General features: G+C 46.2%; 1 protein-coding gene across 2 annotated transcripts; it reads right to left on the bottom strand.

Moving 5' to 3' along the window:
- Nucleotides 1–41,011: 41,011 nt before the first annotated feature.
- On the bottom strand, nt 41,012–86,677 carry LOC139250683 (transcription factor PU.1-like). Of its 2 annotated transcripts, XR_011591338.1 has the most exons (6): nt 86,429–86,677; nt 86,221–86,314; nt 81,384–81,622; nt 47,988–48,141; nt 41,716–44,838; nt 41,655–41,679 (listed from the first exon to the last, which is right to left on the bottom strand). XR_011591338.1 is itself a non-coding variant. In XM_070873060.1 (5 exons), exons 1-5 carry the CDS (start codon nt 86,450–86,452, stop codon nt 44,528–44,530), a joined length of 822 nt encoding a protein of 273 aa, XP_070729161.1. In that variant the 5' UTR covers nt 86,453–86,677; the 3' UTR covers nt 41,012–44,527. The 2 variants fall into 2 exon arrangements, 1 of the variants encoding a protein (XP_070729161.1); XM_070873060.1 differs by having other exon boundaries at nt 41,012–44,838.
- Nucleotides 86,678–144,179: the final 57,502 nt, after the last annotated feature.

Genomic DNA, 144,179 nt, shown 5'->3' with positions numbered 1-144,179 from the left:
CATTGTGAACTACATTTCCGAGTTTCAAATCATTTGCAAATGTTGAAATGATGCCCTGTGTACCCAAGTCCAGGTCATTAATATATATCAAAAAGGGCAATGTTTGCAATACCGACCCCTGGGGAAAACTCTGTATACTGCCCTGTGGTCTGAGAAACAACCGTTCACCACCATTCTCTGTCCCTGACCCAATAACGTATCCATGCTGCCACTGGCCCTTTAATCCCATGGCTTCAACATTGCTAACTAATCTATTATGTGGTGCCACAAATACAAACCACTTAGATTCCAGCCTCACTCCCAGGTATCTGATATTCTATATATAACCCCCCCGAACCCCTCGATTAGATTCCAGCCTGTAACTCACTCCCGGGTATCTGTTATTCTACATATAAACCCCCGAACCCCTCGATTAGATTCCAGCCTGTATCTCACTCCCGGGTATCTGTTATTCTATATATAAACACCCCAAACCCCTCGATTAGATTCCAGCCTGTAACTCACTCCCGGGTATCTGTTATTCTGTATATAAACCCTCCGAACCCCTCGATTAGATTCCAGCCTGTAACTCACTCCCAGGTATCTGTTATTCTATATATAAACCCCCCCGAACCCCTCGATTAGATTCCAGCCTGTAACTCACTCCCGGGTATCTGTTATTCTACATATAAACCCCCTGAACCCCTCGATTAGATTCCAGCCTGTAACTCACTCCCGGGTATCTGTTATTCTACATATAAACCCCCCGAACCCCTCGATTAGATTCCAGCCTGTAACTCACTCCCGGGTATCTGTTATTCTGTATATAAACCCTCCGAACCCCTCGATTAGATTCCAGCCTGTAACTCACTCCCAGGTATCTGTTATTCTATATATAAACCCCCCGAACCCCTCGATTAGATTCCAGCCTGTAACTCACTCCCGGGTATCTGTTATTCTGTATATAAACCCCCCGAACCCCTCGATTAGATTCCAGCCTGTAACTCACTCCCAGGTATCTGTTATTCTATATACAAACCCCCCGAACCCCTCGATTAGATTCCAGCCTGTAACTCACTCCCGGGTATCTGTTATTCTATATATAAGCACCCCGAACCCCTCGATTAGATTCCAGCCTGTAACTCACTCCAGAGTATCTGTTATTCTATATATAAACACCCCAAACCCCTCGATTAGATTCCAGCCTGTAACTCACTCCCGGGTATCTGTTATTCTACATATAAACCCCTTGAACCCCTCGATTAGATTCCAGCCTGTAACTCACTCCCGGGTATCTGTTATTCTACATATAAACCCCCCGAACCCCTCGATTAGAGTCCAGCCTGTAACTCACTCCCGGGTATCTGTTATTCTATATATAAACACCCCGAACCCCTCGATTAGATTCCAGCCTGTAACTCACTCCAGAGTATCTGTTATTCTATATATAAACACCCCAAACCGCTCGATTAGATTCCAGCCTGTAACTCACTCCCGGGTATCTGTTATTCTACATATAAACCCCCTGAACCCCTCGATTAGATTCCAGCCTGTAACTCACTCCCGGGTATCTGTTATTCTACATATAAACCCCCCGAACCCCTCGATTAGATTCCTGCCTGTAACTCACTCCCGGGTATCTGTTATTCTGTATATAAACCCTCCGAACCCCTCGATTAGATTCCAGCCTGTAACTCACTCCCAGGTATCTGTTATTCTATATATAAACCCCCCGAACCCCTTGATTAGATTCCAGCCTGTAACTCACTCCCGGGTATCTGTTATTCTACATATAAACCCCCTGAACCCCTCGATTAGATTCCAGCCTGTAACTCACTCCCGGGTATCTGTTATTCTACATATAAACCCCCCGAACCCCTCGATTAGATTCCAGCCTGTAACTCACTCCCGGGTATCTGTTATTCTGTATATAAACCCTCCGAACCCCTCGATTAGATTCCAGCCTGTAACTCACTCCCAGTTATCTGTTATTCTATATATAAACCCCCCGAACCCCTCGATTAGATTCCAGCCTGTAACTCACTCCCGGGTATCTGTTATTCTGTATATAAACCCTCCGAACCCCTCGATTAGATTCCAGCCTGTAACTCACTCCCAGGTATCTGTTATTCTATATATAAACCCCCCGAACCCCTCGATTAGATTCCAGCCTGTAACTCACTCCCGGGTATCTGTTATTCTATATATAAACACCCCGAACCCCTCGATTAGAATCCAGCCTGTAACTCACTCCAGAGTATCTGTTATTCTATATATAAACACCCCAAACCCCTCGATTAGATTCCAGCCTGTAACTCACTCCCGGGTATCTGTTATTCTACATATAAACCCCTTGAACCCCTCGATTAGATTCCAGCCTGTAACTCACTCCCGGGTATCTGTTATTCTACATATAAACCCCCCGAACCCCTCGATTAGAGTCCAGCCTGTAACTCACTCCCGGGTATCTGTTATTCTATATATAAACACCCCGAACCCCTCGATTAGATTCCAGCCTGTAACTCACTCCAGAGTATCTGTTATTCTATATATAAACACCCCAAACTGCTCGATTAGATTCCAGCCTGTAACTCACTCCCGGGTATCTGTTATTCTACATATAAACCCCCTGAACCCCTCGATTAGATTCCAGCCTGAAACTCACTCCCGGGTATCTGTTATTCTATATATAAACCCTCCGAACCCCTTGATTAGATCCCAGCCTGTAACTCACTCCCGGGTATCTGTTATTCTATATATAAACACCCGAACCCCTCAATTAGATTCCAGCCTGTAACTCACTCCCAGATGAATTACAAAACTAAGACTCCTGCTCCCCAGCTATCTGTTTGAGTCTATATTGGGAGTGATGCGGTTTGGATGGTGCAGGCAGCTGTAGTGCCTCTGGGACGTTTCTTAGATCCATGTAACTGTGATTGAAGTCCGCTGTTTTCTGACGGTGAGCAGGCGTGGAACTCCCAGTGACTGTTGGAATGTGACCTTCTGCTGCCTGCCCCCCCAGCAGCTGGTCACCTCTGTCCCCGTTATATCTCCACAGCCCTCTGCCCTCCCCCATGGTAAGAGGGTACGAGCTATAAATGGTCATTGTTGGAGCTATGAATAACTGCATTCTTCACTGCTGCACACATCGTTAATTGTCCTCCACCTTGTCAGGAAACGCTCACCAGTTCCCAGAATGGACTCCATGTTCCGATGGCCCACAGCAACCTCTCCTTCCTGGTAATTCAGGCCCAGGTAATTCTAGACAGTCCCCACTGAGGGCAGGAGCTACAGCCAGCATACTCTTGTACGTCATACAATCAGAGAATGATGCAGCACGTGAGGCCATTTGGCCCATCCTGCCTGTGACTGTCCCATCAGTCCCACTACCCCGCTCTTTCCCCATAGTGCTGTAAACTTTACCCTTCAAGCATTTATCCAATTCCATTTTGAAAGACACCATTGAATCTGCCCCCAGCACCCTTTCAGTCAGTGCGTTGCAGATCATAACAGCTCGCTGCGTAAAGACATTCTCCTCATCTCAGCTCTGGTGCTTTTGCCAATGACCTTAAATCTGTGACCTCTGGTTACCGACCTTTCTACCACCGGAAACCTTCTTTCTCAATTTACTATCTCAAAACCCTTTACGATTTTGAACACCGCGATCAAATCTCCTCTTAACCTTCTCTGCTGTAAGCAGAACAACCCCGGCTTCTCCCGTCTCTGTGTAACTGAAGTCCTTTATCCCTGGTACCATTCTGGTCAATCTCCTCTGCACCCTCCCCACGACCTTGACATTTTTCCTAAAGGGTGGAGCCCAGATTTGCACACAATACTCCTGCTGAGGACGGACCAGTGATTTATAAAGATTAAAAATAACTTCCTTGCTTTTGATCTTTATGCTTCTATTTATAAATGCTTTTATTTTAAACAGCTTGATCAACCAGTCCTGTCTCCTTCAAAGGTTTGTATACACCTACCGCCCCGGGTCTCTCTGTTCCTGCACCCACTTTAAGATTGTGTTGTCTGGTTTATATTGCCTCTTCTCATTCTTTCCAATCTGTATCATGTCACACGTCTCTGCACTAAATTCCATCGGCCATGTGACTGTCCATTTCACTAGTCTGCCTGTGTCCCCCTGAAGTTTATCACCCTACTGGTTACTACATTTCCCAGTTTTGTGTTACCTGCAAACAGTTTTAAAAAATGTATTTGTTCCTAGGATGTGGGCGTCGCTGGCAAGGCCGGCATTTATTGCCCATCCCTAATCGCCCCTTGAGAAGGTGGTGGTGAGCTGCCTTCTTGAACCGCTGCAGTCCGTGTGATGAAGGTGCTCCCACAGTGCTGACTTTGTTGTAGCGACTGTATTACAACTGACTGTCTCACTTGGCCATTTCAGAGGGCAATTAGGAGTCAACCACATTGTTGTGGGTCTGGAGTCACATATCGGTCAGACCAGGGTGGCAGATTTCTTTCCCTGAAGGACATTAGTGAACCAGGTGGGTTTTTATGACAATCCGGTAGTTTCAGGGTCACCATTACTGAGACTAGCTTTTTAATTCCATATTTCTTTAATTAACTGAATTTAAATGCCCCATCTGCCGTGAACTCATTTGAACAACTACACTACTGTACCACATGAAATGATGCCCTGTATACCTAAGTCCAGTGCTCCTAATACCAACCCTTGGGGGACATTACTGTATCCTGAAACACAACCGGTCACCACTACTCTCCGTCTCTGAGCCAATATCACTGCCCCTTTCATCCCATGGCCTTCAGTTTTGCTAACAAGTCTATTAGGCGTTATTTTATGAAACAATTTTTGAATGTCCATATACACAACATTAATCGCCCTGCCCTCACCAATCTTCTCCATTACTTCATCAAAGAATGCAATAAAGTAGTTTATCAGACACAATTTGCCTTTAACAGATCTAAGATGGCTGTAATTTATTCATCCGTGGTTTTCCAATTGCCAATTAATTTTGAGCCAGATTATCGTCGGCAGAAGTCTCCCCACCACTGACGCCAGGCTGACTGGCCGGCACTTGCCAAGTTTCTCCCTCTCCCATTGTTTGAAAAGGCATGTAACATTTGCAAAGCTCCAGTCTTCCAGCACCATGAAGGAGAATTGAAAAATTGTAGCCGGAGCCTCTGCAAATTCTACCCTGACTTCCCTCAGCAGCCTGGGATGGATCCCGCCAATGGGAGCCCGTCAATGGGAGTCAATGGGAGGCGGTCAATGGGAGCACGCCAATGGGAGCCCGTCAATGGGAACGCTCCTAAACCCTGCACTCCTCCCTTATCCGGTCTCACTTCCCCTCTCTCAGGCCGAGTCCCTCCACTTCTCCCAAATACGGAGTAAACCACCCTCTACACTGTCCCATCAAACACTCCCAGGGCAGGTACAGCACGGGGTTAGATACAGAGTAAAGCTCTCTCTACACTGTCCCAAACACTCCCAGGGCAGGTACAGCACGGGGTTAGATACAGAGTAAAGCTCCCTCTACACTGTCCCATCAAACACTCCCAGGGCAGGTACAGCACGGGGTTAGATACAGAGTAAAGCTCCTTCTGCACTGTCCCATCAAACACTCCCAGGGCAGGTACAGCACGGGGTTAGATTCAGAGTAAAGCTCCCGCTACACTGTCCCATCAAACACTCCCAGGGCAGGTACAGCACGAGTTAGACAGAGTAAAGCTCCCTCTACACTGTCCCATCAAACATTCCCAGGGCAGGTACAGTCACATGTAGGCCAGACTGGGTAAGTATGGCAGGTCTCCTTCCAAATAGCAGTGCACTGATCCAGTTGGGTTTTTGTGACAATCTGACAGCTTCATGTTCACTTTTACTGATACCAGTTCTTTCTTTCCAGATTGTATTTGAATTCAGATTCTTAGACTGCCATAGTGGCATTCTCCGGACTATCAGTCCAGTAACACATCCTGGGAAGTGTCCCATACCCACTGTACGTGGGGATCTTGGAGCCAGTAAAAACAGGAAACATCGTTCCCATCAGTGCGGGCAGGATAGGAACTGGGATGGCAGAGGTGAAATGTCAGGGTCTAACCCAGAGTCCCATCAGTCTCCGCAGGAGGAGCATGTGTCTGTCGTTCCCTCAGAACTTGGGCCTGTTGTGATTGGATTAGTTCCCACCCTGGGCCCTCTCCAGTACACGCTGGGACTGACCTGACTCTTTGACCTTCAGCTCGAACTTGACCTTTGAATTCCCCGCGATGACGGCGTAGACCTTGTCGTCAAGGCTGGAGACTTTACGGATGGTCAGTGTGTGCCTGGGTCCCTCTGTGATGAAGGATATTCGATCATCGGCCACCATATCCACACCATCCCGCTGCCATCTCACCTTCACCGTGCCCTTCTCCGTCTCCGCAGTGAAGGTGGCATCGCTGCCCACGCTCACCTCCGTGCCCCGCGGCTTCTTAGTGAAGGCGGAACCTGAGGAGCAGGTACAGTGAAAACCGGCATTCATGGCAACATGTCATCATACAGACCCCCGCACTCACCCCCCCAGACCCCCCGCACTCACACCCCTGCACCGCGCCCCAGACTCCCCGCACCCACTCCCCCCAGACCCCCCGCACTCATCCCCCAGACCCCCGCAGACCCCCCGCACCCACAACCGCACTCACCCCCCCCCGCACCCTGGCACCCCCCCAAGACCCCCTCCACTCACTAACTGGGTTTGAATGGTGAGCGGACTGTGTGTGGGCGCCCCCCAGGGTCAGACTGTGTACCTCGGGAGGGGAGCAGCCCGGGCTGGAGCCTCTGCGAGACTGACTGTCACTTCCAGCTCGGTGCCCCAGGCAAGGTGGGCACTGGGAGGGGGAGGGTGGGGGGGTGAGTGGAGGAGGCAGGGGCAGGGTAGGGCAGGGGGCTGTGGCGGGTGTGAGGACTGTACGAGGCTGGGCTGAGGGTCAATGGTTGGCTCCGGGAGCTCAGGCTGAGCCGGATGCTACAATGGCAGCACAGAGTGAGAGCCAGCGGAGGGGGTCCTGGCCCAGACACCCCGCCAGGTACGGGACCCCCTCACTCCCCGGGACCCCCTCACTCCCCGAGACCCCCCTCACTCCCCGGGAACCCCTCACTCTCTGGGACCCCCCCTCAATCCCCGGGACCCCTCCCTCACTCCCCGGGACCCCCTCACTCCCCGGGATCCCCCCCTCAAACCCCGGGACCCCTCCCTCACTCCCCGGGAACCCCTCACTCTCCGGGACCCCCCTCAATCCCCGGGACCCCTTCCTCAATCCCCGGGACTCCTCCCTCACTCCCCGGGACCCCCTCACTCCCCGGGATACCCCCCTCACTCTCCGGGATCCCCCCTCAATCTCCGGGACCCCTCCCTCACTCCCCGGGACCCCCTCACTCCCCGGGACCCCCCCTCAAACCCCGGGACCCCTCCCTCACTCCCCGGGACCCCCTCACTCCCCGGGAACCCCTCACTCCCCGGGACCTCCCCTCAAACCCCGGGACCCCTCCCTCACTCCCCGGGACCCCCCTCACTCCCCGGGACCCCCCCTCACTCCCCGGGACCCCCTCCTCAATCCCCTCCCTCACTCCCAGGGACCCCCACACTCCCCAGGAGCCCCCCTCACTCCCTGGGAACCCCCCCCCTCACTCCCCGGGAACCCCCCCCCTCACTCCCCGGGGAACCCCCCCCTCACTCCCCGGGAAACCCCCCCTCACTCCCCGGGACCCCCCCCCCCACACTCCCCAGGACCCCCCTCACTCCCTGGGAACCCCCCCCCCCCTCCTCACTCCCCGGGAACCCCCCCCCTCACTCCCCGGGAACCCCCCCCCTCACTCCCCGGGAACCCCCCCCTCACTCCCCGGGAACCCCCCCCCCTCACTCCCCGGGGAACCCCCCCCTCACTCCCCGGGAAACCCCCCCTCACTCCCCGGGACCCCCCCCCCCCACACTCCCCGGGACCCCCCTCACTCCCTGGGAACCCACCCCCCCTCCTCACTCCCCGGGAACCCCCCCCCCTCACTCCCCGGGAACCCACCCCCCCACACTCCCCGGGACCCCCCTCATTCCTTCATTTTCTGACCTGTTTTTTTGGGAGGCTCCGGCATGCTACTCTCGGTGCTGACACTCGCTGCGCTCCGACTCCGGCTCCGCTCGCTGCGCTCTCTGTCCCGGAATAACCTTGAGCGGCTGACTCCCCAACATTTAAAGCCCAGGGTCCGCACGTCACAGAGCTGCGAGCAAACCAGACACACAGCCCAGCAGCGGACACAGGCACACACACACACACACACTGAGACACACACACACACGCTGACACACACACACTGAGACACACACATACACATACACACACACACACTGAGACACACACACACTGAGACACACACACACACACACACAGACACACACACTGAGACACACACACACACACACACACACACTGAGACACACACATACATAGAGACACACACATACATAGAGACACACACACACACTGAGACACACACACACTGAGACACACACTGGCATACACACACACAGGCACGCACACACACACTGGCACACACACACCCATACACACACAGACACACTGAGACACAAACACACACACACTGAGACACACACTGACGCACACACTGACACCGACACACACAGACGCACATTGACACACACACTGACACTGACACACACAAGACACTGAGACAGACACAGAGACACACACACACTGAGACACACACACACACTGACACACACACACTGAGACACACACATACACAGAGACTCTCACACACACACACACACACACAGACACACACACACACAGGCACGCACACATACACTGGCACACACACACCCACACACACACAGACACACTGAGACACAAACACACACACACACTGAGACACACACACGAAGACACACATTGACACACACTGACACACACACTGACACTGACACACACACAGGCACACACTGAGCCACAAACACACATATACAGACACACTGTGACACAAACATACACACACTGACACACACACACTGACACTGACACACACACAGACGCACATTGACACACACACTGACACTGACACACACTGACACACTGAGACACACACACAGAGACACACACACACACAAACACTGAGACACAAACATATAGACACAGACACACTGAGACACAAACACACACACACTAACACACACACTGACATTGACACACAGACACACACTGACACACTGACACACACACTGACGCTGACACACACACTGAAACACTGACATACACACTGACACCGACACACACACAGACACACATTGACACACACACTGACACTGACACACACAACACACTGAGACAGACACAGATACACACTGATACACTGAGACACACACACACACAGACACACACACACTGACACACACTGAGACACACACACAGACACACACATACACACACAGACACACACACACAGGCACACACAGAGACACAGAGACACACACAGAGACACAGAGATACACACTGAGACACACACTGAGACACACACACACACTGACACACACTGAGACACACACAGAGCCAGACACACACTGACACACACTGAAACACACACAGAGACACACTGAAACACAGACACACACTGATGCACACTGAAACACACACAGAGACACACTGAAACACAGACACACACTGACACACACACAGAGACACACTGACACACACACAGGCACACACAGAGACACACACAGAAACAGACACAAACACACAGACACACACAGACAGACACACACTCATTCAGGCATAGACAGAAACACACAGAGACATAGAGATATTCTGACTGACACACACATCATCATCATCATAGGCAGTTCCTCGGAACCGAGGAAGACTTGCTTCCACTCTAAAAGTGAGTTCTCAGATGGCTGAACAGTCCAATATGGGAATTACAGTCTCTGTCACAGGTGGGACAGACTGTGGTTGAGGGAAGGGGTGGGTGGGACAGGTTTGCCGCACGCTCTTTCCGCTGCCTGTGCTTGGTTTCTGCATGCTCTAGGCGATGAGACTTGAGGTGCTCAGCGCCCTCCCGGATGCACTTCCTCCACTTAGGGTGGTCTTTGGCCAGGGACACCCAGGTGTCAGTGGGGATGTTGCATTTTATCAGGGAGGCTTTGAGGGTGTCCTTGTAACGTTTCCTCTGCCACCTTTGGCTCGTTTGCCGTGAAGGAGTTCCGAGTAGAGCGCTTGCTTTGGGAGTCTCGTGTCTGGCATGTGAACTATGTGGCCTGCCCAGCGGAGCTGATCAAGTGTGGTCAGTGCTTCAATGCTGGGGATGTTGGCCTGGTCGAGGACGCTAATGTTTGTGCGTCTGTCCTCCCAGGGGATTTGCAGGATCTTGCGGAGACATCGTTGGTGGTATTTCTCCAGCGACTTGAGGTGTCTGCTGTACATGGTCCATGTCTCTGAGCCATACAGGAGGGCAGGTATTACTACAGCCCTGTAGACCATGAGCTTGGTGACAGTTTTGAGGGCCTGGTCTTTAAACACTCTGTCGCTCAGGCGGCCGAAGGCTGCACTGGAGGTGATGTTGAATCTCGTCGTCAGTGTCTGCTCTTGTTGATAAGAGTCTCCCGAGGTATGGGAAATGGTCCACGTTGTCCAGGGCCGCGCCGTGGATCTTGATGACTGGGGGAGGGGCAGTGCTGCGTGGTGAGGACAGGCTGGTGGAGGACTTTTGTCTTACGGATGTTAAGTGTAAGGCCCATGCTTTCATATACCTCGGTAAATACATCGACTATATCCTGGAGTTCAGCCTCAGAATGTGCACAGACGCAGGCGTCGTCCACATACTGCAGCTCAACAACAGAGGTTGGGGTGATCTTGGACCTGGCCTGGAGGCGGTGTAGGTTTAACAGCTTCCCACTGCTTCTGTAGTTTAGTTCCACTCCAGCGGGAGCTTGTTGATTGTGAGGTGGAGCATGGCAGCGAGGAAGATTGAGAAGAGAGTTGGAGCGATGACGCAGCCCTGTTTGACCCTGGTCCGGATGTGGATTGGGACTGCAATGGAACCATTGGTCAGGATCACGACCTGCATGTCGTCGTGGAGCAGGCAGAGGATGGTGACGTACTTTTGGGGGCATCCGAAACAGAGGAGGACGCTCCATAGACCCTCGCGGTTGACGGTGTCAAAGGCCAGACAGAAACACACAGAGACATAGACAGAGATACTCTGACTGATACACACACTGACACACACTGACTGATCATCATCATCATAGACGTCCCTCGAACCAGGATAACTTGCTTCCACATGGGTTCACAGATGTTTCAATGAAGGACCCGATATTCCAGCCCTGAACTTCAGGGGTGGATTTTTTTAACGTGTGGTGACCGTTGCACACCAGCCACCACACGGGCTTGACAGAGCTAGGTCTTGGTCCAGTGGCAAGGGTTAACCAAGACAACTGGAGACCTGCTCTGCTGCACAGACCTAGTGCGCACACATATCGCAGTGTGGGCTGGCCCATGCTGCCCCTGGGCCCTCGCCTCTCCTGGGCCCCGAACTCATGTCACTCTACAATCTCTCGCCATTCCTCTGCTGCTTGCCGCCTCTCCTGCTGTACCTGCCCACGCTCCAATCAGCAACCTGGATTTTGTTGACGTCCAATCCAGTCGCCCTTGTCCAAGGTGTCGCCCTCCTGCACCAGCTCACGCTGCTCCCTGATGCGTCTCCACGCTGCTCCCAGGCTGGGTCAGCGAGCACAGCGGGGATGGGTGGGCGGGACTTGGTGTGAGTTAGGACACGGGGCAGCCACGTTTATGTCGGGTAGAATGTGAGAGACCAGCCAGAAGTGCATTGGAATAGTCAAGTCTGGAGGTAACAAAGGCACTGATGAGGGCTTCAGCAGCGGATGAGCTGAGGCAGGGGCAGAGACGGGCGATGTTACGGAGGTGGAAATAGGTGGTTTTAGTTATACTGTGGATATGTGGCCAGGAGCTCATTTCAGCGTCAAATATGACACCTAGGTTGCGATCCCAATTACCCTCCGGAGGTTTCCCAGCGATGCACCGATCCCCCGCCTTACCGCTCCACTGCTGCCGATCCACGGTAAGTGTGCACCGCCAATCTACCCCCCCCGACAGCGACATTCCCCTCGGAAGATCTTCCGCCCACCCGGCGGTGCCAAAACAACCTTTTCCCGGTGGACCAGTAAGGCCACGGCATTCTGCAGCGGCAGGGCGGCTTCCCTTAAAGGGGAAGGTGCACTGCCATGGTTTTTTTTATCGGGCCGACAATTATGCCCCCGGGCCACCAACAGGAAGTTTGGCACTCCCTCTTGGGTCCCAATCGAAACCCTCCCTGGTGGCCCAGTGGGCCGAAGGTTTAAAATCGCGGAGGCTCTGCCCTTTAAGTGAAGGGGAGAGCCGTGGTGATGATGTCATCATGGAGGTCACTCCGCACCCTCCCGTATCTGCCCCTCAGTTACTCTCACTGCCCCGTATCTGCCCCTCAGTTACTCTCACCGCCCTGTAACTGCCCCTCAGTTATTGTCACCAACCCGTATCTGCCCCTCAGTTACTCTCACCGCCCTGTATTTGTCCCTCAGTTACTCTCACCGCCCCGTATCTGCCCCTCAGTTACTCTCACCGCCCTGTATCTGCCCCTCAGTTACTCTCACCGTCCTGTATCTGCCCCTCAGTTACTCTCACCATCCCGTATCTGCCCCTCAGTTACTCTCACCACCCTGTATCTGCCCCTCAGTTATTGTCACCGTCCTGTATCTGCCCCTCAGTTACTCTCACCGTCCCGTATCTGCCCCTCAGTTACTCTCACCACCCTGTATCTGCCCCTCAGTTACTCTCACCGCCCTGTATTTGTCCCTCAGTTACTCTCACCGCCCCGTATCTGCCCCTCAGTTACTCTCACCGCCCTGTATTTGTCCCTCAGTTATTGTCACCAACCCGTATCTGCCCCTCAGTTACTCTCACCATCCCGTATCTGCCCCTCAGTTACTCTCACCACCCTGTATCTGCCCCTCAGTTATTGTCACCGTCCTGTATCTGCCCCTCAGTTACTCTCACCGTCCCGTATCTGCCCCTCAGTTACTCTCACCACCCTGTATCTGCCCCTCAGTTACTCTCACCGCCCTGTATCTGACCCTCAGTTACTCTCACCGCCCTGTATCTGCCCCTCAGTTACTCTCACCGTCCCGTATCTGCCCCTCAGTTACTCTCACCGTCCCGTATCTGCCCCTCAGTTACTCTCACCGTCCCGTATCTGCCCCTCAGTTACTCTCACCGTCCCGTATCTGTCCCTCAGTTACTCTCACCGCCCTGTATTTGTCCCTCAGTTATTGTCACCAACCCGTATCTGCCCCTCAGTTACTCTCACCGCCCTGTATTTGTCCCTCAGTTACTCTCACCGCCCTGTATCTGCCCCTCAGTTACTCTCACTGCCCTGTATTTGACCCTCAGTTACTCTCACCGCCCCGTATCTGACCCTCTCGTGTTGCCACCGCCCCCATTAAGAGCGACTTCTGGATCCAAGGGGAAAAAAACAACAAAGAGCTGAATGCCACTCAAGAGGCCACCTGAACCGCAGCTGCTGTAAAAACTATGGAAACGGGGTCGGAGTGCCCCATTTCGGGCGGGGGGCAATTTCTACTCCATGGACTTATTTTGCCATATTTGCAGATCAAACTTAACCACTTGTTTTCTGTTTCAAAGAGGATACCTTCGCTCGCGAACAGAACTTTCCAAACTTGGTGTCGAACTTAGACTCATTCTCGGCTGAGCCTGAGGAGAGTTTTTCTCCAAGGGATGCCCTTGATCTACAATTGGACTCTCTACAACTTCAGACTGTTTGACTGCCTGACTTGGACGTTGACTTAAATTCTGACTTTCTCTCGGACTTGTTTCTAGTACATCTGATGTAGGATTTGCTACTGGTACTCTACTTGTAACAGGACCATCTGACTCATCAGAAATAATCGAATCATTCCAACTTTCAACTCCTTCCACATCTATAGGTAAAATATGATCAATATGAACAAACCTGACCTGTCCATGATCAAACATCTTGACCAAATATGTGCGAGGACCATATATCTTCACCACTCTTCCTGGAAACCACTTTAACCATTTATGGTGATGGTTCTTCATTCTCACCTTCTGGTTTAATTTCACACTTCTCTCTCTTACTCTACCTTTATCATGATTCTCTTTCTGTCTTAATTGTTTCTCGTCTACTGACTGTGCCAAGTTTGGCTTTAACAACGAGAATCTGGTTCATGGCTGTCGTTTCAGCAACAACTCTGCTGGTGTTCTACCAGCAGTTGTTTGAGGAGTATTACGATACGTAATTAGAAAATTAACTAATTTGTGCTCCAACAACAACTACTGTTTCTTTGGATTTGGATCCAAGATTTGCTTGATGAGGGCACGTTTTACAATTTGTACAGTGCGCTCTGCTGCACCATTTCATTGAAGGTTGGCATGCAGGTGCAGCAGGCGGTTAAGAAAGCAAATGGCATGTTGGCCTTCATAGCAAGGGGATTTGAGTACAGGGGCAGGGAGGTGTTGCTACAGTTGTACAGGGCATTGGTGAGGCCACATCTGGAGTATTGTGTACAGTTTTGGTCTCCTAACCTGAGGAAGGACATTCTTGCTATTGAGGGAGTGCAGTGAAGGTTCACCAGACTGATTCCCGGGATGGCGGGACTGACCTATCAAGAAAGACTGGATCAACTGGGCTTGTATTCACTGGAGTTCAGAAGAATGAGAGGGGACCTCATAGAAACGTTTAAAATTCTGACGGGGTTAGACAGGTTAGATGCAGGAAGAATGTTCCCAATGTTGGGGAAGTCCAGAACCAGAGGTCACAGTCTAAGGATAAGGCGTAAGCCATTTAGGACCGAGATGCGGAGGAACTTCTTCACCCAGAGAGTGGTGAACCTGTGGAATTCTCTACCACAGAAAGTTGTTGAGGCCAATTCACTAAATATATTCAAAAAGGAGTTAGATGAAGTCCTTACTACTAGCGGAATCAAGGGTATGGTGAGAAAGCAGGAATGGGGTACTGAAGTTGCATGTTCAGCCATGAACACATTGAATGGCGGTGCAGGCTAGAAGGGCCGAATGGCCTACTCCTGCACCTATTTTCTATGTTCCTATGTTTCTATTTGAAGCACGATGGTACGGTGGAACTTTGGTATGTCTCACACTATTTCTGCTCATGAACTGCGCAAATTCTTCTGAATTTCATCAATGTATGAAAAATAGAATACTCCTTCTACCTTAAATATAATGTTCTCAGTCTTTTAAGTTCTTGCTTAACTCTCTCCTTGAGTTTTTATGGTACGGGACAGGACCTGGCTTGCAGTAAACTGGTCTAGCGTCCCTCTGTACCCTGACACTCGCCTTGAAGCCTTGGATCGGACTGCCCATTTCGCAGAACACCTTTGGATACTTCTTGATGACATCATCCTTCGATGCAAACCTCATTTCAAGACGAAAAATCTTACTCCAATCCAACTTCAGTGATCCCAACCAATTTCTACCTAGTAAGGCAGGCTTGTCTCCTGCCACCACTACTAAGAGAGGCAAGCTCTGAAACTGATCCTTGCATTTCACCGGTACGGTGATACGTCCTACCACAGGGATTTGCTCTCCTGAGTAGCCTTGCAGCTCTATCTTCAATTTCTCCAGTAGCAAGTCACACACCTTGTGGTGATTCCGGTACTACGCTCACGGATGCACCAGTGACGATTTCCATGGTTCCTGCAACGTCTACTTGGATGACGATACTTTGCGAATCGCTGTGAGATACTCTCGTGCTCCTTATGACGTGTATCTCCAAAATCTACTCATCCTGTTGCTTCTCTTCAATGCTATGTAGTGTCTGGTGATTTCTACTTATGGCCTTGAAAGTTGGTTTACTCTTAAGTCGGCAAGCCGTTTATAAGATGCCCAGTATTCTTGCAGAAGAGACACACACTGACATACACAAACCGACACACACACACTGACACACACACACTGACACACACACACTGACACACACACACCGACACACACACTGACACACACACCGACACACACACACCGACACACACACACTGACACACACACACTGACACACACACACTGCCACACAAACACCGACACAAACACCGACACACACACACTGACACACACACACTGACACACACACTGACACACACACACTGACACACACTGACACATACACACCGACACACATACTGACACACACACACTGACACACACACACACTGACACACTGACACACACACTGGCACACACACACACTGACACACACTGACACACACACCGACACACACACACTGACATACACACACACTGACACACAGACACTAACACACATACTGACACAGACAGACTGACACACAGACACTAACACACACACACTGACACACACTGACACACACACCGACACACACACACTGACATACACACACACTGACACACAGACACTAACACACATACTGACACAGACACACTGACACACAGACACTAACACACACACACTGACACACATACACTGACACACACAAACACTGACACACACACACACTGACACACACACACTGACACACATACTGACACACACACACTGACACACAGACGCTAACACACATACTGACACACACACTGACACACACACTGGCACACACACACCGACACACACACACTGACACACACACACTGACACACATACACTGAAACACACAAACACTGACACACACACTGCCACACACACTGACACACACACTGATACACACAAACACTGACACACACACAGACTGACACACATGCACTGACACACACAAACACTGAAACACACACACACTGACACACACACACACTGACACACACACTGACACACACGCACTGATGCACACACACTGACACATACAGACACTGACACACATACACTGACACACACAAACACTGACACACACACACACTGACACACACACTGACACACACACTGATACACACAAACACTGACACACACACACACGCTGACACACACACACTGACACACACACTGATACACACAAACACTGACACACACACACGCTGACACACACACACACTGACACACACACACTTTCACACGCATACACTGACACACACAATGACACACACACACTGACACACACACACTGACACAGTGACACACACACACTGACACACACACACTGACACACACACACAGACACTGAAACACATACTGACACACACTGACACACTGACACCGACACATGCACACTCACACACACACATTCACACACACACCGACACACACACATTGACACACACACTGACACATGCACACTCACACAGTGACATATGCACACTCACACACACACATACACACACTGACGCACTGACATACACACTGACACACACAATGACACACACACATACCCAGTCCAGTCCATGTTGACCCAGTCCGTGCTGATCGGCCCTGCTCCAACCATCCCTCTCTACACTGAGTTCACTCTGAGATGGCCTGGTCCTGTCCTGTGTGCCGTATCTTACTTGACGCATTGAATTAAATGGGCTAGACTTTCCACTATGGTCGCTATCGCCCAAAAATGGACAATATTTCTGGCCTTAGTATTTTTTTTATTTTTCAGGATCGCTGGAATATTGCCCATTTAAAAAAAATACTATTTTTGCCTTTTTAATTTGGGCGATAGCCATAGTGATTTGAAATAGGCCTTAGCAATGTATTCAGTCGTACAAGGCTGGCATCCATAGAAACGGCCGTTCTGCGCATGCCCGTTTTTTTTCAGGCAAAGAACTTTTGCCGCGGGGGTTGACAGAGAGGACAGGGGACTGGTCTCCATCATTAACATTATAGAATCTTTCTTTGATTCTAGACCCACGTTGCTTTATAAAATAAAATTTATCAGCCAACTGAGGTGAGCTCCATTTCCTTCCTCATGGGATGACCTACTCTAGTTCTGCTTCTACTTGTACTGTGGACCAGAGGGGGGAAATCCATGATTAATATTAACCCTGACATTATAGCAATGTACTTGTATGTAACATTTCCCAATTTATTTTCCCATCTCTATTCTGCAGCATGTGATTAGTGATCAATACTGGTTGAGAAATTACCGCCCCTCTCCCCCCATCACTATAAATTGCTGTAAATGCCCTTAATTTGCCCTCAACAAATACAAAATGATTAGATGATTGGCAAGGGTCAAAAAGGCCCTTAAAATCACTCACAAATTGTTTGTCCTGACAGCCTTTTACTACAGATCTTCCCGTAGTGCCGAGTAATTGCAGCTTTTCTTCAGTCTATTTTTGGGCCAGTGATTATTTGGGCAAATTGTGGCGAAATACCGAAAGCAGCACTCGGTGATGATCTGGGCCATAATCGGGCGCAAGTTTCCATTATGAGCACTATGTCAGCCTTACACGAGGATGACGTCATATTTGTGTTTAAAGTAGGCCAGGCAATGCAGCTCATTCAGCAATACTGAAAGTTGCGCCGGTGATAAATGGGCGATAATCGGGTGCTAGATTCCACTTTTCAGCAAATATGGACGATAGCCTGAATCTCAGCTCTTACATGGGTGATAAATGGGTGATGATGTGCCGAAAGTCTAGCCCATATCTTTTCTATCAGTTCCCTTCTGCGCTCTTCAAAAAAGATGACCCAATAAATTAGGAGAGACTTAACAAACCATAAATTCAAACAGTTTACTGTAGTTAAGGAGATGGAGTATAACATGTTCGATGGGATAAACATAGTAAAAGTGGATAAATCCCCAGGCCCGGATGGTATGTATCCCAGGCTGTTAAGAGAAGCAAGGGTGGGAATAGCAGAGGCTCTGACCATTATTTTTCAGTCCTCTGTGACTACAAGCATGGTGCCAGAGGACTGGAGGTCTGCTAAGGTTGTACAAATAGGGCGAAAGAGATCGACTGTGCAATTACAGTCCAAGCAGCCTAATATCGCTGGTGGGAAAATGATTGGAAAAAAAATCCTGAGGGACAGGTTAAATCTTCATTCAGAAGGACATGGATTAATCAAGGACAGTCAGCACGGATTTGTTAAGGGAAGGTCGTGTCTGACAATCTTATCAAATTTTTTGAGGAGGTAACGGGGAGAGTTGATGAGGGTCACATGTTTGACGTAGTCCACATGGATTTTAGCAAGACTGTTGACAAGGTCACACGTGGCAGACTAGTCAGAAAATTAAAAGCCATGAGATGCAGGAGAAATGGCAAGTTGGATCCACAATTGGCTCAGTGTAGATGATAGGATAAATGTTCCAAACTTCTCTTGATTCAGGAACGCTCCCTTTAGATTGGAAAATTGTGCATGCCACTCTGCTACTTCAGAAGCATGAAAGAGGGAAACCAGGGAATTATAGACCAGTTAGCCTCACATTTATCATTGGGAAATTGGAGTCTACAATTAAGGATAGGATGACAGTTAACTAAGGTTGAAGCCCACAGAATTGAGGGCAAATTTTTGACCTGGTTAGGAATTTGGCTGAGCGACTGGTGACAGGCAGTAGGGATAATGGGCAGGTACTGAAACTGGCGGGATGTGACTGGTAGTGTCCCGCAGGGATCTGTGTTGGGGCCTCAACTATTCACTATTTATTAATGACTTAGATGATGAGATAGAAAGTCACATATCCAAATTTTCAGATGAGATAAATATCGACGGCATTGTAAGCATAAGAACATAAGAACATAAGAATTAGGAACAGGAGTAGGCCATCTAGCCCCTCGAGCCTGCTCCGCCATTCAACAAGACCATGGCTGATCTGACCGTGGACTCAGCTCCACTGACCCGCCCGCTCCCCATAACCCTTAATTCCCTTATTGGTTGAAAATCTATCGATCTGTGATTTGAATACATTCAATGAGCTAGCCTCAACTGCTTCCCTGGGCAGAGAATTCCATAGATTCACAACCCTCTGGGAGAAGAAATTCCTTCTCAACTCGGTTTTAAATTGGCTCTCCCGTATTTTGAGGCTGTGCCCCCTAGTTCTAGTCTCCCCGACCAGTGGAAACAACCTCTCTGCCTCTATCTTGTCTATCCCTTTCATTATTTTAAATGTTTCTATAAGATCACCCCTCATCCTTCTGAACCTCAACGAGTAAAGACCCAGTCTACTCAATCTATCATCATAAGGTGATCTCCGGAATCAGTCTAGTGAATCGTCTCTGTACCCCCCTCCAAAGCTAGTATATCCTTCCTTAAGTAAGGTGACCAAAACTGCACACAGTACTCCAGGTGCGGACTCACCAATACCCTGTACAGTTGCAGCAGGACCTCCCTGCTTTTGTACTCCATCCCTCTCGCAATGAAGGCCAACATTCCATTCGCCTTCCTGATTACCTGCTGCACCTGCAAACTAACTTTTTGGGATTCATGCACAAGGATCCCCAGGTCCCTCTGAACCGCAGCATGTTGTAATTTCTCCCCATTCAAATAATATTCCCTTTTACTGTTTTTTTTCGAAGGTGGATGACCTCACGTTTTCCGACATTGTATTCCATCTGCCAAACCTTAGCCCATTCGCTTAACCTATCTAAATCTCTTTGTAGCCTCTCTGTGTCCTCTACACAACACGCTTTCCCACTAATCTTTGTGTCATCTGCAAATTTTGTTACACTACACTCTGTCCCCTCTTCCAGGTCATCTAAGTATATTGTAAACAGTTGTGGTCCCAGCACCGATCCCTGTGGCACACCACTAACCACCGATTAGATGGAAGGATAAAATTACAGACAGATATCAATTGATTAAGTGAATGGGCAAAACTGGATTTCAATGTTGGCAAATGTGAGGTCATTCACTTTGGACCTGAAAAGGATAGAACAGGGAACTTTCTAAATGGTGAAAGGTCTAACGAGACAAAGGGTCCAAGTAGATAACTCATTAAATGTCATGGGGCTAGACTTTCCATTATTGTGCAGATCACCCAAAAATGGGCGTTATTTCCAGCGTTGACATTTATTATGGGTTTTGAGATCGCCCATTTTCAAAACCCCAACTTTCCGCTTTATAAAATGGCCATTACCGCAAGCAATGTGAAATGGGTATTAGCGGTAATTTTTTTTTTCTTCTGCGTAAAATGTCGGCATCCATAGCAATGTCATGGCAACAGTCGTTTCCCATGTTTCAGGAGGTCAGGGGTCATCAATACATGCGCAGAAGAGAGAGAGAGAGAGCAGAGAGGAAGTGAAAGCGTGTGTGGGTGTGTTGTCTGGTTGTTTGACTGTTGTGGGAGGTAGGAAAGATTTTTTGGAGGAGTAAGAAGAATTTAGAACACTATTGAATTTGTTGACACCGAAACTTTGGCAAAAAAAAACATTATTTACATGGAAGGCATGGAGGAGGTGAGGCAGCACGAGGGGAAGGACACTGGTGAGAGCAGTGAAGTAGGAGAGGAACTCGAAGTGGGAGGACAAAAAGCAGCTCGGAGATTCTCCAACGAGGCAAATGCTGCTCTCCTGCAGGAGATGGAGTCACACTGGGGTCAATTCACCCGGGATGGGCGTGGGAAGCCCACCCCGAAGGTGTCATGTATCTCACACTACTGTATATAACTGTATCTTACCATGCTATACATGACTGTAACTGGATATGACCTGTAACAATAAGCATACTTTACCACCAGGGGTGCACTTGCAGGAGAAACTACATACCTGTCCCACTGAGGTATATAAAGGGAGGTCTCAGGCAAGTACAGCACTGGAGAGCTGGAATTAAAGGTGCAGGTCCTGAGTGACCTTGACTTCAGCATGTGCCTCGTGTAAGTCAGTACATTAGAGTCAGGACTTAACAGTGGCGACGAGTTACGGGATCACAGAATCCACAGAATGGCTACCAACGGCTCAGATGAGAAATACAATGCTGGAGACAATTGGGAGGACTTTATAGAAAGGTTCCAGCAAAGCTTTGTAACCAAAGACTGGTTGGGCGACAATGAGGCAGATAAGAGAAGAGCCCATCTCTTGACCAGCTGTGGCTCGAAAACATACGCTTCAATGAAAGACCTGCTGGCACCCGAGAAACCAGCAAGCAAGTCGTTTGAGGAGTTGAGCACACTGGTGAGAGACCACCTGAAGCCAGCAAGCAGCTACACATGGCCAGACACAGGTTCTACAACTACAGACGCTGTGTGGGCCAAAGCATACCCGACTTCGTGGCGGAACCTCGGAGGCTGGCTAGTTCATGTGAGTTCCCCGGTGAACTAAGGAAAGAAGTACTGAGAGACTTTTTTATTGAAGGAATAGGCCATGCAGGCATATTCCGAAAGCTTATAGAGACTAAGAACTTGACTCTAGAGGCAGCAGCACTGGTCGCACAGACGTTCTTGGCAGGCGAAGAAGAAATGAGGCTGATCTATACTTCGGGTACATAGAAACATAGAAACATAGAAAATAGGTGCAGGAGTAGGCCATTCGGCCCTTCTAGCCTGCACCGCCATTCAATGAGTTCATGGCTGAACATGCAACTTCAGTACCCCATTCGCCATACCTCTTGATCCCCCTAGTAGTAAGGACTTCATCTAAATCCTTTTTGAATATATTTAGTGAATTGGCCTCAACAACTTTCTGTGGTAGAGAATTCCACAGGTTCACCACTCTCTGGGTGAAGAAATTCCTCCTCATCTCGGTCCTAAATGGCTTACCCCTTATCCTTAGACTGTGTCCCCTGGTTCTGGACTTCCCCAACATTGGGAACATTCTTCCTGCATCGAACCTGTCTAAACCCGTCAGAATTTTAAACGTTTCTATGAGGTCCCCTCTCATTCTTCTGAACTCCAGTGAATACAAGCCCAGTTGATCCAGTCTTTCTTGATAGGTCAGTCCCGCCATCCCAGGAATCAGTCTGGTGAACCTTCGCTGCACTCCCTCAATAGCAAGAATGTCCTTCCTCAGGTTAGGAGACCAAAACTGTACACAATACTCCAGGTGTGGCCTCACCAAGGCCCTGTACAATTGTAGCAACACCTCCCTGCCCCTGTACTCAAATCCCCTCGCTATGAAGGCCAACATGCCATTTGCTTTCTTAACCGCCTGCTGTACCTGCATGCCAACCTTCAATGACTGATGTACCATGACACCCAGGTCTCTTTGCACCTCCCCTTTTCCTAATCTGTCACCATTCAGATAATAGTCTGTCTCTCTGTTTTTACCACCAAAGTGGATAACCTCACATTTATCCACATTATACTTCATCTGCCATGCATTTGCCCAATCACCTAACCTATCCAAGTCGCTCTGCAGCCTCATAGCATCCTCCTCGCAGCTCACACTGCCACCCAACTTAGTGTCATCGCAAATTTGGAGATACTACATTTAGTCCCCTCGTCTAAATCAGTGTAAACAGCTGGGGCCCCAGCACAGAACCTTGCGGTACCCCACTAGTCACTGCCTGCCATTCTGAAAAGTCCCCATTTACTCCTACTCTTTGCTTCCTGTCTGACAACCAGTTCTCAATCCATATCAGCACACTACCCCCAATCCCATGTGCTTTAACTTTGCACATTAATCTCTTGTGTGGGACCTTGTCGAAAGCCTTCTGAAAGTCCAAATATACCACATCAACTGGTTCTCCCTTGTCCACTCTACTGGAAACATCCTCAAAAAATTCCAGAAGATTTGTCAAGCATGATTTCCCTTTCACAAATCCATGCTGACTTGGACCTATCATGTCACCTCTTTCCAAATGCACTGCTACGACAACCAACGAGGCATCGGAACAAGGGGTTCACATTGTGAAACAAACCGCTACCCACACACATAGACAAAGGCAGGAGAGCAGGCCTTCAACAGCAGACAGTGGTGCCAGAAGACATCAAAATCAAGGGCCACAAGAACGGTCGATCACACCTCATCAACCCACCTTGCGAGCAATCAACAACAGATTGATAGAAGCTCAAGGGAGATCAGTCAGACGCAGCTCTTCCTTCGGAAACAATGGAAACGGTCTGTGTTGGAGATGTGGGGGAAGGCACTCAACCAGGGTGTGTCGATTTCAGCATGCCGTTTGCAGAAACTGCAACTACACAGGGTATCTGGCTCGCATGTGCAGAAAAACAGCAGCTCGGCTGGTATACGAATCAGAAGGGTCAGAAAGCGGACCAGAAGACGGTTGGAACAGTGCACGGGACGTCGAGGTACAGTGGGTTAACACAATCAATGTCCACTGTTCTTACACCAAGACGCCTCCAATTATGATGAGGGTTCTACTCAACGGGATACCCGTCAACATGGAACTGGACACGGGGGCCAGTCAATCCCTCATGAGAGTTCAACAATTTGAACAGCTGTGGCCGCACAAAAGCAACAGACCAAAACTCACAAAGATCGACACCAAACTAAGGACCTATACTAAAGGAATCATCCCAGTCCTTGGCAGCGCCATGCTCTCAGTCACACACAAAGGGATGGTGCACCGATTTTCCCTGTGGATTGTCCCCGGGGATCTCCCAGCCCTGTTGGGGAGAACCTGGCTAGCAGAACTTAATTGGAAATGGGATGATGTTCATGCCATGTCGTCAGAGGAACGGACCTCCTACTCTCCGAGTGCAAGGCAATCAACGCCAACGCCTCGGCGCACATTCATGGTGGGCACTCATGCTGGCGGCTTACGACTACACAATAAGGCACAAACCAGGCACAGACAACTGTGCCGAGGCGATTAGCAGGCTACCCCTGGTGACCACAGAAGGGTCCAACGAACAGGACTGTGAGATGGTCATGGCAATCAATTCCTTTGAATTCACAGGTTCGCCCATGACGGTTCGCCAAATCAGAGCCTGGACGACCAACGACCCCATGTTATCACTAGTTAAAAAATGCGTTTTAACTGGTGACTGGGCAGAGGCTCGCAATTCCTTCCCCCGAGGAGGTCAAACCCTTCCATAGGCGCATGCATGAACTCTCACAACAGGCAGACTGCCTGATGTGGGACAGCCGAGTAGTTATGTCCTTACGAGGCAGGGAGGCGTTTGTCTGGGAGCTCCACCGCGAGCACCAGGGGATCGTCCTTATGAAGGCCATAGCCAGATCTCATGTCTGGTGGCCTGGCATTGACGCGGAATTGGAGCTCTGCGTCCGGCGGTGCACCATTTGTGCCCAACTCAGTAATGCCCCCAGGGAGGCCCCCCTAAGCAGCTGGCCCTGGCCCACCAAACCATGGTCGCGGGTGCACGTAGATTATGCGTGCCCATTCATGGGCAAAATGTTCCTCGTAGTCGTTGATGCATTTACAAAATGGATCGATGCACAATTTTAAACTCGAGCACCACCTCCACCACTGTGGAGAGCCTTAGAACCGTGTTTGCAACGCACGGCATTCCTGACATATTGGTCAGTGATAATGGTCCGTGCTTCACCAGCGCAGAATTTCAAGATTTTATAGTTGACCACGGTATAAATCACGTTAAGACGGCACCTTTCAAGCCGGCCTCCAATGGCCAGGCGGAGCGAGCAGTGCAGATCATTAAACAAGGCATGCTCAGAATCCAAGGTCCCACGCTGCAGAGCCACCTGTCGCGACTGCTGCTGGCATACAGATCTTGTCCGCATTCATTGACTGGGGTTCCCCCTGCACAACTATTGATGAAACGAACCTTAAAGACCAGGCTCTCGTTAATCCTCCCAGACATGCATGAAATTGTTGAGGCTAAACGTCAAAAGCTAACTGAGTACCATGACTGAAATTCGAGGGGGAGGTGGAATGAGATAGGGGACAAAGTGTTTGTGCTAAACTATGGCTAGGGTCCCAAATGGCTTGCAGGGACAGTAACAGACAAAGAGGGAAACAGGCTACTGGTTGTACAAATGGACAATGGCCAAACCTGCCGGAGGCATGTAGGCCAAGTAAAAAGTAAATTCACTGATAACACTGAAGAACCATAGGCAGACTACAATGTGGAATTCACACCACACCTGGTGGACAGACAGGTTGAACAACCTGAGGAAAGGGCAGTCTCAACAGACAGCCCAGGCGAGATACTAGCAATCACACCAAACGAAAAACAGGCACCAAGGCAAACAACTGAACCACAACTAAGACACTCCACGTGAGAGTGCAGACCACCTATAAAGGCAATAAGACCTTGGGGGAGGGTGATGTCATGTATCTCACAGTATTGTATATAACTGTATCTTACCATGCTATACATGACTGTAACTGGATCTGACCTGTAACAATAAGCATACCTTACCACCAGGGGTGCACTTGCAGGAGACACTCCATACCTGTCCCACTGAGGTATATAAAGGGAGGTCTCAGGCAAGTGCAGCACCGGAGAGCTGGAATTAAAGGTGCAGGTCCTGAGTGACCTTGATTTCAGCATGTGTCTCATGTAAGTCAGTACATTAGAGTCAGGACTTAACAGAAGGTTTACCAGAAAATTTGGGCCGACATAGTGGAGGTGGTCTCATCGGTGACGAATGACGTGCATGAGGGAAACCAGTGCCGCAAGTGCTAGAACGACCTTGTCAGATCTGCCAGAGTAAGTATTACATTTATTACATTCACTTATATATTTATATAATTAGAATTGTAAGTGTAATGAGTGAATACATTCAGATATGATGTATTTTGTTGCACTTAGACCGGGAATGTTTAACTCAAAGCGTACGTTTACGATGTACATCTTTAGGTTAATAATGATGATAATAATAATAATTATAATATCTGTCGGTTATGTGTTGTATCAGTCTCTGTGACAGTACCTACCAATGATCTTATACCATGTCACGCTGTTGTTATCTTTTGCAGAAAAAGCTTTCGAAGAATAAGGCCGAGCAGCGGCACATGGGTGGGGGGCCACCAGTCATCAGTGAGCTGACTGATCTTGAGGAGCGGACACTGGCACTAGTGGGGTGCCACCCCCGGTCGGCCACGCAAGCAGCTACAGAACCTGATGTGATGCCACGTGAGTAAAGTAAACATCGCTGCGTGATGTAAAGTCAATAGATGCTATACAAACTTATATCCAAACAATATATGATAGATGATTGATGAAAGTGTTATCAAATTAATGTTGGGCTCATGAAAATCATTGTAATGCAGAATTTGGTTATGTTCATTAAATGTGAGTATTGTGTGCAGTTTTGGTCTCCTTACCAAAGAAAGGATATACTTGCCATTGAGGGAGTGCAACGAAGGTTCACCAGACTGATTCCTGGGATGGCAGGACTGTTGTATGAGGAGAGATTGGGTCGACTAGGCCTGTATTCACTAGAGTTTAGAAGAATGAGAGGTGATCTCATTGAAACGTATAAAATTCTGACGGGGTTGGATAGACTGGATGCGGGGAGGATGTTTCCCCTGGCTGGGGAGTCTAGAACAAGGGGTCACAGTCTCAGGATATGGGGTAGGAAATTTAGGACCGAGATGAGGAGAAATGTTTTCACTCAGAGGGTGGTGAACCTGTGGAATTCTCTACCACAGAAGGCTGTGGAGGCCAAGTCACTGAATATATTTAAGAGGGAGATAGATAGATTCCTAGAAACAAAAGGCATCAAGGGGTATGGGGAAAAAACAGGAATATGGTGTTGAGATAGAGGATCAGCCATGATCATATTGAATGGTGGTGTAGGCTCGAAGGGCCGAATGGCCTACTACTGCTCCTATTTTTTATGTTTCTACGTTTCTATGTTATGTGTGTGATCGTTTTGATAACGGTAGTGCAGTTGTCGTGCATATGCTGTGTGTAACATTTGAATCACCCTGTGACCCTCGCACCCCCTTCTCCTCTAATAACCTCATTTATGTTTTGTAGCTCAGCCAGCAGCGCAGTCAATGGCAACACCGAGGCAAGGTGCGGATCCGGCAACGGCCTCGGCGGGGGATCGTCATTCTGGTGGTGAAGGGCCCCGAATCTCGCCCGTGGAGTTGCAGGGTGCCTTCTCCACTGAGGACACTGCGGAGTTTGAGGAGCCTGCAGCAACAAACTCCATCATGTCTACAAGACCGATGACATTTAGTGCTCCTGCGGCCATGTCCTCCTCCCTCGCGGAGGTAGCAGGCACAAGCACTTTGCCGCAGGGCACCCCAAGTGTCTCCATGCCGGCACCGACCCCACGGTTCGATGCAACAGGACTGCTCCATGATCGGCAGAGCTCAGCGGGGTTATGGTTAGTTTGTCCAGGAGGAGTATTGACATAGATCAGCAGATCCTCAGACAATGGGGGGCATATCCCAACAGCTGGCCAGCATGTCCGCAACCATGACAGAGTACGTGCCGCGGATAAATATAAGAACATAAGAAATAGGAGCAGGAGTAGGCCATACTGCCCCTTGAGCCTGCTCCACCATTTAATATAATCATGGCTGATCTGATCATGGACTCGGGTCCACTTCCCTGCCTGCTCCCCATAACCCCTTATTCCCTTTAGCGATTAAGAAACTGTCGATTTCTGTCTTAAATTTATTCACTGTCCCGTCTTCCACAGCTCTCTGAGGCAGTGAATTCAACAGATTTACAACCCTCTGAGAGAAGAAATTTCTCCTCATTGCAGTTTTAAATGGACGGCCCCTTATTCTAAGATTGTGCCCCCTAGTTCAAGTCTCCCCTATCAGTGGAAATATCCTCTCCGCATCCACCTTGTCAAACCCCCTCATAATCTTATACCTTTCGATAAGACCACCTCTCATTCTTCTGAATTCCAATGAGTAGAGGCCCAACCTACTCAACCTTTCCTCATAAGTCAACCCCCTCATCCCCAGAATCAACCTAGTGAACCTTCTCTGAACTGCCTCCAAAGCAAGTATATCCTTTCGTAACTATGGAAACCAAAACTGCACGCAGTATTCCAGGTGTGGCCTCATCAATACACTGTATAACTGTAGCAAGACTGCCCTGCTTTTATACTCCATCCCCTTTGCAATAAAGGCCAAGATTCCATTGGCCTTCCTGATCACTTGCTGTACCTGCATACTAACCTTTTGTGTTTCATGCACAAGTGCCCCCAGGTTCCGCTGTACTGCAGAACTTTGCAATCTTTCTCCATTTAAATAATAACTTGCACTTTGATTTTTTTCTACCGAAGTGCATGACCTCACACTTTCCAACATTATACTCCATCTGCCAAATTTTTTCCCACTCACTTCGCCTGTCTATGTCCTTTTGCAGATTTTTTGTGTCCTCCTCACACATTGATTTTTCTCCCATCTTTGTATCGGCAGCAAACTTGGTTACGTTACACTCAGTCCCTTCTTCCAAGTTGTTAATATAGTTTGTAAATAGTTGGGGTCCCAGCACTGATCCCTGCGGCACCCCACTAGTTACTGGTTGCCAACCAGAGAATGAACCATTTATCCTGACTCTCTGTTTTCTGTTAGTTAGCCAATCCTCTATCCATGCTAATATATTACCGCAACCCTGTGAACTTTTATCTTGTGCAGTAACCTTTTCTGTGGCCCCTTGTCAAATGCCTTCTGGAAGTCCAAATACACCAAATCCACTGGTTCCCCTTTATCCACCCTGTTCGTTACATCTTCAAAGAATTCCAGCAAATTTGTCAAACATGCCTTTCCCTTCATAAATCCATGCTGACTCTGCCTGACCGAATTTTGCTTTCCAAATGTCCTGCTACTGCTTCTTTAATAATGGACTCCAACATTTTCCCAAACACAGATGTTAGGTGGCCCTGGAGGTGATAGCCAGGAACACTGGTGCCAGAGGGCTCCCAGTGGTCCCGGAGCGCGGCACTGAACCCCAATGTGCTGCACCCCCATTGCCAACGACACATGAGAGCCAGGAGGAAGTTCTTGCTTCTGGCTCAGAGCACGTTCCCTCCTCGGGACCGTCCTCTCCCGTCTCCAGCCAACCAGCGGTTCTGCCGTCATCCCCCCCAATGAAGCAGCACCTGAGGAGCTCCTCGGCCAGGCGGCTTGGAGTCGGGAGGCGAAGAGGAAGGGGAGAAGAAGCGGGTGGGGGCAAAGGAAAGTGAGGCGCATGTCCGCAGGCGTTGTATTGGTCACAGTATTTTGATGTTGTTGCTGTTTTGTTGGGAGTTTGGGGGAAGGGGGGAGGGGGTACCTTATTTTTTGCATTTGTGTTCTTTTGAAGTGTTGTTGGGAATGTAAAAACTGTTACAGATGATATAAATGTTTTAATTTTGTATGGGGGTGTTTTGTACAGTTCTCAGTATTACATTTATTTTATTTGACATAACATTGTTGCGGATTGTGTCAGATAAAACCGCTTCTCCTGGTAAGTGCGTCGGGTCTTGTCCTCCTCCTCAGTCTGCCATCTCTTTGACTGGGCACATAATGCTCTTCAATAAACCTTCTGCCATCTCTAGTCTGCAGCACGTGCGTGGTCATCAAGGCAGGCTGAGAAATGACAGGTCCCATTCCAATAACTATCAGTATGAGACCCATTGTTCACAAACCATAAACTTACCCACTAAAACACATAAAATAAATTCAATTCATCCACAGTATGATAAGATGCTTGTTCAGATCACCTTAAAATAACTCCAGACTCCCCAGAAGTTGAAACAGCCTTTTTTATGAAAACTCCTCCGATTTACAACACGGTGTCTATACCATGGATTAGTTCCGGTGAGAGCAACTTTTTCTCAGCGTTTGTTTCAGCGAGCGATATTTTCGGCGCGATGTGTGCGAGGTGCCGAAAGTAACACTCGGTGATATTATGGACGTTAGTCTCCATTTTTCTGACGTTTACGGCAGGTAAAAATGGGCGGGCGGTATTATTAATTCTCGGCGTTAACTAAATGCCGAAAGTAACACTGGGCGATAAGTGAGCGATAAATGGGTGTTAGTTTCCATTTTTTAGCGAAATGGGCGTTATCCGGGCGTTATACCTCATCTCAGCGTTAAAATGGACGTTAAGTGGGTGGTAGCGATGCAAAACCCTCGTAACCTTACAGATTGATAGATTTTTGCTAACCAAATATATTATAAGGGATACAGGCCAAAGGCGGGTATATGGAGTTAAATTTCAGATCAGCCTTGATCTCATTGGATGGTGGAGTAGGTTTAAGGGGCTGAATGGCCGACTCCTGTTCTTATATTCCTGTGTTCAGAGGTAGGAAGCAAAGGGTGTTTTTGTGACTGGAAGGATGTTTCCAGTGGGTTCCGCAGGGCTCAGTGTTAAGTCCCTTGCTTTTTGTGGTATACATCAATGATTTAGACTTGAATGTAGGGAGTATGAATAAGAAATTTGCAGATGATACAAAAGTCGGCCGTGTGGTTGATAATGCAGAAGAAAGCTGTAGACTGCAGGAAGATATCAATATACTGGTCAGGTGGGCAGAGCAGTGGCAAATGAAATTCAATAACAACAACAACCTGTATTTATATTGCATCTTTAATGTAGAAAAACATCCCAAGTGCTTCACAGATTATTATGCGATAGCAATTTGACACCGAGCCTCGTAAGTAGAAATTAGTAGAGATAAGTAGAAAACAGCTTGGTTAAAGAGGGAGGTTTTAAGGAGCGTCTTGAAGGAGGAAAGAGAGATAGAGAGGTGGAGAGGTTTAGGGAAGGAGTTCCAGAGCTTAGGGTCAAGGCAGCTGAAGGCACGGCCAACGATCGTTGAGCGATTATAATCGGGGATGCTCAGGAGGGCAGAATTAGAGGAGCGCAGACATCTCGTGGGGTTGTGGGGCTGGAGGAGATTACAGAGATAGGGAGGAGCGAGGCCATAGAGGGATTTGTAAACAAGGATGAGAATTTTGAAATCGAGGCATTGCTTAACCGGGAGCCAATGTAGGTCAGTGAGCACAGGGGGTGATGGGTGAGGGGGACTTGGTGCGAGTTAGGACACGGACAGCTGAGTTTTGGATCACCTCTAGTTTACGTAGGGTAGAATGTGGGATGCCAGCCAGGAGTGCATTGGAATAGTCAAGTCTAGAGGTAACAAAGGCACGGATGAGGGTTTCAGCAGCCGAAGAGCTGAGGCAGGGTTTGTAGGGTATTTGTTTTTCACTCCACTCTGATTCTTAGGACATGGAACGTATAGAGGGAAAGGGCGACACGTGGCACAAAAATTTAGGCTTAACCCAGTGTTAATTTTATTCATCATCATAGGTAGTCCCTCGAAGCGAGGATGACTTGCTTCCACGGCAAAAAAGGATCAGTTCGCAGGAGTTTCAATCAAGGACCTAATATTCCAGATCCCGAACTACATCGTGAAGGGTGGAAGATGCCTGTGTGTGGATTTTTTTAACATAGGGTGGCCGTTGCACACCAGCCACCACACGGGCTTGACAGAGCTAGGTCTTGGTCCAGTGACAAGGATTACCAGACTAACTGGAGACCAGCTCTGCTTATTACACATTTTATTACGCAACAAAAAACGTGTGCTCTCCTCCTTGTTGCCTGTTTTCCTTGCTTGTCTGTATATATCCAGGTTTTGAATTAGTTTCCCACTGTAACAAGATTCGATTTAACGACCCATTTTACTGTTTGGTGAAGAGGTTGAATTGCTCCTGATTTGTATGCAAAAGATACTTCCATATGCTCAAAATTTTCACCTTGTGGGGGATCCTTTGTTGTTACAGACTTGAAGTCTCCAATGGCTGTATCCCCATCCTGGTTAATCGAGTTCGGGGCTTCAGGTAACATTCCATTGTTGTTATGCATGAAGTCAGTTTTTTTCCCCCCATTCACAGGGTGTTCTTAATTGTCCAGTTTAGTTCCAAAGCTTGTATCACTCAAAAATGTTTTTAGTTCATGGTCTGTGTTTTTCTGAAGATTAGTAACATTTTCGGCGGAGATGGGCGATGTTACAGAGGTGGAAATAGGCGGTTGTAGTTACACTGCGTATATGTGGTCGTAAGCTCATTTCAGGGTCAAAGATGATACCAAGGTTGCAAACAGTCTGGTTCAGCCTTAGACAGGAGTTGGGGAGAGGAATGGAGTCAGTGGCTGGGGAACGGAGTTTGTGACGGGTGTGGAAAGTATTTTTATCTAAGCTGATACCATACGGTATTTGTGTGCCTTTTGATTAAAATGGAGTCCTGGCCCTTCCAGAACTTTCTGCATTTTAGCAGTCAGCTTGCATAAACAGCTAAACCTGCTGTTAGATGGCTGATGGCCATCAGACAGCTAGGAGACAAGTCATGCTGAGACAAGTAACCCCCCATGGTGCTCTCCTGTTGTCTACACTACAGGAGTTCCATGTCACCCCACCCTTATCTTCTAGCCATTATCTCTTTCCGAGACCTCATCCATTTGATGCAAACAGATAAACTGACCAGGAAATTAAAACAATCCTGACACAATACAAGACAGGTGATAGCCCATTACCTATGACTCATGGAGTAATGGCCGTTTGGCTTTCTGATTACCCTGACAAAAGGAAATATCTGTAAACCATGTCAGGACCAGGATATAGTAATTAACTCTTTATCTGTATTCACTGACTGTGAGACAGAGCAATACACAGGAAGAGGCCAGAACTTTGGTTTTACTGTATAAATATCTTGTTAAACTGAACCATTTCGGAGGTGTTCACTTAGCCCTTGACTGAGTGTGACCTACCCCTTGCGAGCAAGTAAATTAAAAAGGAAACTTCTACCGGAGCTGTAAGTGTCGGAGTCATTCTTTTCGGAGGTCGAGATTTCGACACGGGGACCGAAAACAATGGCTTCGGTCTTCCCAATATTCAATCTGGAGAAGTAATACATTTGGGGAGGGCTAACAAGGCAAGGATACACATTAAATGATAGGATACTGAAAAGTGTAGAGGATCAAAGCTACCTTAGCGAGCAGGTCCACAGATCCCTGAAGGTAGCAGGCCAGGTAGATAAGGTGGTTCAGGCGGCATATGGAATACTTGCCTTTATTAACTGAGGCATAGAATACAAGAGCAGGGAGGTTATGCTTGAATTGTATAAAACATTAGTTAGGTCACAGCTGGAGTACAGCATGCAGTTCTGCATCACCACATTACAGGAAAGATATGATTGCACTAGAGAGGGTACAGAGGTGATTTGCAAAGATGTTGCCAGGACTGGAGAATTTTATCTATGAGGACAGATTGGATAGGCTGGGTTTGTTCTTATTGGAACAGAGGAGGTTGAGAGGAGACCGCATTGAGATGTATAAAATGTTGGGAGGCCTGGATATAATGGATAGTTCCATTGGTGGAGGGGGCTATTATGAGGGGGCATAGTTTTAAGGTGGTTGATGAAAGGTTTCAAGGGGATTTGAGGGGGGCCTTCTTTACACAGAGGGTTATGGGGATCTGGAACTTGCTGCCTGGAAGAGTGGTGGATGCAGAAACCCTCACCACTTTTAAGAGATGGTTGGATGGGCAGTTAAAGTGCAGTAACCTGCAGGGTTACAGACCTAGAGCTGGTAATTGGGATTAGACTGGATGACCTTTTGTTGGATGGCGCAGATATAATGGTAAGTACTGCAGGGAATAGAATATGGCCAGGGTGATCTCCTAGACTCGTTTCGATCACCTGGATGGATCGGAAAGGAATTTTCCCAGATTTTTTCTCCCTAAATTGGCCTGGGTTTTTATCTGGTTTTTGCCTCTCCCAGGAGATCACATGGCTCCGGTTGGGGTGGAGTGTAGAAAGTTTCAGTATAAGGGGTGTCGCAGTTGTGTGGGGCGGACTGGTTGGGCTGGGTGCTCTTTGCCTTTCCGTCATTGTTCATTGTTCATTGGTTTATATGTAACCTTCAGGGCTGCTGACCGAGGGCCATGTGGCTTTTTGTCAGCCGGCGCGGACATGATGGGCCGGAATGGCCTCCTTCTGTGCTGTAAATTTCTATCTTTCTAACTCAACGAGATCTCTGCGCTTCTCTAATTCTGCCCTCTTGAGCATCCCTGATTATAATCGCTCCACCATCGGTGGCCGTGTCTTCTGTTGCCTGGACCCCAAGCTCTGGAACTCCCTCCCTAAACCTCTCCACCTCTCTTTCCTCCTTCAAGACGCTCCTTAAAACCTACCTCTTTGACCGAGCTTTTGGTCACCTGCGCTAATTTCTCCTTATGTGGCTCGGTGTCAAAGTTTGATAACGCTCCTGTGAAGCGCCTTGGGATGTTATACTCCATTAAAGGCGCTATATAAATACAAGTTGTTGTTCTGTTCAGTTTTAAGTTTCTGTTCCAGTTAACACGAGCTCCCATTTAAGAGTCTGTTTCACACCGATCTCACACGGCCGACCCGTGCAGTGAGGACAGGGGAAGATGTCCGGGGATTCCACACATTTCAGAGGGACACATGCAAGGGACGCTGTGCCATCCACAGATGTCCCCACCAGAGGGCACCAGACAACAGCACTCAGATCCAATGGCTTCAAACTGCAAGGCTTGGTCACAAGGGTCCTGTTACAGATGGCGATTGGTGAGATTAATCTCCCCGGGCATAATCTCCCTGAACTGTGCTTATTGCACTGACTCACTGACTCGTGAAGGAAAACTGGCAATGTAGTGGGAGCTTTACTCTGTATCTAACCACATGCTGTACCTGCCCTGGGAGTGTTTGATGGGGCAGTGTAGAGGGAGCTTTACTCTGTATCTAACCCGTGCTGTATCTGCCCTGAGAGCGTTTGATGGGGCAGTGTAGAGGGAGCTTTACTCTGTATCTAACCCGTGCTGTACCTGCCCTGGGAGTGTTTGATGGGACAGTGTAGAGGGAGCTTTACTCTGTATCTAACCCCGTGCTGTACCTGCCCTGTGAGTGTTTGATGGGACAGTGTAGAGGGAGCTTTACTCTGTATCTAACCCATGCTGTACCTGCCCTGAGAGTGTTTGATGGGAGAGTGTAGAGGGAGCTTTACTCTGTATCTAACCACATGCTGTATCTGCCCTGAGAGTGTTTGATGGGACAGTGTAGAGGGAGCTTTACTCTGTATCTAACGCGTGCTGTACCTGCCCTGGGAGTGTTTGATGGGAGAGTGTAGAGGGAGCTTTACTCTGTATCTAACCCGTGCTGTACCTGCCCTGGGAGTGTTTGATGGGGCAGTGTAGAGGGAGCTTTACTCTGTATCTAACCCGTGCTGTATCTGCCCTGGGAGTGTTTGATGGGGCAGTGCAGAGGGAGCTTTACTCTGTATCTAACCCCCTGTACCTGCCCTGGGAGTGTTTGATGGGGCAGTGTAGAGGGAGCTTTACTCTGTATCTAACCCGTGCTGTATCTGCCCTGAGAGTGTTTGATGGGGCAGTGTAGAGGGAGCTTTACTCTGTATATAACCCCATGCTGTACCTGCCATGAGAGTGTTTGATGGGACAGTGTAGAGGGAGATTTACTCTGTATCTAACCCACTGTACCTGCCCTGGACTTGTTTGATGGGAGAGTGTAGAGGGAGCTTTACTCTGTATCTAACCCCGTGCTGTACCTGCCCTGGGAGTGTTTGATGGGAGAGCGTAGAGGGAGCTTTACTCTGTATCTAACCACATGCTGTACCTGCCCTGAGAGTGTTTGATGGGAGAGTGTAGAGGGAGCTTTACTCTGTATCTAACCCCGTGCTGTACCTGCCCTGAGAGTGTTTGATGGGGCAGTGTAGAGGGAGCTTTACTCTGTATCTAACCCCGTGCTTTACCTGCCCTGGGAGTGTTTGATGGGGCAGTGCAGAGGGAGCTTTACTCTGTATCAAACCCGTGCTGTACCTGCCCTGGGAGTGTTTGATGGGGCAGTGTAGTGTGAGTTTTTCTCTGTATCTAACCCCCTGTACCTGCCCTGGGAGTGTTTGATGGGACAGTGTAGAGGGAGCTTTACTCTGTATCTAACCCCGTGCTGTACCTGCCCTGGGTTTGTTTGATGGGACAGTGTAGAGGGAGCTTTACTCTGTTCTATACATAAACTACCCGAACCTCTCGATTAGATTCCAGCCTGTAACTCACTCTCAGGTATGCTGCAGTACAGGTGCATGAAACACAAAAGGTTAGTATGCAGGTACAGCAAGTGATCAGGAAGGCCAATGATATCTTAGCCTTTATTGCAAAGGGGATGGAGTATAAAAGCAGGGAAGTCTTGCTACAGTTATACAGGGTATTGATGAAGCCACACCTGGAATACTGCGTGCAGTTTTGGTTTCCATATTTACAAAAGGATATACTTGCTTTGGAGGCAGTTCAGAGAAGGTTCACTCGGTTGATTCCGAGGATGAGGGGGTTGACTTATGAGGAAAGGTTGAGGAGGTTGGGCCTCTACTCATTGGAATTCAGAAGAATGAGAGGTGATCTTACCGGAACGTATAAGATTATGAGGGGGCTTGACAAAGACGATGCAGAGAGGATGTTTCCACTGATGGGGGAGACTAGAACTCGGGGGCATAATCTTAGAATAAGGGGCTGCCCATTTAAAACAGAGCGGAGGAGAAATTTCTTCTCTCAGAGGGTTGTAAATCTGTGGAATTTGCTGTCTCAGAGAGCTGTGGGGGCTGGGACATTGAATAAATTTCAATGACCGAGAGATAGACAGTTTCTTAACTGATAAGGGGATAAGATGTTATGGGGAGCAGGCAGCGAATTGGAGCTGAGTCCATGATCGGATCAGCCATGAACTTATTATGGCTCGAGGGGCCGTATGGCCGACTCCTGCTCCTATTTCTTATGTTCTTATTCTAAATATAAACCCCCCAAACCCCTCGATTAGATTCCAGCCTGTAACTCACTCCCGGGTATCTGTTATTCTATATATAAACCCCCCGAACCGCTCGATTAGATTCCAGCCTGTAACTCACTCCCGGGTGTCCGTTATTCTATATGTAAACCCCCCGAACACCTCAATTAGATTCCAGCCTGTAACTCACTCCTGTGTATCTGTTATTCTATATATAAACACCCTGAACCCCTCGATTAGATTCCAGCCTGTAACTCACTCCCGGGTATCTGTTATTCTATATATAAACCCCCTGAACCCCTCGATTAGATTCCAGCCTGTAACTCACTCCCGAGTATCTGTTATTCTATATATAAACTCCCCGAACCCCTCGATTAGATTCCAGCCTGTATCTCACTCCCGGGTATCTGTTATTCTATATATAACCACCCCTAGAACCCCTCGATTAGATCCAGCCTGTAACTCACTCCCGGGTATCTGTTATTCTACATATAAATCCCCCCGAACCCCTCGATTAGATCCAGCCTGTAACTCACTCCCGGGTATCTGTTATTCTATATATAAACCCCCTGAACCCCTCGATTAGATTCCAGCCTGTAACTCACTCCCGGGTATCTGTTATTCTGTATATAAACCCCCCAAACCCCTCGATTAGATTCCAGCCTGCAACTCACTCCCAGGTACCTGTTATTCTATATATAAACCCCCTGAACCTCTCGATTAGATTCCAGCCTGTAACTCACTCCCGGGTATCTGTTATTCTATATATAAACCCCATGAACCCCTCGATTAGATTCCAGCCTGTAACTCACTCCCGGGTATCTATTATTCTACATATAAACCCCCTGAACCCCTCGATTAGATCCAGCCTGTAATCCACTCCCGGGTATCTGTTATTCTACATATAAACCCCTCGAACTCCTCGATTAGATCGTAGCCTGTAACTCACTCCCGGGTATCTGTTATTCTGTATATAAACACCCGAAACCATCGATTAGATTCCAGCCTGTAACTCACTCCTAGGTACCTGTTATTCTATATATAAACTCCCTGAACCCCCCTCGATTAGATTCCAGCCTGTAACTCACTCCCGGGTATCTGTTATTCTATATATAAACCCCCTGAACCCCTCGATTAGATTCCAGCCTGTAACTCACTCCCGGGTATCTGTTATTCTATATATAAACCCCCTGAACCTCTCGATTAGATCCCAGCCTGTAACTCACTCCCGGGTATCTGTTATTGTATATATAAACCCCCCCGAACCCCTCGATTAGATCCAGCCTGTAACTCACTTCCGGGTATCTGTTATTCTACATATAAACCCACCGAACTCCTCGGTTAGATTCCAGCCTGTAACTCACTCCCAGGTACCTGTTATTCTATATATAAACCCCCTGAAACCCTCGATTAGATTCCAGCCTCTAACTCACACCGTGTATCTGTTATTCGATATATAAATCCCCTGAACCCCTTGATTAGATTCCAGCCTGTAACTCACTCCCGGGTATCTGTTATTCTATATATAAACTCTCCCGAACCCCTCGATTAGATCCCAACCTGTAACTCACTCCCGGGTATCTGTTATTCTATATATAAACCCCCCGAACCCCCCGATTAGATCCCAGCCTGTAACTCACTCCCGGGTATCTGTTATTCTATATATAACCCCCCCCCCCCGAACCCCTCGATTAGATTCCAGCCTGTAACTCACTCCCGGGTATCTGTTATTCTATATATAAACCCCCCGAACCCCCCGATTAGATCCCAGCCTGTAACTCACTCCCGGGTATCTGTTATTCTATATATAAACCCCCCCGAACCTCTCGATTAGATTCCAGCCTGTAACTCACTCCCGGGTATCTGTTATTCTATATATAAACCCCCCCGAACCTCTTGATTAGATCCCAGCCTGTAACTCACTCTCGGGTATCTGTTAATCTATATATAAACCCCCCGAACCCCTCAATTAGATCCCAGCCTGTAACTCACTCTCGGGTATCTGTTATTCTATATATAAACCCCCTGAAGCCCTCGATTAGATCCCAGTCTGTAACTCACTCTTAGGTATCTGTTATTCAATATATAAACCCCCCAGAACCCCTCGATTAGATTCCAGCCTGTAACTCACTCCCGGGTATCTGTTATTCTATATAAACATATGATATCTGTTCGCAAGTTTTGAACCGTTTCTGTTTGCACAGATTGAGTCTCCGCCCTTATTTTTTACATTGAAAGTTCCCGAAAAATGTTAGCTAAATATGGACGTGAACTGAACTAAGTTTGTCTGTGTGTTGTTTAATTTTTGCAGACTCCGTCTTTTAGGAGGAAATGAGTGAACATTTCTCAAATGGCTTGTTCAGAAACTTTTCCTTTGACTCTGCACAGCCCCCGCTTGTGTGAGTGAATTGTGAAAGAGGAACTCTGCTCATTCCAGTACTGGGGAGGAATGACCTAAACCGCCCCATAGAACGCAAGGAAAGAAAGACTTGTATTTACATCCCAAAGCACTTTACACTTTACTCAGTACTGCCCCTCCGACAGTGCAGCACTCCCTCAGTACTGTCCCTCCGACAGTGCAGCACTCCCTCAGTACTGACCCTCTGACAATGCGGCGCTCCCTCAGTACTGTCCATCCGACAGTGTGGCACTCCCTCAGTACTGTACCTTCAACAGTGCGGCACTCCCTCAGTACTGCCCCTCCGACAGTGCGGCACTCCCTCAGTACTGCCCCTCCGACAGTGCGGCACACCCTCAGTACTGTCCCTGATTGTCAGCCTGGATTATATGCTCAAGTCCCTGGAGTGGAGCACACAGTTGAGAGTAATATCACTGAGTGGAGTCCTGACCTCTATGTGACCCTCTCAGCCCTGACCTATGTTTGAAGAATGTGAATATTTTGCGGTTTCTTCAATCGGTAGTTCAGTGTTCACGTTTTGCGTGCACTGGGTTGTTCCACTCTATTATCCCTTGCACTATGTGTTGGGCTGGAGTATCACCCGACCCTCATGCAAGTATGATACTTTGGTGTCTACAAAAAACTGTTTCCACCACAATTCCCGCTAATTCCCTCACTGTTTAAGAAATGCGTTTCAAAGTTTCCTGAATGTCGTATGGACTGATTTTATCTTTATTATTTTCTAAGCAGGTGTACCATCTGCTTCTTGCTTCACCTTACTGCTTCTGTGACTGTTGTCTTATATGTAAATAAACCTGGTTATTATTTTTAGCCTGCAGAGAATGGTGTGACATTGCGATATGTGCCACCTTTTGAAGTAGGCATGACACGTTACCGACGTATCACCACGTTTACCTTCTTGGCTGATCACAGAAATGCCGTGTTCAGTTTATTTTAATCACACCGCTAGGACAGGTACTTCTGATTCACAACACTTCAGTATCATTCTCACATGAATACACCATGGTCACATATAGATTTACAGCACTTTATTTAAAACAGAAAATATCCATAAATACACTGATGAAGCTAAAGCACTTGCTAACTCCAGAATCCACGATGAAGATTAGATGAAGGAATCGAGTGTAATGTATCTAAGTGTGCTGATGATACAAAGCTGTGAGGAGGACAGTGAATGGGCAATAAGTGGCAGATGGAGTATACAATGGGGAAATGTGGTCGGACAAAGAGCAAAACAGAATATTTTTACAATGGTGAGTAACTATTAAACGTTGATGTTCAGAGAGATTTAGGTGTCCCCATACCAGAACCACAGAGTTAGCAGCAGGTAGAGCAAGCGATTAGGAAGGCAAATGGCAGGTAGCCTTTATTGCAGGGTGTTGGAGTACAAGAGGGAGCCGCAATTGCCCCCACCTGAAACATGGCACTCCCATCCCGTTTTATGCATTTTTACCGCTGTGGCGGTTGAGGTCACCTCTTGAGCGAAATTCCACTCTTTGTTTTTTTTTCACTTGGATCCGGAAGTCGGTCTTAATGGGGGCAGATATGGGGCAGTGACATCACCTGAGGGGCGGATACAGAGCGGATACAGGGAGGGTATAACACCTGAGGGGGGGGGATATGGGGCGGTGATATCACCTGGGGGGGCGGATACAAGGCAGATACAGGGAGGGTATAACACCTGAGGGGGGGGGGGGATATGGGGCGGTGACATCACCTGAGGGGGGGGGATATGGGGCAGTGACATCACCTGAGGGGCAGATACAAGGCAGATACAGGGAGGGTATAACACCTGAGGGGGGGGGATATGGGGCAGTGACATCACCTGAGGGGCAGATACAAGGCAGATACAGGGAGGGTATAACACCTGAGGGGGGGGATATGGGGCAGTGACATCACCTGAGGGGCAGATACAAGGCAGATACAGGGAGGGTATAACACCTGAGGGGGGGGATATGGGGCAGTGACATCACCTGAGGGGCAGATACAAGGCAGATACAGGGAGGGTATAACACCTGAGGGGGGATATGGGGCGGTGACATCACCTGAGGGGCGGATACAGGGCAGATACAGGGCGGATATAACACCTGAGGGGGGCATACAGTAATTGAAGGGCGGATACGGGGCGGAGCACAGTGACGGACGCGATGACATCACCACAGCTCGCCCTTTCACTGAAAGGGAAGAGCCTTCGAGATTTTATAGCTTTGGCCCAGTGGGCATGAGGGGTTGCCAGGCTGCGTGTTAGTGGCCCGGACGAACCCGGGTGGGGGGAGGGGGGGAGAATAAATGTTGGCTGACATGGCAGTCAGCTGACAAAAAAAAACATGGCGGCGCGGCAGTGCTCCTGCCCCTTTAAGGGAAGCGGCCCGGTTGCTGCAGAAGGCCACAGCCTGACTGGACCACCAGGGAAAGTTTGTATGTTTCAATGAGATCACCTCTCATTCTTCCAAACTCCAGAGAGTATAGGCCCATTCTCTCATCATCGGCAGCCCTCTCACCCCAGGCATCAATCTAGTGAACCGAGTTCTACCACCTCCAAGGCAAATGCATCCTTCCTTAGAACATGAGACCAAAACGGTGCACAGTACTCCAGGTGCGGCTGAAGATTTGCATAGGGGAATGTTGCCATCGGGGCGTTGGGGAGGGTATGACTGGCGGTGTGCACGGTGATGACCCGCTGAGCAGGAATTGGCAGCAGCGCAGCGCTGGGCTGGGAGGGTGGTACTGGCGGGATAACACGGAGTGGAATTTTGATAATGGCGGCCATTACAGGAAACATCGTCGGCCATTGCACTCCGCAGCATGGCTACGCTTTCTGCTGTTCACGGGCCTCGAGAGAAGGGGCCATTACTGCCCCCCCAGGGTGTCTTGCTATAATTATACAGGCCTTTGGTAAGACCAACTCGCTGGAGTTTAGAAGAATGAGAGGTGATCTCATTGAAACATATAAGATTCTTCAGGGGCTTGACAGGGTAGATGCAGGGAGGCTGTTTCCCCCTGGCTGGGGAGTCGGGAACCAGGGGTCACAGTCTCAGAATAAGGGGTCATTTAAGACTGAGATGAGGAGGAGTTTCTTCACTCAGAGGGTTGAGAATCTCTGGAATTCTCTGTCCCAAAGCGTTGTGGATGTTCAGTTGTTGAGTATATTCAAGGCTGAGATCGATAGAATTTTGGACGCTGGGGGAATCAAGGGATATGCGGATCGGGCGGAAAAGTGGAGTTGAGGTCGATGATTAGCCATGATCTTATTGAATGGCGGAGCAGGCTCGAGGGGCCATAGGGCCTATTCCTGCTCCTAATTCTGTTATAACCTCACATTCCTCTGATAGGCTCATTAAAGCAGGAGAGGGTATTCTGGCTCCAGACTCCACATGAAGGGCAGTCCTGCCCAGCAGAGCAAGACATGGCCTTTGGCTCCATTGCGCTTTAATCCCAACAGCTGGCAGTTCCACCTAGCAACACTGTGGGGCGTTGCTAGGGGTGCTGGGAGAACAGCTGGGGAATGGAGTTGCACAACCTTCCCCCCAACCCCCCCTCTACTTTTCAGCTTTCGATCTCTGAGAGGGTCCTGCAGATGTGAAGCTGGCCCCTGTGGATGGAGGTATGTAGCAGGGAAAGGAAGCGTTTTCTCTCTCTCCCCCCAGGCCCCATTATGTGCAGGGATCTGCCTCAGACCTTGCCCCGTTTGTATCAGAGTGCCAAATCAGCATGTGATTTTATTGAGGGGTGTCTGGTGCTGTGAGATAGAGGCTCCTGGGCTGTCGGCCCCTTGGCTGTGTTCCTGCAGACAGGAGTCCCTGGCTTTCATTGGGTGAGGCTCATCGAAGAGCTGGAACAGAGTGGGAGATCGCGCCTCCTCGGACCAGTCGAGGACGAGCGGCAAGTAAGAGAGGGTTGTGATGGAGCGCGCTGAGTTCCAAAATTCACAAGAATGGTTTTATTCCAGCGAAACATTCAGACACAACGTGGCACTGCAAGCAAAACAGATACCCAAGCTAGCACACGCGTCCGCTTCCCCGAGCCCCCCTCAATAACCGGGGAACTCACCCATGCCCCCACCCCACTTATCAACAAGCACCTTGTGTTTGCAGGAAGCGGCAGCTGAATTTAAGATCAGATTAGGATCCCAAGCTATTGCATTTCAGTAGTAACAGTCAACATTCAGAGGCACAGCCGTTGCGGGAGGGGGAGGGGGAGGGGGAGGGAGGGAGTGGGGGGGGGGGGGAGGTGATGAGGGGGAGGGGGAAGGGATGGGCAGGTGAGGAAGGGGAGGGGGAGTGAGGGGGAAGGGATGGGCAGGTGAGGAAGGGGGGAGTGAGGGGGATGTGGGGGAGGGGGAGGCTGGTTAGGACGACATGATGAGTTCTTGTTCCTGGGCGTTCCCAGATGAACACGGCCTCTTGCCTCGATTGTCTCTGAATGGGGGGCTCCCATTCTTCATGGAACGGTCCTTTGTGTTGCAGACAGGGAGAGTCGGAGAGTTGGTCCTGGGGCTCCTGCAGCAGTGAGGTAGGGGGCGGGGGCATTCAGCGGGCATAATGTTTCCACTCACATCGCCCCATCACCTCGCCACTGAACTGGTAGGTCAGCTTCTTCTTCACCTTGCGAACCTCGCCCGTCTTGCCGTAGTTCCGGAGTGCTCGGGCCATCTTCTGATAGGTCATCTTCTTGCGATTGCCCTTCTGCACCCCCCAGCGGTGCGCCAGCGCCTCCTTGTGTTTGGAGGAGAACTGGAATGTCCCCTTGTCCTTGTCCACCCACCAGATACTGTCCTTCATATCTCCGCTCCGCAAGAGGTCAAGCAGGAACTGGTACAATCGGATCTTCTTCTTGTTCCCTGTTGTGGGGAATTATCAAAACGGGTTTGGGAATATCAGAGTGGCAGCTGAACAACAACAACGGAATCCTGACCTGCCTCTCCCCCTCCCCGAGATGGCCAAGCGAACCACTCAGCTGGAACATAACTGTGGCACCCAGCGGCCGGTTCAAGAGAAGGCTCACCAGCAGCTTCTCAGCACAATTGGCGATGGGCAATAAATGCTGGCCTTACCAGCGACGCCCACATCCCAGGAATGGGAATAAAAATCTTCGGAACATGAAGTCTACACTGCGATTTGGGACATGGTGTTTCCCGAACAGGATTCCGGATTTGTTGATATCCTGATTTTTCACCCTTTCCTGTGTCTGTAACCTCCTCCAGCCCCACAACTCTCCGAGATCTCGGCACCCCTCCAATTCTGGCCTCTTGCTCATCCCCGGTTCTCATCACATTGCCATCGGTGGCCGTGCCATCAGCTGCCTGGGCCCTCCCTAAACCTCTCCGCCGCTCTCTCCTCCACAAAGGCGCTCCTTAAAACCCACCCCTTTGACCAAGCTTTTGGTCACCTCACCGAATATCTCCTTGTGGGTCTCTGTGTCAAAGTTTGTTTGATATCGCTGCTGTGAATGACCTCGGGTTGTTTTACTACATTAAAGGCGCTATATAAATGCAAGTTGTTGTTGCCAATTGTTCTAACCTCACTGACTAATACGAAGAGCCCTTCTCTACCTGAGGATCGGGGAGCAGCAGACAAGGGTTAGCTCCGGATAGAGGGGCACAATCTCTGCTCCCCCACTGCTCCCCCACTCTCCAGGTGACTACAGGTCTGGGACTGAGGTGCACCATGCTCTGTAAGGATGGCTTCAGCTTGAACTTGGGCCGTCCTCACACAGTGAGAGGGTGCAGGAGAAAGCTGACAAAAGGAATGGGGGGCAACGGGAGCATGAGAATAGATTTGCGGCTAACATAAAAAGGGACACCAAGGTATTTTATCAACTTACAAACAGTGTAACAAAGGGAGGGCGGGGCTGATGAGGGACCAAGACGGAGATCTTTTTGGCTGAGGCACTGAATGAGCACTTTGCATCTGCCTTCACTCGAGAGGATGCTGCCAATGTCACAGAAAAGGAGGAGGTAGTAGAGAAATTGGACAGGACAAAAATAGATAAAGAGGAGGGACCCAAAGTAGAAAAGTCACTGGGTCTGGATGGGAGGCATCCTAGGTTGCTGAGGGAAGTAAGGGAGGAAATTGCAGAGGCTCGGGCCAGAATCTTCCAATCCTCCTTGGTTATGGGGGTGGTGCCGGAGGACTGGAGAATTGCAAATGTTACATCCTTGTTCAAAAACGGGGAGAGGGATAAACCCAGCAACTACAAACCAGTCAGCCGAACATCGGCGGTGGTGTGGGAATTTCCAGCGACCACAATCCAACTGCCAATGAACTGTGTCCCAGAACAACATGAGTTAATCAGTGATAGCCAACAGATTTGTTAAAGGCAAATCGTCTCTGCCTAATTTGATTAAGTTATTCAATGAACTAACGCAGTGGCTGATGAGGGTGGTGTGGTTGGTGTTGTGCCACATAATAGACCTGTTCACAAAATTAAAGGACTGGAGATAACTGTGCGGTGTGGATACAACATTGGGCTGAGGGACAGAAATCAGAGTGGTGGTGAATGGTTGTTTCTCAGACCAAAGGGTGTTCCCCTGGGGTCGGTATTGGGAACACTGCTCTTTTTGATATATATTAATGGCCTGGACTTGGGTATACACGGCATCATTTCAACATTTGCAGATGACAGAAAACCTGGAAATATAGTAAACCGTGAGGAGGAGAGCGATAGGCTTCAGGAGGACAGACAGACTGGTGGAATGGGCAGACACGTGGCAGGCGGGACTTAACACAGAGAGGTGTGAAGTGATAAATTTTGGAAGGAAGAATGAGGAGAGACAATATAAAGGGTACAGTTTAAAGGGGGTGCAGGAACAGAGACCGGGGGGGTGGTGGGGGGGGGTACACAAATGTTTGAAGGTGACAGAACAAGTTGATTAGGCTGTTAAATAACGTTTGGGACCCTGGGCTTTAGTACGAGAGGCAGAGAGTACAAAAGCCAGGACGTTATCCTAAACCTTTAAAAACACTGGTTAGGCCCCAGCTGGAGTATTGTGTCCAATTCTGGGCACCGCACTTTAGGCCGGAGGTCAGGACCTTGGAGAGGGTGCAGAGGAGATTGACCAGACTGGTCCCGGGGCTGAGGGATTATGTTATGTGGAGAGATGGGAGAAGCTGGGGTTGATCTTAGAACAGAGAAGGTTAACAGGAGATTTGATAGAAATGTTCAGAATGATGAATGGTTTTGATAGAGTAAATAAGGAGAAAGTGTTCCCAGTGGCAAAAGCATTGAGAACCAGAGGACACAGATTGAAGGTGATTGGAAAAAGAAACAGAGGGGGAGATGAGGAAAATGATTTAACGCAGCGAGTTGTTGTGATCGGGAACGCACTGCCTGAAAGGGCGGTGGGAGCAGATTCAATCGTAACATTCGAAAGGGAATTGGATCAATACTTGAAGGGGAGAGAATTGCAGGGCTGTGGGGAAGGAGCCATGAGTGGGACTAATTGGATGGGCTGAATGGCCTCCGACCATGCTGTATCAATCTATGATTCCCCCTTCATAACCTCTTCACCCTGAGCCGAGGCTGCTAATCGGTCCCAATAGGTTTGCAGTCTTTCCGAGGTCTCACAAAGACATACTCGCGAAGCAAAGCTTTTCATTGCCTCCAGTGTTGAACACATCTCTAACGGATCCTGTGGTCTCATAACAAAAGTAGTCAGAATCACTGTGACTCAGCCAGCCACAGCTACTCAGTCATCGTTACCCAACAGCTTTATAACCATCCCAACCTCCTCGTGTTTCTCCTCACTCAATTCTTCATTCCTGCTTCCATTCCCTCCATCTAATCCCATCATTCCTGCCTATCCCCTAATAAATCCCATAATTCCTGCCCAGCCCCAATAAATCCCATCGTTCCTGCCCAGCCCCAATAAATCCCACCATTCCCCTGTCCGTTCCCCTCACCAACCCCACCATTCCTGCTTCCGTTGCCCTCCATTCAATTGGGTTGTTCCGCCGTGTCTTGCCCCGGTGCCCCCTTGTCCTCGCTCACCTGAGTCTGCACTGCTCATGTGAGGAATGGGTTGGGCCGCTGTCTCTCCATCAGATACTTCCAGCGGTGGGCTGCGTCTCTCCACATCCTCCTCATCAGAACTGCGCTCAGCGGAGGACGTGTACTGCGAGCACCAGCGGGGTACGTAGGGAACCTGGATCGCAGAGAGCAGACAGTGAGCAGACACCACCTCCAAACATCAGAAGAAATGTCAAACCTCCTACGTATCCATAGCAAGACAGAGCGCACAATAACAACTTACATTTACATAGCGCCTTTAGTTAACCCACAACCGAGGCATTCAATATTTTTTCTATTTTCTCCCCCTCTTTCCTTTTCTCTCTCTCCCTCCCTGACCGCGCTCTCCTATGGCCATGCCTCCTTTAACCTCTCCTTTCTCGGACACTCTGCCCTCCCGAATCCCTACCCCAACCCTCCATTACTCTTCAACCTTCCTACTCTCCTGTCGCTGTCCCAGGCTCGATTCCCTCCTCGATCAGCCTACAGCTTCCCTCTGGGTCTCTCTCGGCATCCTCCGAAGGGCCCCCCGTGGCACTCGTCACTGTCTCCTCACGAGCAGCAACCCCAAATGTCCCATCCTCCTCTCTCACCGACCTTCCCGCCCAGCGCGCCCACAGGGGTGGGGCTAACCTTGCCAATCTCCTCCCCGTCCAACTGCCCCCCCCCCCACCAGCACTGACCCTGTGGGCACAGGCAGTGGGGTAGCCATCACTGACCCTCTCTGCATCTCCCTCCAGAATGTCCATTCCCTTGTGAACAAGGCCCTTGCCGTCCATGAGCTGATCGTTAATGATCGCATCGACATCATGGCCCTGACAGAAACCTGGCTGAGGGGCGATGACACCTTGGCCTTAAATGAAGCCTCCCCGTCCGGCTATACCTTCCACCACTTGCCCCGCTCAGACTGCCGTGATGGGGGGTGTGGCTCTCATCCCCAAATCACACCATGGTCTGTCCCCCTACTCCTCGACACTTTCTCCTCCTTATACCATCTCACCTTATTCCACCTCGCTCTCCTCTCGTTTAAAATTCTCGTTCTGTACCACCCACCCAAGCACAACAAAAATGTTTATCACCGAGATATCTTCACTGCTTTCCTCCCTCAGTCTCTGCACCGAGCAACTTCTCATCCTCGGTGATTTCAACCTCCATCTCAACTCATCATGCTCTCTCTCCTCTGAGTTCACTAGCCTCCTATCCTCCCTTAATCTCTCCCTCCATGTGAACGCCCCAACCCATATTCACGGCCAGATCCTCGACCTTGCCATCTCTCGTGGCCTCACTATTCCCATCGTGTCATTCACAGGTAAGGCCATCTCTGACCACTTCCTTGTATCGCTCTCCACCCACATCCCCAAACCCCCCAACCCCACCTCCTTGTGTGTGCGCCCCGGGGAAAAACTCTCCCCCGACTCTCTTACAACTGCATTTATCAACTCCCAACTGTCCAGCCTTTGGCCCTCCATTCACCGTGACATTTCTGCAGCCACCGATCTGCCCAATCACACCCTCACTACCACCTTTCAAGCCCCAGTCAGTATTGAAACCATTACTCTCTCTCACCCCGGTACAGTCCTCATCTTCACTCCCTCAAGTCCAAGGGACGCAGACTTGAATGGATATGGTAGACAACTGGTTTAGCCATTCACTGCCAGATCTGGCTGGACTACAGAAAGCATTATCGAGTCCTACTTGTCTACCAAAACTGCTCACTATTCCAGGATCGTTCTGGAATGTAAAGATAAACCCCGGCTTCTGTTTGACACTGCTAACCATCTTTTTAAACCTTTCTCCCCAGTCTCCACCCTCACATCCGACAATAAGTGTGGGGAGCTCATGGACTTCTTTGTCTCGAAGATTGAGACCATCCAATCAGCTGCCTTTTCCCTTGCTTTCCCGAGCTCACCGGGCCAAACTTCCTCTAAGGAAGCCCTCTGCCCTGGCCCTGACCTCATATCTTTCTCCAGTTTCTCTCCAATCTCCCCCTCATGACCTTTCTGAGCTCATCCTGTCCATCAGACCCACTTCCTGCTCCCTTCACCCTATTCCCACTAAACTGCTGACCACCCAACTTCCTTTTCTGGCTCCCATGTTAGCCGACATTGTTAACGGTTCTCTCTCCTCAGGTACTGTCCCTCTCTCCCTCAAATCTGCCGACATCACCCCTCTCCTCAAAAAATCAACCCTTGACCCCTCCGTCCTTGCAAATTACCACCCCATCTCCAACCTCCCTTTCCTCTCCAAAGTCCTTGACCGTGTTGTCGCCTCCCAAATCCGTGCCCATCTTTCCCACAATTCCATGTTTGAATCCCTACAATCCGGTTTCCGTCCCTGCCACAGTACCGAAACGGCTCTCATCACAGTCACAAATAACATCCTGTGTGAGTGTGACACAGGTAAACTATCCCTCCTCGTCCTTCTCGACCTGTCTGCAGCCTTTGACACAGTTGACCACTCCATCCTCCTCCAACACCTCTCCACCATCATCCAGCTGGGTGGGACTGCACTCGCCTGGTTCCATTCTTATCCATCTAATCGTAGCCAGAGAATCTCCTGCATCGGCTTCTCTTCCCACTCCCGCATCATTACCTCTGGTGTCCCCCAAGGATCTATCCTTGGCCCCTCCTATTTCTCATCTATATGTTGCCCCTTGGTGACATCATCCGGAAACACAGCGTCAGTTTCCACATGTACACTGATGACACCCAGCTCTACCTCACCCCCACTTCTCTCAACCCTCCACGGTCTCTAAACTGTCAGACTGCTCGTCCCACATCCAGTTCTGGATGAGCAGAAATTTTCTCCAATTCAAAATTGGGAAGACTGACGTCATTGTTTTCGGTCCCTGCTACAAACTCCGTTCCCTAGCCACTGACTCCATCCCTCTCCCCAACTCCTGTCTGAGGCTGAACCAGACTGTTTGCAACCTTGGTGTCATGGTGAAATTAGCTTCCGGCCACATATCCACAGCATAACTAAAACCGCCTATTTCCACCTCCGTAACATCGCCCGTCTCTGCCCCTGCCTCAGCTCACCTGCTGCTGAAACCCTCATCTGTGCCTTTGTTACCTCTACACTTGACTATTCCAACGCACTCCTGGCTGGCCTCCCGCATTCTACACGACGTAAACTTGAGGTTACCGAAACTCGGCAGTCCGTGTCCTAACTCGCACCAAGACCCGCTCACCCATCACCCCCTGTGCTCGCTGACCTGCAGTGGCTTCTGGTTAAGCAATGCCTCGATTTCAAAATTCTCATCCTTATTTTCAAATCCCTCCATGGCCTCACCTCTCCCTATCTCTGTAATCTCCTCCAGCCCATTAAAGTATTTGGGGGAAGGTTTAGAGGAGATATGAGGGTAAATTTCTTCACCCAGAGGGTTGTGGGAGTCTGGAACTCACTGCCTGAAAGGATGGTAGAGGCAGAAACTCTCACCACATTTAAAAAGTACTTGGATGTGCACTTGAAGTGCCGTAACCTGCAGGACTATGGACCAAGAGCTGGAAAGTGGGATTAGGCTGGGTAGCTCTTTGTCGGCCGGCATAGACACGATGGGCCGAAATGACCCCCCCACCGAGATGTCTGCGCTCCTCTAATTCTGCTCCCTTGAACATCCCTGATTATAATCGCTCAACCATCGGTGGCCGTGCCTTCAGCTGCCTGGGTCCCAAGCTCTGGAACTCCCTCCCTAAACCTCACCGCCTCTCTTGCCTCCTTCAAGATGTTCCTTAAAACCCACCTCTTTGACCAAGCTTTTGGTCACCTGCCCTGATTTCTACTTAGATGGCTCAGTGTCAAATTTTTATCGCAGAACACTCCTGTGAAGCACGTTAAAGGTGCTATATAAATCCAAGTTTTTGTTGTTGTTGCTAAACTTCCCAAGGCGCTGCACAGGAGTGTGTGTCAGATACAGTCTGACACCAAGCTACATAAAGAGATATTAGAGCAGATGAGCAACAGCTTGATAAAGAAATAGCATTTACGGAGTGTCTTAGAGGCGAGGTGCAGAGATGGAGGTTTAGGGTTCGGCAGCTGAAGGCACAGCCACCAATGGTGGAGTGAAGGAATTAGTGATGTAAAAGAGGCCAGAATTGAAGGATCGCAGAGATCTCGGTGCGTTGTAGGGCTGGAGGAGGTTAGAGAGATAAGAAAGAAAGACTTGCATTTATATAGCGCCTTTCACAACCACCGGACGTCAAAAAGCGCTTTGCAGCCAATGAAGTACTTTTGGAGTGTAGTCACTGTTGTAATGTGGGAAACGCAGCAACCAATTAGCACACAGCAAGATCCCACAAACAGCAATTTGACAATGACTCAGATCATCTGTTTTTGTTACGTTGATTGAGGGATAAATATTGGCCAGGGCACCGGGGATAACTCCCCTGCTCGTCTTCAAAATAATGCCATGGAATCTTTAACATCCACCTGAGAGAGCAGATGGGGCCTCGGTTTAACGTCTCACCCAAAAGATGGCACCTCCAACAGTACAGCACTCCCTCGGCACTGCACTGGAGTGTCAGCCTAGATTTTTGTGCTCAAGTCCCTGGAGTGGGACTTGAACCCACAACCTCCTGACTCAGGCAAGGGTGCTGGCCACTGAGCCATGGCTGACATAAGATAGGGAGGGCGAGTCCATGGAGAGATTTGAAAACAAGGATGATAATTTTAAAATCAAGATGTTGCCAGATTGGGAGCCAATGTAGGTCAGTGAGTACAGGGGTGATGGGAGAATGGGACTCGGTGTGAGTCAAGATATGGACAGGTCAGTGAGTACAGAGGTGATGGGAGAATGGGACTCGGTGCGAGTTAGGATATGGACAGGTCAGTGAGTACAGAGGTGATGGGAGAATGGGACTGGGTGTGAGTTGGGATATGGACAGGTCAGTGAGTACAGGGGTGATGGGAGAACGGGACTGGGTGTGAGTCAGGATATGGACAGGTCAGTGAGTACAGGGGTGATGGGAGAACGGGACTGGGTGTGAGTCAGGATATGGACAGGTCAGTGAGTACAGGGGTGATGGGAGAACGGGACTGGGTGTGAGTCAGGACATGGGATGCTGCAATTTGGATGAATGGTCAAGGTCACACATTCACAACCGGCTGGATGTCTAAGGGCAACTCGTGCCCCAGGAGTGCTGCTCATAGGTCACCCTCAGCATGACCCTTTGGTCAAAGTGCCATTTGCGGTCACAGGATACATCAAGTCCCTGGATCCATCCCCAGCAGGTGAGCATGTAAAACTAAAGTATCTGTTAGAGTGGGGTTAGGGGAGTGTGTGGGGTTAGAGTGGGGTTAGAATGGGGTTAGGGGAGTGCGTGTGGGGTTTGAGTGGGGTTAGAATGGGGTTAGAGTGGGTTAGGTGAGTGCGTGTGGGGTTTGAGTGGGGTTAGAATGGGGTTAGAGTGGGGTTAGGCGAGTGCGTGTGGGGTTTGTGTGGGGTTGGAATGGGGTTAGAGTGGGGTTAGACGGGTGTGTGGGGTTAGAGTGGGGTTAGAGTGGGGTTAGAGTGGGGTTAGGGGAGTGTGTGGGGTTAGAGTGGAGTTAGGTGAGTGCATGTGAGATTTGAGTGGGGTTAGAATAGGGTTAGAGTGGGGTTAGGGAAGTGCGTGTGGGGTTTGAGTGGGGTTAGAATGGGGTTAGAGTGGGGTTAGGCGAGTGCGTGAGGGGTTTGAGTGGGGTTAGAATGGGGTTAGAGTGGGGTTAGAGTGGAGTTAGAGTGGGGTTAGGGGAGTGTGTGGGGTTCGAGTGGGGTTAGAATGGGGTTAGAGTGGGGTTAGATTGGGGTTAGGGAAGTGTGTGGGGTTCGAGTGGGGTTAAGAGTGGGGTTAAAAGTGGGGTTAGGCGAGTGTGAAGGGTTCGAGTGGGGTTCGAGTGGGGTTCGATTGGGGTTAGAGTGGGGTTAGAGTGGGGTTAGGAGAGTGTGTGGGGTTAGAGTGGGGTTAGAGTGGGGTTAGAGTGGGGTTAGGCGAGTGTGTGTGGGGTTAGAGTGGGGTTAGAGTGGGGTTAGAGTGGGGTTAGAGTGGGGTTAGGCGAGTGTGTGTGGGGGTAGAGTGGGGTTAGAGTGGGGTTAGAGTGGGGTTAGGCGAGTGTGTGGGGTTAGAGTGGGGTAAGAGTGGGGTTAGAGTGGGGTTAGAGTGGGGTTAGAGAGGGGTTAGAGTGGGGTTAGAGTGGGGTTAGAGTGGGGTTAGGCGAGTGTGTGTGGGGTTAGAGTGGGGTTAGAGTGGGGTTAGAGCGGGATTAAGCGAGTGTGTGTGGGGTTAGAGTGGGGTTAGAGTGGGGTTAGAGTGGGGTTAGGCGAGTGTGTGGGGTTAGAGTGGGGTTAGAGTGGGGTTAGGCGAGTGTGTGTGTGGTTAGAGCGGGGTTAGAGCGGGGTTAGAGCGGGGTTAGAGTGGGGTGAGGGGAGTGTGTAGGGTTAGAGTGGGGTTAGAGTGCGGTTCGAGTGGGGTTAGAGTGGGGTTAGGCGAGTGTGTGGGGTTAGAGTGGGGTTAAAGTGGGGTTAGAGTGGGGTTAGAGTGGGGTTAAGCGAGTGTGTGTGGGGTTAGAGTGGGGTTAAAGTGGGGTTAGAGTGGGGTTAGTGTGGGGTTAGAGTGGGGTTAGAGTGGGGTTAGGCGAGTGTGTGGGGTTAGAGTGGGGTTAGAGTGGGGTTAGGGGAGTGTGTGGGGTTAGAGTGGGGTTAGAGTGGGGTTAGGCGAGTGTGTGGGGTTAGAGTGGGGTTAGAGTGGGGTTAGAGTGGGGTTAGAGAGGGTTTAGGCGAGTGTGTGTCGGGTTAGAGTGGGGTTAGAGTGGGGTTAGGCGAGTGTGTGGGGTTAGAGTGGGGTTAGAGTGGGGTTAGGCGAGTGTGTGTGTGGTTAGAGCGGGGTTAGAGCGGGGTTAGAGTGGGGTGAGGGGAGTGTGTAGGGTTAGAGTGGGGTTAGAGTGCGGTTCGAGTGGGGTTAGAGTGGGGTTAGGCGAGTGTGTGGGGTTAGAGTGGGGTTAAAGTGGGGTTAGAGCGGGGTTAAGCGAGTGTGTGTGGGGTTAGAGTGGGGTTAAAGTGGGGTTAGAGTGGGGTTAGTGTGGGGTTAGAGTGGGGTTAGAGTGGGGTTAGAGTGGGGTTAGGCGAGTGTGTGGGGTTAGAGTGGGGTTAGAGTGTGGTTAGGGGAGTGTGTGGGGTTAGAGTGGGGTTAGAGTGGGGTTAGAGTGGGGTTAGGGGAGAGTGTGGGGTTAGAGTGGGGTTAGAGTGGAGTTAGAGTGGGGTTAGAGTGAGGTTAGAGTGGGGTTAGGCGAGTGTGTGGGGTTAGAGTGGGGTTAGTGTGGGGTTATAGTGGGGTTAGAGTGGGGTTAGAGTGGGGTTAGAGAGGGTTTAGGCGAGTGTGTGTAGGGTTAGAGTGGGGTTAGGCAAGTGTGTGGGTTTAGAGTGGGGTTAGAGTGGGGTTAGAGCGGGGTTAGAGTGGGGTTAGAGCGGGGTTAGAGTGGGGTTAGAGTGGGGTTAGGCGAGTGTGTGTGGGATTAGAGTGGGGTTCGAGTGGGGTTAGACTGGGGTTAGAGTGGGGTTAGGCGAGTGTGTGTGGGGTTAGAGTGGGGTTAGAGCGGGGTTAGAGCGGGGTTAGAGCGGGGTTAGAGCGGGTTTAGAGCGGGGTTGGAGCGTGGTTAGGGGAGTGTGTGGGGTTAGAGTGGGGTTAGGCGAGTGTATGTGGGGTTAGAGTGGGGTTAAAGTGGGGTTAGAGTGGGGTTTGAGTGGGGTTAGAGTGGGGTTAGAGCGGGGTTAGAGCGGGGTTATGCGAGTGTGTGTGGGGTTAGAGTGGGGTTAGAGTCGTGTTAGAGTGGGGTTAGAGTGGGGAGTGTGTGGGGTTCGAGTGGGGTTAGAGTGGGGTTAGATTGGGGTTAGAGTGGGGTTAGAGTGGGGTTAGAGTGGGGAGTGTGTGGGGTTAGAGTGGGGTTAGAGTGGGGAGTGTGTGGGGTTAGAGTGGGGTTAGATTGGGGTTAGAGTGGGGTTAGAATGGGGTTAGAGTGGGGTTAGAATGGGGTTAGAGTGGGGTTAGAGCTGGGTTAGAGTGGGGTTAGAGTGGGGTTAGGCGAGTGTGTGGGGTTAGAGTGGTGTTAGAGTGGGGTTAGATTGGGGTTAGAGTCGGGTTAGAGTGGGGTTAGATTGGGGTTAGAGTGGGGTTAGAGTGGGGTTAGAGCGGGGTTAGATTGGGGTTAGAGTCGGGTTAGAGTGGGGTTAGATTGGGGTTAGAGTGGGGTTAGAGTGGGGTTAGAGTGGGGTTAGAGTGGGGTTAGGCGAGTGTGTGGGGTTAGAGTGGGGTTAGAGTGGGGTTAGAGTGGGGTTAGAGAGGGTTTAGGCGAGTGTGTGTAGGGTTAGAGTGGGGTTAGAGTGGGGTTAGGCAAGTGTGTGGGTTTAGAGTGGGGTTAGAGTGGGGTTAGAGCGGGGTTAAGCGAGTGTGTGTGGGGTTAGAGTGGGGTTAAAGTGGGGTTAGAGTGAGGTTAGTGTGGGGTTAGAGTGGGGTTAGAGTGGGGTTAGGCGAGTGTGTGGGGTTAGAGTGGGGTTAGAGTGGGGTTAGGGGAGTGTGTGGGGTTAGAGTGGGGTTAGAGTGGGGTTAGGCGAGTGTGTGGGGTTAGAGTGGGGTTAGGGGAGAGTGTGGGGTTAGAGTGGGGTTAGAGTGGAGTTAGAGTGGGGTTAGAGTGAGGTTAGAGTGGGGTTAGGCGAGTGTGTCGGGTTAGAGTGGGGTTAGTGTGGGGTTATAGTGGGGTTAGAGTGGGGTTAGAGAGGGTTTAGGCGAGTGTGTGTAGGGTTAGAGTGGGGTTAGAGTGGGGTTAGGCAAGTGTGTGGGTTTAGAGTGGGGTTAGAGTGGGGTTAGAGCGGGGTTAGAGTGGGGTTAGAGCGGGGTTAGAGTGGGGTTAGAGCGGGGTTAGAGTGGGGTTAGAGTGGGGTTAGAGTGGGGTTAGGCGAGTGTGTGTGGGATTAGAGTGGGGTTCGAGTGGGGTTAGACTGGGGTTAGAGTGGGGTTAGGCGAGTGTGTGTGGGGTTAGAGTGGGGTTAGAGCGGGGTTCGAGCGGGGTTAGAGCGGGGTTAGAGCGGGGTTGGAGCGTGGTTAGGGGAGTGTGTGGGGTTAGAGTGGGGTTAGGCGAGTGTATGTGGGGTTAGAGTGGGGTTAAAGTGGGGTTAGAGTGGGGTTTGAGTGGGGTTAGAGCGGGGTTAGAGCGGGGTTATGCGAGTGTGTGTGGGGTTAGAGTGGGGTTAGAGTCGTGTTAGAGTGGGGTTAGAGTGGGGAGTGTGTGGGGTTCGAGTGGGGATAGAGTGGGGTTAGATTGGGGTTAGAGTGGGGTTAGAGTGGGGAGTGTGTGGGGTTAGAGTGGGGTTAGAGTGGGGAGTGTGTGGGGTTAGAGTGGGGTTAGATTGGGGTTTGAGTGGGGTTAGAATGGGGTTAGAGTGGGGTCAGAGTGGGGTTAGAGCTGGGTTAGAGTGGGGTTAGAGTGGGGTTAGGCGAGTGTGTGGGGTTAGAGTGGGGTTAGATTGGGGTTAGAGTGGGGTTAGAGTGGGGTTAGAGCGGGGTTAGAGTGGGGTTAGGCGAGTGTGTGGGGTTAGAGTGGGGTTAGAGTGGTGTTAGGGGAGTGAGTGGGGTTCGAGTGGGGTCAGAGTGGGGTTAGAGTGGGGTTAGAGTGGGGTTAGGGGAGTGAGTGGGGTTCGAGTGGGGTTAGAGTGGGGTTAGGGGAGTGAGTGGGGTTATAGTTGGGTTAGAGTGGGGTTAGGGGAGTGAGTGGGGTTCGAGTGTGGTTAGAGTGGGGTTCGAGTGGGGTTCGAGTGTGGTTAGGCAAGTGTGTGTGGGGTTAGAGTGGGGTTAGAGTGGGGTTAGAGTGGGGTTAGAGTGTTGTTAGTGTGGGGTTAGAGTGGGGTTAGAGTGGGGTTAGAGTGGGGTTAAAGTGGTGGTTAGAGTGGGGTTAGGGGAGTGTGTGGGGTTAGAGTGGGGTTAGAGTGGGGTTAGAGTGGGGTTAGAGTGGGGTTAGGCGAGTGTGTGTGGGGTTAGAGCGGGGTTAGAGCGGGGTTAGAGCGGGGTTGGAGCGTGGTTAGGGGAGTGTGTGGGGTTAGAGTGGGGTTAGGCGAGTGTATGTGGGGTTAGAGTGGGGTTAAAGTGGGGTTAGAGTGGGGTTTGAGTGGGGTTAGAGCGGGGTTAGAGCGGGGTTATGCGAGTGTGTGTGGGGTTAGAGTGGGGTTAGAGTCGTGTTAGAGTGGGGTTAGAGTGGGGAGTGTGTGGGGTTCGAGTGGGGATAGAGTGGGGTTAGATTGAGGTTAGAGTGGGGTTAGAGTGGGGAGTGTGTGGGGTTAGAGTGGGGTTAGAGTGGGGAGTGTGTGGGGTTAGAGTGGGGTTAGATTGGGGTTTGAGTGGGGTTAGAATGGGGTTAGAGTGGGGTTAGAGTGGGGTTAGAGCTGGGTTAGAGTGGGGTTAGAGTGGGGTTAGAGTGGGGTTAGGCGAGTGTGTGGGGTTAGAGTGGGGTTAGAGTGGGGTTAGGGGAGTGAGTGGGGTTCGAGTGGGGTCAGAGTGGGGTTAGAGTGGGGTTAGAGTGGGGTTAGGGGAGTGAGTGGGGTTCGAGTGGGGTTAGAGTGGGGTTAGGGGAGTGAGTGGGGTTATAGTTGGGTTAGAGTGGGGTTAGGGGAGTGAGTGGGGTTCGAGTGTGGTTAGAGTGGGGTTCGAGTGGGGTTCGAGTGTGGTTAGGCAAGTGTGTGTGGGGTTAGAGTGGGGTTAGAGTGTTGTTAGTGTGGGGTTAGAGTGGGGTTAGAGTGGGGTTAGAGTGGGGTTAAAGTGGGGTTAGAGTGGGGTTAGGGGAGTGTGTGGGGTTAGAGTGGGGTTAGAGTGGGGTTAGAGTGGGGTTAGGCGAGTGTGTGGGGTTAGAGTGGGGTTATAGTGGGGTTAGAGTGGGGTTAGGCAAGTGTGTGGGGTTAGAGTGGGGTTAGACTGGGGTTAGGCGAGTGTGTGTGGGGTTAGAGTGGGGTTAGAGTGTGGTTAGGCGAGTGTGTGTGGGGTTAGAGTGGGGTTAGAGTGGGGTTAGGCAAATATGTGGGGTTAGAGTGGGGTTAGATTGGGGTTAGGCAAGTGTGTGGGTTAAGAGTGGGGTTAGATTGGGGTTAGGCAAGTGTGTGGGTTTAGAGTGGGGTTAGAGTGGGGTTAGGCGAGTGTGTGTGGGGTTAGAGTGGGTTTAGAGTGGGGTTAAAGTGGGTTTAGAGTGGGGTTAGAGTGGGGTTAGAGTAGGATTAGAGTGGGGTTAGAGTGGGGTTAGGCGAGTGTGTGGTGTTAGAGTGGGGTTAGAGTGAGGTTAGAGTGAGGTTAGAGTGAGGTTAGAGTGGGGTTAGGGGAGTGTGTGGGGTTAGAGTGGGCTTAGAGTGGGGTTAGCCGAGTGTGTGGGGTTAGAGTGGGTTTAGGGGAGTGTGTGGGGTTAGAGTGACGTTCGAGTGGGGTTAGAGTGGGGTTAGGGGAGTGTGTGTGGGGTTGGAGTGGGGTTAGAGTGGGGTTAGAGTAGGGTTAGAGTGGGGTTAGAGTGGGGTTAGAGTCGGGTTAGAGTCGGGTTAGAGTAGGGTTAGAATGGGGTTAGAATGGGGTTAGAGTGGGGTTCGAGTGGGGTTAGAGTGGGGTTAGTGTAGGGTTAGAGTGGGGTTCGAGTAGGGTTAGAGTAGAGTTATTTGGACCAAGTGTCAGCTATAGCTCATGGTATCACTCAACCATTTGAGTCAGAAGGTCGTGGGTTCAAGCCTCATTCCAGAGACTTCAGCGCACAATCATAAGAACATAAGAACATAAGAAATAGGAGCAGGAGTCGGCCATATGGCCCCTCGAGCCTGCTCCGCCATTTAATACGATCATGGCTGATCTGATCATGGACTCAGCTCCACTTCCCTGCCTGCTCCCTATAACCCATTATTCCCTCATCAGTTAAGAAACTGTGTATCTCTGTCCTAAATATGTTCAATGACCCAGCTTCCACAGCTCTCTGAGGCATCGAATTCCACAGATTTACAACCGTCAGAGAGAAGGAGGTTCTCCTCATCTCAGTTTTAAATGGGCAGCTCTTTATTCGAAGGTCATGCCCCCTAGTTCTAGTCTCCCCTCTCAGTGGAAACATCCTCTCTGCATCCATCTTGTCAAGCCCCCTCATAATCTTATATGTTTCGATAAGATCACCTCTCATTCTTCTGAATTCCAATGAGTAGAGGCCCAACCTACTCAAACTTACCTCATAAGTCAACCTCTCATCCCCAGAATCAACTTAGTGAACCTTCTCTGAACTGCCTCCAAAGCAAGTATATCCTTTCGTAAATATGGAAACTAAACCTGCACGCAGTATTCCAGGTGTGGCCTCACCAATAACTTATTTAGCTGTAGTAGGACTTCCCTGCTTTTATACTCCATCCCCTTTGCAGGCTGACACTCCAGTGCAGTGCTGAGGGAGTGCTTCCCTGTCGGAGGGGCAGTGCTGAGGGAGTGCTGCACTGTCGGAGGGGCAGTACTGAGGCAGCGCCGCACTGTCGGAGGGGCAGTACTGAGGGAGTGCCGCACTGTCGGAGGGGCCGCACTGAGGGAGTGCTGCACTGTCGGAGGGGCGGTACTGAAGGAGTGCCGCACTGTCGGAGGGACGGTACTGAGCGAGTGCCGCACTGTCGGAGGGGCCGCACTGAGGGAGTGCTGCACTGTCGGAGGGACAGTACTGAGGGAGCGCCTCACTGTCGGAGGGGCTGTACTGAGGGAGCGCCGCACTGTCGGAGGGGCAGTACTGAGGGAGTGCCGCACTGTCGGAGGGGCAGTAGTGAGGGAGTGGCGCACTGTCAGAGGGGCAGTAGTGAGGGAGTGCCGCACTGTCGGATGGGCAGTAGTGAGGGAGTGCCGCACTGTCAGAGGAGCAGTAGTGAGGGAGTGCCGCACAGTCGGAGGGACCGCACTGAGGGAGTGCTGCACTGTCAGAGGGACAGTACTGAGGGAGTTCCGCACTGTCGGAGGGGCAGTACTGAGGGAGATATGTTCTTATTTGGGGAATCAAGGGATATGGGGATCGTGCGGGAAGATGGAGTTGAGGTAGAGGATCAACCAGGATATTATTGAATGGGGGAGCAGGCTCCACGAGCTGAATAGACTGCTCCTGCTCCTAATTCTTATGATTTTATGCACATGAACTTTAGAAAAGCTTTTGACAAGGTACCGCAGGGAGATTCTTAGATAGGAGGTACGGAATCAGAGGGAGGATCATAAAATGGATTAAAAGTTGGTCAGAATGGACAAGAAAAGGAGTGAGGGCACACATTGCCCCCACCGTTTTGCTGCTTTTTACCGCAGCTGCCGTTCAGGTCGACTCTTCTCCGAAATTGCGGCCTTTGTGTTTTTTGTTTTAATCTGGAGGTCGGTGTAACTGGGGCAGTGACTACTCCCAAGGGGCAAAGATTCGTCACCATGGCTCTCCGTTTCACTTAAAGGGCAGAGCCTCCGTACTTTTAAACTTTGACCCACTGGGCGAACAGGGAGGGTTTCGGCCGGGCCAGCGGCCTGGCACCCAAGGGTAGGGGGGGCGGGGGGTGTCAGGCTGCCTGTTGGTGGCCCGGCCAAACCTGGGGGCATAACTGTCGGGCCCGACCTGGCAGCCGCCGACAAAAAAAACCATGGCGGCCGTAGCAGTGTGCCCGCCCCTTTAAGGGAAGGTGAACGTCCGCTGCAGAAGGCCTCAGCCTCACTGGACCCCCGGGGAAAGGTTGTTTTGGCCGAAGATTCTCCGAGGGGAATGTCGTCGTCGGGCGAGGGTTTGATCGGCGGTGCGCACGGTGATGATGTACTTACCGTGGGTCGGCAGCAGCGGAACGGTACGGTGGTGGTGATCGAGGCACAGCCGGGAAGCATCGGGGGGCAATTGGGCGAGCACCGACCATGCCACCAAACATCGGCGGACACCCCACTCCGCAGCGGGGCCGCCAGTGGTGACCGGCAGTTTCAGCCCCGTGGGGTTAAGGGCAGCTTCTCAGAGTGGTTTAAGTCAGTGTAGTGTGTCTCACAGGGTTCTCTCTGGCACTTCTCCTGTCCAACATGTGTATCAACAATTTGGATAAAGGGCCACGGGGGTGGTCACAATCTATAAATGATACTGAAATTGGAGGCTTTGTTAATTGTTTAGAAGACCAGAGGAAACTGCAAGGGACATTGATAAGTCGTGGGAATGGACCGGAAAGTGAGAGAACTAATTCACTGTCAGTGGAGTGTCAGGTGAGGCATTCCGATGAAAGTAACATTAACTATACTGTGAATGGCAGTGGTACTGGGCTATATGGGGTGACAGGTTTACAGAACATCGGAGGAAGGCAGCACCTTGGGCTGATGAAGCTGTAAAAGATTATAACAGAATTCTAGGTGTTATCTCAAGTGATGTAGAATATAAAAGGCAAGAGGTAACCATAAGGCTATATAAAGAAAGAAGTATTTAAATAGCGCCTTTCATGACCGCAGGACATCCCAAAGTTCTTGGAGTGTAGTCACTGTTGTAATGTAGGAAATGCAGGAGCTAATTTGTGCACAGCAAGCTCCCACAAACAGCAATGAGATAGAGGATAATGCACAAAATCCGTTTGTGGTGATGTTGATTGAGGGATAAATATTGGCCAGGACACCAGGGATAACTCCCCTGCTCTTCTTCAAAACATTGCCATGGGATCTCTAACAGCCACCCGAGAGAGTAGATGGGACCTCAGTTTAATCATATGAAAGACAGTGCAGCACTCCCCCAGTACTGTCCCTCCGACAGTACGGCGCTCCCTCAGTACTGCCCCTCCACCAGTGCAGCACTCCCCCAGTACTGTCCCTCCGACAGTACGGCGCTCCCTCAGTACTGCCCCTCCACCAGTGCAGCACTCCCCCAGTACTGTCCCTCCGACAGTACGGCGCTCCCTCAGTACTGCCCCTCCACCAGTGCAGCACTCCCCCAGTACTGTCCCTCCGACAGTACGGCGCTCCCTCACTACTGCCCCTCTAACAGTGCAGCACTCCTTCAGTAGTGTCCCTCCGTCAGTGCGGCACTCCCTCAGTACTGTCCCTCCGACAGTGCGGCACTCCCTCAGTACTGTCCCTCCGACAGTACGGCGCTCCCTCAGTACTGCCCCTCCACCAGTGCAGCACTCCCCCAGTACTGTCCCTCCGACAGTACGGCGCTCCCTCAGTACTGCCCCTCCACCAGTGCAGCACTCCCCCAGTACTGTCCCTCCGACAGTACGGCGCTCCCTCAGTACTGCCCCTCCACCAGTGCAGCACTCCCCCAGTACTGTCCCTCCGACAGTACGGCGCTCCCTCACTACTGCCCCTCTAACAGTGCAGCACTCCTTCAGTAGTGTCCCTCCGTCAGTGCGGCACTCCCTCAGTACTGTCCCTCCGACAGTGCGGCACTCCCTCAGTACTGTCCCTCCGACAGTGCGGCACTCCCTCAGTACTGCCCCTCCGACAGTGCGGCACTCCCTCAGTACTGTCCCTCCGACAGTGCGGCACTCCCTCATTACTGTCTCTCCGACAGTGCGGCACTCCCTCAGTACTGTCCCTCCGACAGTGCGGCACTCCCTCAGTACTGCCCCTCCGACAGTGCGGCACTCCCTCAGTACTGCCCCTCCGACAGTGCGGCACTCCCTCAGTACTGTCCCTCCGACAGTGCGGCACTCCCTCAGTACTGTCCCTCCGACAGTGCGGCACTCCCTCAGTACTGCCCCTCCGACAGTGCGGCACTCCCTCAGTACTGTCCCTCCGACAGTGCGGCACTCCCTCAGTACTGCCCCTCCGACAGTGCGGCACTCCCTCAGTACTGTCCCTCCGACAGTGTGGCACTCCCTCAGTACTGTCCCTCCGACAGTGCGGCGCTCCCTCAGTACTGCCCCTCCGACAGTGCGGCACTCCCTCAGTACTGTCCCTCCGACAGTGCGGCACTCCCTCAGTACTGTCCCTCCGACAGTGCGGCACTCCCTCAGTACTGCCCCTCCGACAGTGCGGCGCTCCCTCAGTACTGCCCCTCCACCAGTGCGGCACTCCCTCAGTACTGTCTCTCCGACAGTGCGGCACTCCCTCAGTACTGTCCCTCCGACAGTGCGGCACTCCCTCAGTACTGTCCCTCCGACAGTGCGGCACTCCCTCAGTACTGCCCCTCCGACAGTGCGGCACTCCCTCAGTACTGTCCCTCCGACAGTGCGGCACTCCCTCAGTACTGTCCCTCCGACAGTGCGGCACTCCCTCAGTACTGTCCCTCCGACAGTGCGGCACTCCCTCAGTACTGCCCCTCCGACAGTGCGGCGCTCCCTCAGTACTGCCCCTCCACCAGTGCGGCACTCCCTCAGTACTGTCTCTCCGACAGTGCGGCACTCCCTCAGTACTGTCCCTCCGACAGTGCGGCACTCCCTCAGTACTGTCCCTCCGACAGTGCGGCACTCCCTCAGTACTGCCCCTCCGACAGTGCGGCACTCCCTCAGTACTGTCCCTCCGACAGTGCGGCACTCCCTCAGTACTGTCCCTCCGACAGTGCGGCTCTCCCTCAGTACTGTCCCTCCGACAGTGCGGCACTCCCTCAGTACTGTCCCTCCGACAGTGCGGCACTCCCTCAGTACTGTCCCTCCGACAGTGCGGCACTCCCTCAGTACTGTCCCTCCGACAGTGCGGCTCTCCCTCAGTACTGTCCCTCCGACAGTGCGGCACTCCCTCAGTACTGTCCCTCCGACACTGTGGCACTCCCTCAGTACTGCCCCTCCGACAGTGCGGCACTCCCTCAGTACTGCCCCTCCGACAGTGCGGCTCTCCCTCAGTACTGTCCCTCCGACAGTGCGGCACTCCCTCAGTACTGTCCCTCCGACAGTGCGGCACTCGCTCAGTACTGTCCCTCCGACAGTGCGGCACTCCCTCAGTACTGCCCCTCCGACAGTGCGGCACTCCCTCAGTACTATCCCTCCGACAGTGCGGCACTCCCTCAGTACTGTCCCTCCGACAGTGCGGCACTCCCTCAGTACTGCCCCTCCGACAGTGCGGCACTCCCTCAGTACTGCCCCTCCGACAGTGCGGCTCTCCCTCAGCACTGCCCCTCCGACAGTGCGGCTCTCCCTCAGTACTGTCCCTCCGACAGTGCAGCACTCCCCCCAGTACTGTCCCTCCGACAGTACGGCGCTCCCTCAGTACTGCCCCTCCACCAGTGCAGCACTCCCCCAGTACTGTCCCTCCGACAGTACGGCGCTCCCTCAGTACTGCCCCTCCACCAGTGCAGCACTCCCCCAGTACTGTCCCTCCGACAGTACGGCGCTCCCTCAGTACTGCCCCTCCACCAGTGCAGCACTCCCCCAGTACTGTCCCTCCGTCAGTGCGGCACTCCCTCAGTACTGTCCCTCCGACAGTGCGGCACTCCCTCAGTACTGTCCCTCCGACAGTGCGGCACTCCCTCAGTACTGCCCCTCCGACAGTGCGGCACTTCCTCAGTACTGTCCCTCCGACAGTGCGGCACTCCCTCATTACTGTCTCTCCGACAGTGCGGCACTCCCTCAGTACTGTCCCTCCGACAGTGCGGCACTCCCTCAGTACTGCCCCTCCGACAGTGCGGCACTCCCTCAGTACTGCACTGAAGTGCTAGTATGAATTTTGTGCTCGAGTTTCTGGAGGGGGCTTGAACCCACAACCTTCTGACTCAGTGGCAAGAGTCATACCAACTAAGCCACGGGTGATGCTGAGTGAAATGTGTAGCCTTTGGCTCCACACTATAGGAAGAGTATTGTGGCTTTACAGAGGGTAATGCACAGAATCACTCGGATGCTGCCTGGTATGATGAAATACAAATGGAGAGAAAGACTTGAAAATTGGGTCTTTTTTTGATAAAGCAGTGTAGAATACTGTGTTGTGGATATACGCTGTTTTCAAATTTATGAAAGGACAGATAGGAGCAGGCTGTTTCCAGTAGTGGAGAGGTTAAGAATGGGAGAAGAATAAATGTAAGAGATTTTGAACAGGGGGAAGGTGAAACAGCTTCACACAGAGTTGTAAAGTTGTCGAATTCGCTGCCAGAGTTAGTGGTTCAGGCAGAAACTATATCAACATTCAGGCTTAATTGTATAGGTGAATGAAGTGAGAGGCCTAGGGGACGTGGGAGTACGGTTGGTGGATTGTATGTACCGGTGAGTATGTGCACAGGTTTGTTAAACTGTTGAGTTGGGAGTGGCATAGCCATTGACGATGAGATCCAACACCGCCTCCAGTGCGCCAGCTCAGCCTTCGGCCGCCTGAGGAAAAGAATCTGCCACCAAGTTCATGGTCTACAGGCTGTAGTAATACCCGCCCTCCTATGTGGTTCAGAGACATGGACCATGTACAGCAGACATCTCAAATCGCTGGAGAAATACCACCAACGATGTCTCCGCAAGATCCTGCAAATCCCCTGGGAGGACAGATGCACCAACGTTAGCGTCCTCGACTAGGCCAACATCCCTAGCATTGACGCACTGACCACACTCGATCAGCTCCGCTGGGCAGGTCACATAGTTCACATGCCAGACATGAGACTCCCAAAACAAGCGCTCTACTCGGAACTCCTTCACGGCAAGTGATCCCCAGGTGGGCAGAGGAAATGTTACAAGGACACCCTCAAAGCCTCCCTGATAAAGTGCGACATCCCCACTGACACCTGGGAGTCCCTGGCCAAAGGCCGCCCTAAGTGGAGGAAGTGCATCCGGGAGGGTACTGAGCACCTAGAGTCTCATCGCTGAGAGCACGCAGAAATCAAGCGCAGGCAGCGGAAGGAGCGTGCGGCAAACCAGTCCCACTCACCCTTTTCTTCAACCTGTCTGTCCCACCTGTTACAGGGACTGTGGCTCTCGTATTGGACTGTTCAGTCACTTAAGGACTCATTTTTACAGTAGAAGCAAGTCTTCCTCGATTCCGAGGGACTGATGATGAGCCAGTCACATGATGTTCACAAGACTCAATAAAACCCCAGCCAGTTGGGCTCGGGGGATCCACGATGAGGCAGGTGGTTGTGAGCCTGGTGGATGGACTGTAATGTGTCGTGCGATTGTTAAAGCTTTGCTAATAAACCAACTTCTTAATAGCAATGTGTTGCGATGAATTCTTAAGCAAAGAACCCATGAAGCAAATACATTACAGTGGGTAGGTCTGATTAGAACTGCTTGTTGACAGGGAGATAAATGCCGACTCGATGGACGGAATGGGTGGTGGTGTGTTGTAATGTCTGTATTTCACAGACATGCTCGGAGAGTTGGAGCCGGTGATAACGCTTGCCGTTGGTGAGCACTTCCTGGGCTTTGCAATGTCCTGGGCCCAGCACTTCCTGACCTTGGGCAATATACGGTTATGATAGGAAACCGCTGACCTCCGACCCCCACTGCTGCCTCTGATGAAACACAGCACCAAACATTTCCAACACTTTACATCATTGCTCTCAATAATTCAAATCCAACATCACCTCATGCTAGACCCAGCCTCATTCCAAGTGAACTCACATTCAAGGTGACCAAGCAATTAGAAAAGCAAATGGTACATTAGCCTTTATTGCAAAAGGATTGATGTATAAGAGCAAACATGTCTTACTGCAATTATATAGGGCCCTGGTGAGACCACACCTGGAGTATTGTGCACAGTTTTGGTCTCCTTACCTAAGGAAGGATATACTTGCCATAGAGGGAACGGATTGAAGATTCACCAGACTGATTCCTGGAAAGATTGAGTCGATTAGACCTATTCTCTAGAGTTTAGAAAAATGTGAGGTGATCTCATTGAACTGTATAAAATTCTTAAGGGGCTTGATGGGGTAGATTCTGGGAGGATGTTTCCCCTGTCTGGAGAGTCTAGAACCAGGGTCACAGTCTCACAATAAGGGGCGGCCATTTTAAAAAAATGGATTCGTTCCTGGGATGGGGGCGTTGCTGGCAAGGCCGGCATTTATTGCCCATCCCGAAATGCTCTCGAGAAGGTGGGGGTGAGCCGCCATCTTGAACCGCTGCAGTCCGATACTTCTTATTAGAGGTGATCCCTTATTAGGCATGACCACATGTTAGAGGGGACCTCATATTTGAGGTAGCCTCATAACAGACGTGGCCTCATAGAATATGGGCCATAGTCTCAGAATAAGGGGCCGCCCATTTAAAACTGTGATGAGGAGGAATTTCTTCTCTCAGTGGGTTGTAAATCTATGGAATTCCCAGCCCCAGAGAGCTGTGGAGGCTGGGTCATTGAATATATTTAAGGCGGAGATAGACAGATTTTTGAGCGATAAGGGAGTAAAGGGTTATGGGGAGCGGGCAGGGAAGTGGAGCTGAGTCCATGATCGGATCAGCCATGATCTTATTGAATGGCGGAACAGGTTCGAGGGGCCAAATGGCCGACTCCTGCTCCTATTTCTTATGTTCTTATGTGACCTCGTATGAGTTGTGACCTCAAATTAGAGGGGACCTGATGTTATGGAGAAGCTAGACAAAACAATGGAGAGAAAAAGGAATTGAAGGATATGTTGATGGGTTAGATGAAGCAGCGTGGGAGGAGGGAAGATCTCATATTAGAAGTGCCCTCATTTTAGTGGTGATCTCATAATGGACGTGACCTCACACTGAATGTGACCTCATTCTGGAGATGACCTTATATCAGTGGTGACCTCATGTTAGACATGACCTCATATTAAAGGTGACCTCACGTTAAGACATCCTCAGAGTTGATGTGACCACATATTGCAGGTGATCTCAGAACAGGCGAGACATCATATTGCAGAGAAGCTCGACTGAACAAAGGAGGGTAAAAGGAATTGAAGGATAAGTTAGATGAAGAAGCACGAGAGGAGGCTTATGTGGAGCATAAACAGCCTTTTAGTGGGGACATCATTTAGTGGTGGCCCAATATTATAAGTGGTCTCATACTAGATGGGACCTTATATATGGTCACCCCTAATTTCACAGGTATCTGCATATTAGAGGTTCCCTCAGTAGAGGCGACCTTATATTAGACTCAAACTGGATGTGACCTCATATTGGAGGTGACCTGATTCATATCTGAGTGGGTGCAGAGATTGAGAATGCATTGGCGGTGATCTTCTAAAATTCCCTAGATTCTGGAACGGTCCCAGTGCAGTGGAAAGTAGCCAAGGTAAAACCGCAGTTCAAGAAAGGAGGCAGAGAGAAAACAGGATACTACAGGCCAATTACTATATTATCTTGTGTGTAACACACTCCAGCCTGTATATTGCCCTGTGTAACACATTCCAGCCTGTATATTATCCTGTGTAACATACTCCAGTGTGTATATTACCCTGTGTAACACACTCCAGCCTGTATATTATCCTGTGTAACACACTCCAGCCTGTATATTATCCTGTGTATAACACACTCCAGCCTGTATATTACGCTGTGTAACACACTCCAGCCTGTATATTATCCTGTGCATAACACATTCCAGCGTGTATATTATCATCTGTGTAACACACTCCAGCCTGTATATTATCCTGTCCATAACACATTCCAGCCTATATATTATCATCTGTGTAACACACTCCAGTGTGTATATTATACTGTGTGCAACACACTCCCGCCTGTATATTACTCTGTGTAACACACTCCAGCCTGTATATTGCCCTGTGTGTAATGCACTCTAGTCTGTATATTCTCCACTCCAGCCTACATATTATTCTGTGTATCACATGCAGCCTGTATATTAACAGGTGTAAAAGACTCCAGCTTGTATATTATTCTGCATATCACAATCCAGTCTATATATTATACGTTACAACACATTGCAGCCTGTATATCATCCTGTGTGTAACACCCTGCAGTTTTTCCATTACCCTGTGAATAACACACTCCAATCTGTATATAATCCTTTGTGTCACAAAATCCACTCTGTATATTATCCTGTGCATAACACTCCAGCCTATATATTACCCTGTGTAACATATACCAGGCTGCATAGTAACCTGTGGAACACATTGCACCCTGTATATTATCCCGTGTGCATATATAATCCTATGTAACATACACCAGCCTGTATATTATTGTGTAATGCACACCAGCCTTCATATTATCCTTTGTGTATATTATCCTGTGTGTAACACACTCCTGTTTGTAAATTAGTCTGTGTAAAACACTCCAGCCTGTATATTATCCTGTGGTAATGCACTTCATCCTGTATATTATCCTGTGTAACACACTCCAGCCTGTATATTATCCTGTGTGTAACATACTCCTGTTTGTAAATTAGTCTGAGTAACGTGCTCCAGCCAGTATATTATCCAGAGTAACACACTCCAGCCTGTATATTATCATGCATAAAACAAACCAGCCTGTATATTATCCTGTGAAACACACTCCAATCTGTATATTACTGCTTGTGGAACACACAACTGTATATTATCCTGTGTGTTATGGATTGCAGCCTGTATTTCAGCCTGTGTGAATCACACTCCAGCCTGTATATTATCCTGTATGTAAGACCTTGCAGCCTGAATATTATCCAGTGTAACAACCAGCAACCTGTATAAAACCCCATATAACAGATATCAGCCTGTATATAAGTCCATGATCGGAACAGCCACGATCTCATTAAATGGCGGAGCAGGCTCAAGGGGCCAAATGGCCTACTCCTGCTCCCATTTCTATTTCTGGATTGTGTTACTCAGCTTAGTATACTGACTGGTGAGTATTACACGCAGGATAATATAAAGGTGGAAGAGTGTTGCACAAAAGATAGAAGCATAGAAGAAATTTACAGCACAGAAGGAGGCTGTTCGGCCCATCGTGTCCATGCCGATCGACCAAGAGCTATCCAGCCTAATCCCACTTTCCAGCTCTCGGTCTGTAGCCCTGTAGGTTATGGCACTTCAGGTGCACATCCAAGTACTTTTTAAATGTAGTGAGGGTTTCTGCCTCTACCACCCTTTCAGGCAGTGAGTTTCAGACCCACACCACCCTCTGGGTGAAAAGGATTAACCTCAAGTCCCCTCTAAACCTTCTGCCAATTACTTTAAATCTATGCCCCCTGTTATTGACTCCTCCACTCTATCCAGGCCCCTCATAATTTTATACACCTCAATAAGGTCTCCCCTCAACCTCCTCTGTTCCAAAGAAAACAAACCCAGCCTATCCAATCTTTCCTCATAGCTAAAATTCTCCAGTCCAGGCAACATCCTTGTTATTCTCCTCTGTACCCTCTCCAGTGCAATCACATATTTCCTGTAATGTGGTGACCAGAACTGCACGCAGTACTCCAGCTGTGGCCTAACTAGTGTTCTATACAGTTCAAACATAACCTCCGTGCTCTTATATTCTATGCCTTGGCTAATAAAGGCAAATATTACGTATGTCTTCTTAACCACCTTATCTACCTGTCCTGCTACTTTCAGGAATCTGTGGACATGCACTCCAAAGTCCCTTTGTTTTTCTACACTTTTCATTGTGTAATGTGTATTCCCTTACCTTATTAGACCTTCCCAAATGCATTACCTCACACTTCTCTGGATTGAATTCCATTTGCCACTGTTCTGCCCACCTGACCAGTACACTGATATCTTCCTGCAGTCTACAGCTTTCTTCTTCATTATCAACCACACAGCCAATTTTTGTATCATCTGCAAACTTCTTAATCATACCCCCTACATTCAAGTCCAAATCATTGATATGTATCTCAAAAAGTAAGAGACCCAGCACTGAGCCCTGCGGAACCCCACTGGAAACAGCCCTCCAGTCACAAAAACACCCGTCAATCATTACCCTTTGCTTCCTGCCTCTGAGCCAATTTTGGATCCAATTTGCCACTTTACCCTAGATCCCATGGACTTTTACTTCCGTGACCAGTCTGCCATGTGGGACCTTATCAAAAGCCTTGCTAAAATCCATATACAGTACATCAAATGCACTGCCCTCATCGACCCTCCTGGTTACTTCCTCAAAAAATTCAATCAAGTTATTCAGACATAACCTTCCCTTAACAAATCCATGCTGACTGTCCTTGATTAATCCGTGTCTTTCTAAATTAAGATTTATCATGTCCCTCAGAATTATTTCTAATAATTTTCCCACCATTGAGATTAGGCTGACTCGGTCTATCCCTTTCTCCTTTTTTAAACAATGGTACAACGTTAGCAGTTCTCCAGTCCTCTGGCACCACACCTGTAACCAGGGAGGTTTGGAAAATGGTGGTCAGAGCCTCTGCTAGTTCCTTTCTTGCTTCTCTTAAAAGCCTGGGATACATTTCATCTGGCCCTGGGAAATTATCCACTTGCAAAAGATGCTAAACCCCTTAATACCTCCTCTCTCACTATGTTTATTTCATCTAATATTTCACACTCCTCCACCTCGATAGCAGTGTCTGCTTCGCCCCTCTCTTTTATGAAAACAGATGCAAAGTATTCATTAAGAACCATACCCACTTCTTCTGTCTCCAAACACCGATTACCCTCATGGTCTCTAATAGACCCTACCCTTTCTTTAGGTATCCTCTTGCTCCTAATGTATTTATAAAACATCTTTATGTTTTCCTTAATTGACATGCCTACATTTTTTCATGCTCCCTCTTTGCTTTCCTAATTTCCTGTTTATTTTCCCCCTGCACTTTCTAACTCCTCTAGTGTTTCTGCAGGATTGAGCCCTCGGTATCTGTCATAATCCTCCCTTTTTTTCTTTATCCTACTCTGTATGTTCCTTGACATCCAGGGGGTTCTAGATTTTAGTCCCACCCTTTTTCTTTAAGGGAACATACTTGCTCTGAACCCTCGGGGTCTCCTCCTTGAATGTCTCCCACTGCTCTGACACTGATTTACCATCAAGTAACCGTTTCCAGTCCACTTTGGCCAAATCACGTCTTAGTTTAGCAAAATTGGCTTTTCCCCAATTGAGAACTTTTACTTCTGGTCTATCTTTGTCCGTTTCCATAACTACCCTAAATTTAACTGAATTATGATCACTGCCACCTAAAAGCTTTCCCACTGATACCCCTTCCACCTGCCCAGCTTCATTCCCTAAAACTAAGTCCAGAACCGCCCCCTTCCTTGTTGGGCTTGCTACATACTGGCTAAAAAAAGTTCCCCTGAATGCATTTTAAGAATTCTGTACCCTCTATACCTTTCACACTAATTCTATCCCAGTTAATATTAAGATAGTTGAAATCCCCTAATATTACTACCCTATAGTTTTTGCACTTGTCAGCAATGTGCCAACATATTTGCTCTTCTATCTCCCTCTGACTGATTGGGGGTCTATAGTACACTCCCAGCAGTGTGATCGCCCCATGTTTCTGCTTCAATTCAACCCATATGGCTTCATTTGATGATCCTTCCAACATATCATCCCTCCTCACAGCTGTAATTGTTTCTTTAATACTGCAACCCCCCTCCTTTTTTACCCCCTCTCTATCCCGTCTGAAAACCCAGTAACCAGGAATGTTGAGCTGTTATTCCTGCCCCTCTTTAAGCCATGTTTCAGTAATAGCTATAATATCGTACTCCCAAGTGTTTATCTTTGCTCTCAGCTCATCTGCCTTATTCCCTAGACTCCTTGCAGTAATGTATATACCATTTAGCACAGCCAAACTCCCTTGTTGTCTATTTCTGGCCTTTGTTTCTTCTGCTTTCGAAACTCGCTTACTAATTTTCTGTCTTCCGATTCCAGCTTTGCTTCTCTCACTTCTGAATCTATTTTCAGGTTCCCATCCCCCTGCCAAGCTAGTTAAACCCTCCCCAACAGCACTAGCAACCCCTCCCCCCGTCCCCCCGCCCTCTGTGAGGATATTGGTCCCGGCTCTGTTGAGATGCAACCCGTCCGGCTTGTACAGGTCCCACCTCACCCAGAAACGGTCCCAATGCCTCAGGAAACTAAAGCCCTCCCACACAGTCATCTGCTCTATCCTCCTCTTTCTGTTCTCATTAGAACGTGGCACCGGGAGTAATCCAGAGATTCCTCCCTTTTGAAGTCCTGCTTTTTAATCTCTTTCCTAGCTCCCTAAAATTTGCCTGCAGGACCTCATCCCTCTTTCTACCTACGTCGTTGGTACCTCTAACATTCTCAAGCCTGTACATTATCCTTTGTTACACACTCCAGCCTGTATATTATCCTATGTTACACACTCCAGCCTATACATTATCCTGTGTTGCACACTCCAGCCTGTATATTATCCTGTGTAACACACTTCAGCCTGTATATTATCCTGTGTAACACACTTCAGCCTGTATATTATCCTGTGTTACACACTCCAGCCTGTATATCATGCTGTGTAACACACTCCAGCCTGTATATCATCCTGTGTAACACACTCCAGCCTGTATATCATCCTGTGTAACACACTCCAGCCTGTATATTTTCCTGCGTGCAGCACACTCCAAGCTGTTTATTATGCAGTGCATTGGCACCAGTACTGGGGACAGATGGAGCTGTTCTGCCGGGACAGGCTCCACTTGAACCAGCCTGGAACCAGTGTCCTGGCAAATCGAATAACTAGGACAGTAGCTAGAGCTTTAAACTAATGAAGGGGGGGTTGGGAGGATTCGGGAAAGAGTAAATTTAAAAGCAGCAAGAGAAATGTCAAGGCGGTAGAGCAGAGCAGAGTGTTGGGTAAAAATAAACAGAGTGGGTCAGGAAGGGACAGAGAGTAACAAAGGTCACAGGGCATCAGTGACTAAGGTGACATCAGGGAAAAATAGAAAATAGCCAAAACTAAAGGCACTATATGTGAATTCACGAAGCATTCACAACAAAATAGATGAATTAATAGCGCAGATAGAAATGAATAGGTTTGATCTAATAGCCATTACACAGACACGGTTGCAAAGTGACCACGGGTGGGAACTAAATATTCCAGGATACTTAACTTTTAGAAGAGATATCTGAATTGGAAAAGGAGGAGGGTAGCCCTGATAATAAAGGATTGGGATAAAGACAGTAGAGAGAAAATCAAGGAAAATCAAGATGTAGAATCAGTTTGGGTGGAGTTAAGAAACAACAAGGGGCAAAAAACATTGGTGGGATTTGTTTATAGGCCCCAAACAGTAATGGTAATGTAGGGCACAGTATAAATCAGGAAATTAGAGGTGCATGTAACAAGGGAGAGTAACCAAGGTAATCATGGGGGAATTTAATCTATATATAGATGAGGCAAACCCAATTTGCAATAATTGTGTGGAGGACAAATTCATGGAATGTATACAAGATAGTTTTCTAGATCAGTATGTTGAGGAACCAATTCGGGAACAGGCTATTTTAGATCTAGTATTGTGCAATGAGAAAGGGTTCATTAATAAGCTTATAGGAAAGGGGCTTTCGGGAAGAATGACCATAATATGATAGAATTTTATATTAAGTTTGAAAGTGATTTAGTTAAATCCAAAACTAGGGTTTTAAATCTAAACAAAGCAGACTATGTAGGTATGAGGGACGATTTGGCTAAGGTAGATTAGGAAACGACATTAAAAGGTATGACAGTAGACGAGCATTTAAAGAATTAATACATAATTTACAACAAACATACATTCCTTTAAGGCACAAAAACCCCACATGAAAAGTGGTCCAACCATGGCTCACAAGACAAGTTAAAGACAGTATTAGATCAAAGGACAAGGCTTATAATGTGGCCAAAAAGAGCAGTAAGCCTGAGGATGGGAAGGATTTTAGAATTCAGCAAAGGAGGACCAAGAAATTAATAAAGAAAACGAAAGGATAATATGAGAGTAAACTAGTGAGAGACATAAAAACAGACAGCAAAAGCTTCTATTGGTATGTAGAAACATAGAAACATAGAAAATAGGTGCAGGAGTAGGCCATTCAGCCCTTCGAGCCTGCACCACCATTCAATAAGATCATGGTTGAACATTCACCTCAGTACCCCTTTCCTGCTTTCTCTCCATACCCCTTGATCCCTTTAGCCCGTAAGGGCCATATCTAACTCCCTCTTGAATATATCCAATGAACTGGCATCAACAACTCTCTGTGGTAGAGAATTCCACAGGTTCACAAATCTCTGAGTGAAGAAGTTTCTCCTCATCTCGGTCCTAAATGGCTTATCCCTTATCCTTAGACTGTGACCCCTGGTTCTGGACTTCCCCAACATTGGGAACATTCTTCCTGCATCTAACCTGTCCAGTCCCGTCAGAATTTTATATGTTTCTATGAGATCCCCTCTCATTCTTCTAAACGCCAGTGAATACAGGCCCAGTCGTTCCAGTTTCTCCTCATATGTTAGTCCTGCCATCCCGGGAATCAGTCTGGTGAATCTTTGCTGCACTCCCTCAATAGCAAGAACGTTGTTCCTCAGATTAGAAGCCAAAACTAAACAAAATATTCCAGATGAGGCCTCACTAAGGCCCTGTACAACTGCAGTAAAACCTCCCTGCTCTTATACTCAAATCCCCTAGCTATGAAGGCCAACATACCATTTGCCTTCTTCACCGTCTGCTGTACCTGCATGCCAACTTTTAATGACTGATGTACCATGACACCCAGGTCTCGTTGCACCTCCCCTTTTCCTAATCTGCCGCCATTCAGATAATATTCTGCCTTCGTGTTTTTGCCCCCAAAGTGGATAACCTCACATTTATCCACATTATACTGCATCTGCCATGCATTTTCCCACTCACCTAATCTGTTCAAGTCACCTGCAGCCTCTTAGCATCCTCCTCACAGCTCACACAGCCACCCAGCTTAGTGTCATCTGCAAACTTAGAGATATTACACCAATTCCTTCATCTAAATCATTAATGTATATTGTAAATAGCTGGGGTCCCAGCACTGAGCCCTGCGGCACTCCACTAGTCACTGCCTGCCATTCTGAAAAGGACCCGTTTATCCCGACTCTCTGCTTCCTGTCTGCCAACCAGTTCTCTATCCATGTCAGTACATTACCCCCAATACCATGTACTTTAATTTTGCACAACAATCTCCTGTGTGGAACCTTGTCAAAAGCTTTTTGAAAGTCCAAATACACCACATCCACTGGTTCTCCCTTGTCCACTCTACTAGTTACATCCTCAAAAAAGTCGAGAAGATTTGTCAAGCATGATTTCCCTTTCATAAATCCATGTTGACTTGGACCGATCCTGTCACTGCTTTCCAAATGTGTTGCTATTTCATCTTTAATAATTGATTCCAACATTTTCCCCACTACCGATGTTAGGCTAACTGATCTATAATTACCCATTTTCTCTCTCCCTCCTTTTTTAAAAAGTGGTGTTACATTAGCTACCCTCCAGTCTATAGCAACTGATCCAGAGTCGATAGATTGTTTGAAAATGATCACCAATGGATCCACTATTTCCAAGGCCACTTCCTTAAGTAATCTGGGATGCAGACTATCAGGCCCCGGGGATTTATCGGCCTTCAATCCCATCAATTTCCCTAACACCATTTCCTGACTAATAAGGATTTCCTTCAGTTTCTCCTTCTCGCTAGATCCTCTGTCCCCTAGTGTTTCCGGAAGGTTATTCGTGTCTTCCTTCGTGAAGACAGAACCAAAGTATTTGTTCAATTGGTCTGCCGTTTCTTTGTTCCCCATTATAAATTCAACTGAATCTGACTGCAAGGGACCTACGTTTGTCTTCACTAATCTTTTTTTCTTCACATATCTATGGAAGCTTTTGCTGTCAGTTTTTATGTTCCCAGCAAGCTTACTCTTATACTCTATTTTCCCCTCCTAATTAAACCCTTGTCCTCCTCTGCTGGATTCTAAATTTCTCCCAGTCCTCAAGTTTGCTGCTTTTTCTGGCCAATTTATATGCTTCTTCCTTGGATTTAACACTATCCTTAATTTCCCTTGTTAGCCATGGTTGAGCCACCTTCCCCGTTTTATTTTTACTCCAGACAGGGATGTACAATTGTTGAAGTTTGCCATTGCCTATCCACCGTCAACCCTTTAAGTATCATTCGCCAGCAAACACACTTTGACCGTGTAAAAAAGAATAAGATTAGTGAAAGTAAATGTGGGCCCCTACAGACTGAGACATGAGATATCATGGGGAATAAGGCAATGGCAGAGAAATTAAACAATTACTTTGTGTCTGTCTTCATGGAAGAAGACGCTAAAAGCTTCCTGGAAATAGTGGAGAACCAAGGGTCTAGCGAGAATGAGGAACTGAAAGAAATGAGTAATAGTAAAAAATTAGTACTGGAGAAATTAATGGGACTGAAAGCCGATATAGTCCCTGGACCTGACGGCCTATATTCTTGAGTTTTGAAAGAGATGGCTATAGAGATAGCGGATGCATTGGTTGTCATCTTCCAAAATTCCACAGATTCTAGAATGGTTCCCGCGGATTGGAAGGTAGTGAATGTAACCCCACTATTCAAGAAAGGAGGGAGAGAGAAAACGGTAACTACAGACCAGTTAGCCTGACATCAGTAGTGGGGAAAATGCTAGAATCAATTATTAAGGATGTGGTAACAGGGCACTGAGAAAAGAATAATAGGATTGGGTCGATTTATGAAAGGGAAATCATGTTTGACAAATCTATTAGAGATTTTTGAGGTTGTAACTAGCAGAATAGATAAGGGTGGACCAGTGGATGTGGTGTATTTGGATTTTCAGAAGGCATTCGATAAGGTGCCACACAAGAGGGTATTGAACAAAATTAGGGCTCGTGGGATTGGGTGTAATATATTAGCATGGATTGAGGATTGGTTAACGGCCAGAGAATATAGAGTAGGAATAAACGGGTAATTTTCGGGTTGGCAGGCTGTAACTAATGGGGTGCTACAAGGATCGGTGCTGGGGCCCCAGCTATTCACAATCTATATCAATGATTTGGATAAGGGGACCAAATGTAATATATCCAGGTTTGCTGATGACACAAAGCTAGGTGGGAATGTAAGTTGTGAGGAGGATGCAAAGAGGCTTCAAAGGGATATAGACAGGCTGAGTGAGTGGGAAAGAACATGGCAAATGGAATATAATGTGGAGAAATGTGAAGTTATCCACTTTGGAGGAAAAATAGAAAAGCAGAGTATTTTTCAAATGATGAGAGATTGGGAAATGCCGGTGTTCAAAGGGACCTGGGTATCCTTGTACACCAATCACTGAAAGTTAACATGTAGGTACAGCAAGCAATTAAGAAAGCAAATGGTATGTTGGCCTTTATTATAATACATCTTACTACAGTTATACAGGGCTCTGGTGAGACCACACCTGGAGTATTGTGTACAGTTTTGGTCTCCTTACCTAAGGAAGGATATACTTGCCATTGAGGGAGTGCAACGAAGGTTCCCCAGACTGATTCCTGGGATGGGGGGATTGTCCTATGAGGAGAGATTGAGTAGACTGGGCCTATATGCTCTAGAGTTTAGAAGAATGAGCGGTGATTTCATTGAAGCATGCAAACTTCTGACAGGGCTAGACAGGGTAGATGCAGGAAGGATGTTTCCCCTGGCTATGGAGTCTAGAACCAGTGGTCAGTTTCTGAATAAGGGGTCGACCATTTCTGACTGAGATGAGAAGGCTGTGGGGGCTCAGTCATTGGGTATATTCAAGACAGAGGTCGATAGATTTTTGGCTGTTAAGGGAATCTAGGGATATGGGGACAGTGCAGGCAAGTGTTGCGGTCGAAGATCAGCCATGATCTTATTGAATGGCGGAGCAGGCTCGAGGGGCCAAATTGCCTACCCCTGCTCCTAATTCTCAAGTTCTTATGTAACACACTGCAGCCTATATATAATTCTGTGTGTAACACACTCCAGCCTGCATATTATGGAGGGAGGGCTAACAAGGCAAAGGAATACACATTGAATGGTAGGATACTGAGAATTGTAGATGAACAAAATGACCTCGGAGTGCAGGTCCACAGATCCCTGAAGACAGCAGGCCAGGTAGATAAGGTGGTTAAAAAGGCATACGGAATTCTTGCCTTTATTAGCCGAGGCATGGAATACAAGAGCAGGGGGTTTATGCTTGAACTCTATAAAACACTGGTTAGGCCACAGCTAAAGTACTGCATGCAGTTCTGGTCACCACATTACAGGAAGAATGTGATTCCACTGGAGAATTGTAGCTATGAGGAAAGGTTGTATAGGCTGAGTTTGTTTTCTTTGGAACAGAGGAGGCTGAGGGGAGACCTGATTGAAGTGTATAAAATTATGAGGGGCCTGGATAGAATGAATAGGATGGACCTGTTTCCCTCAGCAGAGGGGTCAACAATCAGGGTACAGAGATTTAAAGCGAGAAGGTTTAGAGGAGATATGAGGGGACATTTCTTCTCCCAGAGGGTTGTGGGGGTCTGGAACTCACCACCTGAAAAGGTTGTAGAGGCAGAAACCCTCACCACATTGAAAAAGTACTTGGATGTGCACCTGAAGTGCCGTAACCTACAGGGCTACGGACCAAGAGCTGGAAAGTGGGATTAGGCTGGATAGCTCTTGGTCGGTTGGCATGGACACGATGGGCCGAAATGGCCTCCTTCCGTGCTGTAAATTTATATGATTCTATTATTCTATATTATCCTGTGTAACACACTCCAGCCTGTATATTATCCTGTGTAAGACGCTCCAGCCTTTATAATATGTTTGTAATGTCACTCCACAATTTGCTGTACCCACCAAGCCCCCGTACCGTGGTTACCCATCAAACCCCCATACCATTGTCTACCCAGAAAACCCCCATACCGTGGTGTACCCACCAAGCCCCCGTACCGTGGTGTACCCACCAAGCTCCCACACCATGCTGTCCCATCACTGGGGCTGGTCGGACCATCGCAAGGTGAGCAGTGTAATAGAGAATCCCGGGATGGTGGCTTTTGATGAAGCTGATTAGAAGTAACACCCAGCCCAGGAGCAGCCCAGCTTCGGAGTCGCCTGACAAGGTACCACACAATGAGATGCTCGCACCGTGACCCCGACTGATTGTGATTGGGGTGTGTACACTCTCAGTATTCACCCTGGGTGTGTACACTCTCAGTATTCACCCTGGGTGTGTACACTCTCAGTATTCACCCTGGGTGTGTACACTCTCAGTATTCACCCTGGGTGTGTACACTCTCAGTATTCACCCTAGGTGTGTACACTCTCAGTATTCACCCTGGGTGTGTACGCTCTCAGTATTCACCCTGGGTGTGTACACTCTCAGTATTCACCCTGGGTGTGTACACTCTCAGTATTCACCCTGGGTGTGTACACTCTCAGTATTCACCCTGGGTGTGTACACTCTCAGTATTCACCCTGGGTGTGTACACTCTCAGTATTCACCCTGGGTGTGTACACTCTCAGTATTCACCCTGGGTGTGTACACTCTCAGTATTCACCCTGGGTGTGTACACTCTCAGTATTCACCCTGGGTGTGTACAGTCTCAGTATTGATCTTGGGTGTGTACACTCTCAGTATTGACCCTGGGTGTGTACACTCTCAGTATTGACTCTGGGTGTGTACACTCTCAGTATTGACCCTGGGTGTGTACCCCATGACCTACCTGGGGAGCAGTGAAGCTGGTGGTTGCTGAAGGCTGTGTTTTGCTGTAATGCAGCGGTGTGCTGATGGGGATGCTGTTTGGGGGCAACGACTCCAGGCCGTGCAGTTGTTCGAGCTCCATGTGGCGGTATAGCTGCTGCAGCTGGGGAGGTTGCACGCTCTGTAACTCGGTAAAGTGATGGTCGGCAAACGACTCAAAGTCCCCGTGGATGTGGTTGCTGGTGTAATCCCAGTAATAATCTGCAGAGAGGAGCAGGGGAAAAAGTTAGACTGATTAAATAATGAGTGATGGGAGAAAGGGCGAGGAGACAGGGAGAGTGTGTGTGAGGGAGAGTGAGACAGACGGAGCGACATAGACAGAGAGAGAGGTGGACTGTGACAGAGAGACAGACAGAGTGAGACAGAGGGAGAGAGAGAGACAGACAGAGAAAGACAGAGAGACAGAGGCAGACAAAGCGATACAGTGAGAGGGAGGCAAAGAGAGAGAGAGAAAGATAGACAGAGAGTGAGAGTGAGGCAGACATGGACAGACAGAGAGAGAGACAATGAGAGGGAGACAGAGAGAAAGAGAAAAAGGACAGTGGCAGAGAGAGGCGGACCAACAGAGAGAGAGAGAGAGAGAGAGAGGCAGAGACAGTGAGGAGGACAGAAAGAGAGAGAGAGTGAGTGGGAGACAGAGAGAGAGAGAGAGAGAGAGAAAGAGAGAAAGAGGAGTGAGAGACAGAGGGACAGCGAGAGGGACAGAGAGGGAAAAGAGAGACAGAGAGAGAGACAGAGAGAGAGACAGAGAGAGAGTGAGAGAGAGACAGTGAGAGAGAGAGGGGGGAGTGAGAGAGAGAGGGGGGAGTGAGGGACAGAGGCAAGGGAGAGAGTGGAGAGAGACAGAGAGAGACAGAAAGACCCAAAGAGAATGTCCTGTATTGTTGTCCCATCCTATCCTGTTGTCCTGTATCCCCGCCTCGTTACTGTTCTACTATCCCTCCAATACCAATATACGCAGAACTGCTCACAGTACTCCAGGTGTGGGGCCCAGAACTCCAGGTGTTCACAGTACTCCAGGTGTGGGGCCCAGAACTGCTCACAGTACTCCAGGTGTGGGGCCCAGAACTGCTCAAAGTACTCCAGGTGTGGGGCCCAGAACTGCTCACAGTACTCCAGGTGTGGTCTGACCGGGGTTTTGTACAGCTGCAACATAACTTCAACCCCCCCAGTATTCTAATCCTCCAGATATAAAGGCCACCGTCCCATTAGCCTTTTTGATTATTTTCTGTACGTATCCATGACATTTAATGATCGATATACCTGAACCCACTATTATTTTGCTTAGATTAATTTCATGGAATCCCTGTCCTTGGGATGTCCAGCATGCTATCCTCTCCCTCTACTGTAAATACTGACACAAAGTCATTATTCAACATATCCACCATTTCCTTATTTTCATTTAAAATATCACCACTTTCAATTTTAAGGGGTCCACATTGCTCTACACCATCCTCTTTTCCTTAATATAACAGTTAACGTTTTTTGTGTTGATTTTGATATCCCTTGCAAGTTTCTTTTCATTCTCCCTTTGTGTAACTCTTACTATCTGCTTTGTCACCCTGTGTTGTTCTTTGTAACTCTCCCATTCTCCAGCATCTGTGCTACTTTTTGCATTTTTGTATGTTTGTCTAGTTTTATGCTCCCTCTTACATCTTTATGTCCATGGATGTTTATGACAAGCACACCTCTTGCCCCTTAGCGGTAAAAACTGGTTGTGTATCACATTAAATTATTTTTTGAACAGCTCCCCACTGATCTTCTGTGGATTTGCCCATTAGCAGATTTGCCCAGCTTTGAAGTCGGCCTGACCCAAATCTAAAATCTTTGTCACTGTTTCACGTTTCTCCCTTTCAGACATTACGTTGAACTCCATCATGTTATGATCGCGATTGGATAAATATTGACGCACAGTTAGGTTGTTTACTAAACCTGGCTCATTACTCATTACTAAATCCAATATGGGCCACCCCCTTATTTCCTCTAGGACATATTGACATATTGTTGGAGAAAACTATCCCAGACACACTCAAGAAATTCTCTACCTTTCTGAATATCCCAACATATATGAAATTAGAAATCACCCATTACAAGCACTCTTCCCTCAGAGCCAGAATGTTGTGGGTTCAGGTCCTGCTATACAATCACTGGCTCAAAGCTGACAGCCAAGTGGATCAAGAATGCGGAACTGCCTTGCTGATTGATCATCTGTTTGGATGGCTCAGTACACCGAGAGCTCCTGTGCCCACACTGGTGGTCCAGGTAGCTATGAAGGCTCAGTACACCAAGATCCCACACTGGTGGGCCAGGTGGATGCCATAGATTCTACTGGCATCATTTGAAAAGAATGGGGAGTTCTCCTAGTGCCGCGACCAATGTTCCTCCTTCAATCAACCCCACCTAATGGTATGAATTGCTCAGTTATCTCATTATTGTTAGTGGGATATTTCTGTGTTGCAAAATGGCTGTTAAGTTTCCTTCCATAAAATCAGTGACTGCCATTGAAAGTAACTCATTAGATGTGAAATGCTGTGGTGAAATTTCTGAGAAATGTGATGATGCACTATATAAAGTTAGCTTTTCATATATGACTTCCGATAGCACTTTAAGAAAGAAAGACTTGCAGTTATATAGCTCCTTTCATGACCACCGTTCATCAAAAAGCACTTTACAGCCAATGAAGTACTTTTGGAGTGTACTGTTATAATGTGGGAAACGTGGCAGCCAATTTGCGCACAGCAAGCTCCCACAAACAGCAATGTGATAATGACCAGATAATCTGCTTTTTTGTTTTGACGATTGAGGGATAAATATTGGCCAGGACACCAGGGATAACTCCCCTGCTCTTCTTCGAAATAGTGCCATGGGATCTTTTACATCCACCCGAGAGGACAGACGGGGCCTCGGTTTAACGTCTCATCTGAAAGATAGCACCTTTGAGAGTGCAGCGTTTCCTCAGCACTGTACTGGAATGTGAAACTAGATTTACGCTCAAGTCCCTGGAGTGAGACGAGAACCCACAACCTTCTGACTCAGCGGCGAGTGTGCTACCCACAGCTGACACACTGACACTTTGGTTGAAATGTGATGGGCTGGTGATGACTGTGACATATAGTTCCTGCGTCTTTGTGTCAGAGGGTATCCCAGATCTGAAATGCTAATGACCAAGCTTTTCTTGGTGTGACTGCCTGTAATCAGAAGCTAATCAAAGAAAGACTTGCATTTATATCGAGTCTTTCACAACCTGAGGATGTCCCAAAGTCACCTCTGTTATGTAAGAAACGCCGCAGCCAATTAGCACACAGCAAGCTCCCACAAACAGCAACGTGATGATGACCAGATAATCTGTTTTGGTGATGTTGGATTGAGGGATAAATATTGACCAGGACACCGGGGAGAACTGCCCTGCTCTTCCAATAGTGGGACTTCAAATGTACCCAAGAGGGCAGACGGTGTCTCCGTTCGGATCAAGTTTGTTTGCTTGGCTCAATCGGATATGTTTGAGAGGACATGGATTTTGAAACTCCAGATTTTTTTCCTCTGGAGGCCAGATCCTAGCTGGTGTCCTGGCCGGCCGTGCAATGTCATGCCTGCCACTAGTTCATGCTGTGTGGCTGTAAGCTGCACACTTGCATTTCCTACTGACAGCCCCGTCTTGCAAAATTTACCAGCAGATGTCAAAAGGAAACATTACTGTGGACAGCCACAAAGCTGTTGTTGAGCCCATATCTGCCCGGGAGGTGGAAGTGATTAATATCCCCAACGCCTGCCTATTCGGAAAGGGCCTCTGATCTTTAAATATTCCTGCCTGGACCTCAGACAGGAATCGAGCTGATGGCAGTGGTGATCAATATGTGTGTGAGGTGAAGAAGTACAAAGTGCTTGATCCACAACAGTTATCGTTCCAAATTAATTTCATCTCCATTTGCAAAGATTCAGGTCTCTACTCATTTTTGGAGCATTTATATACAATCATAGAATAATAGAGCACAGAAAGAGCCCAGGTGCCTATGCGGGCTCTGTGAAAGAGCGATCCCATCAGTCCCACTCCCTGCTCTTTCCCCACTGCTCTGAAATTTGTTTTTCAGGTATCTATCCAATTCCTGTTTGCAAGTTACCATTAAACCTGCTCCCACTGCCCCTTCAGGCAGCGCGTTCCAGATCTGACACAAGTCAAGTTTGGAACTGTAGTTTGCTGCTCTGTCTGTCTGCTTCCTTGTAATCACTCTGTGTATAAATAAATTACACTGGCAACTGGCGCCTGAATGTAATGCCTACCAGTATAGTTCTCACTGCCTTTTGGCAGTGTGTGGGACACCCTTGTGTCGCTGTGTGACACTGTGCCAAAGGCTATAGACACTCTGCTCTGCACAAGGGCACAGGCTTTAGCCCACAGAAGCTGTGGGTCTGCGTGTACAAACTGTCTTTCAGCTCGGAACATGAATGAGAGCGATCCCTATCTGTATGGTGGTCTTAGTCTACACATTGGTCACGCTTCATAAAGCGCCGTGCCCCGTCAAACCTCAACCGCTTCCTTTTCCTTTGAATCTGATAAGGAGCACGTTCTTTGCGCTGTGAGTGACAGAGAGAACCTCCAGCCCGCCGAGTAACACTACTCCAGAGCTTGCCACCGGCACTCGGGACTAACCACACACCCACACCCAACTGGGAAAGGGTGGCCTCAGGGGCCAGGACCAGTGCCGGCTGATTTGGAAGCAGCGAGCCCGCCTGGCAGGGTGAGCCCTGTCCCGGGACATGTGTAGCTGGGACAGTGGGCAGAGAGGAGTTGCGATACTCACCACTGTGACTCTCGCCATCGCTGCTCAGGTAGGTGTAATACTCATGCGGCGGTCTGCACCCATCGCTATCGTAAGCAGCAATGTCCTCCGGGTACTGCAATTCAAAGAGACACACTCACAACCAATACCGTGCAACCCCAGCCCCAAAAACCCACCCCCCAGGGGGTCCCCGACGAGTACCCCACCCACCCAGCCAGGCGATACTTACAGGAGCGAGCAGGTAACCTTCCATAGCTGTGGAGCTCGCTGCCAACGGCAGAAATTCCTCTGGGGCGTAAGCGGTACGGACTTCAGACCGCCCAAAACATACTTTCCCCCAAGACTTGTCCGGCGACACAAGGAGCGCCCCCAGCTGCCTAGCGCCCCAAGGTGGCGTCGGGCGCAGGGATGTTCGGCGGTGCCCCGGGATGGTGAGCACTGAGCTTTGGGCTGGGAGCTGTGTCGCTCAAAGTGCTGGTTATCAGCACCCACAGAAACAGGAACCTCATGACCAAAGCTTGGGTCACCAGACTCCACCTCTCAGTGCACACCATGCTGGGTCACAACACCCCTTCGCGGCCGGGTGGGGAGGGGTGGGGAGATCCTTGGGACCCACTTCAGGTCTGAACCCTGCCCATGGCTGGGACCCTGTCCTGGGCTGGGGGAGAGGGTGCGGGGTCCTCCCCGGGCAGCTCCTCCTCAAAGCTTGCCTTCCCCAGGGTCTTCTCCCTGGGCTGCCACTGGGAGAGCAAGGAGTCATTTGGGTGGGTGGCGGAAATCCAGGGTGACTTTCGAGGGGATTTACTCCACAAGTGAAAATTAGTTTCAGAAATAACACATCGCCGCTTGCTCTTCCAGTGGATAACAAAGGGGGCGCCAGAATACCAGCCAGAGAATGGCAGAGAGGCGAAACACACCGTGCTCCAGGTAGGCAGACAGAGCGAGGCGAGAAATTCGTCTGCCGCTGAAAACGGGCGCTGGGATCGCGATGCACGATCGCCCGTGCCTTTTGAAAGGAATACAAGCAGCTCGCTAACTTGGCATGTTAGCAATATTCAGCCTAGCGCCGGACGCAAGGCTGGGTGGTTGAACGCTCAGCAGGGACCCAAGTTCGTGCATGGCTCGCATCAAATAAAGCTAGTTCACTCTACTTAACGGCAGTCTGCACCTCCTAAAGGGGAGGTGCATTTTGCCTGCAGCAGCTCATTGAACTGGTTGGGGGAGGGGGGTGGAGAGAGAGGAGGAAAACTCAACAACGATGTCACAACAGGGGAGACAATGTGTGCCAAGGTTCTCCGTTGCAACACTGGAGGCCGTAGTGCAGGAGGACAACGAGAGGAGAGAGGTGCTGTTTCCACAGGGGGCCCGGAGGCCCTCCAAGCAAATGTGCAAAGTCCATGGGAGCAGATAGCCACTATGCTGAATGCCAGCAGTTTAACCTCAAGAATGTGGACGAGGTGCAGGAAGAAGTTGAATGACCTCACATGGTTGTCAAGGTCAGTGAATTCATCTTCAAATTCCATATCCCACTGGCCTCACACACCATCCAATGTACCACACCTACATCACTCACCTACCAGCAAACTACACCAAGCAACACTGATCGCTCACATTCATAGCTTCGCCTCACCCTCACACACTTACCACTGCTGCAACACTCACACCCACATCTCACACCTTGCACACAATGTCAGCTATCCAAACAAGGCAGTCATATCACCCAAACACATTGCATCACATTCACTGACACACTTCCATGTTACTTGCGGGAAAAGGTGGCTCACAACTAGTGCCAGGGGAACCTAACCATCGGGCGACTGGCACGTCTGCATAACCTAACCCCCATGGAGGAGACAGTGCTGGCCATTATTGGGAGGGGTGTCACTGAGCCCGTGGCCAGAGGCGGGGTGAAAGCATACAAGATGGCAGTATCCTCATACCTAAACCTCCTTCTCACATCCCACTTCCCCCTCATCTCACAATCTTTTCTGATTTACAAGCTGCACATGGTGTAAGCATGCACTTCTTGCTTTCCCTCTACCCTCACCACAACTTTACCCTTGTGCCTTTCTCCTTTCAGATAGCCAAGAATTAACACCGGGCCAGGCAGTGATGCAAGAACAAGAGGGAGAGGACCAGTGAAGAAGAAGAGAAACAGTCACAAGATCTGCCAATTGCAGCCGCCAGCTCAGATACTGGCACAGTACGGAGTTTACCTGGGGAGCTGTTGAGCTGGGATCTGCACATGGTGAGTCACTGGGCACAGAGACCAAGTGAGAGGGGCACACAGGTTCTGGGATATGGCACAGGAGGTTCTGGTGGAGGAGATCCAGAGGAGGAGGGAGGTCCTGTACCCACAGCGGGGAAGGAATGCACCTCACCATCCTGCCCCTCTCTCCTGCATCAACTGGTGCTGCTCTGCCTGGCCTTGTGTCCTTCTCCCATTCCTCATCCACACCAAGGGGGACCCCTCGCAAGATGCCCATGACTAAGCACTCCCTTTCTCCTGCTGACTCCTATAAGGGAGCATAGCACAGCACTTCCTCTTTTTAGGTGACGTCATCAGATAATTTCCAGACTAAATGTTGCTGGCGTGTCAGTGAAGTCTTGACGACGTGTTGCAGAAAGTCCCCAATGTGTTCAAGAGCTCCTCCGCACGGCTCCAGCAGCAATGAACATGAAATGGTGAGGCTCCCTAAGTAGCGCTTGAAATTAACACATGTGTTTACTCCCAAACAGCTGGTCACTGTTGGGAGAGGACGTTGGGTCACGCTCTGTGCAGCCTCTTTAGTAAACGCTAGCAGGAATTTAAAATAGCGGTCAACTGTTGAACGATCCTCCTGGCGGCTGTTCCTAGCGCAGGCTTCAAATCCTTTACCAAGATGGCGTCTTCCGCTAAACAAACTAAATTGGCGTTGCAGCTTACCGCCCCAACATGGCCATCTCAGAGACTCTTTAGCGCCTAAAGAATCGGGGGGGGGGGGAGGAAATCGCCCCCTGTTTAAATTCCTGCTGTTGTTATTGAACTTTTATAACAATTGTTTCTGTTATTACAATCTTTGTTATTACAATCATGTGATTACAATATTTCTGTTATTACAATCTTCTTAATAAAACAATCATGTTAGTACAATCTTTCTGTTATTGGAGTCAAGCTGATGTTATTACCCTTTTCTCACACTCCTTCAGTTATTATAATCCAGATATTATTGCATTCTTCCTTCTATTGTAGTCCCGTTATGACAACCTTCAATGATTACAATCCTCTGATTGTGTCCATGACCTGGGGAGGGGTAATGCAGTTAGTGGGATGACCTGACTCTGCACAGCTCCTAATCTGAGTCACCGTCGGTCCAAGTCTCCCCTCTATGTAGCTCCGCAGGGCCTGAACATACAAAGTATGATGCCTGAGGCTGCTGGCACCCAGATTGTCACCGGCCTGTCAGCAGGCTGCCCATTCACCAAGCTGACTGGGGGAAGGAAACAATGGGATGGGCGAAGAACTTTGTCCTTAAAAGGAGCTGGCTGACTGCCACTGTGACTGAATATGTGCTGGTGAGGTTCATCCAGCAACAACACATCCCCCAATCCCACACACGGGAACTGAAAGACAACGCTTAGTTTTGATTTGAGTAAGGTCCAGTGACATCATCAGGACAACCCCCTGCTCATTCTGAATATTCTCTGTGCATTTAACATTTGGGTATTCACATGATTGAAATTAGGGAGGGGCAGGAGAGAGAAACTTTCGAGGACTGCAACTGATATTAATAACAGTCCCTCAGTAAATCCACTGCCAGTTCACAAGCCCCTCTGCCATGTTTTATAACCATTTAAAAGATTCCCATCACTTATTCAATGGGACAGATTTTCTCACAAACTTGGAGGGTCATGCCAGAAGTTTAATATTTACAGGGTCCCCAGGACCTTAATATTTACAGGGTCTCCCCAGGAGTTTAATATTTACAGCGTCTCCACAGGAGTTTAATATTTACAGCATCTCCCCAAGAGTTAAATATTTACAGGGTCTCCCCAGGAGTTTAATATTTACAGGGTTCCCAGGAGTTTAATATTTACAGGGTCCCCAGCAGTTTAATATTTACAGGGTCTCCCCAGGGATTTAATATTTACAGGGTCCCCAGGAGTTTAATATTTACAGGGTCTCACCAGGAGTTTAATATTTGCAGGGTCCCCAGGAGTTTAATATTTACAGGGTCTCCCCAGGAGTTTAATATTTAAAGGGTCTCCAGGAGTTTAATATATACAGGTTAACCAGTAGTTTAATATTTACAGGGTTTCCAGGAGTTTAATATTCACAGAGTCCCCAGGAGTTTAATATATACAGGGTCTCCCCAGGAGTTTAATATTGACAGGGTCCCCAGGAGTTTAATATTTACACGGACACCAGGAGTTTAATATTTACCTGGTCCCCCCAGGAATGTAATATTTACAGGGTCTCCAGGAGTTTAATATTTACAGGGTCCCCAGGAGTTTAATATTTACAGGGTCTCCAGAGATTAATATTTAGAGGGTCCCCAGGAGTTTAATATTTACAGGGTCCCCGGGAGTTTAATATTTACAGTGACTCCCCAAGAGTTTAATATTTACAGCGTCTCCCCAGGAGTTTAATATTTACTGCGTCTCCCCAGGAGTTTAATATTTACATGGTCCCCAGGAGTTTAATATTTACAGCGTCGCTCCTGGAGTTTAATATTTGACGGGTCCTGAGGTTTTTTTATTTACAGGGTCCCTAGGAGTTCAATATTTACAGGGTCCCCAGGAGGTTAATATTCACAGGGTCTCCCCAGGAGTTAAATATATACAAGGTCTCCCCAGGAGTTTAATATTTACAGGGTCCGCAGGAGTTTAATATTTACAGGGGCCCCAGGAGTTTAATATTTACAGGGTCTCCCCAGGAGTTTAATATTTACAGGATCTCCCCAGGAGTTTAATATTTACAGGGTCTCCCCAAGAGTTTAATATTTACAGGGTCCCCAGGAGTTTAATATTGACAAGGTCCCCCCGAGTTTAATATTACAGAATCATCAGCAGTTTAATATTTACAGGGTCCCCAGGAGTTTAATATTCACAGGGTCTCCCCAGGAGTGTAATATTTACAGGGTCACCCCAGGAGTATAATATTTACAGGATCTCCCCACTAGTTTAATATTTACAGGGACCCCAGGAGTTTAATATTTACAGGGTCCCCAGGAGTTTAATATTTACAGGGTCTCCGCAGGAGTTTAATATTTACAGGGTCTCCCCAGGAGTTTAATATTTACAGGATCTCCCGAAGAGTTCAATATTTACAGGGTTTCCCCAGGAGTTTAATATTTACATGGTCCCCAGGAGTTTAATATTTACAGCGTCGCCCCTGGAGTTTAATATTTGCCGGATCCTGAGGTTTTTTTATTTGCAGGGTCCCTAGGAGTTCAATATTTACAGGGTCCCCAGGAGGTTAATATTCACAGGGTCTCCCCAGGAGTTAAATATATACAAGGTCTCCCCAGGAGTTTAATATTTACAGGGTCCGCAGGAGTTTAATATTTACAGGGTCTCCCCAGGAGTTTAATATTTACAGGGTCCCCAGGAGTTTAATATTTACAGGGTCCCCAGGAATTTACTATTTACAGGGTCCGCAGGAGTTTAATATTTACAGGGTCCCCAGGAGTTTAATATTCACAGGGTCTCCCCAGGAGTGTAATATTTATAGGATCTCCCCAGGAGTTTAATATTTACAGGGTCTCCCCAAGAGTTTAATATTTACAGGGTCCCCAGGAGTTTAATATTTACAAGGTCCACCCGAGTTTAATATTACAGAATCATCAGCAGTTTAATATTTACAGGGTCTCCAGATGTTTAATATTCACAGGGTCTCCCCAGGAGTGTAATATTTACAGGGTCACCCCAGGAGTATAATATTTACAGGATCTCCCCACTAGTTTAATATTTACAGGGACCCCAGGAGTTTAATATTTACAGGGTCCCCAGGAGTTTAATATTTACAGGATCTCCTGAAGAGTTCAATATTTACAGGGTCTCCCCAGGAGTTTAATATTTACAGGCTCTCCAGGAGTTTAATATTTACTGGGTCTCCCCAGGAGTTCAATATTTACAGGATCTCCCCACTCGTTTAATTTTTACAGGGACCCCAGGAGTTTAATATTTACAGGGTCACCAGCAGGTTAATATTTACAGGGTCTCCCCAAGAGTTTAATATTTACAGGGTACCCCCAGGAGTTTAATATTTACAGGGTCCCCAAGAGTTTAATATTTACAGGATCCCCAGGAGTTTAATATTTACAGCATCTCCCCACTAGTTTAATATTTACAGGATCTCCCGAGGATTTTAGTATTTACAGGGTCACCAGCAGGTTAATATTTACAAGGTCTCCCCAGGAGTTTAATATTTACAGGGTCTCCCCAGGAGTTTAATATTTTCAGGTTCCCCAGGATTTTAACATTTAGAGGGTCTCCGCAGGAGTTTAATATTTACAGGATCCCCAGGAGTTTAATATTTACAGGGTCCCCCCAAGAGTTTAATATTTACAGGGTCGCCCCAGGAGTTTAATATTTACAGGGTCCCCAGGAGTTTAATATTTACAGGATCCCGAGGAGTTTAATATTTACAGCATCTCCCCACTAGTTTAATATTTACAGGATCTCCCGAAGAGTTTAGTATTTACAGGGTCACCAGCAGGTTAATATTTACAGGGTCCCCAGGAGTTTAATATTTACAGGGTCTCCCCAGGAGTTTAATATTTACAGGGTCCCCACTAGTTTAATATTTACAGGGTCTCCCCAGGAGTTTAATATTTACAGGTTCCCCAGGATTTTAATATTTACAGGTTCCCCAGGAGTTTAACATTTAGAGGGTCTCCCCAGCAGTTTAATATTTACAGGTTCCCCAGGAGTTTAACATTTAGAGGGTCTCCCCAGGAGTTTAATATTTACAGGGTCTCCCCAGGAGTTTAATATTTACAGGGTCCCCAGCAATTTAATATTTACAAGGTCTCCCCAGGAGTTTAATATTTACAGAATCTCACCAGGAGTTTAATATTTAAAGGGTCTGCCCAGGAGTTCAATATTTAGAGGGCCTCCCCAGGAGTTTAATATTTACAGGGTCACCCCAAGAGTTTAATATTTACAGGGTTCCCAGGAGTTTAATATTTACAGGGTCTCCAGGAGTTTAATATTTACAGGGTCCCCAGGAGTTTAATATTTACAGGGTCCCCAGCAGTTTCATATTTACAGTGTCTCCAGAATTATATATTAACAGGGTCTCCAAGAGTTTAATATTTACTGCGTCGCCCCAGGAGTTTCATATTTGCAGAGTCCCGAGGTTTTTTTATTTAGAGAGTCTCCGCATGAGTTTAATATTTACAGGGTCCCCAGGTGTTTAATATTTACAGGGTCTCCCCAGGAGTGTAATATTTACAGGGTCTCCGCAGGAGTTTAATATTTACAGGGTCTCCCCAGGAGTTTAATATTTACAGGATCTCCCGAAGAGTTCAATATTTACAGGGTCTCCCCGGGAGTTTAATATTTACAGGCTCTCCAGGAGTTTAATATTTACAGGGTCTCCCCAGGAGTTTAATATTTACAGGGTCCCCCGGAGTTTAACATTTACAGGGTCTCCCCAGGAGTTTAATATTTACAGGTTCCCCAGGATTTTAATATTTACAGGTTCCCCAGGAGTTTAACATTTAGAGGGTCTCCCCAGCAGTTTAATATTTACAGGTTCCCCAGGAGTTTAACATTTAGAGGGTCTCCCCAGGAGTTTAATATTTACAGGGTCTCCCCAGGAGTTTAATATTTACAGAATCTCACCAGGAGTTTAATATTTAAAGGGTCTCCCCAGGAGTTCAATATTAGAGGGACTCCCCAGGAGTTTAATATTTACAGGGTCCCCAGGAGTTTAACATTTAGAGGGTCTCCCCAGGAGTTTAATATTTACAGGGTCTCCCCAAGAGTTTAATATTTACAGGGTCTCCCCAAGAGTTTAATATTTACAGGGACCCCAGGAGTTTAATATTTACAGGTTCCCCAGGAGTTTAACATTTAGAGGGTCTCCCCAGGAGTTTAATATTTACAGGGTCTCCCCAGGAGTTTAATATTTACAGGGTCCCCAGCAATTTAATATTTACAAGGTCTCCCCAGGAGTTTAATATTTACAGAATCTCACCAGGAGTTTAATATTTAAAGGGTCTCCCCAGGAGTTCAATATTTAGAGGGTCTCCCCAGGAGTTTAATATTTACAGGGTCTCCCCAGGAGTTTAATATTTACAGGATCTCCCGAAGAGTTCAATATTTACAGGGTCTCCCCGGGAGTTTAATATTTACATGCTCTCCAGGAGTTTAATATTTACTGGGTCTCCCCAGGAGTTCAATATTTACAGGGTCTCCCCAGGAGTTTAATATTTACAGGGTCCCCCGGAGATTAACATTTACAGGGTCTCCCCAGGAGTTTAATATTTACAGGGTCTCCAGGAGTTTAATATTCACAGGATCTCCCCACTCGTTTAATTTTTACAGGGACCCCAGGAGTTTAATATTTACAGGGTCACCAGCAGGTTAATATTTACAGGGTCTCCCCAAGAGTTTAATATTTACAGGGTACCCCCAGGAGTTTAATATTTACAGGGTCCCCAAGAGTTTAATATTTACAGGATCCCCAGGAGTTTAATATTAACAGCATCGCCCCACTAGTTTAATATTTTCAGGATCTCCCGAGTAGTTTAGTATTCACAGGGTCACCAGCAGGTTAATATTTACAAGGTCTCCCCAGGAGTTTAATATTTACAGGGTCTCCCCAGGAGTTTAATATTTACAGGTTCCCCAGGATTTTAACATTTAGAGGGTCTCCGCAGGAGTTTAATATTTACAGGATCCCCAGGAGTTTAATATTTAAAGGTTCCCCAGGATTTTAACATTTAGAGAGTCTCCCCAGGAGTTCAATATTTAGAGGGTCCCCAGGAGTTTAATATTTACAGGGTCCCCAGGAGTTTAACATTTAGAGGGTCTCCCCAGGAGTTTAATATTTACAGGGTCTCCCCAAGAGTTTAATATTTACAGGGTCCCCAGGAGTTTAATATTTACAGGGTCTCCAGGAGTTTAATATTTACAGGGTCCCCAGCAGTTTCATATTTACAGGCTCTCCAGGAGTTTAATATTTACAGGGTCTCCCCAGGAGTTTAATATTTACAGGTTCCCCAGGATTTTAACATTTAGAGGGTCTCCGCAGGAGTTTAATATTTACAGGATCCCCAGGAGTTTAATATTTACAGGTTCCCCAGGATTTTAACATTTAGAGGGTCTCCCCAGGAGTTCAATATTTAGAGGGTCCCCAGGAGTTTAATATTTACAGGGTCCCCAGGAGTTTAACATTTAGAGGGTCTCCCAGGAGTTTAATATTTACAGGGTCTCCCCAAGAGTTTAATATTTACAGGGTCCCCAGGAGTTTAATATTTACAGGGTCTCCAGGAGTTTAATATTTACAGGGTCCCCAGCAGTTTCATATTTACAGGGTCTCCAGAATTATATATTAACAGGGTCTCCAAGAGTTTAATATTTACTGCGTCACCCCAGGAGTTTCATATTTGCAGAGTCCCGAGGTTTTTTTATTTACAGAGTCTCCGCATGAGTTTAATATTTACAGGGTCCCCAGGTGTTTAATATTTACAGGGTCTCCCCAGGAGTTTAATATTTACAGGATCTACCGGAGTTTAATATTTACCGGGTCTCCCCAGGAGTTTAATATTTACAGGGTCTCCCCAGGAGTTTAATATTTACAGGATCTACCGGAGTTTAATATTTACCGGGTCTCCCCAGGAGTTTAATATTTACAGGTTCTCCCCAGGAGTTTAATATTTACCGGGTCTCCCCTGGAGTTTAATATTTACAGGATCTCCCGAGGAGTTTAATATTTATAAGGTCACCAGCAGGTTAATATTTACCAGGTTTCCCCAGGAGTTTAATGTTTATAGAGTCTCCCCAGGAGTTCAATATTTACAGGGCCCCCCAGGATTTTAATATTTAAAGGGTCCCCAGGAGTTTAATATTTACAGGGTCTCCCCAAGAGTTTAATATTTACAGGGTCCCCAGGAGTTTAATATTTACAGGGTCTCCAGGAGTTTAATATTTACAGGGTCCCCAGGAGTTTAATATTTACAGGGTCTCCCCAAGAGTTTAATATTTACAGGGTCCCCAGGAGTTTAATATTTACAGGGTCTCCAGGAGTTTAATATTTACAGGGTCCCCAGCAGTTTCATATTTACAGGGTCTCCCCAAGAGTTTAATATTTACAGGGTCTCCCCAAGAGTTTAATATTTACAGGGTCCCCCAGAGTTTAATATTACAGAATCTCCAGCAGCTTAATATTTACAGGTCACCAGGAGTTTAATATTTACCGGGTCCCCAGCAGTTTCATATTTACAGTGTCTCCAGAATTATATATTAACAGGGTCTCCAAGAGTTTAATATTTACTGCGTCGCCCCAGGAGTTTCATATTTGCAGAGTCCCGAGGTTTTTTTATTTACAGAGTCTCCCCAGGAGTTTAATATTTACAGGGTCTCCCCAGGAGTTCAATATTTACAGGGTCTCCAGGAGTTCAATATTTACAGGGTTTCCCCAGGAGTTTAATATTTACAAGGTTACCAGGAGTTTAACATTTAGAGGGTCGCCCCAGGAGTTTAATATTTACAGGGTCTCCCCAAGAGTTTAATATTTACAGGGTCCCCAGCAGTTTAATATTTACAGGGTCCCCCAGAGTTTAATATTACAGAATCTCCAGCAGCTTAATATTTACAGGTCACCAGGAGTTTAATATTTACCGGGTCGCCCCAGGAATTTAATATTTACAATGTCTGCAGGAGTTTAATATTTACAGGGTCACCAGGAGTTTAATATTTACTGGGTCTCCCCAGGAGTTTAATTTTTACAGTGTCTGCAGGAGTTTAATACTTACAGGGTCACCAGGAGTTTAATATTTATTGGGTCTCCCCAGGAGTTTAATATTTGGAGGGGCCCCAGGAGTTTTATTCTTAAAGGGTCCCCAGGTGTTTAATATTTACAGGGTCTCGCCAGGAGTATAATATTTACAGGGTCTCCCCAGGAGTTTAATATTTGCCGGGTCCTGAGGTTTTTTTATTCACATGGTCCCTCGGAGTTCAATATTTACAGGGTCCCCAGGAGGTTAATATTTACAGGGTCTCCCCAGGAGTTAAATATATACAAGGTCTCCACAGGAGTTTAATATTTACAGTATCTCCCCAGGAGTTTAATATTAACAGGGTCTCCCCAGCTGTTTAATATTTACAGGGTCCCCAGGAGTTTAATATTTACAGGGTCTCCAGGAGTTTAATAATAACAGGGTCTCCCCAGGAGTTTAATATTTACAGGGTCTACCCATGAGTTTAATATTTACAGGGTCTCTCCAGTAGTTTAATATTTAGAGGGTCCCCAGGAGTTTAATATTTACCGGGTCTCCCCAAGAGTTTAATATTTACAGGGTCCCCAGGAGTTTAATATTTACAGGGTCCCCCAGAGTTTAATATTACAGAATCTCCAGCAGCTTAATATTTACAGGATCTCCAGGAGTTTAATATTTACAGCATCTCCCCAGGAGTTCAATATTTACCGGGTCTCCCAGGAGTTTAATATTTACAGGGTCCACAGGAGTTTCATATTTACAGGTCACCAGGAGTTTAATATTTACCGGGTCGCCCCAGGAATTTAATATTTACAATGTCTGCAGGAGTTTAATATTTACAGGGTCACCAGGAGTTTAATATTTACTGGGTCTCCCCAGGAGTTTAATTTTTACAGTGTCTGCAGGAGTTTAATATTTACAGGGTCACCAGGAGTTTAATATTTATTGGGTCTCCCCAGGAGTTTAATATTTGGAGGGGCCCCAGGAGTTTTATTTTTAAAGGGTCCCCAGGTGTTTAATATTTACAGGGTCTCGCCAGGAGTATAATATTTACAGGGTCTCCCCAGGAGTTTAATATTTGCCGGGTCCTGAGGTTTTTTTATTCACATGGTCCCTCGGAGTTCAATATTTACAGGGTCCCCAGGAGGTTAATATTTACAGGGTCTCCCCAGGAGTTAAATATATACAAGGTCTCCCCAGGAGTTTAATATTTACAGTATCTCCCCAGGAGTTCAATATTTACAGGGTCTCCCCATGAGTTTAATATTTACAGGGTCTCTCCAGTAGTTTAATATTTAGAGGGTCCCCAGGAGTTTAATATTTACCGGGTCTCCCCAGGAGTTTAATATTTACAGGTTCTCCCCAGGAGTTTAACATTTACAGGATCTCCCGAAGAGTTTAATATTTACAGGGTCACCAGCAGGTTAATATTTACAAGGTCTCCCCAGGAGTTTAATATTTAAAGTATCTCCCCAGGAGTTTAATATTTACAGGGTCCCCAGGAGTTTAATTTTGACATGGTCCCCAGGAGTTCAATATTTACAGGGTCCCCAGGAGTTTAATATTTACAGGGTCCCCCTGAGTTTAATATTTCCCGGGTCGCCCCAGGAATTTAATATTTACAGGGTCTCCAGGAGTTTAATATTTACAGGGTCCCCAGGAGTTTAATATTTACAGGGTCCCCAGGAGTTTCATATTTACAGGGTCTCCAGAGTTTTATATTTACAGGGTCTCCAAGAGTTTAATATTTACAGCGTCGCCCCAGGAGTTTAATAATTGCAGGTACCGAGGTTTTTTTATTTACAGGGTCCCCAGGCATTTAATATTTACAGGGTCTCCCCAGGAGTTTAATATTTACAGGGTCTCCCCAGGAGTTCAATATTTACAGGGTCTCCCCAGGAGTTCAATATTTGCACAATCTCCCGAGGAGTTTAATATTTAAAGGGTCACCAGCAGGTTAATATTTTGAAGGTCTCCCCAGGAGTTTAATATTTACAGGGTCTCCCCAGGAGTTTAATATTTACAGGGTCCCCAGCAGTTTCATATTTACAGGGTCTCCAGAATTATATATTAACAGGGTCTCCAAGAGTTTAATATTTACTGCGTCGCCCCAGGAGTTTCATATTTGCAGAGTCCCGAGGTTTTTTTATTTACAGAGTCTCCCCAGGAGTTTAATATTTACAGGGTCTCCCCAGGAGTTCAATATTTACAGGGTCTCCAGGAGTTCAATATTTACAGGGTCTCCAGGAGTTCAATATTTACAGGGTTTCCCCAGGAGTTTAATATTTACAAGGTTACCAGGAGTTTAACATTTAGAGGGTCGCCCCAGGAGTTTAATATTTACAGGGTCTCCCCAAGAGTTTAATATTTACAGGGTCCCCAGCAGTTTAATATTTACAGGGTCCCCCAGAGTTTAATATTACAGAATCTCCAGCAGCTTAATATTTACAGGTCACCAGGAGTTTAATATTTACCGGGTCGCCCCAGGAATTTAATATTTACAATGTCTGCAGGAGTTTAATATTTACAGGGTCACCAGGAGTTTAATATTTACTGGGTCTCCCCAGGAGTTTAATTTTTACAGTGTCTGCAGGAGTTTAATATTTACAGGGTCACCAGGAGTTTAATATTTATTGGGTCTCCCCAGGAGTTTAATATTTGGAGGGGCCCCAGGAGTTTTATTCTTAAAGGGTCCCCAGGTGTTTAATATTTACAGGGTCTCGCCAGGAGTATAATATTTACAGGGTCTCCCCAGGAGTTTAATATTTGCCGGGTCCTGAGGTTTTTTTATTCACATGGTCCCTCGGAGTTCAATATTTACAGGGTCCCCAGGAGGTTAATATTTACAGGGTCTCCCCAGGAGTTAAATATATACAAGGTCTCCACAGGAGTTTAATATTTACAGTATCTCCCCAGGAGTTTAATATTAACAGGGTCTCCCCAGCTGTTTAATATTTACAGGGTCCCCAGGAGTTTAATATTTTCAGGGTCTAAAGGAGTTTCATATTTACAGGGTCCCCAGGAGTTTAATATTTACAGGGTCCCCATGAGGTTAATATTTACAGGTAATCTCCAGGAGTTTAATATTTACAGGGTCACCAGGAGTTTAATATTTACATGTCCCCAAGAGTTTAATATTTACAGGGTATCCAGGAGTTTAATATTTACAGGGTCCCCAGCTGTTTAATATTTACAGGGTCTCGCCAGGAGTATAATATTTACAGGGTCTCCCCAGGAGTTTAATATTTGCCGGGTCCTGAGGTTTTTTTATTCACATGGTCCCTCGGAGTTCAATATTTACAGGGTCCCCAGGAGGTTAATATTTACAGGGTCTCCCCAGGAGTTAAATATATACAAGGTCTCCACAGGAGTTTAATATTTACAGTATCTCCCCAGGAGTTTAATATTAACAGGGTCTCCCCAGCTGTTTAATATTTACAGGGTCCCCAGGAGTTTAATATTTACCGGGTCTCCCCAGGAGTTTAATATTTACAGGTTCTCCCCAGGAGTTTAACATTTACAGGATCTCCCGAAGAGTTTAATATTTACAGGGTCACCAGCAGGTTAATATTTACAAGGTCTCCCCAGGAGTTTAATATTTAAAGTATCTCCCCAGGAGTTTAATATTTACAGGGTCCCCAGGAGTTTAATTTTGACATGGTCCCCAGGAGTTCAATATTTACAGGGTCCCCAGGAGTTTAATATTTACAGGGTCCCCCTGAGTTTAATATTTCCCGGGTCGCCCCAGGAATTTAATATTTACAGGGTCTCCAGGAGTTTAATATTTACAGGGTCCCCAGGAGTTTAATATTTACAGGGTCCCCAGGAGTTTCATATTTACAGGGTCTCCAGAGTTTTATATTTACAGGGTCTCCAAGAGTTTAATATTTACAGCGTCGCCCCAGGAGTTTAATAATTGCAGGTACCGAGGTTTTTTTATTTACAGGGTCCCCAGGCATTTAATATTTACAGGGTCTCCCCAGGAGTTTAATATTTACAGGGTCTCCCCAGGAGTTCAATATTTGCACAATCTCCCGAGGAGTTTAATATTTAAAGGGTCACCAGCAGGTTAATATTTTGAAGGTCTCCCCAGGAGTTTAATATTTACAGGGTCTCCCCAGGAGTTCAATATTTACAGGGTCCCCAGGAGTTTAATATTTACAGGGTCTCCCCAAGAGTTTAATATTTACAGGGTCCCCAGGAGTTTAATATTTACAGGGTCCCCCAGAGTTTAATATTACAGAATCTCCAGCAGCTTAATATTTACAGGATCTCCAGGAGTTTAATATTTACAGCATCTCCCCAGGAGTTCAATATTTACCGGGTCTCCCAGGAGTTTAATATTTACAGGGTCCGCAGGAGTTTCATATTTACAGGTCACCAGGAGTTTAATATTTACCGGGTCGCCCCAGGAATTTAATATTTACAATGTCTGCAGGAGTTTAATATTTACAGGGTCACCAGGAGTTTAATATTTACTGGGTCTCCCCAGGAGTTTAATTTTTACAGTGTCTGCAGGAGTTTAATATTTACAGGGTCACCAGGAGTTTAATATTTATTGGGTCTCCCCAGGAGTTTAATATTTGGAGGGGCCCCAGGAGTTTTATTTTTAAAGGGTCCCCAGGTGTTTAATATTTACAGGGTCTCGCCAGGAGTATAATATTTACAGGGTCTCCCCAGGAATTTAATATTTGCCGGGTCCTGAGGTTTTTTTATTCACATGGTCCCTCGGAGTTCAATATTTACAGGGTCCCCAGGAGGTTAATATTTACAGGGTCTCCCCAGGAGTTAAATATATACAAGGTCTCCCCAGGATTTTAATATTTACAGTATCTCCCCAGGAGTTCAATATTTACAGGGTCTCCCCATGAGTTTAATATTTACAGGGTCTCTCCAGTAGTTTAATATTTAGAGGGTCCCCAGGAGTTTAATATTTACCGGGTCTCCCCAGGAGTTTAATATTTACAGGTTCTCCCCAGGAGTTTAACATTTACAGGATCTCCCGAAGAGTTTAATATTTACAGGGTCACCAGCAGGTTAATATTTACAAGGTCTCCCCAGGAGTTTAATATTTAAAGTATCTCCCCAGGAGTTTAATATTTACAGGGTCCCCAGGAGTTTAATTTTGACATGGTCCCCAGGAGTTCAATATTTACAGGGTCCCCAGGAGTTTAATATTTACAGGGTCCCCCTGAGTTTAATATTTCCCGGGTCGCCCCAGGAATTTAATATTTACAGGGTCTCCAGGAGTTTAATATTTACAGGGTCCCCAGGAGTTTAATATTTACAGGGTCCCCAGGAGTTTCATATTTACAGGGTCTCCAGAGTTTTATATTTACAGGGTCTCCAAGAGTTTAATATTTACAGCGTCGCCCCAGGAGTTTAATATTTGCAGGTACCGAGGTTTTTTTATTTACAGGGTCCCCAGGCATTTAATATTTACAGGGTCTCCCCAGGAGTTTAATATTTACAGGGTCTCCCCAGGAGTTCAATATTTGCACAATCTCCCGAGGAGTTTAATATTTAAAGGGTCACCAGCAGGTTAATATTTTGAAGGTCTCCCCAGGAGTTTAATATTTACAGGGTCTCCCCAGGAGTTTAATATTTACAGGGTCCCCAGCAGTTTCATATTTACAGGGTCTCCAGAATTATATATTAACAGGGTCTCCAAGAGTTTAATATTTACTGCGTCGCCCCAGGAGTTTCATATTTGCAGAGTCCCGAGGTTTTGTTATTTACAGAGTCTCCCCAGGAATTTAATATTTACAGGGTCTCCCCAGGAGTTCAATATTTACAGGGTCTCCAGGAGTTCAATATTTACAGGGTTTCCCCAGGAGTTTAATATTTACAAGGTTACCAGGAGTTTAACATTTAGAGGGTCGCCCCAGGAGTTTAATATTTACAGGGTCTCCCCAAGAGTTTAATATTTACAGGGTCCCCAGCAGTTTAATATTTACAGGGTCCCCCAGAGTTTAATATTACAGAATCTCCAGCAGCTTAATATTTACAGGTCACCAGGAGTTTAATATTTACCGGGTCGCCCCAGGAATTTAATATTTACAATGTCTGCAGGAGTTTAATATTTACAGGGTCACCAGGAGTTTAATATTTACTGGGTCTCCCCAGGAGTTTAATTTTTACAGTGTCTGCAGGAGTTTAATATTTACAGGGTCACCAGGAGTTTAATATTTATTGGGTCTCCCCAGGAGTTTAATATTTGGAGGGGCCCCAGGAGTTTTATTCTTAAAGGGTCCCCAGGTGTTTAATATTTACAGGGTCTCGCCAGGAGTATAATATTTACAGGGTCTCCCCAGGAGTTTAATATTTGCCGGGTCCTGAGGTTTTTTTATTCACATGGTCCCTCGGAGTTCAATATTTACAGGGTCCCCAGGAGGTTAATATTTACAGGGTCTCCCCAGGAGTTAAATATATACAAGGTCTCCACAGGAGTTTAATATTTACAGTATCTCCCCAGGAGTTTAATATTAACAGGGTCTCCCCAGCTGTTTAATATTTACAGGGTCCCCAGGAGTTTAATATTTACAGGGTCTCCAGGAGTTTAATAATAACAGGGTCTCCCCAGGAGTTTAATATTTACAGGGTCCCCAGGAGTTTAATTTTGACATGGTCCCCAGGAGTTCAATATTTACAGGGTCCCCAGGAGTTTAATATTTACAGGGTTCCCCTGAGTTTAATATTTCCCGGGTCGCCCCAGGAATTTAATATTTACAGGGTCTCCATGAGTTTAATATTTACAGGGTCCCCAGGCATTTAATATTTACAGGGTCTCCCCATGAGTTTAATATTTACAGGGTCTCCCCAGGAGTTCAATATTTGCACAATCTCCCGAGGAGTTTAATATTTAAAGGGTCACCAGCAGGTTAATATTTTGAAGGTCTCCCCAGGAGTTTAATATTTACAGGGTCTCACCAGGAGTTTAATATTTACATGGTCTCTCCAGGAGTTTAATATTTACAGGGTTCCCAGGAGTTTAACATTTAGAGGGTATCCCCAGGAGTTTAATATTTACAGGGTCTCCCCAAGAGTTTAATATTTAAAGAGTCTCCCCAGGAGTTCAATATTTACAGGGTCTCCAGGAGTTTAATATTTACAGGGTCTCCCCAGGAGTTTAATATTTACAGGGACTCCAGGAGTTTCATATTTACAGGATCTACAGGAGTTTAATATTTACAGGGTCCCCAGGAGTATTATTTACAGGGTCTCCCCAGGAGTTCAATATTTACAGGGTCCCCAGGAGTTTAATATTTACAGGGTCTCCCCAAGAGTTTAATATTTACAGGGTCCCCCAGAGTTTAATATTACAGAATCTCCAGCAGCTTAATATTTACAGGGTCTCCAGGAGTTTAATATTTACAGGGTCCCCAGGAGTTTAATATTTACAGGGTCCCCAGGAGTTTCATATTTACAGGGTCTCCAGAGTTTTATATATACAGGGTCTCCAAGAGTTTAATATTTACAGCGTCGCCCCAGGAGTTTAATAATTGCAGGTACCGAGGTTTTTTTATTTACAGGGTCCCCAGGCATTTAATATTTACAGGGTCTCCCCATGAGTTTAATATTTACAGGGTCTCCCCAGGAGTTCAATATTTGCACAATCTCCCGAGGAGTTTAATATTTAAAGGGTCACCAGCAGGTTAATATTTTGAAGGTCTCCCCAGGAGTTTAATATTTACAGGGTCTCACCAGGAGTTTAATATTTACATGGTCTCTCCAGGAGTTTAATATTTACAGGGTTCCCAGGAGTTTAACATTTAGAGGGTATCCCCAGGAGTTTAATATTTACAGGGTCTCCCCAAGAGTTTAATATTTAAAGAGTCTCCCCAGGAGTTTAATATTTACAGGGTCTCACCAGGAGTTTAATATTTACATGGTCTCTCCAGGAGTTTAATATTTACAGGGTCCCCAGGAGTTCAATATTTACAGGGTCTCCAGGAGTTTAATATTTACAGGGTCTCCCCAGGAGTTTAATATTTACAGGGACTCCAGGAGTTTCATATTTACAGGATCTACAGGAGTTTAATATTTACAGGGTCCCCAGGAGTTTAATATTTACAGGGTCTCCCCAGGAGTTCAATATTTACAGGGTCCCCAGGAGTTTAATATTTACAGGGTCTCCCCAAGAGTTTAATATTTACAGGGTCCCCAGGAGTTTAATATTTACAGGGTCCCCCAGAGTTTAATATTACAGAATCTCCAGCAGCTTAATATTTACAGGATCTCCAGGAGTTTAATATTTACAGCATCTCCCCAGGAGTTCAATATTTACCGGGTCTCCCAGGAGTTTAATATTTACAGGGTCCGCAGGAGTTTCATATTTACAGGTCACCAGGAGTTTAATATTTACCGGGTCGCCCCAGGAATTTAATATTTACAGTGTCTGCAGGAGTTTAATATTTACAGGGTCACCAGGAGTTTAATATTTATTGGGTCTCCCCAGGAGTTTAATATTTGGAGGGGCCCCAGGAGTTTTATTTTTAAAGGGTCCCCAGGTGTTTAATATTTACAGGGTCTCGCCAGGAGTATAATATTTACAGGGTCTCCCCAGGAGTTTAATATTTGCCGGGTCCTGAGGTTTTTTTATTCACATGGTCCCTCGGAGTTCAATATTTACAGGGTCCCCAGGAGGTTAATATTTACAGGGTCTCCCCAGGAGTTAAATATATACAAGGTCTCCCCAGGAGTTTAATATTTACAGTATCTCCCCAGGAGTTCAATATTTACAGGGTCTCCCCATGAGTTTAATATTTACAGGGTCTCTCCAGTAGTTTAATATTTAGAGGGTCCCCAGGAGTTTAATATTTACCGGGTCTCCCCAGGAGTTTAATATTTACAGGTTCTCCCCAGGAGTTTAACATTTACAGGATCTCCCGAAGAGTTTAATATTTACAGGGTCACCAGCAGGTTAATATTTACAAGGTCTCCCCAGGAGTTTAATATTTAAAGTATCTCCCCAGGAGTTTAATATTTACAGGGTCCCCAGGAGTTTAATTTTGACATGGTCCCCAGGAGTTCAATATTTACAGGGTCCCCAGGAGTTTAATATTTACAGGGTCCCCCTGAGTTTAATATTTCCCGGGTCGCCCCAGGAATTTAATATTTACAGGGTCTCCAGGAGTTTAATATTTACAGGGTCCCCAGGAGTTTAATATTTACAGGGTCCCCAGGAGTTTCATATTTACAGGGTCTCCAGAGTTTTATATTTACAGGGTCTCCAAGAGTTTAATATTTACAGCGTTGCCCCAGGAGTTTAATAATTGCAGGTACCGAGGTTTTTTTATTTACAGGGTCCCCAGGCATTTAATATTTACAGGGTCTCCCCATGAGTTTAATATTTACAGGGTCTCCCCAGGAGTTCAATATTTGCACAATCTCCCGAGGAGTTTAATATTTAAAGGGTCACCAGCAGGTTAATATTTTGAAGGTCTCCCCAGGAGTTTAATATTTACAGGGTCTCACCAGGAGTTTAATATTTACATGGTCTCTCCAGGAGTTTAATATTTACAGGGTTCCCAGGAGTTTAACATTTAGAGGGTATCCCCAGGAGTTTAATATTTACAGGGTCTCCCCAAGAGTTTAATATTTAAAGAGTCTCCCCAGGAGTTCAATATTTACAGGGTCTCCAGGAGTTTAATATTTACAGGGTCTCCCCAGGAGTTTAATATTTACAGGGACTCCAGGAGTTTCATATTTACAGGATCTACAGGAGTTTAATATTTACAGGGTCCCCAGGAGTATTATTTACAGGGTCTCCCCAGGAGTTCAATATTTACAGGATCCCCAGGAGTTTAATATTTACAGGGTCTCCCCAAGAGTTTAATATTTACAGGGTCCCCCAGAGTTTAATATTACAGAATCTCCAGCAGCTTAATATTTACAGGATCTCCAGGAGTTTAATATTTACAGCATCTCCCCAGGAGTTCAATATTTACCGGGTCTCCCAGGAGTTAATATTTACAGGGTCCGCAGGAGTTTCATATTTACAGGTCACCAGGAGTTTAATATTTACCGGGTCGCCCCAGGAATTTAATATTTACAATGTCTGCAGGAGTTTAATATTTACAGGGTCACCAGGAGTTTAATATTTATTGGGTCTCCCCAGGAGTTTAATATTTGGAGGGGCCCCAGGAGTTTTATTTTTAAAGGGTCCCCAGGTGTTTAATATTTACAGGGTCTCGCCAGGAGTATAATATTTACAGGGTCTCCCCAGGAGTTTAATATTTGCCGGGTCCTGAGGTTTTTTTATTCACATGGTCCCTCGGAGTTCAATATTTACAGGGTCCCCAGGAGGTTAATGTTTACAGGGTCTCCCCAGGAGTTAAATATATACAAGGTCTCCCCAGGAGTTTAATATTTACAGGGTCTCCAGGAGTTTAATATTTACAGGGTCCCCAGGAGTTTAATACTTACAGGGTCCCCAGGAGTTTCATATTTACAGGGTCTCCAGAGTTTAATATTTACAGCGTCGCCCCAGGAGTTTAATAATTGCAGGTACCGAGGTTTTTTTATTTACAGGGTCCCCAGGCATTTAATATTTACAGGGTCTCCGCAGGAGTTTAATATTTACAGGGTCTCCCCAGGAGTTCAATATTTGCACAATCTCCCGAGGAGTTTAATATTTAAAGGGTCACCAGCAGGTTAATATTTTGAAGGTCTCCCCAGGAGTTTAATATTTACAGGGTCTCCCCAGGAGTTCAATATTTACAGGGTCCCCAGGAGTTTAATATTTACAGGGTCTCCCCAAGAGTTTAATATTTACAGGGTCCCCAGGAGTTTAATATTTACAGGGTCCCCCAGAGTTTAATATTACAGAATCTCCAGCAGCTTAATATTTACAGGATCTCCAGGAGTTTAATATTTACAGCATCTCCCCAGGAGTTCAATATTTACCGGGTCTCCCAGGAGTTTAATATTTACAGGGTCCGCAGGAGTTTCATATTTACAGGTCACCAGGAGTTTAATATTTACCGGGTCGCCCCAGGAATTTAATATTTACAATGTCTGCAGGACTTTAATATTTACAGGGTCACCAGGAGTTTAATATTTACTGGGTCTCCCCAGGAGTTTAATTTTTACAGTGTCTGCAGGAGTTTAATATTTACAGGGTCACCAGGAGTTTAATATTTATTGGGTCTCCCCAGGAGTTTAATATTTGGAGGGGCCCCAGGAGTTTTATTTTTAAAGGGTCCCCAGGTGTTTAATATTTACAGGGTCTCGCCAGGAGTATAATATTTACAGGGTCTCCCCAGGAGTTTAATATTTGCCGGGTCCTGAGGTTTTTTTATTCACATGGTCCCTCGGAGTTCAATATTTACAGGGTCCCCAGGAGGTTAATATTTACAGGGTCTCCCCAGGAGTTAAATATATACAAGGTCTCCCCAGGAGTTTAATATTTACAGTATCTCCCCAGGAGTTCAATATTTACAGGGTCTCTCCATGAGTTTAATATTTACAGGGTCTCTCCAGTAGTTTAATATTTAGAGGGTCCCCAGGAGTTTAATATTTACCGGGTCTCCCCAGGAGTTTAATATTTACAGGTTCTCCCCAGGAGTTTAACATTTACAGGATCTCCCGAAGAGTTTAATATTTACAGGGTCACCAGCAGGTTAATATTTACAAGGTCTCCCCAGGAGTTTAATATTTAAAGTATCTCCCCAGGAGTTTAATATTTACAGGGTCCCCAGGAGTTTAATTTTGACATGGTCCCCAGGAGTTCAATATTTACAGGGTCCCCAGGAGTTTAATATTTACAGGGTCCCCCTGAGTTTAATATTTCCCGGGTCGCCCCAGGAATTTAATATTTACAGGGTCTCCAGGAGTTTAATATTTACAGGGTCCCCAGGAGTTTAATATTTACAGGGTCCCCAGGAGTTTCATATTTACAGGGTCTCCAGAGTTTTATATTTACAGGGTCTCCAAGAGTTTAATATTTACAGCGTCGCCCCAGGAGTTTAATATTTACAGGGTCTCCCCAGGAGTTCAATATTTACAGGGTCTCCCCAGGAGTTCAATATTTGCACAATCTCCCGAGGAGTTTAATATTTAAAGGGTCACCAGCAGGTTAATATTTTGAAGGTCTCCCCAGGAGTTTAATATTTACAGGGTCTCCCCAGGAGTTTAATATTTACAGGGTCCCCAGCAGTTTCATATTTACAGGGTCTCCAGAATTATATATTAACAGGGTCTCCAAGAGTTTAATATTTACTGCGTCGCCCCAGGAGTTTCATATTTGCAGAGTCCCGAGGTTTTTTTATTTACAGAGTCTCCCCAGGAGTTTAATATTTACAGGGTCTCCCCAGGAGTTCAATATTTACAGGGTCTCCAGGAGTTCAATATTTACAGGGTTTCCCCAGGAGTTTAATATTTACAAGGTTACCAGGAGTTTAACATTTAGAGGGTCGCCCCAGGAGTTTAATATTTACAGGGTCTCCCCAAGAGTTTAATATTTACAGGGTCCCCAGCAGTTTAATATTTACAGGGTCCCCCAGAGTTTAATATTACAGAATCTCCAGCAGCTTAATATTTACAGGTCACCAGGAGTTTAATATTTACCGGGTCGCCCCAGGAATTTAATATTTACAATGTCTGCAGGAGTTTAATATTTACAGGGTCACCAGGAGTTTAATATTTACTGGGTCTCCCCAGGAGTTTAATTTTTACAGTGTCTGCAGGAGTTTAATATTTACAGGGTCACCAGGAGTTTAATATTTATTGGGTCTCCCCAGGAGTTTAATATTTGGAGGGGCCCCAGGAGTTTTATTCTTAAAGGGTCCCCAGGTGTTTAATATTTAAAGGGTCTCGCCAGGAGTATAATATTTACAGGGTCTCCCCAGGAGTTTAATATTTGCCGGGTCCTGAGGTTTTTTTATTCACATGGTCCCTCGGAGTTCAATATTTACAGGGTCCCCAGGAGGTTAATATTTACAGGGTCTCCCCAGGAGTTAAATATATACAAGGTCTCCACAGGAGTTTAATATTTACAGTATCTCCCCAGGAGTTTAATATTAACAGGGTCTCCCCAGCTGTTTAATATTTACAGGGTCCCCAGGAGTTTAATATTTACAGGGTCTCCAGGAGTTTAATAATAACAGGGTCTCCCCAGGAGTTTAATATTTACAGGGTCTCCCCATGAGTTTAATATTTACAGGGTCTCTCCAGTAGTTTAATATTTAGAGGGTCCCCAGGAGTTTAATATTTACCGGGTCTCCCCAGGAGTTTAATATTTACAGGTTCTCCCCAGGAGTTTAACATTAACAGGATCTCCCGAAGAGTTTAATAATTACAGGGTCACCAGCAGGTTAATATTTACAAGGTCTCCCCAGGAGTTTAATATTTAAAGTATCTCCCCAGGAGTTTAATATTTACAGGGTCCCCAGGAGTTTAATTTTGACATGGTCCCCAGGAGTTCAATATTTACAGGGTCCCCAGGAGTTTAATATTTACAGGGTTCCCCTGAGTTTAATATTTCCCGGGTCGCCCCAGGAATTTAATATTTACAGGGTCTCCAGGAGTTTAATATTTACAGGGTCCCCAGGAGTTTAATATTTACAGGGTCCCCAGGAGTTTCATATTTACAGGGTCTCCAGAGTTTTATATATACAGGGTCTCCAAGAGTTTAATATTTACAGCGTCGCCCCAGGAGTTTAATAATTGCAGGTACCGAGGTTTTTTTATTTACAGGGTCCCCAGGCATTTAATATTTACAGGGTCTCCCCATGAGTTTAATATTTACAGGGTCTCCCCAGGAGTTCAATATTTGCACAATCTCCCGAGGAGTTTAATATTTAAAGGGTCACCAGCAGGTTAATATTTTGAAGGTCTCCCCAGGAGTTTAATATTTACAGGGTCTCACCAGGAGTTTAATATTTACATGGTCTCTCCAGGAGTTTAATATTTACAGGGTTCCCAGGAGTTTAACATTTAGAGGGTATCCCCAGGAGTTTAATATTTACAGGGTCTCCCCAAGAGTTTAATATTTAAAGAGTCTCCCCAGGAGTTTAATATTTACAGGGTCTCACCAGGAGTTTAATATTTACATGGTCTCTCCAGGAGTTTAATATTTACAGGGTCCCCAGGAGTTCAATATTTACAGGGTCTCCAGGAGTTTAATATTTACAGGGTCTCCCCAGGAGTTTAATATTTACAGGGACTCCAGGAGTTTCATATTTACAGGATCTACAGGAGTTTAATATTTACAGGGTCCCCAGGAGTTTAATATTTACAGGGACTCCCCAGGAGTTCAATATTTACAGGGTCCCCAGGAGTTTAATATTTACAGGGTCTCCCCAAGAGTTTAATATTTACAGGGTCCCCAGGAGTTTAATATTTACAGGGTCCCCGAGAGTTTAATATTACAGAATCTCCAGCAGCTTAATATTTACAGGATCTCCAGGAGTTTAATATTTACAGCATCTCCCCAGGAGTTCAATATTTACCGGGTCTCCCAGGAGTTTAATATTTACAGGGTCCGCAGGAGTTTCATATTTACAGGTCACCAGGAGTTTAATATTTACCGGGTCGCCCCAGGAATTTAATATTTACAGTGTCTGCAGGAGTTTAATATTTACAGGGTCACCAGGAGTTTAATATTTATTGGGTCTCCCCAGGAGTTTAATATTTGGAGGGGCCCCAGGAGTTTTATTTTTAAAGGGTCCCCAGGTGTTTAATATTTACAGGGTCTCGCCAGGAGTATAATATTTACAGGGTCTCCCCAGGAGTTTAATATTTGCCGGGTCCTGAGGTTTTTTTATTCACATGGTCCCTCGGAGTTCAATATTTACAGGGTCCCCAGGAGGTTAATATTTACAGGGTCTCCCCAGGAGTTAAATATATACAAGGTCTCCCCAGGAGTTTAATATTTACAGTAACTCCCCAGGAGTTCAATATTTACAGGGTCTCCCCATGAGTTTAATATTTACAGGGTCTCTCCAGTAGTTTAATATTTAGAGGGTCCCCAGGAGTTTAATATTTACCGGGTCTCCCCAGGAGTTTAATATTTACAGGTTCTCCCCAGGAGTTTAACATTTACAGGATCTCCCGAAGAGTTTAATATTTACAGGGTCACCAGCAGGTTAATATTTACAAGGTCTCCCCAGGAGTTTAATATTTAAAGTATCTCCCCAGGAGTTTAATATTTACAGGGTCCCCAGGAGTTTAATTTTGACATGGTCCCCAGGAGTTCAATATTTACAGGGTCCCCAGGAGTTTAATATTTACAGGGTCCCCCTGAGTTTAATATTTCCCGGGTCGCCCCAGGAATTTAATATTTACAGGGTCTCCAGGAGTTTAATATTTACAGGGTCCCCAGGAGTTTAATATTTACAGGGTCCCCAGGAGTTTCATATTTACAGGGTCTCCAGAGTTTTATATTTACAGGGTCTCCAAGAGTTTAATATTTACAGCGTCGCCCCAGGAGTTTAATAATTGCAGGTACCGAGGTTTTTTTATTTACAGGGTCCCCAGGCATTTAATATTTACAGGGTCTCCCCATGAGTTTAATATTTACAGGGTCTCCCCAGGAGTTCAATATTTGCACAATCTCCCGAGGAGTTTAATATTTAAAGGGTCACCAGCAGGTTAATATTTTGAAGGTCTCCCCAGGAGTTTAATATTTACAGGGTCTCACCAGGAGTTTAATATTTACATGGTCTCTCCAGGAGTTTAATATTTACAGGGTTCCCAGGAGTTTAACATTTAGAGGGTATCCCCAGGAGTTTAATATTTACAGGGTCTCCCCAAGAGTTTAATATTTAAAGAGTCTCCCCAGGAGTTCAATATTTACAGGGTCTCCAGGAGTTTAATATTTACAGGGTCTCCCCAGGAGTTTAATATTTACAGGGACTCCAGGAGTTTCATATTTACAGGATCTACAGGAGTTTAATATTTACAGGGTCCCCAGGAGTTTAATATTTACAGGGTCTCCCCAGGAGTTCAATATTTACAGGGTCCCCAGGAGTTTAATATTTACAGGGTCTCCCCAAGAGTTTAATATTTACAGAGTCCCCAGGAGTTTAATATTTACAGGGTCCCCCAGAGTTTAATATTACAGAATCTCCAGCAGCTTAATATTTACAGGATCTCCAGGAGTTTAATATTTACAGCATCTCCCCAGGAGTTCAATATTTACCGGGTCTCCCAGGAGTTTAATATTTACAGGGTCCGCAGGAGTTTCATATTTACAGGTCACCAGGAGTTTAATATTTACCGGGTCGCCCCAGGAATTTAATATTTACAATGTCTGCAGGAGTTTAATATTTACAGGGTCACCAGGAGTTTAATATTTATTGGGTCTCCCCAGGAGTTTAATATTTGGAGGGGCCCCAGGAGTTTTATTTTTAAAGGGTCCCCAGGTGTTTAATATTTACAGGGTCTCGCCAGGAGTATAATATTTACAGGGTCTCCCCAGGAGTTTAATATTTGCCGGGTCCTGAGGTTTTTTTATTCACATGGTCCCTCGGAGTTCAATATTTACAGGGTCCCCAGGAGATTAATATTTACAGGGTCTCCCCAGGAGTTAAATATATACAAGGTCTCCCCAGGAGTTTAATATTTACAGTATCTCCCCAGGAGTTCAATATTTACAGGGTCTCCCCATGAGTTTAATATTTACAGGGTCTCTCCAGTAGTTTAATATTTAGAGGGTCCCCAGGAGTTTAATATTTACCGGGTCTCCCCAGGAGTTTAATATTTACAGGTTCTCCCCAGGAGTTTAACATTTACAGGATCTCCCGAAGAGTTTAATATTTACAGGGTCACCAGCAGGTTAATATTTACAAGGTCTCCCCAGGAGTTTAATATTTAAAGTATCTCCCCAGGAGTTTAATATTTACAGGGTCCCCAGGAGTTTAATTTTGACATGGTCCCCAGGAGTTCAATATTTACAGGGTCCCCAGGAGTTTAATATTTACAGGGTCCCCCTGAGTTTAATATTTCCCGGGTCGCCCCAGGAATTTAATATTTACAGGGTCTCCAGGAGTTTAATATTTACAGGGTCCCCAGGAGTTTAATATTTACAGGGTCCCCAGGAGTTTCATATTTACAGGGTCTCCAGAGTTTTATATTTACAGGGTCTCCAAGAGTTTAATATTTACAGCGTCGCCCCAGGAGTTTAATAATTGCAGGTACCGAGGTTTTTTTATTTACAGGGTCCCCAGGCATTTAATATTTACAGGGTCTCCCCAGGAGTTTAATATTTACAGGGTCTCCCCAGGAGTTCAATATTTGCACAATCTCCCGAGGAGTTTAATATTTAAAGGGTCACCAGCAGGTTAATATTTTGAAGGTCTCCCCAGGAGTTTAATATTTACCGGGTCTCCCCAGGAGTTTAATATTTACAGGGTCACCAGCAGTTTCATATTTACAGGGTCTCCAGAATTATATATTAACAGGGTCTCCAAGAGTTTAATATTTACTGCGTCGCCCCAGGAGTTTCATATTTGCAGAGTCCCGAGGTTTTGTTATTTACAGAGTCTCCCCAGGAGTTTAATATTTACAGGGTCTCCCCAGGAGTTCAATATTTACAGGGTCTCCAGTAGTTCAATATTTACAGGGTTTCCCCAGGAGTTTAATATTTACAAGGTTACCAGGAGTTTAACATTTAGAGGGTCGCCCCAGGAGTTTAATATTTACAGGGTCTCCCCAAGAGTTTAATATTTACAGGGTCCCCAGCAGTTTAATATTTACAGGGTCCCCCAGAGTTTAATATTACAGAATCTCCAGCAGCTTAATATTTACAGGTCACCAGGAGTTTAATATTTACCGGGTCGCCCCAGGAATTTAATATTTACAATGTCTGCAGGAGTTTAATATTTACAGGGTCACCAGGAGTTTAATATTTACTGTGTCTCCCCAGGAGTTTAATTTTTACAGTGTTTGCAGGAGTTTAATATTTACAGGGTCACCAGGAGTTTAATATTTATTGGGTCTCCCCAGGAGTTTAATATTTGGAGGGGCCCCAGGAGTTTTATTCTTAAAGGGCCCCCAGGTGTTTAATATTTACAGGGTCTCGCCAGGAGTATAATATTTACAGGGTCTCCCCAGGAGTTTAATATTTGCCGGGTCCTGAGGTTTTTTTATTCACATGGTCCCTCGGAGTTCAATATTTACAGGGTCCCCAGGAGGTTAATATTTACAGGGTCTCCCCAGGAGTTAAATATATACAAGGTCTCCACAGGAGTTTAATATTTACAGTATCTCCCCAGGAGTTTAATATTAACAGGGTCTCCCCAGCTGTTTAATATTTACAGGGTCCCCAGGAGTTTAATATTTACAGGGTCTCCAGGAGTTTAATAATAACAGGGTCTCCCCAGGAGTTTAATATTTACAGGGTCTCCCCATGAGTTTAATATTTACAGGGTCTCTCCAGTAGTTTAATATTTAGAGGGTCCCCAGGAGTTTAATATTTACCGGGTCTCCCCAGGAGTTTAATATTTACAGGTTCTCCCCAGGAGTTTAACATTTACAGGATCTCCCGAAGAGTTTAATAATTACAGGGTCACCAGCAGGTTAATATTTACAAGGTCTCCCCAGGAGTTTAATATTTAAAGTATCTCCCCAGGAGTTTAATATTTACAGGGTCCCCAGGAGTTTAATTTTGACATGGTCCCCAGGAGTTCAATATTTACAGGGTCCCCAGGAGTTTAATATTTACAGGGTTCCCCTGAGTTTAATATTTCCCGGGTCGCCCCAGGAATTTAATATTTACAGGGTCTCCAGGAGTTTAATATTTACAGGGTCCCCAGGAGTTTAATATTTACAGGGTCCCCAGGAGTTTCATATTTACAGGGTCTCCAGAGTTTTATATATACAGGGTCTCCAAGAGTTTAATATTTACAGCGTCGCCCCAGGAGTTTAATAATTGCAGGTACCGAGGTTTTTTTATTTACAGGGTCCCCAGGCATTTAATATTTACAGGGTCTCCCCATGAGTTTAATATTTACAGGGTCTCCCCAGGAGTTCAATATTTGCACAATCTCCCGAGGAGTTTAATATTTAAAGGGTCACCAGCAGGTTAATATTTTGAAGGTCTCCCCAGGAGTTTAATATTTACAGGGTCTCACCAGGAGTTTAATATTTACATGGTCTCTCCAGGAGTTTAATATTTACAGGGTTCCCAGGAGTTTAACATTTAGAGGGTATCCCCAGGAGTTTAATATTTACAGGGTCTCCCCAAGAGTTTAATATTTAAAGAGTCTCCCCAGGAGTTTAATATTTACAGGGTCTCACCAGGAGTTTAATATTTACATGGTCTCTCCAGGAGTTTAATATTTACAGGGTCCCCAGGAGTTCAATATTTACAGGGTCTCCAGGAGTTTAATATTTACAGGGTCTCCCCAGGAGTTTAATATTTACAGGGACTCCAGGAGTTTCATATTTACAGGATCTACAGGAGTTTAATATTTACAGGGTCCCCAGGAGTTTAATATTTACAGGGTCTCCCCAGGAGTTCAATATTTACAGGGTCCCCAGGAGTTTAATATTTACAGGGTCTCCCCAAGAGTTTAATATTTACAGGGTCCCCAGGAGTTTAATATTTACAGGGTCCCCCAGAGTTTAATATTACAGAATCTCCAGCAGCTTAATATTTACAGGATCTCCAGGAGTTTAATATTTACAGCATCTCCCCAGGAGTTCAATATTTACCGGGTCTCCCAGGAGTTTAATATTTACAGGGTCCGCAGGAGTTTCATATTTACAGGTCACCAGGAGTTTAATATTTACCGGGTCGCCCCAGGAATTTAATATTTACAGTGTCTGCAGGAGTTTAATATTTACAGGGTCACCAGGAGTTTAATATTTATTGGGTCTCCCCAGGAGTTTAATATTTGGAGGGGCCCCAGGAGTTTTATTTTTAAAGGGTCCCCAGGTGTTTAATATTTACAGGGTCTCGCCAGGAGTATAATATTTACAGGGTCTCCCCAGGAGTTTAATATTTGCCGGGTCCTGAGGTTTTTTTATTCACATGGTCCCTCGGAGTTCAATATTTACAGGGTCCCCAGGAGGTTAATATTTACAGGGTCTCCCCAGGAGTTAAATATATACAAGGTCTCCCCAGGAGTTTAATATTTACAGTAACTCCCCAGGAGTTCAATATTTACAGGGTCTCCCCATGAGTTTAATATTTACAGGGTCTCTCCAGTAGTTTAATATTTAGAGGGTCCCCAGGAGTTTAATATTTACCGGGTCTCCCCAGGAGTTTAATATTTACAGGTTCTCCCCAGGAGTTTAACATTTACAGGATCTCCCGAAGAGTTTAATATTTACAGGGTCACCAGCAGGTTAATATTTACAAGGTCTCCCCAGGAGTTTAATATTTAAAGTATCTCCCCAGGAGTTTAATATTTACAGGGTCCCCAGGAGTTTAATTTTGACATGGTCCTCAGGAGTTCAATATTTACAGGGTCCCCAGGAGTTTAATATTTACAGGGTCCCCCTGAGTTTAATATTTCCCGGGTCGCCCCAGGAATTTAATATTTACAGGGTCTCCAGGAGTTTAATATTTACAGGGTCCCCAGGAGTTTAATATTTACAGGGTCCCCAGGAGTTTCATATTTACAGGGTCTCCAGAGTTTTATATTTACAGGGTCTCCAAGAGTTTAATATTTACAGCGTCGCCCCAGGAGTTTAATAATTGCAGGTACCGAGGTTTTTTTATTTACAGGGTCCCCAGGCATTTAATATTTACAGGGTCTCCCCATGAGTTTAATATTTACAGGGTCTCCCCAGGAGTTCAATATTTGCACAATCTCCCGAGGAGTTTAATATTTAAAGGGTCACCAGCAGGTTAATATTTTGAAGGTCTCCCCAGGAGTTTAATATTTACAGGGTCTCACCAGGAGTTTAATATTTACATGGTCTCTCCAGGAGTTTAATATTTACAGGGTTCCCAGGAGTTTAACATTTAGAGGGTATCCCCAGGAGTTTAATATTTACAGGGTCTCCCCAAGAGTTTAATATTTAAAGAGTCTCCCCAGGAGTTCAATATTTACAGGGTCTCCAGGAGTTTAATATTTACAGGGTCTCCCCAGGAGTTTAATATTTACAGGGACTCCAGGAGTTTCATATTTACAGGATCTACAGGAGTTTAATATTTACAGGGTCCCCAGGAGTTTAATATTTACAGGGTCTCCCCAGGAGTTCAATATTTACAGGGTCCCCAGGAGTTTAATATTTACAGGGTCTCCCCAAGAGTTTAATATTTACAGAGTCCCCAGGAGTTTAATATTTACAGGGTCCCCCAGAGTTTAATATTACAGAATCTCCAGCAGCTTAATATTTACAGGATCTCCAGGAGTTTAATATTTACAGCATCTCCCCAGGAGTTCAATATTTACCGGGTCTCCCAGGAATTTAATATTTACAATGTCTGCAGGAGTTTAATATTTACAGGGTCACCAGGAGTTTAATATTTATTGGGTCTCCCCAGGAGTTTAATATTTGGAGGGGCCCCAGGAGTTTTATTTTTAAAGGGTCCCCAGGTGTTTAATATTTACAGGGTCTCGCCAGGAGTATAATATTTACAGGGTTTCCCCAGGAGTTTAATATTTGCCGGGTCCTGAGGTTTTTTTATTCACATGGTCCCTCGGAGTTCAATATTTACAGGGTCCCCAGGAGGTTAATATTTACAGGGTCTCCCCAGGAGTTAAATATATACAAGGTCTCCCCAGGAGTTTAATATTTACAGGGTCTCCAGGAGTTTAATATTTACAGGGTCCCCAGGAGTTTAATACTTACAGGGTCCCCAGGAGTTTCATATTTACAGGGTCTCCAGAGTTTTATATTTACAGGGTCTCCAAGAGTTTAATATTTACAGCGTCGCCTCAGGAGTTTAATAATTGCAGGTACCGAGGTTTTTTTATTTACAGGGTCCCCAGGCATTTAATATTTACAGGGTCTCCCCAGGAGTTTAATATTTACAGGGTCTCCCCAGGAGTTCAATATTTGCACAATCTCCCGAGGAGTTTAATATTTAAAGGGTCACCAGCAGGTTAATATTTTGAAGGTCTCCCCAGGAGTTTAATATTTACAGGGTCTCCCCAGGAGTTCAATATTTACAGGGTCCCCAGGAGTTTAATATTTACAGGGTCTCCCCAAGAGTTTAATATTTACAGGGTCCCCAGGAGTTTAATATTTACAGGGTCCCCCAGAGTTTAATATTACAGAATCTCCAGCAGCTTAATATTTACAGGATCTCCAGGAGTTTAATATTTACAGCATCTCCCCAGGAGTTCAATATTTACCGGGTCTCCCAGGAGTTTAATATTTACAGGGTCCGCAGGAGTTTCATATTTACAGGTCACCAGGAGTTTAATATTTACCGGGTCGCCCCAGGAATTTAATATTTACAATGTCTGCAGGAGTTTAATATTTACAGGGTCACCAGGAGTTTAATATTTACTGGGTCTCCCCAGGAGTTTAATTTTTACAGTGTCTGCAGGAGTTTAATATTTACAGGGTCACCAGGAGTTTAATATTTATTGGGTCTCCCCAGGAGTTTAATATTTGGAGGGGCCCCAGGAGTTTTATTTTTAAAGGGTCCCCAGGTGTTTAATATTTACAGGGTCTCGCCAGGAGTATAATATTTACAGGGTCTCCCCAGGAGTTTAATATTTGCCGGGTCCTGAGGTTTTTTTATTCACATGGTCCCTCGGAGTTCAATATATACAGGGTCCCCAGGAGGTTAATATTTACAGGGTCTCCCCAGGAGTTAAATATATACAAGGTCTCCCCAGGAGTTTAATATTTACAGTATCTCCCCAGGAGTTTAATATTAACAGGGTCTCCCCAGCTGTTTAATATTTACAGGGTCCCCAAGAGTTTAATATTTACAGGGTCTCCAGGAGTTTAATAATAACAGGGTCTCCCCAGGAGTTTAATATTTACAGGGTCTCCCCAGGAGTTCAATATTTACAGGGTCTCCCCATGAGTTTAATATTTACAGGGTCTCCCCAGTAGTTTAATATTTACAGGGTCACCAGCAGGTTAATATTTACAAGGTCTCCCCAGGAGTTTAATATTTAAAGTGTCTCCCCAGGAGTTTAATATTTACAGGGTCCACAGGAGTTTAATATTGACATGGTCCCCAGGAGTTCAATATTTCCCGGGTCGCTCCAGGAATTTAATATTTACAGGGTCTCCAGGAGTTTAATATTTACAGGGTCCCCAGGAGTTTAATATTTACACGATCTCCCGAGGAGTTTAATATTTAAAGGGTCACCAGCAGGTTAATATTTTCAAGGTCTCCCCAGGAGTTCAATATTTACACGATCTCCCGAGGAGTTTAATATTTAAAGGGTCACCAGCAGGTTAATATTTTCAAGGTCTCCCCAGGAGTTTAATATTTACAGGGTCTCACAAGGAGTTCAATATTTACACGATCTCCCGAGGAGTTTAATATTTAAAGGGTCACCAGCAGGTTAATATTTTCAAGGTCTCCCCAGGAGTTTAATATTTACAGGGTCTCACAAGGAGTTTAATATGTACAGGGTCTCCGCAGGAGTTTAATATTTACAGGGTCCCCAGGAGTTTAACATTTAGAGGGTATATCCAGGAGTTTAATATTTACATGGTCTCCTCAAGAGTTTAATATTTTAAGCGTCTCCCCAGGAGTTCAATATTTAAAGGGTCTCCCCAGGAGTTCAATATTTACAGGGTCTCCCCAGGAGTTTAATATTTACAGGGTCCCCAGGAGTTTAACATTTAGTGGGTCTCCCCAGGAGTTTAATATTTACAGGGACCCCAGGAGTTTAATATTTACATGGTCACCCAGAGTTAAATATTTACCGGGTCGCCCCAGGAATTTAATATTTACAGGGTCTCCAGGAGTTAATATTTACAGGGTCCCCAGGAGTTTAATATTTACAGGGTCCCAAGGAGTTCAATATTTACAGGGTCTCCAGGAGTTTAATATTTACAGGGTCCCCAGGAGTTTAATATTTTCAGGGTCCCCTGGAGTTTCATATTTACAGGGTCTCCAGAGTTTTATATTTACAGGGTCTCCAAGAGTTTAATATTTACAGCGTCGCCCCAGGAGTTTAATATTTGCAGGGTATCGAGGTTTTTTTATTTACAGGGTCCCCAGGCATTTAATATCTACAGGGTCCCCAGGAGTTTAATATTTACAGTGTCTCCCCATGTGTTTAATATTTACAGGGACCCAGGAGTTTAATATTTACAGGGTTCCCAGGAGTTTAATATTTACAGTGTCTCCCCAGGAGTTTAATATTTACAGGGTCTCCCAGGAGTTTAATTTTTACAGGGTTCCCAGGAGTTTAATATTTACAGTATCTCCCCAGGAGTTTAATATTCACAGGGTCCCCAGGAGTTTAATATTGACATGGTCTCCAGGAGTTTAATATTAACAGGGTCGCCCCCAGGAGTTTAATATTTACAGGGTCCCCCAGCGTTTAATATTGCAGAATCTCCAGCAGCTTAATATTTACAGGATCTCCAGGAGTTTAATATTTACAGCATCTCTCCAGGAGTTCATTATTTACAGGGTCTCCCAGGAGTTTAATATTTACAGGGTTCCCAGGAGTTTAATATTTACAGGGTCTCCCCAGGAATTTAATATTTACAGGGTCCCCAGGAGTTTAATATTTACAGGGTTCCCAGGAGTTTAATATTTACAGGGTCCCCAGGAGTTTCATATTTACAGGGTCTCCAGGAGTTTCATATTTACAGGTCACTAGGAGTTTAATATTTACCAGGTAGCCCCAGGAATTTAATATTTACAGGTTCTCCAGGATTTTAATATTTACAGGGTCCCCAGGAGTTTCATATTTACAGGGTCTCCAGAGTTTTATATTTACAGGGTCTCCAAGAGCTTAATATTTACAGCGTCGCCCCAGGAGTTTAATATTTGAAGGTCCCGAGGTTTTTTTATTGACCGGTTCCCCAGGCGTTTAATATTTACAGGGTCACCAGGAGTTTAATATTTACAGTGACTCCCCAAGAATTTAATATTTACAGGTTCTCCCCAGGAGTTTAACCTTTACAGAGTCCCCCGGAATTTAATATTTACAGCGTCTCCACAGGAGTTTAATATTTAGAGCGTCGCCCCAGGATTTTAACATTTAGAGGGTCTCCCCAGGAGTTTAATATTTACAGGGTCCCCAGGAGTTTAATATTTACCGGGTCTCCCCAGGAGTTTAATATTTACAGGGTCACCAGCAGGTTAATATTTACAAGGTCTCCCCAGGAGTTTAATATTTACAGGGTCTCCCCAGGAGTTTAATATTTACAGGGACTCCAGGAGTTTCATGTTTACAGGATCTACAGGAGTTTAACATTTACCGGGTCTACCCAGGAGTTTAATATTTACAGGTTCTCCCCAGGAGTTTAATATTTACCGGGTCTCCCCTGGAGTTTAATATTTACAGCATCTCCCGAGGAGTTTAATATTTACAGGGTCACCAGCAGGTTAATATTTACAAGGTCTCCCCAGGAGTTTAATATTTACAGGGTCTCCCCAGGAGTTCAATATTTACAGGGCCTCCCTAGGATTTTAATATTTACAGGGTCCCCAGGAGTTTGCCATTTAGAGGGTCTCCCCAGGAGTTTAATAGTTACAGGGTCTCCCCAGGAGTTTAATATTTACAGGAACTCCAGGAGTTTCATATTTACAGGATCTACAGGAGTTTAATATTTACAGGGTCACCAGCAAGTTAATATTTACATGGTCACCCCAGTAGTTTAATATTTACAGGGTCTCCCCAGGAGTTCAATATTTACAGGGTCCCCAGGAGTTTAATATTCACAGGGTCTCCCCAGGAGTTTAATATTTACAGGGTCACCAGGAGTATAATATTTACAGGATCTCCCCACTAGTTCAATATTTACAGGGACCCCAGGAGTTTAATATTTACAGGGTCCCCAGGAGTATAATATTTACAGGATCTCCCCACTAGTTCAATATTTACAGGGACCCCAGGAGTTTAACATTTACAGGGTCCCCAGGAGTATAATATTTACAGGGTCTCCCCAGGAGTTTAATATTTACAGGATTCCCAGGAGTTTAATATTTACAGTGTCTCCCCAGGAGTTTAATATTTACAGGGTCCCTCGGAGTTTAATATTTATAAGGTCCCCAGGAGTTTAATATTTACAGGGTCCACAGTAGTTTAATATTTACAGGGTCTCCAGGAGTTTAATATTAACAGGGTTGCCCCCAGGAGTTTAATATTTACAAGGTCCCCCAGCGTTTAATATTACAGAATCTCCAGTAGCTTAATATTTACAGGATCTCCAGCAGTTTAATATTTACAGCATCTCCCGAGGAGTTCATTGTTTACAGGGTCTCCCAGGAGTTTAATATTTACAGGGTCCCCAGGAGTTTAATATTTACAGGGTCTCCAGGAGTTTTATATTTACAGGTCACTAGGAGTTTAATATTTACCGGGTCGCCCCAAGAATTTAATATTTACAGGGTCACCAGGAGTTTAATATTTACAGTGACTCCCCAAGAGTTTAATATTCACAGGTTCTCCCCAGGAGTTTAACATTTACAGAGTCCCCCGGAGTTTAATATTTACAGCGTCTCCACAGGAGTTTAATATTTAGAGCGTTGCCCCAGGAATTTAACATTTAGAGGGTCTCCGAAGGAGTTTAATATTTACAGGGTCTCCAGGAGTTTAATATTTACAGGGTCCCCAGGAGTTTAACATTGAGAGGGTCTCCCAAGGAGTTTAATATTTACAGGGTCTCCCCAGGAGTTCAATATTTACAGGGTCCCCAGGCATTTAATATATACAGGGTCTCCCCAGGAGTTTAATATTTACAGGGTCTCCCCAGGAGTTTAATATTTACAGGTTCTCCCCAGGAGTTCAATATTTACACGATCTCCCGAGGAGTTTAATATTTAAAGGGTCACCAACAGGTTAATGTTTACAAGGTCTTCCCAGGAGTTCAATATTTAAAGGGTCTTCCCAGGAGTTCAATATTTACAGGGTCTCCCCAGGAGTTTAATATTTACAGGGTACCCAGGAGTTCAATATTTACATGGTCACCCAGAGTTAAATATTTACCGAGTCGCCCCAGGAATTTAATATTTACAGGGTCTCCAGGAGTTAATATTTACAGGGTCCCCACGAATTTGATTTTTACAGGGTCTCAAGGAGTTCAATACTTACAGGGTCTCCAGGAGTTTAATATTTACAGAGTCTCCAGGAGTTTAATATTTACAGGGTCCCCAGGAGTTTCATATTTACAGGGTCTCCAGAGTTTTATATTTACAAGGTCTCCAAGAGTTTAATATTTACAGCGTCTCCCCAGGAGTTTAATATTTACAGGGTCCCCAGGAGTTTAATATTTACAGGGTCCCCAGGAGTTTAATATTTACAGGGTTCCCAGGAGTTTAATATTTACAGAGTCTCCCCAGGAGTTTAATATTTACAGGGTCTCCAGGAGTTTAATATTAACAGAGTCGCCCCCAGGAGTTTAATATTTACAGGGTCCCCCAGCGTTTAATATTACAGAATCTCCAGCAGTTTAATATTTACAGGATCTCCAGGAGTTTAATATTTACAGCATCTCCCCAGAAGTTCATTATTTACAGGGTCTTCCAGGAGTTTAATATTTACAGGGTCCCCAGGAGTTTCATATTTACAGGGTCTCCAGGAGTTTCATATTTACAGGTCACCAGGAGTTTACTATTTTCCGGGTCGCCCCAGGAATTTAATATTTACAGTGTCTCCAGGATTTTAATATTTACAGGGTCCTCAGGAGTTTCATATTTACAGGGTATCCAGAGTTTTATATTTACAGGGTCTTCAAGAGCTTAATATTTACAGCGTCGCCCCAGGAGTTTAATATTTGCAGGGTCCCGAGGTTTTTTTATTGACCGGTTCCCCAGGCGTTTAATATTTACAGGGTCACCAGGAGTTCAATATTTACAGTGACTCCCCAAGAGTTTAATATTTACAGGTTCTCCCCAGGAGTTTCACATTTACAGAGTGCCCCGGAGTTTAATATTTACAGCGTCTCCACAGGAGTTTAATATTTAGAGCGTCGCCCCAGGAGTTTAACATTTAGAGGGTCTCCCAAGGGGTTTAATATTTACAGGGTCTCCAGGAGTTTAATATTTACAGGGTCCCCAGGAGTTGAACATTGAGAGAGTCTCCCAAGGAGTTTAATATTTACAGGGTCTCCCCAGGAGTTCAATATTTACAGGTTTCCCAGGCATTTAATATATACAGGGTCTCCCCAGGAGTTTAATATTTACAGGGTCTCCCCAGGAGTTTAATATTTACACGACCTCACGAGGAGTTTAATATTTAAAGGGTCACCAACAGGTTAATGTTTACAAGGTCTTCCCAAGAATTTAATATTTACAGGGTCTCACCAGGAGTTTAATATTTGCAGGGTCTCCCCAGAAGTTTAATATTTACAGGGTCTCCCCAGGAGTTCAATATTTACAGGGTCCCCAGGAGTTTAATATTCACAGGGTCTCCCCAGGAGTTTAATATTTACAGGGTCACCAGGAGTATAATATTTACAGGATCTCCCCACTAGTTCAATATTTACAGGGACCCCAGGAGTTTAATATTTACAGGGTCCCAGGAGTATAATATTTACAGGATCTCCCCACTAGTTCAATATTTACAGGGACCCCAGGAGTTTAACATTTACAGGGTCCCCAGGAGTATAATATTTACAGGATCTCCCCACTAGTTCAATATTTACAGGGACGCCAGGAGTTTAATATTTACAGGGTCCCCAGGAGTATAATATTTACAGGGTCTCCCCAGGAGTTTAATATTTACAGGGTCCCCAGGAGTTTAATATTTACAGGGTCTCCCCAAGAGTTTAATATTTACAGGTTCTCCCCAGGAGTTTCACCTTTACAGAGTGCCCCGGAGTTTAATATTTACAGCGTCTCCACAGGAGTTTAATATTTAGAGCGTCGATACCCAGGAGTTTAACATTTAGAGGGTCTCCCAAGGAGTTTAATATTTACAGGGTCTCCAGGAGTTTAATATTTACAGGGTCCCCAGGAGTTGAACATTGAGAGAGTCTCCCAAGGAGTTTAATATTTACAGGGTCTCCCCAGGAGTTCAATATTTACAGATTTCCCAGGCATTTAATATATACAGGGTCTCCCCAGGAGTTTAATATTTACAGGGTCTCCCCAGGAGTTTAATATTTACACGACCTCACGAGGAGTTTAATATTTAAAGGGTCACCAACAGGTTAATGTTTACAAGGTCTTCCCAAGAATTTAATATTTACGGGGTCTCACCAGGAGTTTAATATTTGCAGGGTCTCCCCAGGAGTTTAATATTTACAGGGTCTCCCCAGGAGTTCAATATTTACAGGGTCCCCAGGAGTTTAATATTCACAGGGTCTCCCCAGGAGTTTAATATTTACAGGGTCACCAGGAGTATAATATTTACAGGATCTCCCCACTAGTTCAATATTTACAGGGACCCCAGGAGTTTAATATTTACAGGGTCCCCAGGAGTATAATATTTACAGGATCTCCCCACTAGTTCAATATTTACAGGGACCCCAGGAGTTTAACATTTACAGGGTCCCCAGGAGTATAATATTTACAGGAACTCCCCACTAGTTCAATATTTACAGGGACGCCAGGAGTTTAATATTTACAGGGTCCCCAGGAGTATAATATTTACAGGGTCTCTCCAGGAGTTTAATATTTACAGGGTCCCCAGGAGTTTAATATTTACAGGGTCTCCCCAGGAGTTTAATATTTACAGGGTCTCCCCAGGAGTTTAATATTTACAGGGTTCCCAGGAGTTTAACATTTAGAGGTTCTCCCCAGGAGTTTAATATTTACAGGATTCCCAGGAGTATAATATTTATAGGATCTCCCCACTAGTTTAATATTTACAGGGACCCCAGGAGTTTAATATTTACAGGGTCCCCAGGAGTATAATATTTACAGGGTCTCCCCAGGAGTTTAATATTTACAGGGTCCCCAGGAGTTTAATATTTACAGGGTCTCCCCAGGAGTTTAATATTTACAGGGTCTCCCCAAGAGTTTAATATTTACAGGGTCCACAGTAGTTTAATATTTACAGGGTCTCCATGTGTTTAATATTAACAGAGTCGCCCCCAGGAGTTTAATATTTACAGGGTCCCCCAGCGTTTAATATTACAGAATCTCCAGTAGCTTAATATTTACAGTATCTCCAGCAGTTTAATATTTACAGCATCTCCCCAGGAGTTCATTGTTTACAGGGTCCCCCAGGAGTTTTATATTTACAGGTCACCAGGAGTTTAATATTTACCGGGTCGCCCCAAGAATTTAATATTTACAGGGTCACCAGGAGTTTAATATTTACAGTGACTCCCCAAGAGTTTAATATTTACAGGTTCTCCCCAGGAGTTTAACATTTACAGAGTCCCCCGGAGTTTAATATTTACAGCGTCTCCACAGGAGTTTAATATTTAGAGCGTCGCCCCAGGAGTTTAACATTTAGAGAGTCTCCCAAGGAGTTTAATATTTACAGGGTCTCCAGGAGTTTAATATTTACAGGGTCCCCAGGAGTTTAACATTGAGAGGGTCTCCCAAGGAGTTTAATATTTACAGGGTCTCCCCAGGAGTTTAATATTTACAGGGTCTCCCCAGGAGTTCAATATTTACACGATCTCCCGAGGAGTTTAATATTTAAAGGGTCACCAACAGGTTAATGTTTACAAGGTCTTCCCAGGAATTTAATATTTACAGGGTCTCACCAGGAGTTTAATATTTACAGGGTCTCCCCAGGAGTTTAATATTTACAGGGTCCCCAGGAGTTTAACATTTAGAGGGACTCCCCAGGAGTTTAATATTTACATGGTCTCCCCAAGAGTTTAATATTTAAAGAGTCTCTCCAGGAGTTCAATATTTAAAGGGTCTCCCCAGGAGTTCAATATTTACAGGGTCTCCCCAGGAGTTTAATATTTACAGGGTACCCAGGAGTTTAATATTTACATGGTCACCCAGAGTTAAATATTTACCGAGTCGCCCCAGGAATTTAATATTTACAGGGTCTCCAGGAGTTAATATTTACAGGGTCTCCAGGAATTAGATTTTTACAGGGTCTCAAGGAGTTCAATACTTACAGGGTCTCCAGGAGTTTAATATTTACAGAGTCTCCAGGAGTTTAATATTTACAGAGTCCCCAGGAGTTTAATATTTACAGGGTCCACAGTAGTTTAATATTTACAGGGTCTCCATGTGTTTAATATTAACAGAGTCGCCCCCAGGAGTTTAATATTTACAGGGTCCCCCAGCGTTTAATATTACAGAATCTCCAGTAGCTTAATATTTACAGGATCTCCAGCAGTTTAATATTTACAGCATCTCCCCAGGAGTTCATTGTTTACAGGGTCTCCCAGGAGTTTAATATTTACAGGGTCCCCAGGAGTTTAATATTTACAGGGTCTCCAGGAGTTTTATATTTACAGGTCACCAGGAGTTTAATATTTACCGGGTCGCCCCAAGAATTTAATATTTACAGGGTCACCAGGAGTTTAATATTTACAGTGACTCCCCAAGAGTTTAATATTTACAGGTTCTCCCCAGGAGTTTAACATTTACAGAGTCACCCGGAGTTTAATATTTACAGCGTCTCCACAGGAGTTTAATATTTAGAGCGTCGCCCCAGGAGTTTAACATTTAGAGAGTCTCCCAAGGAGTTTAATATTTACAGGGTCTCCAGGAGTTTAATATTTACAGGGTCCCCAGGAGTTTAACATTGAGAGGGTCTCCCAAGGAGTTTAATATTTACAGGGTCTCCCCAGGAGTTTAATATTTACAGGGTCTCCCCAGGAGTTCAATATTTACACGATCTCCCGAGGAGTTTAATATTTAAAGGGTCACCAACAGGTTAATGTTTACAAGGTCTTCCCAGGAATTTAATATTTACAGGGTCTCACCAGGAGTTTAATATTTACAGGGTCTCCCCAGGAGTTTAATATTTACAGGGTCCCCAGGAGTTTAACATTTAGAGGGACTCCCCAGGAGTTTAATATTTACATGGTCTCCCCAAGAGTTTAATATTTAAAGAGTCTCTCCAGGAGTTCAATATTTAAAGGGTCTCCCCAGGAGTTCAATATTTACAGGGTCTCCCCAGGAGTTTAATATTTACAGGGTACCCAGGAGTTTAATATTTACATGGTCACCCAGAGTTAAATATTTACCGAGTCGCCCCAGGAATTTAATATTTACAGGGTCTCCAGGAGTTAATATTTACAGGGTCTCCAGGAATTAGATTTTTACAGGGTCTCAAGGAGTTCAATACTTACAGGGTCTCCAGGAGTTTAATATTTACAGAGTCTCCAGGAGTTTAATATTTACAGGGTCCCCAGGAGTTTCATATTTACAGGGTCTCCAGAGTTTTATATTTACAGGGTCTCCAAGAGTTTTACATTTACAGCGTCGCCCCAGGAGTTTAATATTTACAGGGTCCCCAAGAGTTTAATATTTACAGGGTCCCCAGGAGGTTAATATTTACAGGGTTCCCAGGAGTTTAATATTTACAGAGTCTCCCCAGGAGTTTAATATTTACAGGGTCTCCAGGAGTTTAATATTAACAGAGTCGCCCCCAGGAGTTTAATATTTACAGGGTCCCCCAGCGTTTAATATTACAGAATCTCCAGCAGTTTAATATTTACAGGATCTCCAGGAGTTTAATATTTACAGCATCTCCCCAGAAGTTCATTATTTACAGGGTCTCCCAGGAGTTTCATATTTACAGGTCACCAGGAGTTTAATATTTACCGGGTCGCCCCAGGAATTTAATATTTACAGTGTCTCCAGGAGTTTAATATTTACAGGGTCCCCAGGAGTTTCATATTTACAGGGTCTCCAGAGTTTTATATTTACAGGGTGTTCAAGAGCTTAATATTTACAGCGTCGCCCCAGGAGTTTAATATTTGCAGGGTCCCGAGGTTTTTTTATTGACCGGTTCCCCAGGCGTTTAATATTTACAGGGTCGCCAGGAGTTTAATATTTACAGTGACTCCCCAAGAGTTTAATATTTACAGGTTCTCCCCAGGAGTTTAACCTTTACTGAGTGCCCCGGAGTTTAATATTTACAGCGTCTCCACAGGAGTTTAATATTTAGAGCGTCGCCCCAGGAGTTTAACATTTAGAGGGTCTCCCAAGGAATTTAATATTTACAGGGTCTCCAGGAGTTTAAAATCTACAGGGTCCCCAGGAGTTTAACATTGAGAAGGTCTCCCAAGGAGTTTAATATTTACAGGGTCTCCCCAGGAGTTCAATATTTACAGGGTCCCCAGGCATTTAATATATACAGGGTCTCCCCAGGAGTTTAATATTTACAGGGTCTCCCCAGGAGTTTAATATTTACAGGGTCTCCCCAGGAATTCAATATTTACACGATCTCCAAAGGAGTTTAATATTTAAAGGGTCACCAACAGGTTAATGTTTACAAGGTCTTCACAGGAATTTAATATTTACAGGGTCTCACCAGGAGTTTAATATTTACAGGGTCTCCCCAGGAGTTTAATATTTATAGGGTCCCCAGGAGTTTAATATTTACATGGTCTCCCCAAGAGTTTAATATTTAAAGAGTCTCTCCAGAAGTTCAATATTTAAAGGGTCTCCCCAGGAGTTCAATATTTACAGGGTCTCCCCAGGAGTTTAATATTTTCAGGGTACCCAGGAGTTTAATATTTACATGGTCACCCAGAGTTAAATATTTACCGAGTCGCCCCAGGAATTTAATATTTACAGGGTCTCCAGGAGTTAATATTTACAGGGTCCCCAGGAATTTGATTTTTACAGGGTCTCAAGAAGTTCAATACTTACAGGTTCTCCAGAGTTTTATATTTACAGGGTCTCCAAGAGTTTAATATTTACAGGATTCCCAGGAGTTTAATATTTACAGTGTCTCCCCAGGAGTTTAATATTTACAGGGTCCCCAGGAGTTTAATATTTACAGGGTTCCCAGGAGTTTAATATTAACAGAGTCGCCCCCAGGAGTTTAATATTTACAGGGTCCCCCAGCGTTTAATATTACAGAATCTCCAGCAGTTTAATATTTACAGGATCTCCAGGAGTTTAATATTTACAGCATCTCCCCAGAAGTTCATTATTTACAGGGTATCCCAGGAGTTTAATATTTACAGGGTCCCCAGGAGTTTCATATTTACAGGGTCTCCAGGAGTTTCATATTTACAGGTCAACAGGAGTTTAATATTTACCGGGTCGCCCCAGGAATTTAATATTTACAGTGTCTCCAGGAGTTTAATATTTACAGGGTCCCCAGGAGTTTCATATTTACAGGGTCTCCAGAGTTTTATATTTACAGGGTCTTCAAGAGCTTAATATTTACAGTGTCGCCCCAGGAGTTTAATATTTGCAGGGTCCCGAGGTTTTTTTATTGACCGGTTCCCCAGGCGTTTAATATTTACAGGGTCGCCAGGAGTTTAATATTTACAGTGACTCCCCAAGAGTTTAATATTTACAGGTTCTCCCCAGGAGTTTAACCTTTACAGATTGCCCCGGAGTTTAATATTTACAGCATCTCCACAGGAGTTTAATATTTAGAGCGTCGCCCCAGGAGTATAACATTTAGAGGGTCTCCCAAGGAGTTTAATATTTACAGGGTCTCCAGGAGTTTAATATTTACAGGGTCCCCAGGAGTTTAACATTTACCGGGTCTACCCAGGAGTTTAATATTTACAGGGTCTCCCCAGGAGTTTAATATTTACCGGGTCTCCGCAGGAGTTTAATATTTACAGGGGCTCCCCAGGAGTTTAATATTTACAGGATCTCCCGAAGAGTTTAATATTTACAGGGTCACCAGCAGGTTAATATTTACAATGTCTTCCCAGGAGTTTAATATTTACAGGGTCTCCCCAGGAGTTTAATATTTACAGGGACTCCAGGAGTTTAATATTCACGGGATCTACAGGAGTTTAATAATTACCGGGTGTCCCCAGTTATTTAATATTTACCGGGTCTCCCCAGGAGTTTAATATTTACAGGGTCTCCCCAGGAGTTTAATATTTACAGGATCTCCCGAGGAGTTTAATATTTACAGGGTCACCAGCAGGTTAATATTTACAAGGTCTCCCCAGGAGTTTAATATTTTCAGGGTCTCCCCAGGATTTCAATATTTACAGGATCTCCCCAGGAGTTTAATATTTACAGGGTCCCCAGGAGTTTGCCATTTAGAGGGTCTCCCCAGGAGTTTAATATTTACAGGGTCTCCCCAGGAGTTTAATATTTACAGGGACTCCAGGAGTTTCATATTTACAGGATCTACAGGAGTTTAATATTTACAGGGTCACCAGCATGTTAATATTTACATGGTCTCCCCAGGAGTTTAATATTCACAGGGTCTCCCCAGGAGTTCAATATTTACAGGGTCCCCAGGAGTATAATATTTACAGGATCTCCCCACTAGTTCAATATTTACAGGGACCCCAGGAGTTTAATATTTACAGGGTCCCCAGGAGTATAATATTTACAGGGTCTCCCCAGGAGTTTAATATTTACAGGGTCCCCAGGAGTTTGATATTTACAGGGTTCCCAGGAGTTTAACATTTAGAGGGTTCCCAGGAGTTCAACATTTAGAGGGTCTCCCCAGGAGTTTAATATTTACAGGGTCCCCAGGAGTTTAATATTTACAGGGTCGCCCCAGGAGTTTAATATTTACAGGGTCTCCCCAGGAGTTTAATATTTACAGGGTCCCCGGGAGTTTAATATTTACAGGGTCTCACCAGGAGTTTAATATTTACAGGGTCTCCCCAGGAGTTTAATATTTACAGGATCTCCCGAGAAGTTTAATATTTACAGGGTGACCAGCAGGTTAATATTTACAAGGTCTCCCCAGGAGTTTAATCTTTACAGAGTCTCCCCAGGAGTTTAACATTTAGAGGGTCTCCCCAGGAGTTTAATATTTACAGGGTACCCAGGAGTTTAATATTTACATTGTCACCCAGAGTTAAATATTTACCGAGTCGCCCCAGGAATTTAATATTTACAGGGTCTCCAGGAGTTAATATTTACAGGGTCCCCAGGAATTTGATTTTTACAGGGTCTCAAGGAGTTCAATACTTACAGGGTCTCCAGGAGTTCAATATTTACAGGGTCCCCAGGAGTTTCATATTTACAGGGTCTCCAGAGTTTTACATTTACAGGGTCTCCAAGAGTTTAATATTTACAGCGTCGCCCCAGGAGTTTAATAATTGCAGGTTACGAGGTGTTTTTATTTACAGGGTCCCCAGGCATTTAATATTTACAGGGTCCCCAGGAGTTTAATATTTACAGTGTCTCCCCATGTGTTTAATATTTACAGGGTCCCCAGGAGTTTAATATTTACAGGATTCCCAGGAGTTTAATATTTACAGGGTCTCCCCAGGAGTTTAATATTTACAGGGTCTCCCCAGGAGTTTAATATTTACAGGGTCCCCAGGAGTTTAATATTTACAGGGTCTCCCCTGGAGTTTAATATTTACAGCATCTCCCGAGGAGTTTAATATTTACAGGGTCACCAGCAGGTTAATATTTACAAGGTCTCCCCAGGAGTTTAATATTTTCAGGGTCTCCCCAGGTTTTCAATATTTACAGGGTCTCCCCAGGAGTTTAATATTTACAGGGTCCCCAGGAGTTTGCCATTTAGAGGGTCTCCCCAGGAGTTTAATATTTACAGGGTCTCCCCAGGAGTTTAATATTTACAGGGACTCCAGGAGTTTCATATTTACAGGATCTACAGGAGTTTAATATTTACAGGGTCACCAGCATGTTAATATTTACATGGTCTCCCCAGGAGTTTAATATTTACAGGGTCTCCCCAGGAGTTCAATATTTACAGGGTCCCCAGGAGTTTAATATTCACAGGGTCTCCCCAGGAGTTTAATATTGACAGGGTCACCAGGAGTATAATATTTACAGGATCTCCCCACTAGTTCAATATTTACAGGGACCCCAGGAGTTTAATATTTACAGGGTCCCCAGGAGTTTAATATTTACAGGATCTCCCCACTAGTTCAATATTTACAGGGACCCCAGGAGTTTAATATTTACAGGATCCCCAGGAGTATAATATTTACAGGGTCTCCCCAGGAGTTTAATATTTACAGGGTCCCCAGGAGTTTAATATTTACAGGGTCTCCCCAGGAGTTTAATATTTACAGGGTCTCCCCAGGAGTTTAATATTTACAGGGTCCTCAGTAGTTTCATATTTACAGGATCTACAGGAGTTTAATATTTACAGGGTCACCAGCATGTTAATATTTACATGGTCTCCCCAGGAGTTTAATATTTACAGGGTCACCAGCAGGTTAATATTTACAGGGTTTCCCCAGGAATTTAATATTTACAAGGTCTCCCCAGGACTTTGAGATTTACCGGGTCTACCCAGGAGTTTAATATTTACAGGGTCTCCCCAGGAGTTTAATATTTACCGGGTCTGCGCAGGAGTTTAATATTTACAGGGTCTCCCCAGGAGTTTAATATTTACTGGATCTCCCGAAGAGTTTAATATTTACAGGGTCACCAGCAGGTTAATATTTACAATGTCTCCCCAGGAGTTTAATATTTACAGGGTCCCCCAGCGTTTAATATTACAGAATCTCCAGCAGTTTAATATTTACAGGATCTCCAGGAGTTTAATATTTACAGCATCTCCCCAGGAGTTCATTACTTACAGGGTCTCCCAGGAGTTTAATATTTACAGGGTCCCCAGGAGTTTCATATTTACAGGTCACCAGGAGTTTAATATTTACCGGGTCGCTCCAGGAATTTAATATTTACAGTGTCTCCAGGAGTTTAATATTTACAGGGTCCCCAGGAGTTTCATATTTACAGGGTCTCCAGAGTTTTATATTTACAGGGTCTCCAAGAGCTTAATATTTACAGCGTCGCCCCAGGAGTTTAATATTTGCAGGGTCAGAGGTTTTTTTATTGACCGGTTCCCCAGGCGTTTAATATTTACAGGGTCGCCAGGAGTTCAATATTTACAGTGACTCCCCAAGAGTTTAATATTTACAGGTTCTCCCCAGGAGTTTAACCTTTACAGAGTGCCCCGGAGTTTAATATTTACAGCATCTGCACAGGAGTTTGATATTTAGAGCGTCGCCCCAGGAGTATAACATTTATAGGGTCTCCCAAGGAGTTTAATATTTACAGGGTCTCCCCAGGAAATTAATATTTACAAGGTCTCCCCAGGACTTTGAGATTTACCGGGTCTACCCAGGAGTTTAATATTTACAGGGTCTCCCCAGGAGTTTAATATTTACCGGGTCTCCGCAGGAGTTTAATATTTACAGGGTCTCCCCAGGAGTTTAATATTTACAGGATCTCCCGAAGAGTTTAATATTTACAGGGTCACCAGCAGGTTAATATTTACAATGTCTCCCCAGGAGTTTAATATTTACAGAGTCTCCCCAGAGGTTTAATATTTACAGGGACTCCAGGAGTTTAATATTTACGGGATCTACAGGAGTTTAATATTTACCGGGTGTCCCCAGTTATTTAATATTTACAGGTTCTCCCCAGGAGTTTAATATTTACCGGGTCTCCCCAGGAGTTTAATATTTACAGGGTCTCCCCAGGAGTTTAATATTTACAGGATCTCCCGAGGAGTTTAATATTTACAGGGTCACCAGCAGGTTAATATTTACAAGGTCTCTCCAGGAGTTTAATATTTACAGGGTCTCCCCAGGATTTCAATATTTACTGGGTCTCCCCAGGAGTTTAATATTTACAGGGTCCCCAGGAGTTTGCCATTTAGAGGGTCTCCCCAGGAGTTTAATATTTACAGTGTCCCTAGAAGTTTGCCATTTAGAGGGTCTCCCCAGGAGTTTAATATTTACAGGGTCTCCCCAGGAGTTTAATATTTACAGGGACTCCAGGAGTTTCATATTTACAGGATCTACAGGAGTTTAATATTTACAGGGTCACCAGCATGTTAATATTTACATGGTCTCCCCAGGAGTTTAATATTTACAGGGTCTCCCCAGGAGTTCAATATTTACAGTGTCCCCAGGAGTTTAATATTCACAGGGTCTCCCCAGGAGTTTAATATTTACAGGGTCACCAGGAGTATAATATTTACAGGATCTCGCCACTAGTTCAATATTTACAGGGACCGCAGGAGTTTAATATTTACAGGGTCCCCAGGAGTATAATATTTACAGGATCTCCCCACTAGTTCAATATTTACAGGGACCCCAGGAGTTTAATATTTACAGGGTCCCCAGGAGTATAATATTTACAGGGTCTCCCCAGGAGTTTAATATTTACAGGGTCCCCAGGAGTTTGATATTTACAGGGTTCCCAGGAGTTTAACATTTAGAGGGTCTCCCCAGGATTTTAATATTTACAGGGTCCCCAGGAGTTTAATATTTACAGGGTCTCCCCAGGAGTTTAATATTTGCAGGGTCTCCCCAGGAGTTTAATATTTACAGGGACCCAGGAGTTTCATATTTACAGGATCTACAGAAGTTTAATATTTACAGGGTCACCAGCATGTTAATATTTACATGGTCTCCCCAGGAGTTTAATATTTACAGGGTCTCCCCAGGAGTTCAATATTTACAGGGTCCCCAGGAGTATAATATTTACAGGATCTCCCCACTAGTTCAATATTTACAGGGACCCCAGGAGTTTAATATTTACAGGGTCCCCAGGAGTATAATATTTACAGGGTGTCCCCAGGAGTTTAATATTTACAGGGTCCCCAGGAGTTTAATATTTACAGGGTCTCCCCAGGAGTTTAATATTTACAGGGTCTCCCCAGGAGTTTAATATTTACAGTATCTCCCGAGGAGTTTAATATTTACAGGGTGACCAGCAGGTTAATAGTTACAAGGTCTCCCCAGGAGTTTAATATTTACAGGGTCTCCCCAGGAGTTTAATATTTACAGGGTCTCCCCAGGAGTTCAATATTTACAGGGTCCCCAGGAGTTTAATATTCACAGGGTCTCCCCAGGAGATTAATATTTACAGGGTCACCAGGAGTATAATATTTACAGGATCTCCCCACTAGTTCAATATTTACAGGGACCCCAGGAGTTTAATATTGACAGGGTCCCGAGGAGTATAATATTTACAGGGTCACCCCAGGAGTTTAATATTTACAGGATCCCCAGGAGTTTAATATTTACAGGGTCTCCCCAGGAGTTTAATATTTACAGGGTCTCCCCAGGAGTTTAATATTTACAGTGTCTGCAGGAGTTTAATATTTACAGGGTCGCCAGGAGTTTAATATTTATTGGGTTTCCCCAGGAGTTTAATATTTGGAGGGGCCCCAGGAGTTTAATATTTACAGGGTCTCGCCAGGAGCAAAATATTTACAGGGTGCCCAGGAGTTTAATATTTACAGGGTCTCCCCAGGAGTTAAATATATCCAAGGTCTCCCCAGGAGTTTAATATTTACAGTATCTCCCCAGGAGTTTAATATTAACACGGTCTCCCCAGGTGTTTAATATTTACAGGGTCCCCAGGAGTTTAATATTTACAGGGTGTCCAGGATTTTAATAATAACAGGGTCTCCCCAGGAGTTTAATATTGACAGGGTCTCCCCAGGAGTTTAATATTTACACGATCTCCCGAGGAGTTTAATATTTACAGGGTCACCAGCAGGTTAATATATACACGGTTTCCCCAGGAGTTTAATATTTACAGTATCTCCCCTGGAGTTTAATATTTACAGGGTCACCAGGAGTATAATATTTACAGGATCTCCCCACTAGTTCAATATTTACAGGGACCCCAGGAGTTTAATATTGACAGGGTCCCCAGGAGTATAATATTTACAGGAACTCCCCACTAGTTCAATATTTACAGGGACCCCAGGAGTTTAATATTGACAGGGTCCCCAGGAGTATAATATTTACAGGATCTCCCCACTAGTTCAATATTTACAGGGACCCCAGGAGTTTAATATTGACAGGGTCCCCAGGAGTATAATATTTACAGGAACTCCCCACTAGTTCAATATTTACAGGGACCCCAGGAGTTTAATATTTACAGGGACCCCAGGAGTTTAATATTTACAGGGTCCCCAGGAGTATAATATTTACAGGAACTCCCCACTAGTTCAATATTTACAGGGACCCCAGGAGTTTAATATTTACAGGGACCCCAGGAGTTTAATATTGACAGGGTCCCCAGGAGTATAATATTTACAGGGTGTCCCCAGGAGTTTAATATTTACAGGGTCCCCAGGAGTTTAATATTTACAGGGTCTCCCCAGGAGTTTAATATTTACAGGGTCTCCCCAGGAGTTTAATATTTACAGGGTTCCCAGGAGTTTAACATTTAGAGGGTCTCCCCAGGAGTTTAATATTTACAGGGTCTCCCCAGGAGTTTAATATTTACAGGGTCTCCCCAGGAGTTTAATATTTACAGTGTCTGCAGGAGTTTAATATTTACAGGGTCACCAGGAGTTTAATAGTTATTGGGTCTCCCCAGGAGTTTAATATTTGGAGGGGCCCCAGGAGTTTTATTTTTAAAGGGTCCCCAGGAGTTTCATATTTACAGGGTATCGTCAGGAGGAAAATATTTACAGGGTCCCCAGGAGGTTAATATTTACAGGGTCTCCCCAGGAGTTAAATATATACAAGGTCTCCCCAGGAGTTTAATATTTACAGTATCTCCCCAGGAGTTTAATATTAACAGGGTCTCCCCAGGTGTTTAATATTTACAGGGTCCCCAGGAGTTTAATATTTACAGGGTGTCCAGGATTTTAATAATAACAGGGTCTCCCCAGGAGTTTAATATTTACAGGGTCTCCCCAGGAGTTTAATATTTACACGATCTCCCGAGGAGTTTAATATTTACAGGGTCACCAGCAGGTTAATATATACAAGGTTTCCCCAGGAGTTTAATATTTACAGTATCTCCCCAGGAGTTTAATATTAACAGGGTCTCCCCAGGTGTTTAATATTTACAGGGTCCCCAGGAGTTTAATATTTACAAGGTCTACCCAGGAGTTTAATATTTACAGGGTCTCCCCAGGAGTTCAATAATTACACGATCTCCCGAGGAGTTTAATATTTACGGGGTCCCCAGGAGTTTAACATTAAAGGGTCTCCCCAGGAGTTTAATATTTACAGGGTCTCCCCAGGAGTTCAATAATTACACGATCTCCCGAGGAGTTTAATATTTACAGGGTCTCCCCAGGAGTTTAACATTTAGAGGATCTCCTCAGGAGTTTAATATTTACAGGGTCCCCAGGAGTTTAATATTTACATGTTCCCCCAGAGTTAAATATTTAACCTGGTCGCCCCAGGAATTTAATATTTACAGGGTTTCCAGGAGTTTAATATTTTCAGGGTCCCCAGGAGTTTAATAGTTACAGTGTCTGCAGGAGTTTAATATTTACAGGGTCACCAGAAGTTTAATATTTACTGGATCTCCCCAGGAGTTTAATATTTACAGGATCTCCCGAGGAGTTTAATATTTACAGGGTGACCAGCAGGTTAATATTTACAAGGTCTCCCCAGGAGTTTAATATTTACAGGGTCTCCCCAGGAGTTTAATATTTACAGGGTCTCCCCAGGAGTTCAATATTTACAGGGTCCCCAGGAGTTTAATATTCACAGGGTCTCCCCAGGAGATTAATATTTACAGGGTCACCAGGAGTATAATATTTACAGGATCTCCCCACTAGTTCAATATTTACAGGGACCCCAGGAGTTTAATATTGACAGGGTCCCCAGTAGTATAATATTTACAGGGTCACCCCAGGAGTTTAATATTTACAGGATCCCCAGGAGTTTAATATTTACAGGGTCTCCCCAGGAGTTTAATATTTACAGGGTCACCCTAGGAGTTTAATATTTACAGTGTCTGCAGGAGTTTAATATTTACAGGGTCACCAGGAGTTTAATATTTATTGGGTCTCCCCAGGAGTTTAATATTTGGATGGGCCCCAGGAGTTTTATTTTTAAAGGGTCCCCAGGAGTTTCATATTTACAGGGTATCGCCAGGAGGAAAATATTTACAGGGTCCCCAGGAGGTTAATATTTACAGGGTCTCCCCAGGAGTTAAATATATACAAGGTCTCCCCAGGAGTTTAATATTTACAGTATCTCCCCAGGAGTTTAATATTAACAGGGTCTCCCCAGGTGTTTAATATTTACAGGGTCCCCAGGAGTTTAATATTTACAGGGTGTCCAGGATTTTAATAATAACAGGGTCTCCCCAGGAGTTTAATATTTACAGGGTCTCCCCAGGAGTTTAATATTTACACGATCTCCCGAGGAGTTTAATATTTACAGGGTCACCAGCAGGTTAATATATACAAGGTTTCCCCAGGAGTTTAATATTTACAGTATCTCCCCAGGAGTTTAATATTAACAGGGTCTCCCCAGGTGTTTAATATTTACAGGGTCCCCAGGAGTTTAATATTTACAAGGTCTCCCCAGGAGTTTAATATTTACAGGGTCTCCCCAGGAGTTCAATAATTACACGATCTCCCGAGGAGTTTAATATTTACGGGGTCCCCAGGAGTTTAACATTTAGAGGGTCTCCCCAGGAGTTTAATATTCAGAGGGACTCCCCAGGAGTTTAATATTTACAGGGTCTCCCCAGGAGTTTAACATTTAGAGGATCTCCTCAGGAGTTTAATATTTACAGGGTCCCCAGGAGTTTAATATTTACATGGTCCCCCAGAGTTAAATATTTACCTGGTCGCCCCAGGAATTTAATATTTACAGGGTTTCCAGGAGTTTAATATTTTCAGGGTCCCCAGGAGTTTAATAGTTACAGTGTCTGCAGGAGTTTAATATTTACAGGGTCACCAGAAGTTTAATATTTACTGGATCTCCCCAGGAGTTTAATATTTACAGTGTCTGCAGGAGTTTAATATTTACAGGGTCACCAGGAGTTTAATATTTATTGGGTCTCCCCAGGAGTTTAATATTTAGAGGGGCCCCAGGAATTTTATTTTTAAAGGGTCCCCAGGAGTTTAATATTTACAGGGTCTCCCCAGGAGTATAATATTTACAGGGTCTCCCCAGGAGTTTAATATTTGCCTGGTCCTGAGGTTTTTTATTTATAGGCTCCCTCGGAGTTCAATATTTACTGGGTCCCCAGGAGGTTAATATTTACAGGGTCACCCCAGGAGTTAAATATATACAAGGTCTCCCCAGGAGTTTAATATTTACAGTATCTCCCCAGGAGTTTAATATTTACAGGGTCTCCCCAGGTGTTTAATATTTGCAGGGTCCCCAGGAGTTTAATATTTACAGGGTCTCCAGGAGGTTAATAATAACAGGGTCGCCCACATGAGTTTAATATTTACAGTGTCCCCAGGAGTTTAACATTTAGAGGGTCTCCCCAGGAGTTTAATATTTACAGGGTCTCCCCAGGAGTTTAATATTTACAGGGTCCCCAGGAGTTTAACATTTAGAGGGACTCCCCAGGAGTTTAATATTTACAGGGTCTCCCCAAGAGTTTAATATTTAAAGGGTCTCCCCAGGAGTTCAATATTTAAAGGGTCTCCACAGGAGTTCAATATTTACAGGGTCTCCCCAGGAGTTTAATATTTACAGGGTCCCCAGGAGTTTAACATTTGGAGGGTCTCCCCAGGAGTTTAATATTTACAGGGTCCCCAGGAGTTTAATATTTACAGGGTCCCCAGGAGTTTAATATTTACAGGGTCCCCAGGAGTTCAATATTTAAAGGGTCTCCACAGGAGTTCAATATTTACAGGGTCTCCCCAGGAGTTTAATATTTACATGGTCCCCCAGAGTTAAATATTTACCGGATCGGTCCAGGAATTTAATACTTACAGGGTCTCCAAGGGTCCCCAGGAGTTTAATATTTACAGGGTCCCCAGGAGTTCAATATTTACAGGGTCCCCAGGAGTTTAATATTTACAGGGTCCCCAGGAGTTCAATATTTACAGGGTCCCCCAGAGTTTAATATTTCCCGGGTCGCCCCAGGAATTTAATATTTACAGGGTCTCCAGGAGTTTAATATCTACAGGGTCCCCAGGAGTTTAATATTTACAGGGTCCCCAGGAGTTTCATATTTACAGGGTCTCCAGAGTTTTATATTTACAGGGTCTCCAAGAGTTTAATATTTACAGCGTCGCCCCAGGAGTTTAATATTTGCAGGGTACCGAGGTTTTTTTATTTACAGGGTCTCCCCCGGTGTTCAATATTTACACGATCTCCCGAGGTGTTTAATATTTAAAGGGTCACCAGCAGGTTAATACTTACAAGTTCTCCCCAGGAGTTTAATATTTAGAGGGACTCCCCAGGAGTTTAATATTTAAAGAGTCTCCCAAGGAGTTCAATATTTAAAGGGTCTCCCCAGGCGTTCAATATTTACAGGGTCTCCCCAGGAGTTTAATATTTAAAGGGTCCCCAGCAGTTTAACATTTAGTGGGTCTCCCCAGGGGTTTAATATTTACAGGGTCCCCAGGAGTTTAATATTTACATGGTCACCCAGAGTTAAATATTTACTGGGTCGCCCCAGGAATTTAATATTTACAGGGTCCCCAGGAGTTTAATATTTACAGGGTCCCAAGGAGTTCAATATTTACAGGGTCTCCAGGAGTTTAATATTTACAGGGTCCCCAGGAGTTTAATATTTACAGGGTCCCCGGGAGTTTCATATTTGGAAGGTCTCCAGAGTTTTATATTTACAGGGTCTCCAAGAGTTTAATATTTACAGCGTCGCCCCAGGAGTTTAATATTTGCAGGGTACCGAGGTTTTTTTATTTACAGGGTCCCCAGGCATTTAATATTTACAGGGTCCCCAGGAGTTTAATATTGATAGTGTCTCCCCATGTGTTTAATATTTACAGGGTCCCCAGGAGTTTAATATTTACAGGGTTCCCAGGAGTTTAATATTTACAGAGTCTCCCCAGAAGTTTAATATTTACAGGGTCCCCAGATGTTTAATATTTACAGGGTCTCCAGGAGTTTAATATTAACAGGGTCGCCCCCAGGAGTTTAATATTTACAGGGTCCCCCAGCGTTTAATATTACAGAATTTCCAGCAGCTTAATATTTACAGGATCTCCAGGAGTTTAATATTTACAGCATCTCTCCAGGAGTTCATTATTTACAGGGTCTCCCAGGAGTTTAACATTTAGAGGGTCTCCCCAGGAGTTTAATATTTACAGGGGCTCCCCAGGAGTTCAATATTTTCAGGGTCTCCCCAGGAGTTCAATATTTACAGGGGCTCCCCAGGAGTTCAATATTTTCAGGGTCTCCCCAGGAGTTTAATATTTACACGATCTCCCGAGGAGTTTAATATTTACAGGGTCACCAGCAGGTTAATATTTACAAGGTCTCCCCAGGAGTTTAATATTTACAGGGTCTCCCCAGGAGTTTACTATTAACAGGGTCCCCAGGAGTTTAACATTTAGAGGGACTCCCCAGGAGTTTAATATTTACAGGGTCTCCCCAAGAGTTTAATATTTAAAGGGTCTCCCCAGGAGTTCAATATTTAAAGGGTCTCCACAGGAGTTCGATATTTACAGGGTCTCCCCAGGAGTTTAATATTTACAGGGTCCCCAGGAGTTTAATATTTACAGGGTCCCCAGGAGTTTAATATTTACAGGGTCCCCAGGAGTTTAATATTTACAGGGTCCCCAGGAGTTCAATATTTAAAGGATCTCCACAGGAGTTCAATATTTACAGGGTCTCCCCAGGAGTTTAATATTTACGTGGTCCCCCAGAGTTAAATATTTACAGGGTCGCCCCAGGAATTTAATATTTACAGGATCTCCAGGAATTTAATATCTACAGGGTCCCCAGGAGTTTAATATTTACAGGGTCCCCAGGAGTTAAATATTTCCAGGGTCCCCAGGAGTTTAATATTTACAGGGTCCCCCAGAGTTTAATATTTCCAGGGTCGCCCCAGGAATTTAATATTTACAGGATCTCCAGGAGTTTAATATCGACAGGGTCCCCAGGAGTTTAATATTTACAGGGTCCCCAGGAGTTTAATATTTACAGGATCCCCAGGAGTTCAATATTTACAGGGTCTCCCCAGGAGTTTAATATTTACATGGTCCCCCAGAGTTAAATATTTACCAGGTCGCTCCAGGAATTTAATATTTACAGGGTCTTCAGGAGTTTAATATT

Source organism: Pristiophorus japonicus, unplaced genomic scaffold, assembly GCF_044704955.1.
Source record: "Pristiophorus japonicus isolate sPriJap1 unplaced genomic scaffold, sPriJap1.hap1 HAP1_SCAFFOLD_410, whole genome shotgun sequence".
NCBI lineage: Eukaryota > Metazoa > Chordata > Chondrichthyes > Pristiophoridae > Pristiophorus > Pristiophorus japonicus.
Note: the sequence above shows the minus strand (reverse complement) of the source record. Positions and strands in the feature narration are given on the sequence as shown.

Bases quoted from the DNA above. Each gene is read 5' to 3' on its own strand.
- LOC139250683 (XM_070873060.1), bottom strand. From the start codon at position 86,452: ATGGAAGGTTACCTGCTCGCTCCT. The intron at 86,315-86,428 runs GTAAGTATCGCC...TTTGAATTGCAG, and splicing joins AAGGTTACCTGCTCGCTCCT to TACCCGGAGGACATTGCTGC. The intron at 44,839-47,987 runs GTGAGCGAGGAC...TCCCCACAACAG, and splicing joins CATGAGCAGTGCAGACTCAG to GGAACAAGAAGAAGATCCGA.